This window comes from Prionailurus viverrinus, chromosome D1 (assembly GCF_022837055.1).
Source record: "Prionailurus viverrinus isolate Anna chromosome D1, UM_Priviv_1.0, whole genome shotgun sequence".
Classification (NCBI taxonomy): domain Eukaryota; kingdom Metazoa; phylum Chordata; class Mammalia; order Carnivora; family Felidae; genus Prionailurus; species Prionailurus viverrinus.
Window position 1 is genome coordinate 107,418,097 of NC_062570.1, and position 121,896 is coordinate 107,539,992.

The window sequence follows — 121,896 nt, forward strand, 5'->3', positions numbered from 1 at the left end:
GAGAGAGAGAAGAGAGAGAGGGAGAGAGACAGAGACAGAGCACAAGGAGGGGAGGCAGAGAGAGGGGGAGACACAGAATATGAAGCCGGCTCCAGGCTCTGAGCTGTCGGCACAGAGCCTGACACGGGGCTCGAACTCACCAATGAAGAGATCATCACCAGAGCCGAAGTCAGACAGACACTCAACCAACCGAGCCACCCAGGTGCCCCATCCACCAGCTATCATTTTTACCTGACTTCCTATTCTTGCCCATCTGACAGGTGTCACGTGGGATCTTGTGTTTTCCTTTGCAGCTCTCTGATTGCCACGGGTGGGGGGGGGGGCAGAGATCTTTGTCCTTAGGTCATTTTTCTTAAAGTGACATTTGAACACGCACACACACGCACACAACAGGAAGGATGTGATTTCAGAATGCAGTTCACTCTGATGAAAGGAGGTGAGGGTCCCCCATCGCCTGCCCCGCTCCCCAGCTACGAGGAGTCCCCCGAAGGCGTCCAGAGCCACCGGCCATTCTCACAAAGGCTCTGCCCAAGGAGAGGAGGGACCAGGCCCCCTGTAGAGATCTGGGTGCTCCGTGTCATTCCCCTGCCACAGTGCCCGTGGCCTGGAACAGCAGGAACGCGGCTCTGTCCGTGCCCTGGAGACAAACCTATCGCACCTGACAAGGGACGGCGCTTGGGTGAGAGGAGGAGGCCATTAACTCCATTTCCCCACACACGGACCCCAGGACCCCGCCCAGGCCTGTATACGAGCCCCCACCCACCTCCGAACCAAAGAGCAAACTTAGGCTGCTCAGCTCACTTCGCGAGCGAGCCTCAGTCTCCTCATCTGTGAAGTGGGGGTGATGAGGACACTTCTCCTAGAGACAGGCTGAGATAATCGGGGACTCATATCACAGTGACGGGCTGCAACATGCTTGGCCTCCTGTCACAAGGGGTGGTGTCAACAGCCCCATTTGATGGAGGTCAAGAGGTCGTCACACAGGTCACACGGTGCGTCTGATCTCAGATCTCCAGGCCAGTGGATGGTGGGCAAGCTCACCCCCATCCCTCAGCTGTCCCTCCCTCACCCTGGAGCCTCCAGGTCAAGTAGCACCCAGGGCAGGTGTGGATAGGAGCCCACAGCACTACCTTCTTCCCCTCAGGAAGCTCCCGAGGCCCTGAGAGGCGGCCACAGAAACACGCCCCAGCCAAGGCAGGCCAAGTACAGGGCTAGTGGCTAAGTAAGGCTCCTGGGTGGTGGCCGAGGTAGTGGGAGCTGGGGAGCCCAGGGGAAAACGGACAGGCTCAAATCGCAGTCCTCTAGGACTGTGCTTTTCCTGTCCCTTTGCCTGGAGCCCCCTCCTCAGATAACTCCTCACTGAGCGGGGTTTTCTACTCCAATCTCACCTTATCATCGTCTCCCCTGAGCCCTGTTGGGGATGGCTGGGGCCACCCTGCCTGCCCCAGGACTCCCTACCCCTCCCTTATTATGCTGTATTTTCCCCAGGGCAGGCATTACCATCTGACATACCGCTCATCTGCCTTATTGTCTGTCTCTCCCCATCAGAAATAAACGTGGAGAACACGCATAATCGTCACCCCCTATAATAACGCCTAGCGTGCAACAGGTGCTCAGTAGATAGGTAAAATTTTTAGGAGCCTATCATAAAAATGCACATCTTAAATGTGCAGATTTCACGTATTTTTATATACTACCACCACCCAGTTCAAGTGGTAGAACATTTCCAGGGGGTTCCTTTGCACCCCCTCCCGGCCAACCCCCACCTCCTGAGGTACCGTTATACTGACTTCCCCTGTCTGTTCCTGAACTTCACCTGAGGGATTTCGATCAATGCGTACTGCAGGGTGTAGTCTTGCGTTTGGCTTCTTTTGCTCAATATAACGTCTACAAGATCCACCGTGATGTTGCGTCTAACAGCTGTCAGTCCTTTTCTAGTGCTGTTCTATTGTACGATAATCTATCATTTATTTATTCGTGCTCTTGTCGCTGGGCATTCTGGTTGGTTCTGGCTGGGGCTATGAACAGGTGGGTGTCAGTGGCCACATGCCTAGAAATGGAATCGGACCGGGGCGGGGTCGGGGGGGGGTGGGACGTGTGGGTCAACAGACTCCAGGAGAAGGTGCCAAACCATTTTCTAAGGCGGCTGCACCCTCTGACATTCCCACCAGCAGCGTGAGCTCTGGGGCCGTGACCTCCTCCCCAGCACTCGGTGCGAGCACGCTGTTTCAGGCTCCGGGAGGGGGACTGTGGTACCTCCTCTCCCTGCTGAGTGAGGATGCTGGGTGCTCAAGGAACGTTTGCTGCCTGAATCCCCAGGGGCGCGGTGGAGGGAGACTCTCCACTCAGCAGGGAGGGCTGGGTCCACACCTTTCGCCCGAGGGTGGTAGCCCCGGGAGGCCACGGTGCCTAGAAGCTGCTGGTCATTTCACACACTGGTCACAGTTACACCCCAGGGCGCAGCCAAGTCTGGACCGAGGCATTTGGATAGGACTTGGCCCCAAGCTCAAGGCTCCCCCGTGAAAACAGAGAACAAAGGGAGAAAATCAATGGGCCCGGACAGGGCTCTGCAGATGGAATGCTGAAAGCTGCGGCTCCTGGTGCCCAGTGGCACCTGCCGGGCCCAGCCACCCTTCCCATTCCCAGGATGCACCCAGAGCCCAGGCCCAGCCAGAGGTGCTGTCTCCCCGGAGTCCCTGCCCTCACTCAGGCGGCTACATTCCTAACACTTGGTAAGGACTGGGTCAGGCCCTTCCCAGAGGCCTGTGAGGTCAGTCTGGCCACCTAGCCTCCCTCAGGTGGGGCCTTGTGACAGTCCCTAAGGGAGGTGAAGAGCCAACGGAGCCACTTTCAGCCCTGGCCCCAAAACCCCTCCGTGGTCTATGAGCTTGCCCTTTCCACAGTGACCCTCAAAGTCATGGGTATTTCGAGTTTGTTACATCGGCCCTTTGTCCTCACCAGTAATTAGTATGTATGTTACAGCACACTGACATAGGTAATCGCTAGCCCCATTTTACAGCTGAGAAGACTGAGACACAGACATGCTATAGGATTTGCTCAAAGCTTATAAATGGAGAGGTCAGGATTTGAATCCAGGGCCTGGTTCCAGAGGTTGTGCCCATCAGCCCACTGCCCAGGCTAAAAAAGCAGGCCTGGAAAGCAGAGGCGCAGGCCAGCGGCTCCTGGCATCTTTCCTCACCTGCGCCTCCTCCAGCCTTTTGCCTGGAGGCTGCTCCCAGCACCCTGGCCTCCTTGCCTCTCCCAATCCTCCCCAGCCTGGTCGCTGCGAACCCTCTCAGTTCAGAACCTCACCTCTGGACAGAGCCCAGCAACAGGCTCCAAGGGTCTCTTCCTCTCCCACCCTGACTCATGACACCTGCTTGGCACGTCCTCAGCTCAGCGGACCCCAGTGGCCACCTTCCCCGGATGGGCCCAACTTACTGCTGGGGAGAGCTGCTCCCGTTCCTGGGCCTTTGGGAACCACCTTCCATTCATGGTCCCCGTCAGCCAGAGTTCTTTCAGTTACGAGTGACAGAAAGCCAACTGGCTTCGAGAGGGAAAATGTTTATTGGCTCACGTGACTCAGAAGTCCAAGGTATACAGGGTTCAGGCAAGACTGGGTCCAGGTGTCATCAGACGTCAGTATCTCTGAGCCTCCTGGATCTGCTGCGCTGACCGCATCCTCAGCCAGGAGCGCTCCTCGGGGTGGGAAAAGGCTTCTAGCAGCATCCGGCCTACATTCTGCCCGCTTTGCTACCCCGGTGTGGCCACCATCATCCTCTCCAAGGCTCCCGAGTGGGTTCCTTCCTGCCTCCAGTGCCACGGGAAACCTAGCGATCTTGTGAATACCCTTCCCCGACGGTCCCACCTAAAGTCCCAAGGGCTCAGGTGTGTTGGTTGGCCCGCACCACGCACTGTGGCCACAGTGTGTCGTGTGATGTCCCCACCCGTTGACATCAGGGAGTGGGGACAGCTGCGTGTACTATAGGTTGGGGTTGTCCCCAAAAGATAGCAGGGACACTATAACCAGAGGGGGAGCAGAGGAGAAGCAGACAGGACCCAGCTGCTCCTAGGCTCCAGGCCCATCCACGCCTGCCACCTGGCCTCCTCTTCCCCAGAGAAGCCAGACCCTGTCAGATAAAAACCGAGTGCCTCAATGCCCCTGCCAAACCCCCTCGTCACCTTGCACCTTCCCCTGGTCAGGCTGGGGTCGGCCCCAGGCGACCTGACCTCACCACATCCGCCCCCTCCCATCCCCGGTCCCCTTCCTCGCTACAGCTGACATTTCTTCTACCTTAGGACACAAAACCCAAAACTGTCCCCTCTGTCCTCGTTCCGAGCCACAGCTCTCATCTCCGCGTCTCAGCCTTGAGCATCACTTCTCCTCACCTCGGCTTCTCACCTCCAGCTCCCAGCCTGTCAACGACCAGCAAGCCTTCCCTAAAGCCTGCAAGGTGTTGGGACCGCTGACCTCTCCCTCCTCCCAGACACGCTTGCGTGGGCACTGCCAGTGGCCCCTGGGGGCCCTGGGGGCGGCTGCTCTTCAGTCTCCTTTGGTGGCCTGTCCAGGCTCCACCCTCTCTCCCTGAGGCGAGGTCATCCACTCTCTAAGCACGCACATCTGTGTCCAGGCCCCTACGTTCCAGTGCCTTCTCCCCAGCAGCTTCACAGGCACCCCAAACTCGTCACAGCCTAACACCTAATCTTGCTCTCTCTCTGTGTCCTCCAGCTGGGAGGGGGGGGCCTTGCCCAAGTCACTGCAGACAGAAACCTGGGAATCCTTAAAGTTCTCTCCCTTTCAGCCCCACTTCCAGTCAGTTCTCAGCACGCTTGAGTCTGCTAACACGCACCTCAAGTCTGCCCACCGTCCTCCACGTCTCCTGCTCAGCCTCCCCGAGCCCCTGCTCCCTGAAGGCGCGCATCTGCCTCGTGGGCCCCCCAATTCCAAGGTCTGCTCCGAAATGGGGGCGGACTGCCCAGCTGTGTCACTGTTCCTGCTCGAAAGCCGGTCTTTGGGGCCCTCGACAGTCCCACCTACCTCTGCTCCCTCAGCTCCTTCCCACATACCCTTAGTGGCACCAGACGCAGATTTCTACAGCGTGCAAGGCCTCTTCCCGTTACTTGTCCAATCTGTCCCTTTGCAGCAGCCCGGGGAGGGCAGAATAGCCTCCATCAGAGAGACACGAAGAGGCCAAAGAAAGACAGGCGCCTTTCCGGGGTCGTAAAGCACAACGAAACAGGCCGTCCCCCAGCATAAGCAGCACCTCTGGCTTAGGCCCTACCCCACCGCTCTGCCCGCCTTCCTTCTGTCAGCGCCCCTGCTCCTACCCTGGCAGAATCGTGGCCTCTGGCCCCTCCCTTCACTCTGCTACCCTGCCCACCACCGCTCCTGGCCTCAGCCCAGCATGGGGAATGCAGGTGGGTGGATGGGAAGGTGGCCACAACGCCCTGGACATAGGCTGGGACAGACACTGGTGTTCCCTTTTATTATTAATCGTTTAATAAATTTAAGAACAGCTCTACCTTCTCTCCTCCCCCCAGAGCAACTAAAACCAGCTAAAAGGGGGTGTGGCCTGGGGGGCAGAGGGCGCTAGGAGTCATAGTCTTCTTCATCCTCTGCGTCAGGTGCTGAGGGGCCCGGGGGGGCCGGGGGCAGAGGCAGACTCGAGGTGAAGGGCATGAAGGGTGTCGGGGGGCTGCAGGGCAGAAAGCAGGAGAGAAAGATCAGGCCGCTCTCCAGGGCCCATTCCTGCCCACTGAGCCCTACCCTATCCCAGTGAGCATGGAGCCCACGGCTCCCTGTACCAACGGGCAGCCAAGCTCAGAGAAGAGAAGGGCCCAGAGCAGGTCACACAGCACCAGTTCAAGCCCCATTCACCAGGGCGGGGTGTGGGTGGGGGCAGGGACCTTCTGAGAGCAGTCTCCTGCCTCTAAGCCCTCCTTGGTTCCTCCCTTCCCATCCCCCAAATCTGCCACAGCCAACAAAACCAAGTGGCCACGGAGGACAGGAAGGACAAAGTGAGCCGGGAGGAATCTGTCAGCCCCCTCTGGTGCCACTGAGCGGCTCACCTCTGAAAGTGGGCAGGGGGGTGGCTGGCCTGTGGTGGAGCCTGTGACGTCTCCTCTTCCCCATCAGTGTCGGTGTCGTCAGACTCATCCTAGGAGCAAGACAGGGTTCAGAGGGGACAAGAAAAGCATGAGGCCGTTGCCGGAGAGCCTGGGAGTGGCAGGGACAGCAGACTGACCCCTAGAGCCCCAGTTTACAAAAAAACCACAGGTGAGGATGGGCCCAGGAGTCCAGCCAGCTCAGGCTGATGCAAGACTGCTCTTTCCCACCACGGGGTAGGGCAGAGGGCTGGGGGCCTCACTCACCTCCTGCTCCGAGTCCGTCCCCGACAGCTTCTTGTCCTTGCCTTTGCTTCCCATCCCACCATTCTTCCGGCCACCGCTGCCTGGCTTCCGGCCCCTTCGGGAAGGCACAGTCCATCTGCCCAGAGGCCTCACCACTCCCTGACCACCCCCCAACCACCCCCAACCCTGGTGGCCTTGGCCTTCCCTGCCTGGACACCTGGCCCCGGCTCCCCACCTGCGGGCACCCTTGTCCCCATCCATGTGGTTGTCTTCCCCGTCTCCCTGCATGTCAGGCACAGAGGCCACCAGGTCCTTCAAGAAGTCAAACTGCTGCTCCAGCTCAATGCACTGCTTCCTGGAAGAGGTGGGGGGAACATGGCATTCAGGTAGAGCCCAGATGTCTGGTCCCTCAGCAGGGATCTCTGTATGTCAGGAGAATAAACCTGGAAAACCTCCACCCCATCTCCACTACCCGAACTTCCCGATCTTGGTAGACCACCCAATCCCTCCCCACCCCATCCCCCCATCCCACCCCACCCCACCCCCCAGTTCAAACACGCCAGTGCTTGAGGCTTTGCTGGTCTCCCAGCAGCCTCCCACCTCCCCTGAGTGTGTGAACTCCCACTGGGCCCTCCCAGCTCCCAGACCACTCACAGGTGGGATGTGGTCATGGTCTTGGCGTTTCGGGACTGGGTCACCTGGCAGGCCTTCTTCAACAGCGACTCCAGGAAGAGCTCAAGCGCCCGGGCTGAGAAGCGTCAAGGAGAACACGGGTGGGGGATCCCCTGCTTAAACAAGACGACCCCGGGCTCCCTCCCTACCCCACGTCCCCCAGCCTGGCCAGGCCCCGACAGGATACAGATGATGACAGGCACAGCCGCCGCCACCTTCCCAATCTCTTCGTCAGTTTGCATGATCTTCTTGATCCGCGCCTGGGGAGGGAGCACAAACCTCGGACCCCGTCGCCTCCGTCCCAGAAAGGGGTGCTGGGTGGGGGGGAACGAGAGAGGGTATCCCGGGAGAAAGGGGGCGGGGGGCACCGACGCGAGGAGGCCACGGAAGGGGGCGGGGCGTCCGTGCCCCCGAACACCGCGATGCGCCCGCCCCCACGGCCGGACTTGGGCCGGAGCCTCCCGAGAGCCGGGACCGCTCCTCCCGGGCCCGGCCACGTGCTCACCGGCGGGAACCGCGCGTTATACTTCTTCTTCTTGCTCGGCATCTCAGGGCCTCTCTCGCCGCGCCGGGCCCAGCGCCGCCGCCCGCAGCTTCCCGGCCCCCGGGCCTGCTCGCCGCCCGCCTGCCGCGGTTCCCCCGGGTCCTGGTGCCGCCTGCTCCGCCCCCGCCGCTCCCCACGGGGTCCTAGCGCCGCCGTTCAGGACGCCGCTCGCAGGACCCGAGCGCCCTCCCTTTGGAGCCTCCCCGGCGGAGTGCGTCGATCCCGGACCCGACCGCCACTCCCGCCCGCCCCCAAGCCTGGGAGAGCGAACGTTAGCCCCGCCCCGCCCCCGAAGCCCCGCCCCGCCCCGGGTTCCCCGACGGCCCCGCCCCCGGGGTCAACCCCTCCCCTCTCGGGCCCCGCCCCGCGGCGCGGCCGACCGGCCCGGTGGCCCCGCCCCGTGCTGCGCTTGTCTATAAAGTTGTTGTTGAGGCGGCGGGCGCTAAGATGGCGGCGGCGGCAGCCGTGGCGGGGGCGGGGCGCGGCGGCGGCGGCGGCGGCAGCGGCGCGGAGCCCCGGCAGGAGCGGAGCCGGGCGCGGGGCTGGAGCGGCGCCGAGCGCGGCGAAGGCCGGAGGTGACGGCGGGGCTGCGGGAGGGGGCAGGGCTGGGCGGGGGCGCGGCTCGGGCTGTGGGCGCTAATGGCGGCGGGCGCGGCGGGCCGGAGGCTGGCCCTCTCGTAGGCCCTTAACAAGCCTGCGTTCCTGTCCGGCCACCGCCCCGTTGGCCTTGGACGGGTCACTGCCCTTTCTGAGCATCACTGTGCTCGTCTTCAAGCGGGCCCGACAGTGCCCGCCTGAGAGGTCTGGCCCTACTGGGCCTGCCTCATGCTGCGTGAACGCGCGCTTCTTTGCCGCCCTCCGTTAGATCCCAGGGCTCGGGATTCCTACCGGTTACTGGCAGGACCCGGTGGTGTAGCCGGGCTGATTGCTCCCACACCTGAATTCACGTTTCGGCCCTGACACTCACGGCAGGTGTGACCTTGGGTAAGTCACTTCTCTCTGAGCTCCAGTTTTCTGAGCTGTAAATCGGGGAGAGGGGTAACGATATTAGCAGCAACCTTTTTGCAGCGCTGATTCCGCCTCAGGTGTTCGCTTTCTCAACAGCTCTAGGAGACCGGAACAGTTACTGTCCACTGTAACGATGAGGCAACTGAGGACATTAGGTCTTGCCCAAGGCCACAGAGTTTTAGCTCGTTGGCTGCACCTACTAGGGTCCGGCAAGTTGTAGGTCTGTCCTGGACCTGCCCTAACTGGGTTCCTTCACAGCAGGATGGAGCCTGGTGAAGAAATGGAGGAGGAAGACTCTCCAGGCGGCCGTGAGGATGGCTTCACTGCCGAGCACCTGGCCGCAGAGGCCATGGCAGCCGACATGGACCCCTGGCTGGTGTTTGATGCCCGCACCACACCTGCCGCTGAGCTGGATGCCTGGCTGGCCAAGTACCCACCATCCCAAGTCACTCGCTATGGGGACCCTGGCTCACCCAACTCCGAGCCTGTGGGCTGGATTGCAGCGTATGGGCAGGGCTATGTCCCCAACTCGGGCGATGTGCAGGGCCTGCAGGCAGCCTGGGAGGTTCTGCAGACCAGCGGGCGGCCCGTCACACCGAGTACCCTGCGCCAGCTGGCCATCACCCATCGTGTGCTCTCTGGCAAGTGGCTGATACACCTGGCACCTGGCTTCAAGCTGGACCATGCCTGGGCTGGCATTGCTCGGGCCGTGGTCGAGGGCCGGCTTCAGGTGGCCAAGGTGAGCCCACGGGCCAGGGAGGGTGGGCGCCAGGTCATCTGTGTTTACACGGATGACTTCACGGACCGCTTGGGTGTACTGGAGGCGGATGCGGCCATCCGCGCGGCGGGCATTAAGTGCCTGCTCACCTACAAGCCTGACGTCTACACCTACCTGGGCATCTATCGGGCCAACCGTTGGCACCTGTGCCCCACTCTCTATGAGAGTCGTTTCCAGCTGGGGGGCAGTGCCCGCGGCTCCCGTGTGCTGGACCGCGCCAACAATGTGGAACTGACCTAGCGTGGCCAAGTGGGGACGACCCCCTTCTGCCCCCTCCCACGCTCGGGATGGATCCTCCCGTCTTCCTCCTCTCTGTCCCAAAGAGTTTGAGCCCCCCCAGCTCTGAGGACTAGGTCAACCGGGAACTGCCTGCATCTTCGATCCCTTTGGACACTTGCTCTCTGTTCAGGGCTGATTCGAGTCCCCACCGGCTGGAGGCTCTGGCTCCCTGAGGGCCAGACCCTCAGCCTCTCTTTTCACTGCTGCCCCCCTCTGTCATACAGAACTGCAGGCTGGGTACAGATTTCCGGGAGGAGAGCCTTCCTTGGCCACCGTCATGTCCAGCTGTACCTCCGTCTCCTCCTGCGTTCTGTCCTCCTCCTCCCTCACAAGAGAGAAAAATTAGCGCTTCCGGTCCCTCTTGGAGCCTTTGCAGTCCAGGGGGCAAAGGCCCTGCAGGCCTAAGCATGCTATTTTGTTGGGGGGAGAGGGTGATTGTATCCACTCAGCCCTTTGCAGAGAGAGGGGATGCCAGGGCCGTGGACATGGGGCCGGCCCCTCCCTGCCATCCCCTGCAGCCTGCACCACCTTCCTTCCTTCGCTACCTTGACATGTGCCTGCTCCTGGCATTTCAATAAAACCCAGTTTGGGTCTGTGTCTTGAGTGTTTCTTAAGATGCTGTGTTGGTTGTTTCCCTGCTTTGGTTGCTGGAGAGAGGCAGGCCGGGAGAGATTGCCTCTCTGCCCTAACTGGGCACCCCTAACTGCCCCCAGTGATAAGATTCACCTCACTGCCAAGGCCGGGAACCTCTCTGAGAGCCTCTGCAAAGCCAGTCCTGCTTCCCCTCCGTCCCAAGGGTCAGAATCGGTTTCTTGGTGGTTTCCCATAAAGCTAAGGGCTTGACCCAGCCAAGTCTGAGGGACTGCTACTAGCCCACAGGGTGTATTTGTGCCAGTTAGAGAAAGGTATCCCCTTGGTCCTGGCAGTTGTAGGTTAGGGCATATGGTCTCGCAAGCAGACGGTGGGCTAGATTTCAGCAGCCTCGGTTGAACATCCTTGTGCAGTGTACGACCTGCACAGCTGTAAGCTGCGGAAGCTTTCCCATTTATACTCCCTTCTCCCGCCCTGAGTGTCCTGGGCCACTGGGCAGTTTGCAGAGCACTTCCACGTGCATTGTACGATTCTCACAGCCCGTCGAGAAGGAAATGTTGGTCCCATTGTGTGGTCGAGGAAATTGAGGCCAAGAGGGAAAAGGGGTTTTCTCGGGGTCATGTGGTGAGTCGAGCAGAGTCGGACTTGCGCCCTGGCCCCCGCCTCCTCCTCAGACGCTTGTCCAGGGCCTCGGCCACAGTGAGGTCTTCACAGCCCACGAGGCACGTTCACTCTCATGATCTTGCCGGGCCGCCCCGCTCAGCCGAGGCTCCTGGAGCCTGGGAGCCTGGCCCCGGCCTTGGTTGGAAGCCAAGGTTTCTGGCAAGGGGCCCCTTGGGATGCTGCTCTCGTGCCGGAGCTGACTCAGCCTTCGGCAGCCTCACCAAATTGGAATTTGGAGCAGGGGAGCGGAGATGCCACTGGGCTGACGGGGTGGAAGTGGGTGAGTCATGAGATGCTGGCTCAGCCCCCTCCCCAGCTTCCTCTTCACCCCAAGTTTCCCCAGGGTTGAGTTCCCCCCCACCCCCCTCAGCCCCAGCCCTGGGAAGTCCCAGAGCTGGGTGGTCTCCGATTTAGAGCCCACTGCCCTGCCTCCCTCAGACAAGCGGTGCTTTGCACTTGACCACATTGGGCCGAGGCTTGCAGGGATCCCGGCCAGGCGCTCGTGGGTCTCACAAAGATGCCCGACTGGTATCTGCAGCACCTGATTCTCTTTTCCTAACTAAGCATTTCACACGCTCCTCCCCTCTCCTCCAGCCTCCTGGCCCTGCCTTCGCCCTGTCCCCTCTCTCTCTCTCTCTCTCTCTCTCTCTCTCTCTCCCACTCTCCCACACACCACTGCAGCTTGCCTCCTCTGTTCCACTCCCTCCCAGTGACCCCCGCTACCCCCCTACAGAGCTCTCCTGCAGAGCTGCCCGAGCCCCTCCCTTACTCAGAGTCCTTCCATGGTTCCCCATGACCTGCAATATAGAGCCCGCTCTCCTGAGGCGCCCCTGACCTAGACCCCTGCCGAGCCCCAGCTTCCCTCAGGTGCCCCTTCCTGCCTGTGCTTACCCTACCGGAGCCAACTGGCATGCCCTTCACCGCCTGGCATGCAGCCCTGGGCCTCAGGCCGTTCCTTCTGCTTGAACACCTGTCGTTCAGCAAGGGTTGAGAGGTTACTTATGTAATTGCTTGATGTCTGTCTCCCACTGGTCCCTAAGCCACAGGCCCAGAGTGTGGGGCTTAGCGAAAGCAGAAACAGTGTCTAAGTCTCAGCCCTGTCCCAAGCGCCTAACACAGTGCTTGGGCAGGGCAACCTCTCCGTAAATTAACTAAAATCCGAATCCAAATTTCAAAGCAAATGCGGCCCCTGTCGGTTCCTCTGGAGTCCTTTCATCCACTCTCTGCTTCACCCTTCTTGTTCCAGAAATCTGAGCTGTCTGTTGTTTTCTTGCATCCATGCTGGCCTTTCCCGTTTTTGTGCCTTGCTCACGCTGTCACCTGCATTTGGTGTGCCTGAACCTCACCTGCTTTCCTGGCTGACCGCACCTCAGACGTCCCAGCTCATCCTCTTGGATTTCTTCTTCCCCATTCATCCGCACCACAGGCTCCCGTCACACCCACCCACCTCTCATCTGTATGTCTGGGGCCCCTCAAGGACAGTGGCCACACTTGATCCCACAGGGTATCTTCAGTGTCCAGCATAGGACCTGGCCTAGCACAAGTGCCAAATAAATGTTATTGAATAAACGAGCGATTGAACAAAGTCACTCTCTGTCTCTGGGCCTGTCTCTTCATTCTGTTCGTGAGGAGAGCCAGGCACCATGCGGAGTGTTTCCATACGCCGTCTCATCGAAGTCTCACCTGGCTCTATCATTATTGCCATTTTTCAGAAGAGGAAACTGAGACCCAGAGACGTTCAGTAATTGGTCCCAGGTTGCAAAGCCATAAGCGTCAGAGCCAAGATTTGAACCCAGGTCGTGCAACTCCAGAGCACCTGATGCATTGCTGAGCCCCCACGATAGAAAGTGCTGATGTGGTGGGGGGCTGCAAGTCCCAGCAAGGACTTGGGATCTGATTTGTAAAGCACACAAGTCGGGGCCTCACAACTGCTGGAGAGAGAGCCTGGGCCGAGACTAAGATTCCCATGTTACTGGCAGAGAAACCGAGGCCCAGAGAGTACAGTGACTAAGCCTACTTGGGCAGGAAGGATCTCCCAGGCCTGTGGTAAGGACTGCTTCCCTCCCAGGCCGGGGGCTCCCCAAGGCCCACCCCCTCAGGCTGACAGGGGATTCTGCCCTGTTTGGGGTAAGGAAGCAGCCCGGGCCCGGGGTGGGCCAGGCTGAGTAAATTTGGACAAGCCTCCGTGCTCAGCTCTCTTTTACACAACCATGGGAAGGATGACAGAAGAGGCCAAGGAGACTCCCCCTCCCCACCTCCCATTCACATGTCCCGTGAACGCCAAACCTCAGGGAGGAGGCTCGAGAGGGATTGGCCAGGGAATGGAGAGAATATCTGCCGGACCCCTGATTTCAGCCGGGGCTAGGGGCTAAACCAGGGAAGACAGGAAATGGCTGAGTTGGGAGAAAGTTTCAGCCAGGGCTTTGGCGAGGTTTTGGGGATTTTCCCAGCAGGGCAACTGCACCCCTCTCCCGCCCTCTGGGAGGGGCCCTGGCAGGGACACAGCTGATTCATCCTGGGAGGGAAACTCCCCACTTCTCTGACGCGCATTCCCCCAGACACTGAGGGGTAACCTGAGGGCACCCGGCCCAGAAACCCACTGAACCCATTTTCCCTTGATTTATTGGCTTCCCAGCAGATCATGAAACCCCCCAGGCCGGAAAGACGGACAGAGTCAGGCAGTGGGAATGATCTCAGAGACTAGAACCAAAGCAATGGCCGGACAAGGGATGCCTCTGGCCCCCTCCCCTCACCCATTTTTTAGATGAGGCCACCGAGGCTCAGATAGTAAGAGCAAAGGGGCACAAAGACCTGCTCTGTACCAGGCACTGCTCCAAGCGGTTTGCATGCATTAGCTTTTTGGTCCTCGCAGCCCCTGTTTTACTGAGGAGGAATCTGCAGCCAAAAGAGGTAAAGTCACTGGGCCACAGTCAAGGCTAGAAACGCTCTGGCAGCCTCCACAACTCCCCAAAGTGCTTGTACACACCCCTGTGGCAGGGAGCTGTGTCCCTCGTCCCGGAGCAGCTCTGGCTCCCGGGACAGACATGTTACCCACTGGGCCCTAGCTCCTCCCAGGCCAAAAAGGGAAAGCTAGTCCCGCAAGAATTAAAAAAAAAAAAAAAATCAGCCAAACCCCCAGAGGCCAGAAGAGGGCAGAGAAGCATTCCCGCCAAAATTGTCCTCTCTAGGGCTTTGACTCCTTTCCAAACCCCAAGCCTTTCCTCCCGAGTCACAGCCTCTGTTTCCGGTCTGCCGGCCTCACTCCCCGACGCCACACATTCAAACAGGAACACACGGGCACAGGCGTGCTCACTGGGAGTCCAGCCTCCAGACCCTGTCCCTCGGCGAGGCACGCTGGGGTCCTGCCGGTGTTGGAGGGACCCTGAGAGCTGTGACGTTATGAGGCATGGCCAGCGGCCCTCCGCAGGCAAGCTCTGCCCTATCTGGCTCCCACTCACAGGCTACATGAGTCACCCCCTTGCCCCCCATGACTCAGTTTACATGGGTGCCCAGAGGACCTCCCAGCGAGGGTGGGGTGGCTTACTGGCCCAGCCCAGGCCCGCCAGCCTTTTATCCCAGGAGGAGCGTTTCATCCCCGTCCTGGCCCAGAGCAGGAACTGGCACCCAAGAGCCCAGGGGTGGGGGTAAGCCTCAGGTCTGGGAGGGTCAGGAGAGCTCCAGAACTGGGTGACGAGCCCTAACTGCCCTGGGCTTAGGGCTACAGAGAGCGGGAGCTGCTCCAAGAAACCTCAGGAGAGAGGCTGAGTGGGCAGAGCCATCCTGGGCACTGGCAGCACAGCCCCTGATGCCCTCCATTCAGAGGAAGTTCCACAGGGCACAAAATATCGCAGCAAGAAAATGCTCACTAACGCCTCCTCAGCTCTTCCTGTACCACTCCTGTGCTAAATGCCATCCACGCCATGTCTCATTGACTCCTCCAACAACCCTGAGAAGCAGGGACAATTGTTATATCATTTTTACAAATGAGGAGACTGAGGCATAGAGGAGTTAAGAGAACGGCCCAGCCAGAAAGTGGCTGAGCTGGGACTCGAACCCAAGCCATCTGACTCCAAAAGTCATGTTGTTATCCCCTGCTGCTTCTCCAAGCTGTGCTGGTTGGAGCAGGGAGAGGAGCCCAGGGGTCTGCCCTGTGCCCCTCCCCCAGGTGGACCTCCACTGAAATTTCTGGTTTCAGGGGTCGCAGTATGTAAATCACTCGTCTGTAAGAAGAGAAAACTGAAGCTCCCAGAGGAAAAGGGACTGGCCTGAGGTTGCATCACAGATCAGAGATGCACTGTGGTTGCGGCCATGTCTCTGAGGCTCCCCAGGATGCCCTGGGCTGGAGAGGTGGCTGGTGGGAAAGGGAACCCCAGGACAAGAGCGGGGAGATGATGGCCTTGTCCCCGACTCCCCCTTAACCCAGCCCCTTTCCCTCTCTGGGGCCCCAGGGTCCTCACCTGCCTCATGGGGACAGGACTGCCATGGCAGCAGGGTGGCATGACCCTCAAAGGACAGCAGAGAGGACAGGCACCTGTGCATGCTCAATTGGCGTCTGGGGAATGGGGAGAGAGTGAAACCCAGGCCCTGGAAACAGCAGCCCAGCAACCACCGCCCCCCCCAACACATACACACACCTCAACCTCTTCCTCGCCCAGGCCCCGCCATATGACTCCCCTGACCTCCAAAGCCTGGATGGCCGGGCCCAGAAGACCTTCCCACAAGGGACCCGGCTCCCTCTTCCCTAGACTCCAGCCTCAGCAAACTGAGCACGGGTTACTTCCCTGTCCAAACGCCACTCAGGGCTCCCTTGTCCCCCAGCCCAAGTCAAGCTCTTCAGCCTGACATTGCAAGACCCCGGCTGAGGCCTCACTCCGTCCACCCCCAGGCCTTTTGTACCCACCGACTTCAACCCCGGGAATGTCTCCCCCACCTCAAATGATCCTGTGCCAGGAAGGCTGCCCTCCTCCAGTGGGAAAGAATCCTTCCTTCCCGGGGGCTCCTGTAGCGCCCCCGGTGCCGCGCCTGTCCCCAGCATCGGCGACCTACTGCCTTCTTCAGTGTCTGACGACCTCTCTGGGCTGTGAGCGCCTTGGGGCCAAGAGCAAGTCTTTGATCATCCCTACCTTCTCCACAGCCGGCTCCATTCCACTTTGTGTTCCGTTAATTCAGGAGGATGGATATAGAAACCGGTCCATCATGCAATGGGATCGGACTCAGCGATCAAAAGGAGCGAACTAGCGCTCCGCACATCTGGAAGAGTCTCACAGACATAATGGTGGGAGACAGAAGGCAGACACAAAAGAACACACGCCGTGTGATTCCATTGATGTGAAGTTCCAGAAGGGGCAGAACCGATCTAGGGCAATAGAACTGAGACTGAGTGACTTCCTGGGTTGACCGCAAAAGGGCAGGAGGGAACTTGCTGGGCGGATGGAAATGTTCTGTAACTTGATTGGCACGTCGCTCACAGGTGTGTGAAATGGTCAAACACCTGGCCAATAAATCGGATGGAATGTTAAACATACCGCAACGAAGTAGGTATTTTTTTTAGGTTTATCTACTTATTTTGAGACAGAGTGCAAACAAGGGAGGCGGGGAGAGAGAGAGAATCCCAAGCAGGCTCCGTGCTGTCAGCACGGATAGCGGAGCTCCATCTCACGACGGTGAGATCATGACCTGAGCCAAAATCAAAGGTGGGATGTTTCACCAACTGAGCCACTCAGGTGCCCCCAAATGCTCAGAATTTAAAAGATTCCCTCAGGCTGCCAAGTGGGAAATGGACAGGAAAGAGCCAAGCCAGCGGCTGTGGACAGCGTCCAGGAGAGAGAGGATGGGACCAGGACCGGGGGACAGAGATGTTTGTTGAAGCGAACTAAAATGTCACCTCCAGCGGTGGGGCAGCCAGAGCTCTTACCCACTGCTGGTGGCACGGAAAAGGGTACAACCCCTTTGAAGGACTGTTGGAGAAAATCAGAACTTGGGCGCTTATTCAGGGGAAAGAAGTGTGATTGGCCACCGAAGGGTATATCCATTTATACCAAGGTCAAGAACAGGCAAAAATCATCAGTGATGAAAGAAGTCGGGATAATGGCACCTATGGGTGGGCCGTGGTGACTGAGAAGGACACAGGGAGCTTGTGAGCTGCTAGAAACGTCCTGGATCAGCGCAGTAGCTACATGGGTTTGCATACATGTAACAAGTCATTGAGCTGAACATGTTGGATCAATGCACTTCACTAGATGTGTCTTCAACTTCAATTAAGTCAAGAAACTAAATACAAGAATGAAAATTATAAAACAGAAGAAAACATAGGGGGGAACATCCATGACCTGAAGTTTGGCGGTGGATTCTTAGATTTGACGCTGGAAGAATGGGCAACAAAAGAAAAAACCCGAGAAATTGGACTTCATAAAAATTTTAAAATCTTTTGTGCATCAGAGGACGTTATGAAGAAGGGGTAAATGACGATCTACAGAATGGGAGAAGATATCTGCAAATCCTATTTTTGATAAGGGTTTGGGAGCCAGAATATATAAAGAACTCATATAATTCAACCACACACACACACACACACACACACACACACACGCACAAAACATCAACTCAATTAAAAATGGGCAAAGAATGGGGCGCCTGGGTGGCTCAGTCGGTTGAGCGTCCAACTTCAGCTCAGGTCATGGTCTCGTGATCTGTGAGTTCGAGCCCCGCGTCGGGCTCTGCGCTGACAGCTCAGAGCCTGGAGCCTGCTTCCGATTCTGTGTCTCCCTCTCTCTCTGACCCTCCCCCATTCATGCTCTGTCTCTGTCTCAAAAATAAATACACATTAAAAAATTTTTTTAAAAATTTCCTTTAAAAAAATAAATAAGAAAAATAAGTAAAACATTAAAATTTTTTTTAAAAAAATGGGCAAAGAACTTGAATTTTGTCCCCAAAATATATACAAATAGCCAACAAGCACATGAAAAGAGTTCACTGATCATTAAGGAACATGACCAGTTGTTAAGGAAGTGAAAATTGAAACACGTCACACTCTCTAGGATGTCTTTCATTTCAAAAACAGAAATAATAAGCACATTTCAATAACAGAAAGGATGTGGAGAAATTATAACCCTTATACACTGCTAGTAGGAACGTAAAGTGGCACAACCACTTTGTAAAAACAGTCTGGTAGTTTCTCACAAGGTTAAACAGAGACTTGCTATAATACCCAGAAATTCTACTCTTAGATACATACCCAAGATATATAGAAATATATGTCCACACAAAAACTTGTACACAAATGTCTGAGAAACATTCCAATGTCCATCAACTGAGGAATAAATAAATTGTGGTATGTCCATACAATAGAATATTATTCAGCAGTAAAAAGGACCTGAGTATCAATATACATGCTATAACACAAATGAGCCTGGAAAACACCGTGGCAAGTGAAAAGAAACCAGACGCAGAAGACCACGGACTGCAGGATTCCACATATATGAAATGTGCAAAATGGGAAAATCCATAGAGACAGAAAGAAGGTGTGGTTCCCAGGAGATGGGAGTGGGAGTGATTTCTTCATGGGAATGGGGTGATTTTCTGGGATAATAAAAAAAAGAAAAAAAGTCTGGGAAACTAGAGGGAAGTAGTGATTGCACAACATCGTGAATTCACAAAATTCTATTGAACTCTACACTTTAAAATGGTTTAACTGTGGGGCGCCTGGCTGGCTCAGTCGGTGGAGGGTGCAGCCCTTGAATCTCAGGGTTGTGCGTTAGAGACCCACGTTGGGTATAGAAATTACTTTAAAAAATTAAATTCTTGGGGCGTCTAGGTGGCTCAGTTGGTTAAGTGTTGGACTTTGGTTCAGATCATGATCTCGCAGTTCCTGAGTTTGAGCCCGAGTCGGGCTCTGTGCTGGCAGATCAGTGCCTGGAACATGCTTCACGTTCTGTCTCTGTCTCTCTCTGCCCCTCCCCTGCTCGCACTCTGTCTCTCTCAAAAATAAATAAACATTAAAAGAAATAATAAAATAAAATAAACCAGTGCTTTCTCAAATATATACAAAAATTAAAATATATAAAAAATTTAAAAATTAGGGGCACCTGGGTGGCTCAGTCAGTTAAGCATCTGACTTTGGCTCAGGTCATGATCTCACGGCTTGTGGGTTCGAGCCCCGGGTCGGGCTCTGTGCTGACAGCTCAGAGCCTGGAGCCTGCTTCAGGTTCTTTGTTTCCCTCTCTCTCTGCCCCTCCTCCACTTTTTCTCTCTCTCTCTTTCTCTCTCTCTCTTTCAAAAATAAATAAACATTAAATTTTTTTATTTTAAAAATTACAGTCTCTTAAAAAATAAAAAAGTTAAATGGTGAACTGTATGTTATGTAAATTTCAACCTCATTTTTAAAAATAAATACTTTGGGGCACCTGGGTGGCTCAGTCCGTTCAGTGTCAGACTTTGGCTCAGGTCATGATGTCACAGCTTGTGGGTTCGAGCCCCGTGTCGGTCTCTGTGCTGACAGCTCAGAGCCTGGAGCCTGCTTTGGATTCTGTGTCCCCCTCTATCACTGTCCCTCCCTCGCTCACGCTCTCTCTCTTTCAAAAATAAATAATAAATCAATGAATAAATACATAAATAAAAAATAACTTTGATTTAAAAAAGCGAGTGAAAAAATGAAACGCATCAACATCACCTCCAGTGTCCTGGGGGCACTGACAGAACGTGTTGGGTGCAAAGCACACCATCGATCGCCTCTTTTTGCTTTGCTGCAGCCCCAGGAGGTGGACATTCTCCGGGGCTCAGAGAGGGAAGTGACCCAGCCAGGCTCACACAGGCTGCCAAGGGACAATGCCCTGGTTCCTCAGACCTCTGGACCCCCAGACTCTTGCAATCACAGTGGCCCTTTGGGATTCTTGCCAGGCCTCCCTGGGTGGGAGCTGGTGAGGTCAGAGGCCAGGAACGTTTCTGCAGCCACGAAGCAGGAGTTGGTGACTGAGGAGCTTGGAATGTGCCTGTCTCTGAAAGGGCCTCCTTGTGGCTCCACCAACGGTTAGAGCAGGAAGGGACTTTCAGAACCATGTAATCACACACATACGCGCGCACACATGCACACATTTGAGACCTGAGCCCCTGCTCAGGCGCTGCCCCAGGATGCTGGGGGAGTGGGACAGGGCGGTGTTTCTGGATCAGGCGGATGGATGGACGCAGTCAAGGCTGACCTGTGTCATCCTCGAACGTGCCACCACCTGGCCGCCTTCGGCACCTTGACCCCTCCAACTTGGGCTCAGCCCAAGAGTGAGCATGTCAGCGCGTGCGCCCTGCACGATTGCCTTAGCGTGTGATCAGAACCCCAAGGGCTCCCACCTCCGGAGCTTTTTATTAACATGTGTATTTATTTTGGCTACTGGTCAAGTTCTTACTATATGCTGTGCCACACGTGTGATATTATTTCATTTCTATTCTCTAACAACCCTGAGCTGTAATTATCATTACGTTTCCATTTTACAGACGAGGGCACAGAGGCTCCGAGACATCGTGTGCCTCACCTAGGCTGGCGAGCCGCCTACCCAGAATTCCAGGATTCAAACTCCAGGACCCAGAGTTGTCTGATTCCAGCATGCGTGTTCTTGTCCATGGATCACACTGCCTCAAAAACCTCTCTCCCTCTCCCCTCCCCCACCCTACACATCTCTAGTTCTAATTCTGGTGAACCGATGTCGGTTTCTTTTCTTTTCAGAGAAAGACAAGCATGGAGTCGAACAAGGCAAGGGAGAGGCAGCGGGCTGAGTGCACAGCACTTTATAGCTCACAAAGCACTTTCACATTTATGATCTCACTTGATCCTGCGGGAACCCCACGAGGTCAGCACAAGGCTCAGTTGTTCCCACTGGGCCCGGGACTCACAGGGAAGTGACCCACCCAGGGTCACAGAGACAGAAAATGGTAACTCTGGCACTGGAAGCCCAGGCCCAATCTGGCCTTCTGTCCCTGAGTCCTGAGTGCCCCCACAGATACCTGGCCCAAGGAAGACGGCCCAGGAACCCGCCTTCCTGGAATCTTCCTTCCCTGAGAACAAAACTCGAGCGCATCAAATGGGGGTAGCAGTGGACAGCAGGAGAGCCCAGCTGTCTTTCTGTAGTTGTGTGACACTGGTAGCCCCTTACTCTCTCTAGGCCTTAGTTTTCCCATCTGCACAGTGGGAGGAAACAGAGAAGCTTTGGGGTGGTCCTCTCAGCACAGACCTTCTGCACCCGTGAAAACGCGTCCGTGAGCCTTTGAGAGAGCTTGTCTGAGCCTGGAGCTCCCACAGCCCTGGTTTGGCAACCTGCGTCGGCCACTCGATCAGTGATATTAAGTGCTTCATTTCTTTTTTGTTTTAAATGTCCATTTATTTTTGAGAGAGAGAGAGAGAGGTGTGCGTGAGCGAGCGGGGGAGGGGCAGAGAGAGAATCTCAAGCAGGCTCCGCACTGTTAGTGCAGAGCCCAGTGTGGGGCTTGAACTCACAAACCATGAGATCATGGCCTGAGCCGAAATCAAGAGTCGGACAAACGCTCAACGGACTGAGACACCCCGGCGCCCCTCGCCACTTCATGTCAACACCTGTTGGCCTCAGTTTCCCCACACGTGAAATGGGGGTGCTGATGGTACCTACTCCCCAAGGTTGCTGGCCTTTGGTTGTTGAAATCTGGCCCTGGCCTCACGTTCACACAGACCTTGGACATAATCTCCAAACAAGGCTGGTGACCACACAGTTCCCAAAGAGCAGTGGTAGTATTTAAACAAGTTGGCACTGGGGTGCCTGGATGGCTCAGTCCGTTGGGCTTACGACTTCAGCTCAGGTCGTGATCTCGCGGTTCATGGGTTTGAGCTCCGCATTGGCCTCTGTGCGGACAGCTTGGAGCCTGGACCCTGCTCCGGGTTGTGTCTCCCTGTCTTCCCCTCCCCAGCTCATGCTCTGTCTCTCTCTATCTCAAAACCAAATAAACATTAAAAATGTTTTAATAAAAATAAAAAAAATGAAAGAAGATCGTATTTGTCAGACCACTGGATAACCGGGGCCCCCCGCGGCCTCTCGCCGTTTAGAGAAGCTCTGAATTAAAACTTGCTCTAACTTCGGAAATTATCCTGCCAGTGGCACAACTCTATGGCGTTGGTTCTGTGGGCAGTTTTCAAACCACGAACTTGCTCGTTGTAAGCGTTTGAAGTATATCGCCCTTTCGGTAACCCTGCTCTGTCGTTTATCCGCTGTTTAGTGTGCCTGAACCTTAAAACAAGGCCAGCAGAAGCGCCTCGGGCCACCACCGTGAAGCCTGGGACGCCAGTAGCAACGGTCCCTCGCATGAAATAAGCGCCCGGTAAGTAAACCCGTAGCAACAATCACATGAATAACCCCCTTTACTGTCTCCGGGCCCCTTTCTCATTCTTCACGCCGACCTCCCACGCGCCGCAAGGCAGCTAGGTGATGGTTTCGCCCCATCTGACGGAGGCAAAAACTGAGGCCAGCCCGGGCTTCGCGGCGCGGGCGGCGGGGAGGGCGACGGCGGGCCCGAGTCGGCGGCCCCGGGGGGCGGGGCGCCCAGCTGCTCGCAGGTGCGTCAATCCGCGGGGGAATCCTCGGCTCCACCTGGGCGCGGCGAGGAAACCGCACCATGTATGGGCAGCTACGTCAGAGAGGGCGGGCCCGCCGCTGCCGCGGGGGACGCCCGGTCCGTCCCTTTCCCCGCACGAAAAGGCGGCCACCGGACGGTAGGAGGCGTCGAAAAGTTCGGGGCGGGCTGGCAAAAGGCGGGGCGTCTGGAGAGGTGGAGCCCCGAGGTGTCCAGCGCCGGAGAAACGCCCGCCCCCCCTCCCAATTGAAGTGGTTCAGCCCGAGCCCTTTTCATTCATAAAAGAAAAGACTCCGCGAGGAGCAAGTGAGTCAGAACCGAAGCCGCCGACGCGGACCCCACAGAGCAGCCAGCCAGGGCATGTTCCGAGACTTCGGGGAACCCGGACCGAGCTCCGGGGCCGGCGGTGCGTACGGCGGCCCGGCGCAGCCCCCCGCTTCAGGCCAGCAGGTGAGAGGGACCCGACGCTTGGGGATCCCGGGTGGACAGCGCCTGGGACGCTGCGGTCGGCTCCTGCACACTCTGGGATTGGGACCGGGAACGGGAGTAGGGACTGGATCTGGGGCCGTGGCTGTGGCTGTGGCTGTGGCCGTGGCCGTGGCCGTGGCCGTGGCCGCGGATGCTGCCCGTTCTCCGCGGTCTAGAGGCACATTTCCCCCCGCAAGCCCAGGGGAACGCGCGCGGTGGGCGCAACAAAGATCTACGAGCGTCCCCTCTGTCGCTCACCCCTTTTCCTCCGCTGTCTGCCATCTGTCCCGCCGTCTCTGTTACCTTCCAACTTTTCTCCCGTCCACGCTTAATTTTGTCCTGTCTGCGCCAGAAGGGCGCCCCTCAGTCCGGGATTAGTCCCACCTCGGACTGGATCAGAGGGTCTGATCCATCTCGGACTAAATTCCTGGGAGGCCGAGATGTTCCCACACAGGAGGGAGGCGGGATCCACCGGCAGGCTAACTCCGACAGACTGGGGATCCTCAGCACTGTCCGTGACCGTCTGTGTGTCTGTCCGTTTGTCTGTCCCTCTCTCCCCCCGTCGTCAAGTCCCTATCCCCTTCTTGACGCAGTGGAATCCGTCGGGCTCCGGGAGACTGGTTTTTGACCCCTTTACAAGCTGGGGCCCGATGGAGACTGCGGGATGCCGGGACGTGCGCGGGGTCATGCAGCGGCCAACTCCCGCGCCCCTCGACTCCCGGCACCAAACGGCGCCCGCTGCAGGCTGGGGGGACGTGGGTGGCCGCAGGTGCCCATTTCCTGTCGGCGGGCAGAGCGCACGTGTCGCTCGGCGTCCGTTCCGCCGAGTCACAGCGGCCGAGTCACGGTGGCTGACTCACCCGGGGCGCCCCTCCCTTCCTGGCCCGGAGCGGCCCCGGCCCGGACAACCTCGGGAGAGAGAGATGCCGCCGGCGGTACCTCGGTCCCGGAACTGGGGTCCCTGAGCCACTGGGCCCGCAGAGCTGGGCCGGGGACATCGCTGTCTGGACTTGCCTGGGCTTGTGGCGCGCTTCCCGGAGGACCGGGCACCCACACCCAGAGCCCAGCCCCAGGGCTTGAACCGAGTTCTCTCCAAACACCGAGCCCCCATCTCAACCCCTTCCTCAGATTTCTGGCGGAAAGAAAATCTTGGCAGGTAATACAGGCAGAGCAAACAGTGCAGCCAGAACAGCGGTTTCTACCTCATTTGCCGTATTTCACAGAATCTCAGATTTCATTGGTTTAAAAACCCATCGTTTTGTGCCACTAAATTTTTCTAAAGTTGCCATTGAACTATGATTTCAGAGCTACTAAAGGGCATTTCTTAGCATCAATGAGATGTCATAATCCTCACCTAGGACAATATTAAAAGACAAGGAGGGGCACCTAGGTGGCTCCGTCGGTTAGGCGGCCGACTTCAGTTCAGGTCATGATCTCACAGTTCATGAGTTTGAGCCCCTCGTCGGGCTCTGTGCTGACAGCTCAGAGCCTGGAACCTGCTTTGCATTCTGTGTCTCCCTCGTTCTCTGCCCCTCCCCCACTCACACTCTGTCTCTCTCACTCTTAAAAAAAATGAATGGGTTTTTTTTTAAATAATAAAAAAAAAAAAAAAGGAAACTAATGTACATTGAAGTACAATGACTTGCCCAGAGTCTTGGCCAGTAAGTGGCTGAGCAAAGGAGCTAGCTGGGTCAGCCTAAACCCAGGGTAGTGGTTCTTGCCCACCACAGCCCCTGTTCATTGGGCACCTACCTGCCACTTACCAGGCTCTGTCACACACATTCTTTCATCTGACTCTCACAGCCACCCTTGGAGATAGGAACTGGAATTATCCCCTTCGTGCGGATGAGACTCAGGCAGAGTACAGGAGTAGTTAAGAGCCTGACTGCCTGGGTCCAAACTCCACTTCCCACTTGCCGGCTGTGTGTCTGTGGACAACTGTTTTCCTGTCTGAAAATGAAGACGCTGTTGTGCAAATTATGACTCAGTATTTGTAAAGTGGTTGGGACTGTGCCTAGAATTCATACTTTATTGTAAGTATTAGTTCTGATGGGGAAATGAAGGCACAGCAAGGTTATGAGACCTGCCCCAAGTCACACAGCTCATGAGCAGGGATTTATCGCCAAGTTAGTCTCTCTGACTGCCCAGTTGTGCTCTTTCTGGGCTCTCAGAACCGGCAGCTGCATCGAGGGTAGATGGCGGTGTGGCTTCTGTCCAGCGGAAGCCCCTCAATCCACAGAGACCTCATCCTTGGCCCCTCCGTTTCTCACCCCTCAGAAGTTCCACCTCGTGCCAAGCGTCAATGCTGTGAGTGGCAGCCAGGAACTGCAGTGGATAGTACAGCCTCACTTCCTGGGACCCAGCAGCAGCTATCCCAGGCCCCTGGCCTACCCCCAGTACAGCCCCCCCCAGCCCCGGCCAGGAGTCATCAGGGCCCTAGGGCCACCTCCAGGGGTCCGTCGCAGGCCCTGTGAACAGGTAAGTAGCAGAGGCATTGTGGTGCTGCTTCTGATGCCTACCGGGGTGCCGAGGTGCAGAGGACAGGTTCTTCCTTAAAAGAACACAGGCTTAGGCAGGTGGGTAGGGCCGCTGGTGACTGTTGGCCAAGGCAGAAAGTGATAGGAGGCCCTGGGGTGATCCAGCAGAGGGCAGAGGTCACCCCTAGATCAGGGAAAGCTTTCTGGAACTGGAGGTACAGTAGTGTAGAAAGATGGGTAGAATTTGCACGGATCGAGATGAAGAAGAAGACATTCCCGGGAGAGAGGAAGGGACGAGCAAGAAGGAGGTAGAGGTGAGAATGTGTAAGGGGTACGTGTGGAAAGGTGTGTGGACGGTAGAGGGGCTCCACCTGCTGACGTATATGGAGAGGCTGAGCTAATGAGTCAGTGTAGCTGGGGAGAGAATGGAAAGAGAGGGTTCTCTGCAGCTACTCTCTGGGTTTCAGGTTCCCCATCCTATTTAATCCTTACAAAAAGCCTCTGGGGAATGCACTCTGGTTTTCTCCAGTTTATCGCTAGGGAAATAAACAGAGGTAGTCACTTGCCCCAAATCCCACAAGTAGTGAGCAATGAGACAGGTCTTTTCAATTCTAAAGTCGGATCCTAACCATCAAGCCGCACTGTCTCATCCAGAGCGAACAGAGGCTCGAAGCAGAGTGAGCTGGGAACTCTCGGCTCCCCAACCAGGGTTCCTGTCTTTACACTGCTAAGAAAGTCTTTACCAAAATAAATAAGAGAGGGTTATTTATTTGTTTGTTTGTTTATTATTTGTGAGAGAATGAGTGGGTAAGAAGCAGAGAGAGGGGTGGGGAAAGAGAGGATCCCAAGCGGGCTCTGTGCTGATGGCAGAGATCCGGATGGAGGGCTCGAACTCATGAACTGTGAGATCCTGACCTGGGCCAAAGCTGGACGCCTTAACCGAATCAGTCACCCAGGCGCCCCAGAGACAGAGGGTCTTTGAAGGGAGTGGCCCATTAAAGGGCTTGCCCTGACAGCAGGGTAGAAGATGAGGAGAGAGGTCAGGATCTTGGGAAAGATGTGCAATTGGACAGGGGTGGTTTTCCCAGAAACAGCATGGTTGCCCTTTGTGACCAACTGGAGAAGAAGACCGTGCTGGGCCCCAGAGGCAGGCTGCTGGACTTCCCTCCTTCAGTCCCGTCCTGGGGGTGGCTCCTTGTTCCTGAGTCCTCCTAGACTGGGGCTGTAAGCTCCCCTTTTGGGGGAGGTGGTCTTCATCTGTGGGCCTCTCAACTTTATGTTGAATAAAGTGAGTGGATTTTCATTTCAGCTCTGGGACCATAAACGAGTTATTCATCGTCTCCGGGCTTTAGTTCCTTACATGGAAAGTTGGGTTCAGAATCTGCGTGAAGCTCTTAGCTTGTATGTAATAGGCTCCCAATAAATAATTTACTCAGCGGCAACACTCATTAACCCCTCCTAGTGCTTACAGCCCCTGGGGAAGGGCACGCTTGGTTATCAAGAGACTGAAAAGGATGAGGGTCTTTCGAAAAAGAGAGGCTGGGTCCCAGGGGCTCAGAGGAAGAAAGGCCACTTCTGGCCAGGGAATGAGAGAAGGCTTCCTGGAGGCAGGGGTATCTCAATGGAGTCCTGAGAAATGGGGGAGGAGGTTGAAGGTTTGGGGCGTGTGTGCGTGGGGGGGGGGGGAGCATTCTGAGAGGGTAATCAGAGGAGGCAAAAGCTGGGTGCGAGGAGGAAGTGTGATTAATTCAAATTTACTAAAGCGTGAATGCGGGGAACGGGTCGCCCTGCAGTGGTCCCTGAAGCGCAGCCTGGGGGCGCCCCACGCTCCTATGTCCTCCGCTAGGGTCCCAGCACTGGGCCACCTCAAGAGGCGAGTGCCGGGCAAACCAGTGGCCCAGGGTCTACGTCACTGATCCTTTTACCCCATCCCCGACCCCACCCCCACCCCAGATCAGCCCGGAGGAGGAGGAGCGCCGTCGAGTGAGGCGCGAGAGGAATAAGCTGGCCGCGGCCAAGTGCAGGAACCGGAGGAAGGAACTGACCGACTTCCTGCAGGCGGTGAGCACTGGCTGGTGCGGAGGGTGTCGAGGCCCGGGCCCACCGAACCTCAGAGGGGCGCGGCTCCCCCGAGCCTGCCCGGCCCCAGGGGGCGCCGGTGTATGAAGTTTCCTCCCCCCCCCCCCCCAGCACCCCGTCGGAGGTGCAGCCCTTCGGAAACAACAATGACGAAAAAGCGATTAAATATTAGTTACAGCGCGTCTCACTCCAGCAGAGCAGAAGAGTTAAAGCTTCGGCCAACGATCTCCTAAAATGCTCCCGGGCCTGATGGGAGTCGTGCCGGATTTCTCCCAAGGCCTCATGGGAGTTGTAGTCCAGACTCGCTGGAGACCCAGCCCCGTAACCGCCCCCCCCCCCCCCCCCCCGTTACCACCACCTCCCCGAGGCTACGCGGTATTCCGCCCTCCTCTTCTAACTCCTCTTCCAACCTTCTACAGGAGACTGACAAACTGGAAGACGAGAAATCTGGTCTGCAGCGAGAGATTGAAGAGCTGCAGAAGCAGAAGGAGCGTCTGGAGCTGGTGCTCGAAGCCCACCGTCCCATCTGCAAAATCCCGGAGGGGGCCACGGAGAGGGACACTGGCGACACAGGCGGTACCAGCGGCACCAGCAGCCCACCAGCAGCCCCCTCCCGCCCTGTACCATGTATCTCTCTTTCCTCGGGGCCTGTGCTTGAACCTGAAGCATTGCACACCCCCACGCTCATGACCACACCCTCCCTGACTCCTTTCACCCCTAGCCCTGTCTTCACCTACCCCAGCACCCCTGAGCCCTGTGCCTCAGCCCATCGCAGGAGTAGCAGCAGCAGCGGGGACCCATCCTCCGACCCTCTGGGCTCTCCCACCCTCCTTGCCTTATGAGGCAAACTAGCATCCCTACCCACGGGTGCCACCCTAGCCAATGCCTTCCCACCCACTGGTCCAGCTGGTCCGGACCATATCCCATGCCCAAGCCCAGCAGGTTCTTCTCCATGCCTCCAGATGAGACTGAGCATATTTTGCTTCCTAGTAGAGCCAGCTTGGGGCCACCAGCGCTGCCCACGGTTTTTCTAGAGCTGGCTTCTCTAGCAATTTGCACTAAATCAGAGACAAAAGATTTCCTATTTGTTCGCGAGAACTCCTGACAGCCCAAAAGGACTTTGACACTCCCTAGAGGTCCTCTAGAGCCCTAACTCCCTCCAGACCACACCTACAGTCTTCATCACCCTCTTCCTGCGATCCACCCAATCCTACTCTGACGGGTGATACTCTACCAGCCTAGAACACTAACTCACCTAGCCCCACACTGCCAGCAGCACCAAGTGATTGAACCAGGGCATTCTGCTGGCCCCTCCTGAATGGCAGGAGGGTGTCAGAGGCTTCTGTGATGAGCTGACCTGCAGCCCCCAGCTCTGAGAAGACTTTAGCTCCAGGGAATCCAAGCCTCCACAACGAAGGCAGCTGCTATTTATTTTCCTACAGAGAGTATTTTTATACAAACCTGCCAACATGGAATAAAAGGCTTGAAGCTCTGGCCTGGTCTCATTGAACCCAGAGGCTAAAGGGAGAATATTTGAAATCAGAAGCCCTAGGCTCCAGTCTCAGCTCCACGGACTTACTGCATGACTTTGGACAAGCTATTTGATATTTCTAGACCTCAATTGTCTTACCTGACAAAAGAGGTTACATCTGCTCTGCCTCATCTCCAGCATTGAGGGGAGGAACAGAGTGCTGCTGTTGGGTGCAAGCCAAAGGATTATCATCTTCCTCCGGATGCGGGCCCACAGCGCTCCTGCGTGTGCCACAGGAGGGCGCTCTTAGGCCCCTTCCAGCCTCAGGGGAGGTCGCTGAGTGGGTTCTAGGCCCCCAACACCTGCTTCCTGCCCCATTGTCTTGGACAGGAAGGAGCCGGGAAGGGAGCTGGAGCCACTTCAGGGGCCAGAATACGGCCTGTTCCGAGGCCTGATGGGGGGAGCCAGTGGTTTACCACGGTCCCACATCCCGTCCCAGGCTTGAGGTAGCGAGGGTCGGCCACGTTAGTTCTGCAGCCCCTCCGGATGGGAATGGTACCCCGTCTCAACGTCCCCGCCCTCGTCCCCACCACGGCGAGTCCCAAAGAGACGCTGCCCAGGCCAAGGGCTCTGCTTCCGTTCCAGTTTATTAGCCCCCACCCCGTCCCCGGCAAGTCCCTTCTCTCCAGCATCCAGTTCCCCTGCCGCCACACCAGCGAGAGCAAGGGGCCGTCCTCAGTGCCAGAGTTTCCAAATCCATGCCAGCGGCCCGTCGTGCGAGGGGGGACGGCGTCTAGGTCCCGAGGTCCACCGCAGTCCCTGCGCTTTGGGAAGCAATCTGGTCGGGCGTCGACAAGAAGGAAGCTGAGCCCTCAGTCATCTGGGGAGCAGGCCAGGGGCAGTTGGTCGGGACTACCCACGCTGCCCGTGCTGGAGCTTCCATCGCCCAGGTCGCGGGGCCCGCAGGGGGGCAAAGCGAGCTCGGGTGTCGGCCCGGCGCTTGAGCCCCCCGCGCCGCCGGGGCCGCCCCGGGGGCCCCACTCCTCGCCCAGAGCCAGGCAGAGCTCCTTAAGCGCCAGGTTCTCCCGCAGCAGCTCCTCCTGGCGGCCCTCCAGCTCGGCCAGCTTCTGCCAACAACCGCCCAAGTCCTCGCGCACCGCTCGGGATGCTTGGGTCCCGAAGAGCTGCCACTGGCGCGCGGCACGCCGCCCGCGCTGGCGCTCCGAGTCCAGGAAGCAGCAGAGGTCGCGCAGCTCGCGGTTTTCGGCCTGTAAGCGCCGGTTAAGCTGCTTGAGCTCGCGGATCTCGCCCAGGTGACCCTGCAACTGCCGATTCACCTCCTGCATGAGGCGGCCGCGCTGCACCAGAGCCGCCAGGCGCGCCGCCTCCTCCCGTCGCAGGCGCCGCACCAGCTCCTCTTTGCCCAGCGCCGCCATCTCCTCGTCCGTCAGCTCCTCCAGGCCGCCCGCCTCGGCCTCCATGGCTGCTCAGGCCTCTGGAGCATCGCCTGCCCGCCGCCGCGGCCCAGGAGCCCCACGTCCAGCCCGGCGCGCTGGGGCTTGGGCTCCGGCTCCGCGGGCGGCAGGCTGTGGTCGGGCAAGCGTAGGCTGCACCAGCCGCCCAGGGGTGGGCACGCGGCGGGGCGCGCGCCGGGGCGGGGCCGTGTGACGTTAAGGAAGGACAGCCAATCCAGGAAGCCTCCCCGGAAAGGGGCGGGACTTGACCGCAGAATAGACAGAAAGAGAGAGGGAGACCCTTCTCTGCCCCTTCCGGACCGCGGAACGACTGACCCTCGTGAACACTGGGTCCCAGCGCCACCACCTTCCCCGACAGTCACCGCCAAACTAGGCGCTTTGTACCTCCCACTTCCAAACCTCCTCAAGCCCTAGCCTAGGCCTCTCGGCTCCTTCCCAGGAACCAAGACTCCGGCATGGGCCGTCGACTCTCGTGTCCACCTCCCGACGGAACCCAAAAGGATCTCGTTTCCATCTTTCCTGGCTTAGTTCATACTCGAGAGTCTTGGCTCACTGAACATCGCTCCCAGCTCTTGGGAACCCTGAGTCCAAATGTGCCTGCCTCACCGATCAGCCTACCCTCTCATGGACCGGTTTCCTGCCTCGGGGGAAGGCACATACAAGGATTCATTTGTTCAATAAACTTTTATTGTGTGCAAAAACTGTGCAGAAATAAACTTGACTAAGAGTCTGATCCTGTCCTCAAACAGGTTGTAATCTAGCAGGGGAGACGGGCTGTGTTAAACAAGAAGCAAACGGGGGAGGAGCATGGTCTGAGGGACCTCCACCCCCCAAAAAAAGGTTTTCTCGAAGAGGTGATAATCTGTGGGGCCTTGAAAGATGTATAGGCCTTTGCCAAATAGAGCTATTTCAGGGAGTGGGAAGAGCGTGGTGAAAGACATTGGGGGCCAGCTGCTTCAGGAACAGTGACAGTAGCTCGATGTTTTTGAAAGGTACGTGTGTGGAGACAGTGATAAAGAGAGGGAGAGAAGCAACAAAGGTAGTTGACCGGAGTGTTTCCACAGGCCAGTAAAGATTTTAGGCGGGGGATTAACATTTTAAATATGTATGCATTGGGGTACCTGGGTGGCTCAGTCTGTTAAGCATCTAACTCTTGATTTCGGCTCAGGTCACGATCTGGGGGTCATGAGACTGACCCTTGCCGCAGGCTACAAGCTGAGCATGAAGCCTGCTTCAGATTCTCTCTCTCTCTCTCTCTCTCTCTCTCTCTGCCCCTCCCCTGCACACGCGTGCACTCCCTCCTTCTCAAAAAAAGTAATTAAACTATAATACGCACTAAAAAAATTATTCAGGCTGCTCTGTGTGGGATGGACCCTGGGGAAAGGATGCAGGCAGGGAGATTAGTAAGAACACTGTATCAATGGGAGAGACAGAGCTACGCAGGACTGGACTGGGACAGTGCCAGTGGGGATGGAGAGGACAAAACATCCCAGAAATATTCAGGAGGCAAATCAGCAGAACTAAATGTGAGGAGAGATGAGTCTGGGAGAAAGCTCAGGTTTTGTGGCATGAGAACTGGGTGAATGTTGGGACTTCACTGTGATAGGAACGCAGGAGAGAAACAGATTGGAAAAAGGTCGGTCTGGCTTTTGAGGGGCCTGTAGTGGGGAGACAGCCTGAAAAGACCTACGGATAGACGGCCCTCCTGATGTGGACTTCCAGGCAGAGCTCTGAGCTGCAGAGGAAGAGAGGTCATCAGTGGGGGGGGGGGGGGGGGGGGCGGGGGGGGCGGGGGGCGGGGTTAAAGCCATAGGAAGAAATGGCCCATGCCGGAAGAGGTGCTCATCGGCAGGTTGGCCTGAGGGACTCCCAGTAAGGGCCCTTGGAAGTCAGGTCAGACCTATTTTTTGCACAGAAAAGATTTAGGAGAGAGACCTGTGAAACCACCACATTTAGGATACGGGTCAAAATAGGGAGGCCCGGAAAAGGGCAGAGAAAGTGGGAGAAAAGCCTGGAGGAAGTGAGAGGGAAGGTTACAGGGGCAAGGGAGACTGGCCGCTGGCCTCGACTCCCAACGTCTTCCTGCAAACTGGGCCAGGATAGGATGGGGGGTTGGGACAGGGGGCGGGGACAAGGGACCTGAGATTGCCCCTCCCGCCGGGGGGAGGAGCCATTCCTCTTCCTTCGCCGCTTCTGCCCCCACCCCCTCTGTCCCGGAAGTGGTCCTTCTCTGGCTCCGGGTGCCGGGAGACGAATCCCCGCGTTCCCGGAAGTAACCCGCCGGCGGCGCGCCCGGCCCGGGGCAGTGCTCGCTCCAGCCGGGGCGCTGCAGCCGCGCCCGGGTCCGGGCGTCGCCATGACCAGCGAACTGGATATCTTCGTGGGGAACACGACGCTCATCGACGAGGACGTGTATCGCCTTTGGCTGGACGGTTACTCGGGTGTGTGGGGGGCCGTCTGCGGAGCGGCCCAGAAGGGGCGGTTGTTTGGGCTGGGAGAGGGGGCGGAGCCAGGACTCGGGCGTCCTATGGGGAGGTGGGCGGAGAGAGTAAGGGATGTGTCGGAGTTGGAGCTGGGATCCCCGGAGGGTCTGTGGGTTCGGCCGAGCCGGTCCTAATGCTAGCTCCGACTCCCTAGTGAGCGACGCGGTGTCCCTGAGGGTGCGCTCGGGAATCTTGGAGCAGACGGGCGCGACGGCAGCGGTGCTTCAGAGTGACACCATGGACCACTACCGTACTTTCCACATGCTCGAGCGCCTGCTGCACGCGCCGCCCAAGCTGTTGCACCAGCTCATCTTCCAGATCCCGCCGTCCCGACAGGCGTTGCTCATCGAGAGGTGGGGACGCCCACCAGTCTGACCCATTTTGCAGGCCGCAACTGAGGCCCGGGCCGGGATGGAAAGTTGAGAGCAGGAGGGGCCAAACCTAGGCCCTGCCAGACCCCCTTTCCCCTCCTATATGGAAAGTCAGTGGTGTCCTCTGCCCCCACCAGGTACTATGCCTTTGACGAGGCCTTTGTGCGGGAGGTCCTGGGCAAGAAGCTGTCCAAGGGCACCAAGAAAGACCTGGATGACATCAGCACCAAAACAGGCATCACCCTCAAGAGCTGCCGGAGACAAGTGGGCACTGCACCCCCCCTCTCCCTAACACAACATCCCATGTCCAGTCTGCCCCTTCACTCCGTCCCTGTGGTCACCGCCCCAGCGCCTTTCTCCTTCCCCACCTCTGGTTCTGGCAAGGGCTTCCTACCCAGTCTCCTCTCGCATCTTTTTGCAACTTCCAAACCGTCTCCTACGCTCTGCGGGAGCTATTCTTTCAGAAGCTCAGATCTGAGTGTAGCTTTCCCTTCCTCATAAACTTTAATTGGCTCCCACGCCATCCTGGATAGTGGCCATACTCTTCGGCCTTGACCTTCTTACTCTCGTGTGATCTGGTCCCTGCCAACCCTTCTTGGCTTACATTTTTCCAGCCGGTGGCTTTCTTGCTCATGCTTCTCCTACTTCCAGGGTACTATTCTTGGCCTTGTCTCCCCCTTGAAGTACAAAGCAGGGGGATTAGATGCCGCCTCCTCCACAAGCCTTTCTGGAGGTACAGGGAGAAGTAACCCTTCTTCTGGCCTTTAGTATCTTTTCTCTGTGTGTCTTGTTCACTCCCTCTGTGCAGCTTAGCATTTGTTCATTTTTTTTACTTCCTGGACCTTAGCCAAGGGGGTCAGTTCCAGCACAACTCCTGGAGAACTGGAGAGCATGATGCTAAAATAGGGGGAATTCAGAGGTAGGAGTGAGGAAACATTTATCCAAGGCAACGTGGTTGAATGGGCAACAGGTATTAACAATTAATAGTTTACCGAAGAATAGCACAGGCTGTGTCGGCCTCCGCTGACTGGATAGATGGACAGATGAGGGAGGGATGTTCAATCAGTTTATTGGGTGACCAGCCTCTGACCAGTCCTCCCTCCTCCCCTAACTGCCCTACAGTTTGACAACTTTAAGCGAGTCTTCAAGGTGGTGGAGGAAATGCGGGGCTCCCTGGTGGACAACATTCAGCAACACTTTCTCCTTTCTGACCGGTTGGCCAGGTGAGGGGCTGGGCAAGGAGCCAGCCATCTCCCCTTCCTGCACACTCTCCTTGGGCCTTGAGGCGGCTCTACCTTCCCCACCCCAACCCACTTGATCTTCTGGCTGTACTGGGGATGATTATCCTACTTTTAGTCTGTGCTTTGGATCAGATTGGCCTGGTTTCAAATCCCAGCCTGGCCACTTACCAGTGGGGTTGTTGTGAGATGCTACATACGAAGTCCATGATGCCACCCCTGGGGCTTAGGGAGTACCCAGTAAATCGCAATTCACCCTCGTGGTCTCCCTCTGTATCCCTTAGCAGACCTGGGCCGAAACTTTCTCTTTAGGCAGGTGAGGAAGCCCAGGGAGAAGGGACTTGAAACTTGTCACATAGTGAGTTGGGGCAGAGATAGGCCAGAACTCCAATGCCCAGCCAGTGCTGCAGGTGGGAGCTGCTTGCTAAAAAGGAATCTCAAACCCTGACAGGCCCCCTCTCCCCTCCCTCCAGGGACTATGCGGCCATTGTCTTCTTTGCCAACAACCGCTTTGAGACGGGGAAGAAAAAACTGCAGTATCTGAGCTTTGGTGACTTTGCCTTCTGTGCTGAGCTCATGATCCAGAACTGGACCCTCGGAGCCGTCGGTGAGGCCCCCACTGACCTTGGTGCCCAGATACCTCCCCACCTTCTCAGGGCCTGGCTCGCCACCTGCAGTTTCTCCTGCAGGCCCCAGTCTCCAGCATCCTTTCTCTTCAGTGCCCCCACCGCAGCCACCTCTGGACACAGTCCAGTGTCCCCATGCACACCTTGTCTGCAGACAAAGGGCCTGCTACTTCTCTGCGGCCTGGGACAAATCACTCCGCCTTTCTGACACTTCCTCTTCGTGGGGTTCACTGAGGTGGTGGGTGTGGGAGGCTCAGGAGATCCCTGGAGGGGTTTTTACCCCCTGCCCCAACTCCCTTGCTGGGCCTCCTCCAGACTCCCAGGTGGCTGACATGGATGTGGATTTAGACAAGGAGTTTCTCCAAGACTTGAAGGAGCTCAAGATGCTTGTGGCTGACAAAGACCTCCTGGACCTGCATAAGAGGTGACCCTGGGGAGTCCACAGGGTGGGGCCCGAGTGGGGGCCCAGGCGGCTCTGGGCTTACCCTATCTCCCTGCAGCCTGGTGTGCACTGCCCTCCGGGGAAAGCTTGGCGTCTTCTCTGAGATGGAAGCCAACTTCAAGGTCTGTGGCCCAATCCAGCCTCTGTCCTTTGGGCATCGTCGGCCTCAGTGCACTGTCCCCATTGGGCAACTCTGCTCATGCCGGACATTGACCGGCAGGTAGTCGGCCGCCCCTTCCACCCACCTGGGAGGGGAAAGTCAGCTCCTAGACATTGGGGAGTTATTTGATTGAGGGAGGTGGATAGATTTGGGAAGGGCCCTACCCCTCCTCTGAGCCTCTGGGCTCAGCCTCCAGGCTCTGGGACAGAGGGCAGAACTCCCAGGCTCCTTGCCCCACAGAACCTGTCCCGGGGGCTGGTGAACGTGGCCGCCAAGCTGACCCACAATAAGGATGTCAGAGACCTGTTTGTGGACCTCGTGGAGAAGGTGAGCTGTCCTGCTTGCCGTCCTCTGATTCCCCAACCTGGCCTGTCCCTGGGCTGTACCAATCCTAGATGTTTCCTTGGGCCCACAGTTCGTGGAACCCTGCCGTTCTGACCACTGGCCACTGAATGATGTGCGGCTCTTCCTGAATCAGTATTCGGCATCCGTCCACTCCCTGGATGGTTTCCGGTGAGAGACCCCAGGCCTCCTTTCCAGCTTGTCCTTGCCGTAGCCAGCCTTCTGCCAGGGCCTAGCCCTCCTGCAGACTCAGGGTTCTCTGTTCTGTCCTAGGGGTGGAAGTCTCTCTGTGGGCTCCACCTCTTAGAAGCTGTGACCTGACCTTGGGTAGGTTCCTTAAGCTCTCCATGTCTCCGTTTCCCCCATAGAACCTGGAGACGGTGATGATAACGATCATAAGAATATTACGAGGCGTGAAGGAGCACTTAGGCACAGGAAGCTCTCAGAGCAGTGCTCAGAAGCAGTAGGGATTCAGTAGAAGGCAGCCGTCACTGTTACTTTTATCATTACAGGCACCAGGCCCTCTGGGACCGCTACATGGGCACCCTCCGTGGCTGCCTCCTGCGCCTCTATCATGACTGAGGTCCCCTCCCGCCACCCTGCCCCCACTGACAATAAAGTTGCCATGACTTCGGAAGAGCCTGTGCATGGGAGTGTGCGTAGGTGAGCACGCATCTGTCTCTAAGGGTCAGGTGAAAGAGTACACGGCTGTACGTGTCCGTGGGCCCCACAGAGACTAGGATGGGTCGGCGCACGGTGTCGGTGCCCTCCCCGCCCATTTCCGCACCCCAGCTGAGTACGCTTGGAAGCCAGGGAGCTTATCTTGGTTTATTCAGGCCGTAGCAAGATTAAGAGGACGGGCAAAAGCCTTGGGTAGGGCTGGCGAGGAGACAGCTGGCATAGCAGGACAGAGCTGAGGGTCAGTCGCGCAGGCTCAGGGAGGGCAGGACACTGGGCGCTTCTTCGCTGGTTGGTCCACACGGGCAGTGAGTGGGTACTTGGTGATGCCACAGGTGTTATTCCCTCGGTACAGCCGGAAATAGCCCTAGGAAGTTGAGGGGACCTCAGGGCCAGAAGGTAGGGGGAGGCCTACCCTGCCTCGTCCCCCGAGTAGGTCTCCTTCTCACCTTCTCACCCCATTTGGTGCCCCAGGAGTTCTTCAGGATCCAGAACGGGATTGAGCGGCGAGATTGAGGCTGGGCTCCGGCTGCCCCTGCCCGCCTGTCCGCCACTGACTCGCTCTTCCCAAAGCCCACAAGCAGGACAGAGTGGTCCACGAGGAAAGGGTCACAGGAGGTGGGCGTGGCCTCGATCACACCCTTCTTGTATAGCTGCAGCGGCAGAGGGGCTGAGTCTGAGGCCACCTCCCCTAGATGCCTCTCCCCACCCCCACCCCCACCCCCATTCCAGATCCTGTCCCACCTTCAGGAGCTTCATATTGATGGTCACGGTGATGGGGCCTTGGGTGGCCAGGTACCAGGCGATTTCTGGGGGTGGAAGGTGCCATTAGGCCTTGCTTGCTCTGTGCCCTTTGTTCTTGGCTCGTGGTTCTACCTCCCGTCCCCACCCTCCACCTCTCTGTCCCTCCATCTCTGTCTGCAGCCCAGTCTGTTTGTCTCTATCCTGGTCTGTCTGTCCCTGTCATTCTCCCCCCATGCCTGCCCTTGTCTCCCCTCTGCCCCCACTCTGCTCGTTGTCCGGCAGCATGATGAAATCCTGGATCCAGGCCACCTTCTTATGCTTCTTGGCCAGGCACCGGTGGGGTTTGACGTGCCCTTGGAATGGGTAGTCCTTTTCGCTGGCCAGCCCACCTGGAGATAAGCAAGGCCGGGGAGGAGGCTCAGCTCCTGAATGTGGCTCCCCCCTCCCCCCTCCCCCCACCTCCACCACAGCTGCCCGGAGAGGCAGGGCACTCACTGTTGTTGAGGACGGTTATGAACGCATCCCAGACGAAGCCACCCCTGCAGCCATCCCCACAGCGGCCACAGTCGAGCAGCTCTGGTGCAGGAAGGGACAATGGGGGTTGACTATGCCCTGGCCCCCCGCACCTCCCTCTCCCCTGTCACTTGCCCCGCTCCGTCAGCCATACCCTGCACGGAGAGTTCTACGGACTGGCGGTATTTGATGCCCCACAGGGCCTCGATGTTGCCTGCCGCTGCCATGGCCCAGCAACAGCTGCAGCTTTCCTGCACGAGGGGGGCAGCAGAAGAGATTTCTGGGCCTTGCCCCCGCCGTCCCTCCACCCCCAGGGCTGGACTAGGCCGGACTGGGGCAGGTACCTGCTTCTTGACGGATGAGATGACTCCATCCAACTTCCGCCAGTCACAGGTTGGGGGCACTGACTCCCCCCACTCTTCAGACCCTACCTCTCTGCCCACTTTGGGAGCCTCTCCATCCATCCTCCGATGCCCGTAGAGCCGGCCAAACTCCTCCTCTGGGGGTATAGACAGGACCACCAGGGTCACAACTTAGACCCCTTCTCCCCCACATCCTGCCTCGCATCCTCCAACCATCCACATCCTCGGTTATTTGAGTCCCCATAATACCCTGGGAGACCGGCGTGGATGTCGAGGCCCGGAGAGCAGCCAGATTTCTTCCTAGGATGCATCCCCGTGCACTTGCTGCCTTGCCCCTGAACTGGGCTGGGGCCCAGACCCGACCCTGCTCTCTCTGGCTTGGGGCAAGCAACCAGGCCTCTGGCCCTCAGGGTTCCTCTCTGGGAAATGAAAGCTGAACGTCTGCCCCGTCCATCTGCCAGGATCCCTGGAGAAGTCACTGCTTCCCCACCTACCACCTAGGGTCCAGGAAGTGTCCATTACCTGTGAGGTCACTGAATGGAGTCACCCCAAACTCGGCTGTGCCTAAGTCTTCCTCCTCCAGCTGCTGAGCCTGGGCCAGGTTGTGTGCAAAGATGTCCAGGCGACGGGCATACTCTGGACCAAAAGAGAGTTGTCTTAAGCTGCCTCCTAAGCCCCCGTGGGCAGGAAGTGGCCGCTGGCTGGGCATCCTACCGCCCACACTCACCCAGGTGAGCGTTCACTCTTTTCCTGTGGCCGCTGCAGGCCAAGGAAGTGGCTCCCCAGCCTGTCTAGGGTTGGGTTTTCCCCAGAGGCAGCAAGGGGGACATCTCTGCCCACCCACGGAGAAGATAAGTGAAGGGTCTGAAGGAAGGCAGAGTGACTCAGAAAGGAAAGGTGGGTGATCAGAGACTGGCTTCCTGCCAGGTTACATTCTCCACCTCCAATTCACACCTCTGATTGCAGGTTCGGAGCTGAAATGCGATGAAGGTGGGGACGGAGTGGGGGTTCAGGCCCATGGCATGGGCAGCTTGGCCTGAGAGGTGTCCACAGACCACTCCCCTGTGGAAGATGAGACCCAGAGAGGGCAGGGGCAGGGCTGCGACCTCACGTGCATGGAGAGTGAGTTCCCAGCTTGGTGTTTCAGAGTGAACTCACGGCAGCAGTCAGCCCGCTGCCTGGAGGCAGAGGAAAAGTGGCTGTGGAGGCGAGGGGTCCTCTCGGCCCAGGGCAGACCCCCCGACAGCTGCTGCCTGCCCTCCAAGTTCATAGCAAAGAATGATTAGGAATGATTGTACGTTTAGGAAACCAGGGAGGGCACCCCCAGCCATGCCACTGTCCTGCCGATTCCCCACCCTGAATCTTGATTTCCTCATCTATTAAATGGGAGAAGGGGGTTGGGCCGGAGATGTACATGCCCCGTGATACCTTCTGGGTTTGAGTAACTCCGGTTGTACTGGATCTGGAACAATGTGAAGGCCTGTTTCAGCTCCAGCGGCTGGGGTCCTGGGTCCTAGCAGGCAACCAAGGGGGTGGGGAGTGGGAGGGGAGAGCGGGTGAGGAGTCATTGCTGGGACCCCACCTCACCCCAGCCTTGCAGGGATTGGGCTGGGGATCAGCAGCTTAGCCTGCTCTGTCTCCCCGAGCATGTCAATCACTTTTCCAGCCTTAGTTGCTCCCCCCTGAGAAATGGGAATGAGGCTGTTGTTTCTGAAAGGGTGAGACCCAGGCATGGGATTTGCGGGAGGAAGGGTATGGGAAGCAGGTGGGGGGCACTTACCTGGCTCCTAAGGGAGCTCTTGATGCCTTGAGCCAGGCCGGCCATAGACAGGACCAGGAGGCAGGAAAGGTAGACAGTCATTGCCATGATGCTGCAGACAAGAGTACTGGGAGCAGGAAGCTGTGCAAACCAGGCTGGAGGGGCCGAGGGGGCGGAGCTGGAGAAACCACGAAGGGGAAACCAGGTTGGGAGGGGTGGACCCCTCCACACAGGAGCTACCTCAGACCTTCAGGCTTTTGTCCTATACAGCCCTCTGTCTGCCCGTTGCCCACTCCACCCTTCTTCTTTATTCAGCAGAGGCCCTCTGTCCACCCTGTTCTGGGCAATTCTAGGGATACAGAGGTGGATCTGTCCTTAAGGAAACAGGAATAGACAGATCCTAAGTGAGGAGTGACCGTGTACGGCCATCAGTGTCATGACGGGAAAATCCAGGGGGCTGTGGGTGCCACGGGCTCCTGACACCTGGGTCGGGGTGGCGGGCGGTCAGTGCCCCCTGGAGAAGTGCTCTTGCTCATCCTGGGAAGCTCAGTCAGCTCAAGGGTCACCCTCCAAAAAGCCTTCCCTGTTGCCCCTCCTCTGATGTAACCAGCAGCCCCTTGAGCCCCTGCTGTGCCTGTGCCCGGCTCGGCATCTGCCTCCCAGCCACACAAGAAGCGTCTGATACACCTGTGTCCTCAGCACCCAGCACAGGGCTGGGCACAGAGCAAGCTTTATGGATGTTCGTAGACCGAGCGATTGGTTGTTGGCGGGTTTTGAACAGGAAAGTTCAGGCTCTAGGGTACAGTAAGCGGCAGCTACTGCCTTCTAGTCCTCATTCTTATCACAGTCTGGGGGTGGAGATGAGGGGTCTGGGTGGGCCTGAGGGGCCAGATGGGGTGCAGAAGGGGTGAGGGCAGGGGAAGTCTGTGCCCTGGAGGTCAGGAGAAGCGTTGCAGGGAGGCAACTCCGAGTGGCAGGTGCACTGAGGTCTCAGCACAAAGATGGAGGCTCAAGTCTGGCCACCTGCGCCCCCAGCCATTCCCCTCTCAGCCTCGGATCCTCATCTCGCAGGGGCAGCAACAATGCCTTTGAGTGGGATGACCGTGGGGCACCTATGACCCCGGCTGGCACAGAAGAGGTGTTCAAAATGGTGGGCTGTTAATACTCTACTCTGGGGCAAAGAACCCAGAGAGTCTTGGAATCAGAGTGCCTGAGTTCAAATCCTGTCCTTCCCACTCTGGCTGTGCCTCGGCAAATTTCAGCCTCTCTCGTCTGTGAAATAGGGTGATACCGGTACCCCTTCCCTGGCTGGGCAGGAGGATTGCATGAAATGCATGCTGGTGCCCAGAAAGGTTATGTATCTTAGTAATAACTATTATTTTTATTTTTTAATGTTTATTTTTGAGAGAGAGCACAGAGGAGGGGCAGAGAGAGGGGGGGACAGAGGATCTGAAGCGGGCTTGGGCCTGACAGCAGCGAGCCCTATGTGGGGCCTGAACTCATGAACTGTGAGATCGTGGCCTGAGCTGAAGTTGGACACGCAACTGAAAGCCACCCAGGCACCCCATTTTTTTAAGTTTATTTTCTAGATAGACTCGGGAGGGCCAGAGAGGGAGGGAGAGAGAGAGAATTCCAAGCAGGATCCGCATGGAGCCCGATGCGGGAACTCACAAACTAAGAGATCGTGACCTGAGCCGAAGTCGGCCACTTGACCGAGCCACCCAGGTGCCCTAAGAACTATTACTTTGGTTATTTTTTAATTACTGCTTTATTGAGACATAATTCGGATGCCATAAAATTCACCCTTTTAAAGCGTACAATTCAGTGGTTTTAGTGTATTTGCATAATTGTGCAACCATCACCACCATCTGGTTTCAGAGTATTTTCCTCACCCCAAAAGAGACCCATGTCCATTAGCCCTCCCCTTCCCCTGGCAAACCCTAATTTGTCACCCAGATTTGTCCATTCTGGATGTCATATATACGGGATATGAGGACCTTTGTGTCTGGCTTCTTTCACCTTGTGTAGTATTTTTTCAAGATTTATCCTTGGAGCACATATCAGTACTTCATTCTTTTTTGTGGCTGAATAACATTCCATCATATTACCACATTTTGTTTATCCATTCATCAATTAATGGGCATTAGATTGTTTCTACGTTTTGGTTTTATGAATGGCGTTGCTATGAGTGTTGTGTATAGATCTTTTCCTACGGACACAGGTTTCCAATTCCCTTGGGTATATACATGGGCGTGAAAGTTCCGGGTCATGTGGTAACACTCCGAGGTCCTTCCAAACTTTTTCAAAGAGGACCACAGTGTATGAGGGTTCCAATTCCTTCGTATCCTCGCCAACACTTGTTATTGTCTGCCTTTTTGGTTTCAAAGAGCTATTGTTGTTACGTTCCTCGCCCCTGTGGCTGGGAAGGGTGTGGGGGGTGGAGGGTACACTCTTCAATGAACCCCAAGGGCTGATATCGGTACCCACGTGCCCCCGTCGGCACACCCTCTCCCTGGGCGGGGCCGCACTGGGGGCGGTCGCGAGGATAAACAAGGGTGGGAAAGGGAAGGGAGGGCTCAACAGTTCCCGCACGTCTTCGGCCCCACGCGGGAGATCCCTGCACTCGCTGCCCTTTCCCGTCTGGCCCCGCCCTGAGACGTGGGCAGGACGAGGCCCCGCCCCTTCCTGGGAGCCAACTCCGCCTAAACTCCTCCCCGAAAGGCGCGCCCTGCTCGGGAGAGAAGGCCGAACCCCGAGGTGGCGGGGGAGGGCGGGGGAAGCGTTTGGGTGGGAGGAGGGCCGGTAAGGCACTGGCCCCGGACCCTGGCGTCCTGTGCGCCCAAGTTCAGCCCTGCCCGCCTTCTCAGGGGCTTCCATTCATTCTGGGCCAAAAGGGAACTGCCGCCCCCGCTTCCAAACTGTTGTAGTTTCCCAGATGGATTGTTCGGAGGAGGCGGTCCTGGAGTGAAGGGACCACCTGGCTGACAGCCCTAGAGATGGAGGCGAGAAGGAACAGACGTGAACAGTTCTGGGCCTGGGAACGTCCTCAGGCGAGGGTCTGGGGACCCTGAATGAAATTTTGGTGTTTACACAGTGACTGTCCGGGTACACGGAATAAAATTCTGGAGGGCGTAGAGTGAGGGTCCGGAAGCCCCGGGATTAGGTGGGGTCCAGGTGCCCAGGATGACTTTCTGGGAGGCGCAGAGTGTGGAGGCCCCGGCATTTAGATGTGGGTGCACAGGATGGAATTCTAGGAGCCCAGATTAGCGTCCAGGTGCACGGGATGACATTCTGGGGTGCGCAAAGTGAGGGCCTGGGGGTTCCCCTGGTTGAGTCTGGGGGCCTGGCATCAAGGCCATGCCCCCAGGATCGGGCGCTAGGGGGACCCTGGCCCTGTGCCGGGAGGCGGCTCCGGGCAGCGCCGCGGGGGACCGGGTGGGGGCCTGCGGCTGGCCGGGGGCGGAGAAGCGGGGGGTCGGGGTCCCTCCCCCTGGCGCGGGCTCAGGAATCCGCCGAGGGGCGGGCTGAGGCGCCGGGGTGGGCCGCGCCGCGGCGGGCGGGCGGGCGGGGGGCGCTTCCTGGGGCCGCGCGTCCAGGGAGCTGCGGCGTCCGCCCGTCCGTCTGCCCGCAGGCACTGCCCGAACCAGCCGAGCCTCCGGAGACCCGGGCCGCGGGGGCGTCGCGGGCTCAAGTGAGTGGCCGTCCGTGGGGGGAGGGCGCGAGCCGGAGTCTCGGCCGAGTCGGCGTCAGCGCAGAGCCGAGAGGCCCGCGCTCCTCGGCCCGCGCCACAGGGGGACCGGGCGGGGGCGGGGTGGCCCCGGGGCGGGTGGGCCCCGAACCCCGGCCTGCGGGAGGAGTGGGCCCGCGGCCCTGGGAAGCTCCGGGGCCCCAAGCACAGTCCGGAGCGGGAGGCGGCTCGGGCCAGGGCTCGGAGTCCCGGTACAGGGAATGGGGGGTGCGTGGCAGAAGTTCCCTAACCACCTCCCACCCCACCCCCTCGCCCACCACCTCCCAGCCCCAGGATGCTCCCCTTCGCCTCCTGCCTCCCCGGCTCTCTACTGCTCTGGGCGCTGCTGCTGTTGCTTTTGGGGGCAGCATCTCCCCAGGATTCGGAGGAGCCGGACAGCTACACGGTGGGGACCGTGGGGCCACTGGCCTGGGATGGGCTGGGTAGGGACACAGAGACCAGGATCCTGGGGTGGCTGCTGCTGGGGACGATTCTCCCCTCCCCTGGTTGGTGAAGCGGCTGGGGGGCCATTGTTTGGAGCAGGCTGGGAGGGTGGCCAGGCTCAGGCCCTGATCTTGGCCTGGTCATTTGAAGGGGACTGGGAAGGACTACTGGCCATCTCTGGTCCCTTTGTAGGAATGCACAGATGGCTATGAGTGGGACCCCGACAGCCAGCACTGCCGGGGTGAGTGCGCCTGGGGGACCCACCCCCAGGAACTGGGAAGGGGATTGCGGCCTCAGCTCCGGGAGCAGCACTGGGAGCCCGATGACCTGTCCTCTGCCCAGCTTGGCTTGGCGGAGGCCAGCTCTGATTCCCTGGGGGCCAGCTCAGTTAGAGGTGGAGAGGCCATGCAGGCCCCTCCCTCTCAGAGAAACTCAGGACACCCTGCCCCCACCCCTCAGTAGGCAGGAGAACAAACAGGGCACTGCCCAGAGGAGTTGGGTCCTGGAACCTCTAATCACTCTTCTATGTAGCTTTGTCCCATCACGTCCTGGGAGGGCAGTGTCTGTGGGGTGGGTGAGGAGGCCTGCACATCACTCTTGGGCTGAGCCAGGGCCAGGGCTTTGGGGAGGGATAGAGACCCTCTTGGGGGAAGAGAATGGGGGTGGGGGGGACTATGGGAACAGCCACCCCGCCCCACCATCAGCCCTGGCAGGCTTGGGGAAGGGTCCTGGGCAAGCACCTTTAGCTTGTTGAATTGAGAGGGAAGGCCTTGCCTGGGTCACACAGCTTATAGAAGGCCAAGCTGGGCTCCTGCCTGCCACCCACCCCACGGCCAGCCCAGGAGACTGGCTGTGCCCAGCAGACCCCTCTCTACAGATGTCAACGAGTGCCTGACCATCCCCGAGGCCTGCAAGGGGGAGATGAAATGCATCAACCACTATGGGGGCTACCTGTGCCTGCCCCGCTCAGCCGCTGTCATCAATGACCTTCACGGCGAGGGACCACCACCACCAGTGCCCCCTGCTGAACATCCCAACCCCTGCCTACCAGGCTATGAACCTGATGAGCAAGAGCGCTGTGTGGGTGAGTGAGGGTCACCCTGACGCAGGGACTTCGAGTCCTCCTACCAAGCATCTGTCACTGCATCTTAAAAACTCAGACCTCAGTTTCTCCCTTGCTCGAAAGCCTCTTCAGGGCTACCGGGATGCCATCCAGATCCTCGCTTTGTGTGGGGCCTGCCACACGTGGCCCCGGCTCCTGTCCCACTGCTCCAGCCAGCATCTGGAGCCCCCTCCCCGATTGCTGGACACACACTGCAAGAGCTCTGCTTCTCAGCTTCTGTCTTCTACCCTCTTCCTGATCTGGACCCCGCTTCTGGGTGCCACGGGCTTTGGAGGAAGGCCCTGGAATCAGTGTTCCTGGGAGTATGGGCAGGGCCTTACTTCCTAATGTCCCTCTGGCATGGGAATGTCCCAGGTGAGGGGTGCCCTTCCTGTTGGCTCCCAGGCTGACGGACTGTTGAGTCGAATCCGTGAGCTCCTTTTTTGAGAGTTCTGGTGTTACTCACACACCCCGTGAGTGGTACCTGACCTGTGTCTTCCCGTGTTGAGGTATCTGTCATGTTGGGTGGTGCATGGGCTCCCAAGTGGGGGCTGAGTGGTGTCTCCTGCAGACGTGGACGAGTGTGCCCAGGCCCTGCATGACTGCCGCCCCAGCCAGGAGTGCCATAACCTACCTGGCTCCTACCAGTGCACCTGCCCTGATGGCTACCGAAAGATTGGGCCCGAATGTGTAGGTGAGTCCGGGGAATAGACCCTCTAGTCTCTGCCTTGTGCCCTTGACCTGGCTCTCACCTTGCACCTGTTCTGGCCCACCGTCAGGCTTTGCCCCAGTCCCCCACCACCTCTGCCTTCCTGTCGCCGGTCACAGGACCGTGAGGCTATATGTCTGAGTCCTGGCTGACCTGGCCCAACCCAGCCCCCCGACCCCGGCCCCAGGCAACACTGTGGGCGGTGAGGGGGTGCCTCGGTGGCTCAGTCGGTTAAGCATCCAACTCTGGCTCAGGTCACGGTCTCACGGTTTGGGAGATCAAGCCCCGCGTCAGGCTGTCAGCACGGAGCCCACTTGGGTTCATCTGCCCCCCTCTCTCTGTCCTTCCCTAACTTGTGCACTCTCTGTCTCAAAAAAAAAAGACTATCAGTGGTGAGTCCTCGAGGCCCGCGTGACTTGTGCCCTCTGCGCTCTTTCCTCTTCCTCCACCGCAGATATCGATGAGTGCCGTTACCGCTATTGCCAGCACCGCTGCGTCAACCTGCCCGGCTCCTTTCGCTGCCAGTGCGAGCCGGGATTCCAGCTGGGGCCCAACAACCGCTCCTGTGTAGGTGAGGCTGGGCCGGGCCGAGCCAGCTCCTGGATCCTGGGCAGGGTGGTACGGGGCAGAGGAGCTCTCTTTCTGAGCGGCCTAGGTAAAGCGGGCTGCTTCCTGGCTTTCACCCCTCCCATCTTGCCCTGCACTTCCAGATGTGAACGAATGCGACATGGGGGCTCCGTGTGAGCAGCGCTGCTTCAATTCCTATGGGACCTTCTTGTGTCGCTGCCACCAGGGCTACGAGCTGCATCGGGATGGCTTTTCCTGCAATGGTGAGAGCTCCGCATCCACCGCGTGTGCCTCTGTTGCTGTCCCGGGTCCCGTGCCATGCCGCGTTTTCTGCCACACGGTCGGTGGTCCTTTGGACGCCTCCGGGTCACATCCGTTCTGCCCTCGTGGACCTCCTGTGTATTCCACCCTGGGGCTGATTGTAGGGCACCTGCAGACCCGCCCACCGGGACTCCCAGCTGGGGCGGGAAGGCCCAGAGGGGAGCAGCAGGAAGCACGGAAGCTCAAGCTCGGCGGGGAGACCCACAAAGGACGTGGGTCCTCCCCTCTTTGCGGGTCAGGTTGCCCTGCATTCGAATCCTGGACTAGGGCAAGCCACTCTTGTGAGCCCATTACTTCTGTAACATGGGGTTGTCTTGAGGATTATGTGGGGAGGTGACAAGACAGGCTTCATCAAGTTCCAAGCCACAACGTGGTTTGGTTTGGTTTTTTAAGTGTATCTATTCACTTTGAGAGAGACAGAGACAGAGCGAGTTGGGGGAGGGGCGGAGAGAGAGAGAGAGAGAGAGACAGAGAATCCCAAGCAGGCTCTGAACTGGCAGTCCAGAGTCCGACGCGGGGCTCGATCCCACGAACCGTGAGATCATGACCTGAGCCGAAACCAAGAGTCGGATGCTTAACTCACGGAGCCCCCCAGGCGCCCCCCCAGGCCACAACGTTTTAAGGCGAACTACCATTTATTGAGAACCTTGCCTGTGCAGTGCATTTCCTGTATATACTTGGCCACATTTAATCCTGCCAACAACCCTTTGATGTAAGTATGAATGTTTCCTTCCTCTGGAAAACGAGCATGGTAATATCTCCCCTGAGCTTTAGTGGGAGGATTGTTAAAAAAAAAAAAAAAAAAAAAAAAAAAAAGTGAGCATAACATCCTTCAAACAAAGGGAGGTTACGTGACTTACCCAGGGTCATACAGTTAGGGCAAGATGGCACCAGGGTTCCGCTCCGGACTTCTCACTCCATGTCAGCTGGCCATGTACCCTGTTTATGTTCCGCTTTGCCGCTGTGTAAGGCCCCACTGATACCTGGCTCGGTGCTGGGCATCATGAGGAGAGCCAGAGCAGAAAACCTGGCTCCTGCCTGTGCAGCTCGCAGTTGGCAGGACGGGACTGTATGCTTAGGCTGACTGTGGGTTGCAGGAATTGGGCGAGTTGCCAAACCTATAGATTCCCAGTGCTCTCGTGTAGTATCGCCTTGCAGTGCTGGGGCAGAGAGGCCTGTGGGCCGGGCGGTCTGGGCAGATGTTTCTTTGAATCCTCTGTCCCCTTACTGAGCTTTGCTAGGCTGGTCTCATCCCCCTCTGTCTTTCCACACTGAGCCTGACATCGGGCCGGGGCTCTCTCTGTAACCGTTCGTGGGACCGGATGGAGAGGACTGCCCTTGGCCCAGAGCCCTCCTCCCCACTCCCCCTCAGATATCGATGAGTGCAGCTACTCCAGTTACCTCTGCCAGTACCGCTGTGTCAACGAACCCGGCCGCTTCTCCTGTCATTGCCCGCAGGGCTACCAGCTTCTGGCCACGCGTCTCTGCCAAGGTACGGGTTGCCCCGGTGGGGCGGGCAGGGTGGTATCGGGGGCTGGTGGCCTGACGTCTGGGTTCCAGCCCCTTTCCGCTGACACAGACATTGATGAGTGCGAGTCGGGCACACACCAGTGCTCTGAGGCCCAAAGCTGTGTCAACTTCCATGGGGGCTACCGCTGCGTGGACACCAACCGCTGCGTGGAGCCCTACGTCCAGGTGTCGGACAAGTGAGTCCACTCGCACAGCTCCCCCCTACCCCAGAAACTGCAACTCTCAGAGGCCTCTGCTATTCTGCCTGGCTAGTGCCTCGAGGGCCGATGGGAGTTGTAGTCTGTCACGGCTAAACCATGCATACTGTTCTAGCAGGAGTGGGAGGATCCTTTGGGGATCCCTATTTCTTTATTATTATTTTTTTAATATTTACGTTTGAGACAGAGCGCGCGAGAGCATGAGCGGGGAGGGTCAGAGAGAGAGGGAGACACAGAATCGGAAGCAGGCTCCAGGCTCCGAGCTGTCGGCACAGAGCCCGACGCGGGGCTCGAACTCACGAACCATGAGATCGTGACCTGAGCTGAAGTCGGACACTTAACCGGCTGGGCCACCCAGGCGCCCCTGGGGATCCCTATTTCTAGGGGTGGGGCCAAACCTGGGGTATGGGCTAGGACCTCATTCGTGTCCTCATCTCCGGGTCTCTAGTCGCTGCCTCTGTCCGGCCTCCAACCCCCTGTGCCGGGAGCAGCCCTCGTCCATCGTACACCGCTACATGAGCATCACCTCGGAGCGGAGCGTGCCCGCCGATGTGTTCCAGATCCAAGCGACCTCTGTCTACCCTGGCGCCTACAATGCCTTTCAGATCCGTGCGGGAAACTCGCAGGGGGACTTCTACATTAGGGTAAGGCTCTCCCCTAACTCCACCCTTCAACTGATATGCATAATCCAAAATTGAATTCCAGGAAACCCTAAGTGGGAGACTCGGCTTTATCACCATGTCCCGCCTCTTCTTTCAAAGCCCCGCCCCGTGGGAGGTGCAATTTCTGTAGAAAGGTAGGGGTATTCTAAATTCCCTTGGTACAAACTGCAGGTTGTTAAATACAGTTCTAACGGGGCCTTCGGACGCTGGGGTTTGAGTCCCTGCACCGGCTTCCATATCCGGCCTCAGATTTCTTCACCTTTAGAACAAGGCACTGGCATGAGAGGCCAGCCCAGGTGACAGATGCAGCGGAGTCTGAGGAACGCAAACCGATGAAGCTGGGCCTTGGAGAGAGAGGCAGTGGGGGTTGGTGCAGGGGCCTGCGGTACAAGAGTCCAGCTCTCTGCCTGTGGAACCGTTAGGAGGGAGGGGTCCAGGTGGGACTGACAACAAGAGGGGTCCAAGGGGTTATCGGGTATCAGTTGTTTTCTCTTTCCGAAACTGAATGCTCTGAAGGGAAGTCGGCCTCCTCCAGGTCACCAAAGGCCCCACCACTCCCAAGAGTCTCCCACCCTCGCCTTGAATCATCAGTTGACCCCGGTTAGACAAAGAACTAGATGGGAAAGGTGGGAAGAATACCAGTGGTGGATCGCTCTCTCTCTCTTTTTTAAGTTTATTTATTTTGAGGGAGACGGCATGAGCAGGGGAAAGGCAGAGAGAGAGAGAGAAAGAGAAGGAAAGAGAGAGAATCCCAAGCAGGCCCCGCGCTGTCTTCGTGAAGCCCAATGCAGGGCTCGAACCCACGAACCGTGAGTTCACAACTTGAGCCAAACCCAAGAGTCAGACGCTTAAACCACCGAGCCACCCAGGCGCCCCACCAGCGGGAGATCTCTGAAGGCAGGAGCCTGGGGGCACGAGAGAGGAGATGTCACGGGTGTCACAGAGCCAGATGAGGGCCTGGAGTCCCAGCCTGGCTAGGGCTTTCTACTTCAAAGCAAACTGGTTGTGGGTGCAGGAAAAGGGACAGGGAGGGGATGCCAGGGCAGGGTCTTGGCACGTAGGTTGACACAATCTGCATGTCCCCCCACCCACTGTGCCCTGCAGCAAATCAACAATGTCAGCGCCATGCTGGTCCTCGCCCGGCCTGTGACAGGCCCCCGGGAGTACGTGCTGGACCTCGAGATGGTCACCATGAACTCCCTCATGAGCTACCGGGCCAGCTCTGTACTGAGACTCACCGTCTTCGTGGGGGCCTACACTTTCTGAGGTGTGGGTGGGGAGCCCTCAGGGAGGGAGAGGTTTCCTGCAGCCGAAGAGCCGGGGGCTCAGGGATGACTGTGTTCGGCTAAAAGGGAAGATGCTGTTGTGAAGAGTAGAAAGAGAAAGGCAATAAAGGGAGAAAGAAGGAGTCCTGGTGGCTGAGGGGGGTGGGTCACACTGTAGTGAACCCCAGACCGGGGAAGGGACCAGGCTGTGGGAGGAGGGTCCACCACCCACAGCGGGGGGAGTCTCTGTTCAGGCTGAGGGGGCCCCGTGGATAAGAACTGGGAACTGCAGCCCCAAGCCAGGATTGGTCTAGGTACCACGCACATTAGAATCGCTCTGAGAAGGTAGGAGGTAATAAGGCTACAGACTCCAGGACCCAGCCCAGAAATTGGGGTTCGACTGGTCTGCAGGGGGCCTGGGAAACCCCACTGTAGACGATGGAAGCCTTGGGTTTCAATCCCAGCTTGGCCTCAAACTGTCAACTTGGCTCGACCCTCGTGGCTTCCCGCGCCTCTGTCTTCCAATCCATAAAATGAGGCAATTAGACTATGAGTGCTTTCCAAACTTTTCTTTTCCAAGCTACAGAACCTCTCATCAAAGGAAATTTTATTTGATCAGGGAAGTCTGATGACCTAGGACTAGATTCCAAGCTGCAGTGCCTTGCTTACTCCATCTCCCGGGTGGTCTCAGTGCTCCACCAGGGAGCCCTAGGGTCCTGAGGAGCTCGGTTTAAAAATCACTGGACCTGCCGGTCTTCCCAGTTCCTGCCTGGATATTTCACAAGGCCCCTGGGGCCTGGCACCACCTTCATAATACATAAGGCTGCAAATACTTCTACTTTTATCGTAGCCCAAAAGATTCCGATTAAAAGGCTGGCTAGCCTGTGAAGGTGGGGGCTGGAGTCGGCCTCGTGGCATGGCTCAGGTCAGGGGGCCGTGGCTGCAGTAGAGCTGGGACAAGGTCCTGCTCAGAGCGGGTCCCAGATTCCTGCACAAAGAGAGAGGCAGGTGAGGCTCAGGCCCCGGGCCGGAGCAACCCAGCCCCAGCCACTCCCTCTGGGTCCTTTTCCTTGCCGTCACCTCTGCAGTTGGCCGCACTTGATGGTGCTCAGCAGCAACTCCTGTTCCTTGGGGGTGGCACAGGCATCATAGGCGGCCAGTAGGCTGGGGGGGGGGGGGGGAGTGGGCACAGGCGTCATAGGCGGCCAGTAGGCTGGGTGGGGGGTGGTGTTTGAGTTTCTAAAGCTTGACAACAGCGGACGGCTGGCCCACTTTGAGTGGTGAGGTCAGCATCACGGGGGACAGGCAGAAGTCAGCATGGGGAAGAGGGGTCAGGACCACTGCTACACTTCCTGAGCCTGGCATTCAAGGCCCTGTTCTATCCAGCTCACACTCCCTTCGTGCTGCTGCAAATGTTCTCCAAGTATGGCCATTCTTGGCCCAGTCTTCATGGCCCAACCCCTCCTCCAGAAGCCTTCTCTGCTGCACCAGGCAGAATGTCTCCCTCCCTTCCCTCCCTCCTCCCTCCCTCTTAGTGGCTGAGATACTGTCTGGTCCTAGCTGGCTCTGTTTTCCTTACCATCTGACGTCCACTAACTCCTCTCCGTGAACTCAGCCGGGTCTGTCCAGCCCTCGAAGAGCCAGACCCCTCCGCAAAGCACTGGTTGAGCTGAATTCCACGCAGGTAGGGCAGAGGCAGAGGACCCCTAAGGGGCTCTGCTGCAGGCCTACCTGGCAGGGGTGCTGTACCGGTCCACTATGGCCGCTGCCTTCTCCCCACTCACACCGCGCACCTGCATCAGCTGTCGGGCGAACACCTCGCGCACTGACTGGGCCTGGAACGGGGGAGGACTGTATCAGGAGTGGTCTGGGGCTGGGCCACCTAAGGAGGCGCTGGGTAGAGGCAGTACCTTGTTCTTGATGGCTCCCGCGTTGAAGTCACTGAAGGTGAGGAGTGAGCAGAGAGGATCTGGAGAGGGCCCAGGCCTCGATTCAGGGTCCCCGGAGGTTCCCCAGGGGCGACTGCGTAGGGTATGGCCCTGAGGGAAGAGGGGACTGAGGCCAGGACAGAGCTCTAGGGGACAGCCCCCAGCCAGTCCTTGCCCGATCCTAGGCCTCTGTGAGCCAGCCGGAGAAACAGAGGTTTTGCTCCCTCACCTTCCTTGGGGGAAGCCCAGGGCTCAAGGACAAATACACCCGCTCACCTGGTAGAGTCTCTGTAAGCCCCGCGTCATGAGGGCCAGGTAGGCAGCCGACTCCTTAATGTCCGCTGTACGCTTCACAAAGAAGCCGTCGATGACCTGGGGAAGAGGAGCCCACCCAAGAGAAGGAGGGGATCCTGGCGGGAGCCGTGGACCACGGGGTCCCTGCCAGCCTGGCCCTGCCCCCTCGGCTCACCTGAGTGTTGGTGACAGCCTGCAGCAGCGTGCTCTCTGGAAGGCTGAGGTTGTTCGCCGAGCAGTGCTCCTCCACCAGGTATATCCGGTGCCCCAGGCCACAGCGCTTCAGCCGGAACTGAGGAGGCAGACAGACGGGCAGGGTCAGGCCCGGATGCCCACCTGCCAGCTGTCTATCTGTCACGCTCAAAATCGTCACGGGACCCTGGGCCCACCAACCCACCTCCTCACCCTCCCTAGCATCTCTGCCTGTCCTAGAGCGGCCTCCACCTTTGCTCGCACTGTTCTCGTTGCACGGACACCCCTTCCACCATCTCTGAATGGTGCCCGTTCTTCAAACCTCTGTTGGCCTACACATGGCCTGACTACGCAGTTAGCCCAGCAGCCAGCACCGAGACTGAGCTGCTTCCGTCCCGCTCCTGGAGCTTTGGGTCCTATTTATCCCGGACTGCAGGGGCCGGCCGCCCGAGGGTACTTGAATACGCTCCTCAGTCCGGTCCAGTCACCCTGAGCCCCTCCCGCGTGCCTGCAGGGGCTCCACGGGTCGGATCTTGGGGCTGCTTGGGTGCACCTCTAGCGGGAACTCTGCTTTGAGGCCACCCAGAAGTGCCCCGGGCTCCTCTGGGCTGAGGAGGAGCCCTAGAGCAGACAGGGAACTGGGAGCACAGTGAGGCCAGTATGGGAACCTTCTGCTCGTGGAAGCGGCCATCCATGATGCTGCTGTTCAGGTCGTCCAGCCGCTTGCGCTCCACGATGTGGTCCAGGACGAGCTCCCCAGGTCTCACTGCCAGGAAGCCAAGAAGGGTTCTATTGGCTTGCGTTTCCCACCCCCCAACTGGGCCCGGCCTCTGCTACCTGCCCTTCCGTCCATGCCCCTTACCTGGGTCTCCGGGCTCGGTCTCCTGCGCCACCCACACGAAGTCCCCAACGTGCAGCTTGCGCACCGTGTGGGTGACACGCAGCCGCTGTAGCTCGAGGAGCAGCTCTTGCCTGTGCCCGGCCCTGGGGTTGCGAGACAAGGGGCCTAGATCAGGACACCTGATCGTGCCGCCTCCCAGCATCCTCCCCCTCGCTTCCCCCACCCCACTCACCCCTTGGCTTCACCGATGTCCACACACAACAGCACCCTGTACTCTCCAGGCCTGAGCTCCAGTGACAGCTGCTGGGCACTCCCTTCGCTGGCGCCACTACGAGGCGGGGAGGGGGTGTTGGTGTGTCTGAGGCCCGAACACCAGTGCCAGGCAGGTTCCCCCCAACAACCCACAGTGGGTGGGGCAGCTCAGCTATAGCTGACGGAGACAGGGTTGGCCTCATTTCTGGGACTCCTTTTTCTCCCCTGTTGTCCCCCTCCCCGCTCCTCCTCACAGCTCAGCGGAGGCTGCTCCTGGCTCTTCTGGCTCCGCCCCAGGGGGCTCCTCTGGTCCGAGGCCCACATTCAGTGAGCTCAGGCCCTCTGACTCAGCCAGCTTCTGGGCCAGCTCCAGACCCTCAGGGGTCAATGAGTACCTGGGAGATGGAGGAGAGGAACACAGACCTCCCTTTTTCACTCACACCTGGCAGGCTCTCCCGCCGGCCCCCAGCGAGGCTGGCCTTGCCAGCCTCGGTGACCCTGCACAAACAAGTCCAGTGGCTTCCACGCCCCCATGCTGTGTTCTTGCTCCCCAGATCAGCATCCTGTGGACCTGCCCAGGGATATTTCTCAGTCTGCAACAAGCACATCTCAGACAGACTTTCTCTCTCTCCGGAGCGCCTTTTCTGCGTCTCTCCCCACTACGTTCTGAGACGTGTCAAATGCCGTGTCCTCCAGCAAAGCCTGTCTGCTCTTACAGTAACCTGTGGCACCCTCTCCTCTCGGATCCTGCTGGTACTCCAACAGTGGGGGCTCCTGGGAGTACAGTCTTCCCTCCCCCACCTATCTCAACAGCACGAGGCCTGAGATTAGCTGGGTGACTGTAGGGCCCCACTTGGAACATCATGCCACATCTCCCCCCCCTGCACCTCCTGTAGTTGACCCTACCTGGCTGGCTGGTGTGTCCTGAGAACCAGGTTCCTGTGGAGGAGGGAACGGAGGGCTGGCCAGGGTCGAGCACTCCCAGGGGCCGCCTGTCCACAGGGGAGGAGACCCTTAGAAAGCTGCTGGTACTACCACACGTCCAGCTCCCTGGGCCCCAAACCACTGCTTGCTCCCAAGAAGAGAAGTCTCTGGTGGACTCGGGGTCTCATCAAGAGCCACTCGGCTCCACCCTTTTCCCATCTCAGTGCTCACCCTGGGAGTTTTCTGGGCACACCTCCGCAGAAGCTCCTCCTTGGTCAGGAAGCCATGACCACTAGGATTCTGGAACCAAGGCAGAAATGTAACCGAGGCGGGTTCAGCACTGGGGCCAGTCCTGTCGCTTCCAGGAGCCTCACGCCCCACTGCCCAACTTCCCCTGACTCCTGGGACTACCAAGCGCTCACCAGGTGTTCCCTGTAGAGCAGAAGCAGGACTGCCCGGGCTCCCGAGTGCCGAGTGGGCCGGTAGCTGCCACGGCCTCCAGCTTTGGGCTGGGCTGAAACCTGAAAGATACACGGCGGCTTTGAAGAGGAAAACCAATGAGCCATCAGAGACTGAATCCCTGGCAGGGCTGAGGTTCAGGTTCTAGCTCAGCGCCCGGCTCCAGACAAGTCACGCAAGCTGCCTCTGTTCCCCTATCTGTAAAATGGCTCAGATGATGGGCCGGCCTGTAAAAGCTGCAGCGAAACGGTGGATGGTTGGAGTGGGGGATGGGAGCAGGAGGGGGGGTCAGGGGTGGAACTGGCCTGACCCAGCCTCAGTTCTACCATCCACTGCACAACAGAAGTAGTAAGGAAAAGCCAACAATAGCAATGCCCACGACTTACTGGGCTTGGCCCCCTAAATAGCCTGATCGTGGAACTCCTCAGCTGACTCTGTTATCATTCGGGATCTCCATCCACAGAGGAGAAAACGAAGTATGAGGATAAATCATTTGCCCAAGGCCAGGCATGACTGGTGGGAGATCTGTACCCAGGCCTGATAAGTCCCCCAAGCCACAAAATCTTACTCCTGCTGTTCCCATTTTCCTTTTCACTACCCTTGCCCACTCCTCACTGGCACGGAAGAGTCCTGGGCTCTGGCAAGTGGCCCTTCTGGGGCTGGACTCTTCTCTCCAGATGGTGAACTTGGAGCATGGTCACCTGCGGGAGCAGAAGACAGTCAACCCCACGGAATCCCACAGGTGGGAAGGTCTGAGACGCTGCCAGCTCACGTGGTAGGTGAGACAGGTGAGGCTCCGTGTGTAAGCCAGCCACTAGCCTGAGGTTAAACAGCAACTTGGACATGAGTGAGGTGCCCGAAGCTAAGGCATACCAGATGATTATGGAGACTGCTCCTGGGGGGAGACTCGGGGACCACCGACTCCTGACCCCAGCGCTCACCGCCTGATGCTCTGTGCTGCTGCAGCCGCTGATCCAGCATACGGCAGAGCCTGTCTCCGAAGTGTTGTAAGATTTTTGCTTCCTTGCCGCTGCGCAGAGGCAGTGGGTACCGCCGGAGGGAGCGCAGCGCCTGGCGGCGGTAGGGGTACGGTACTAGGTCAGGGCGGGCCTGGTGGTCTGGTTCCGCCCGCACCTGTCCCCATTAAGCCGGGACCCACCTTCTGAAACACGAATTGCGTTCGGCGCCCCCTACTGGCTGCCTCGTCCCGCCATTCGGTTAGCCAGCGTATGAAGAGCGGGTTGGGGCAAACCGGCAGCGGGCGTTTCCGGCCCATGCGGACCGGCGCTGCCATGAGCCCCAGGGCGGGTCCTCTGGCGCCTCGCGCCGACGGGAATGGGACGCCGCCAGTTCTGGAGACGGGATTCGAACACCTGACTCGAAAGGGTTAGGGCGGAACCTCTCCAATCACGTGGTCCCACGCGGGGCACTAACTAGACGAGCCTCCCGCTGCCCTCCCCGCCCCTGCAGTACTCCAAGTGGTTGGTGCTGAGAACTTTCTCTATACCCTTTCACCCCCTCGCCCCTCCCGGCCCAAACCAGCCTTCGGGACGGGCCCCACCCAGACCCTCGGAGCCTTGACCCGCCCTTTCCTCCATCCCAGATTCAAGAGTGGGGTCCTCTTTGTGCGAGACAGGAAGGCGGACAGCGCCCCCGTGTGGCTGGGAGGGCTGGCTGGGGTGGTGCTTAACACCGAGTAACCTGAGGCTGTCAGTTTCAGTCTCACCTTTGCGGAGGAGGCTGGAGAGGGGGTTTTCAGAAACGGAGAGGTGGGGGGGGGGGGAGGGACAAATGAATACAGATATATTTGCAGGAGGGACATCTAGAAAGGGCTCCAGGGATGGAGATACAAAGGTAATGTAGGAGAGATGCTGAAGGACCTCCAAAGAAACGGAGGTCCTGAACTGGGAGGGAGCGGAGCGTGGATACCCAGCAGTGGGGGAGGGGCGCAAAACAGGGGACGTATTAGGAAGGCCAAAGCTAGGAGGACGGAAGGGAACAGAGAACGAGTTGAAAAGGGACAAATAGGAGATGCTAGAACTCAGGGCAGGTGTGTGGAGGGAGTCTGAGATGGGCTTGTGGTTGGATTCAGGGGAATCGACTGGAGGTAAGAGCCCGGACAAGGGTGGAAGGGGAGAACATGTCGTTTTCGTGACTCATTGGAGATGAGAGACCCTCAAGGAGGTTTAGGTTTAGGCTTATGCAAAAGGAACCCAGGTTGAGACGAGTACAGCCGAATTCGGCTCAAGGATCTCGCCAGGAAGTTACAGCCTTCCCCAGCTGTTTTACGGAAGTATCGAGGCGCAGGTCTGGGGCCTTCGAGGAGCGGAGAGGAGGGCGCCGGAGCTCCAGGCCCGCCCCTTCAGACTCCGCCCAGCCGCGATTCTGCACGCCCCCCCCCCCCCCCCCCCCGCCAGCTAGCTCCGAACTCCCGCCTCCCTCCCGAGGCTGCCTTATAAGGAGCCTCCATCGGGCTTTCGGTTTGGCACCACCCCCTCTAGTCTCTTGTCCTAATAAGGACATCTAGGGCATCCTGTGGCTAGGGGCGGGCGGGAGCGCGTCTCCAGGGTAACTTCGAAGTCTCTCTCCCCCTCCTTGTTGCTCTTGGAAACTCCCCGAGGGTTGAGAAAAGTGGAGCCAGCCTCCTTTTCTGGCAGGGTCGTTTACGGGGCTGGGGGTCGAGCGGCGGCCTCCACCTGGGGCTCGAGGCAACTCGGCTGGTGGGCGGTGCAGCAGGATGTCTCTGACTACAATCCCCGGCATGCCCTGCGAGGGGCCCCCACTCCCGGTCAGGAAGACCGGACTTGCAACCCTTCATTTACATCCTTTATTCCAGTGATGGGATCCATGCCCCCAGTTCCCTTGTTTGCGACTCTTTGTGTTTCTGTAGAGCTTATGGCCATTGTCATTGTTCGAGGCCAACGAAAACTCCCGTACCCTCATCCGTTTTGTTTGAAACAGGCCCACACAAAGCTGTGTCTTAATTCTCCCGGGTATTAAGTTAGACGTAAGCCTGGCTATCAACTCGAGAACGAGAGTCAAGTCTGGTTTAATATCTATTTCCCCTTTTCACTGTGTCTAGCACAAAATCTTTGAATTGAATTGATCGCACAAAACCGTGCCTTTCTCCCTTTATTGTTCCGTGAATTTGTCAGACATCTTTTAAAAAAAAAGGACAAAGCTCTATTTTCAAAGACTTCCTTATAGCCTTTCCCTGGTGGGTTTCTTTTTTCTTCTTCTTCTAATTTAATCGAAGTTGCAGATAGCCTTTTCTCAGTATGCAAGTGGCTTTGCACATGAAGGGTGCTCAAGAAATTTTTTATTGAATTGAAGACACCTTACACTTTCTATTCTCCTTGCTCTAGGACTGGATTCCAGGTCAATGAATTAAGTTGCTTCAATTCAGAAAAGCAAAATATTAACTCAAAATTTTCAGACCAGAAAGTGCCAAGATGGATCTTAGGCAACAGTTTCGCTGCGGATAAAGAGCGGCGAGGTCGACAACTCATTTTCGGGTCCCATTACCTAGAGCCGGGGCCCTTTGCTCAGCTGAGCGTTTCCTGGAAAATTGGGCCAATGGGCGCGCTCTCCGTGCCATGGCCCCGCCCCTCTTGGCTGCCTCGGACTACGTTTCCCAGCATGCAATGTGGCGCTGGGAGGCCTGCTGGCGAAAAAGACTCCGTTACCCAGCGAGCCCGAGAACGGCGCAGGACCCTTGGACTTCACTTCCCGTCGGCCCGTGGGGAGGGCGCCGGAAGCCCGCCCCGCCCCTCATTGTGCGGCTCATACTAAACGGAAGGGGCCGGGAGAGGCCGCGTTCAGTCGGATCCCGGCAGCAGCTGCAGCGGCTCTCGTCTTTTCTGACTCTCCTTGCTATCTCCTTTTCGCTTCCGGAAACATGGTGAGCAGCAGGCCATGGCGACTGAGGGGTGGTGGCTGCGAGTCGGTCTGCGCGCGGGGGAGGGAAAGGGGGAGCGACGTCGGCACCCCCTCCCCCAGCGCCCCGGGCGGGATGAGGGTCTCGGACTGAGGGGCGGGCGGCGTTGGGACGCGCGTGCGCGCCCGCGGGCGCTGGGGAGGGCTGCCTCGGACGACGCTCGCGCGCCCCCTGGACTCCCTTCCCCTCCCCCACCGCGCTGGTGCGCTCGCGCGGACACCGACTGTGGGGGAGGGGTCCGTGGCGCGCGCGCGCCCGCCCCTCGCGGAGCAGCCGGGGACGCGCGCCGAGGCAAGTCGGTTCACGGGGGCGCGCGTTCGATAGGAGCATGCGGCATCGGAACTCGGCCCGGGGGGCGGCGAAGGAAAAGCGCGCGAGCGGTCTTGGCGCGCGCACCCCACCCAAGGGCTGTTCCTGTCTCCGCGTCACCCTCCCTCGACTGGCGGGTCTGTCTCGAGAGCAGGTGGCAAGGATGTCTGCACCCAGGAGGGGCGGGGGCGTTGGGCCAATGGAGATGCGAGGGCGTCGGGGTCCAGGCACTGGCGATTGGAATTAGGGGCTTGCACCGCGCGACACGGAGCCGCGGGTTTGCACCGCGGAGATCACCGTTCTGATCGGTAGCGAGGGAGCCCACAAAGCGATCAGGGTTGTGTGCTCCGTACATCCGGCAAAGGCTGGAACGGCGCAGTCGGCCGGCGCGTGCGCATACGCTCAGGCCCCTCCGCTGGGCCCGAAGCCCTGGACCAGCGGGGCCTTCGGCTCTCCCGGATGGGGCCTGAGGGTGGAGCCGAGTTTGGGGAAGTGACCCAGGCGGGCACCGCCCGGAAACCACCCCGCCCGCTCCATGTTCGGCCCCAGGGCTACGAGAACTGAAGGTTGTGTAACTTGCCCAAGGCTCCGGCCGGCAGCGGACGGGGCTGATAACGCCGGTCGGCCAAAGCGATTCCTTGGGGTTGAGGCCCTGGGGGTGCTACTGCCTCCGGGCACAGCTTTCTCGCCCGGACGGGCCGGGCCCTGGCGAGCACTTTTCTCCGCCTACTCCGGAAGCGGCGGAGTCACGTGGCCGGCTTCTGCAGTTCCGGGAGTGGGGGGCACAGCTGATTTCACTGTGGGCGGTAGACCCTCTCTTGTTGAGGGTGTCCCCCAGGATGGCCCAAAATAGACGTTTAAGAAGCTTTCGGGGTTCGTGGGCACTTGGGTTTGGCCTGCTAACTTCTATCAGCGATCTTGGGGTCCTGCATTTTTCCGGGAGGACAGGGAGGTTATGGGGTAGGGCCTTAATTAGGGATTGTGATTTCTGCTTTGGTTGAAGAAGACCTCGGCAAGAAAGAGGATGGTTTGTGTAACAACTGCATTGAGTAGTTCTGAAAGACTTAGCGAGGGTTGTTGAACTCATTGGTGTCTCACCTGCCATTGTGGTTCTGTTTGCAGAAGAGATGGCTATCTATGACTTGAGTACCTGGGTTCCCTTTCCCTATGTGTGAAGTTTTGAGTCAGCACTTTTATCCAGGAACTGAGATTGAGTACTTTAAGAAACGAGTCAGTAGCTTGTGGGTTCTTTTAATTCTGGGCTCACATCAAAGCCAAGGTTCTGGTCTTCACAGGTCTGCAGTTTCTAGGCTGTAAGATGTTCGGTGGGGGAGGATGATGTTGAATTCGATGATTAGAGGTCTCTTCTGTGATTGCCATTCTGGGGTTGTGTCCTGTCTAGTTCTTGGACAGTGGCTTGGCTGGGAATATGGTGACATTTATCTTGGGAAGGGGATTGATGAGCTCTTGGGGCTGAGGACCATATTTGTTGGCATCTATACAGATCTCCTAAGATTGCAAAGAAGGGACTTCACAGGGAGTCCCAGAAATCTTCCGTTTGTAAAGTATATGTGGCTCATTCTCCAGGCCTCTGGTGTGGCAGTCTCTGATGGTGTCATCAAAGTGTTCAATGACATGAAGGTTCGTAAGTCCTCAACACCAGAGGAGGTGAAGAAGCGCAAGAAGGCGGTACTCTTCTGCCTGAGTGAGGACAAGAAGAACATCATCCTGGAGGAGGGCAAGGAGATCCTGGTGGGTGATGTGGGCCAGACTGTAGACGACCCCTACGCCACCTTTGTCAAGATGCTGCCAGACAAGGACTGCCGCTATGCCCTCTATGATGCCACCTACGAGACCAAGGAGAGCAAGAAGGAGGACCTGGTGTTTATCTTCTGGTGAGACCCTCATGCAGGCACCCCCTCCTGTCACCTGCCCCAGCCCTGCCCCACTCTTCCTTCTCAGTATTGAACTTCTGTGGCTCCTGGTTAACCCAGAGGTGTGTGTTTGGGGGGAGGGCGTTGGAACGAAACACTGGTCAGAGAGGAACTTGATAAAAGCTTGAAAGCTGAGGACCAGTTCAGGGGGTTCTTGAGCTCGTCTCCCACTCGAGGGCACTTGCTAGACTCCAAGAGGGAATTTTGTCGCGTGTTCTCTGACTCTCTTTCCCTCCAGGGCACCTGAATGTGCACCCCTCAAGAGCAAAATGATTTATGCCAGCTCCAAGGACGCCATCAAGAAGAAGCTGACGGGTAAGGGCCGGCATTGGTGCCATGTGCCTCTTCACTCAGGCTTTGGCTGCAGGTGGGGGGTGAATGGCATGGTATACAAGATACCTCCCCCTCCTCTCCCCTGCCTGCTGGAACGTAACCTTGTCCCTACCATCTGTTCTGATTGGCTCCTTCCCAGCCCCGACTTCCCCTCCCCCAGTGCATCCTGCTCACAGATGCTCTCATTCTTCCTCACAGGGATCAAGCATGAATTACAAGCAAACTGCTACGAGGAGGTCAAGGACCGCTGCACCCTGGCCGAGAAACTGGGGGGCAGCGCCGTCATCTCCCTGGAGGGCAAGCCTTTGTGAGCCCCCTCCAGCCCCCTGCCTGGAGCATCTGGCAGCCCCAGACCTGCCCGTGGGGGTTGCAGGCTGCCCCCTTCCTGCCAGACCGGAGGGGCTGGGGGGATCCCAGCAGGGGGAGGGCAATCCCTTCGCCCCAGTTGCCAAACAGCCCCCTCACCCCCTGGACCTTCCTCCTCCCTCCATCCCTGACGGTTCTGGCGTTCCCAAACTGCTTTTGATCTTCTGATTCCTCTTGGGTTGAAGCAGACCAAGTTCCCCCCAGGCACCCCAGTTTGGGGGGGGCCTGTATTTTTTTTAACGATGCCCCAATTCCCGACCTGTTCCTCCCTTTTCCCATGCTGCCAACTTCTAACCGCAATAGTGACTCTGTGCTTGTCTGTTTAGTTCTGTGTATAAATGGAATGTTGTGGAGATGACCCCTCCTCGCGCCGCTGGTTCCCCTCCCTTTTTCCCCTGGTCTTCGCCACTCATGGAGGCAGGACCAGTAAGGGACCTTCAATTAAAAAAAAAAAACAAACACACACACGACAATAAAAAGGCTCACTAATGGGATGTTTGTTTCAGGGTTGGGGCCCCAGGGACCTTGGAGGCGGGGGGAGGTGTGTTGAGATAATGAGCAGCATCTCTTTTCTATACCGGAGCTCCACCCACCCCCTCCTCACTTGGCCCCAGCAACTGGCAGAGCCTCCCTCTGACACTCCTAGGTGGTACCACAGCTGGTGCCAAACTGGCTGTTGAGGTGGCTGAGCCAGGGCGCACCTGCTGCCAGTCACAGGAGTCCCTTGAGCAGAAGGGGCTTCGTGCTTGAGCTCTTAAGCCCATAGCATTTGCACAGGTGGGTCCCTGGTCGCTGAGACCCATTCCCTGACTCCCCGCTCAGTCCTGCCTAATGGAGGCTATGAGCTTGCAAGTTACAAATTGCCTCTTGAGCTGTTTAGTCTGTCTGCGAGGTTTTCTTCGGTTTTTCTCTACCTTCTTTCATGGATGGCTGATTCATCTGTGAGGGCTGGGTGCAGTGGCTGCTGTGAGTCAGAAGCCAAGTTATTAAGCCTTTGGCCTGCAGATGTGACTGAAGTCCAGGGTGGGGCCGAGCCAGGTAGAGCCCAGGACTTCAGACCCAAGTGTCTTGGGTCCCACCTCCCTGTGTTTAATCAAGAGGGTGTTGGCTGTGGCCCTGAGCCTTCTGCCAATATTGCTGCTGGCTCTCCAACCTGTACTTTGGGTTTTCACCTGCCTGGGAAGTAAAAGTATCCTAGAGGTTGTACCCTAAGGGTGTGGATGCAGGATTATAGTTCCCCACTCCCAGTCACCTGAACTGGAGGGAAAAAAAGCCTCTTGGTGTTAAAGCTGGTCCCTTAGTTCCTTGGAGCTTGCCAGTATCCAAGAGGGAAGCAGGAAGGAGTAGTTACCTTTGAGGACACTGGGGGTTACCCAGGGTCTGGTGTCCATAGTACCCTGGTGAATCTGGGCCCTGGAGCTGTGGGAAGTGAGGACCAACAGGCCTCCTTGTAGCAAGAACCAAGTTCTTTATTTGTGAACAGGATGGGGACAAATGAACTCTGGGGGTGGGGTGGGGGACAAGGTGTGGGGGCTGCCCCTCGGTCCCCAGGAGAGGAGGGAGGTCCAGGGCCCAGGCCTCCCCAAAGCTGGGGTTCTGCTTACCTGTGACCAAGGACGGTACTCATGCTGCCCTATCTTCCTTTTGTAGGACCTGACACCTTTGGGTGGGAGTAGGGCTTGGGCTTGCCCTTGCCCTGGGAGGTCATGGGGCCTGGCCAGTGGCTGCTGTGGGGGTGGCATCTTGTTGGGGTGAGAAGGGGGGGGGGGTGGGCTCTTGCCACTAAAAGGCCCCAGAGCAGGCTCTGGCTGCTCTAAGGCTCCCCCTTGAGCGCGACAAGGGTGTTCCGGAGAAGGAGGGTGCTGGCCTGCATAGGAGAGAGGTCCTTGATGCCCCCACCCCCACCCCCTGCCACCCTGCTCCCTGCTTCAGGGTGCTTCTCTTCCCACACCTCCTGTCCCTTCCGTCTTTGCATTCTTATTCTCAGCAATAACGGCTACCATTTGTTGAGGGCTTACTGCTGATGGTGATAAGGGAAGGGGTCCTGGTGGAAGAGGAAACCTGGCCCTGAACCTCAACTGGGGCTGCTCAAGGTCCACCTCCCCCTCGACACATACTTGCAAGCATTTGGTAAGAATCTAGAGGTCTGGGAGTGGATGGCAGAGGGACAGCAAGACGGCACGGAGGCTGGAGGGCTCACCTTGGCGTGTTTGAGCTCCAGCTCTGCCAACTCAATGAGGTTCTTGCGGAAGGAGGACACGCGGCGGGACTTGAAATCCATGAGCTCTGGGGAGGAGGGGGGAGAAGTGGGGACCCTGGCAGGGTAGGCTGCCCAGTGGCAGGGGTTGCGGAGCCATGGGGTTTACCCTGCTTGGCTGAGTCAGAGAGGCGTTCGAAGCGTCGGCAGCACAGTTGCTGGTTGCTCTCCGCGGTCCGCACCTCCCGGTTCCTAGTACGTGCTTTGTCCAGTGCCTTGTTGGCGTTCTCGTAGTCGGCCAGCGCCCGCAGCCGCCGGTACAGCAGGTCCTGGGGTCAGCAGGGGCACGGGATCACTGGTGCCCACGGCCTCGCCTGCCTGCCCTCCCCTGTTGCTCCTGCTGTTCTCCAGCCCTGAGGTTTGCTCCGGGGCCACGTCTCACCTTGGCCGCCTGTGAGTCTCGCATGTAGTATCTCAGCATGTCTGACAGCTTGAGGTCCTCGTCAGAGGCCACTCGGCCTTCCAGCTTCTGAATCAGGAAGTTTGGAGGCTGGGGAGGGAGCTTACAGAGGGGCAGCTAAGGGCTGGGGTACTGCTGCTCATCTTAATATCAGAGAGTCACTGGATAACCACTCTAGGTCAAACCCTGATATTCAGGGGAGCAGGCCAAGGAAAACCACTAAAGAGTGGCATCTGATCTGGATCTTGGGAAGGAATTAGACAACAGCCAAAGGCGCTGCAGGTGTGCAAGCCTAGTATGTGTCCATGAGTTTAGTGGGGGCACTTGGACGGTGGTGGTTGGATCCTGAAAGGCCTAAAATGCAAGCTAAGAACTTCGGGCTTTGTATTTAGGGCAGTTTCTGGAAGCGGCGTGGTCACTGAAGGGCCTTGAGCAGGGAAGAGATGTGATCCAACACATTTTAGAAAGACTGGCACGCTGCAGTGACTCTTGGAGAAGAGGAAGTGTGTGTCTGGGGCAGGATGTTGGCGATGCAGTGCAGCCTGCTAGAGGCACGTGGCACATCCTTGTAAATGCCTTGGCAACCCTGGTGCCCACCCCCTCCCCTAACACCACACACACGCCCTTGAGGCTGGATCCCTGTCCCCACTCCCCCTCAATAGGGTTTAACTAACGGTGAGTCCAGGGTACCGCTGGGTCCAAGTCATCACTGAACATTCCAAAATGACCCTGGAGCTTTCTCCATTTTCAGGACTCTTTTGTCCCCTGCAAAGGATCGTTGGGTGCCCTTCCAATACAGGAAGCAGTACTCACCCTTAGTCGTTCAAAGAGTTCTGCCAATTTGAGGAAGCTCCTAGGAGGCAGTGGGGAAGAGTTAGGGCAGAGATCTTGAGGGGGTGTTGCTTAAAGCCTCCCACCTTAAAGCCTCCCTCAGCACTCGCACCCCCCACCCCGCCCTTGGGGAAATCTCCCTCACTTCTCCCAAATCCCAGCAGGAAGGAACTTCTGCACCTCCCACCTACAGCCCATAGTAGGTTTCCACAGTGACCCCTAGTGGGTAGACACAGTATTACAGGCATAGAGAGAGGGCAGGAGGGGTGAGAGGGAGTCCTCACGTCTTTAGCTGGTTGACTTCCTGTGTTCCCAGACTGCTCAGTGCAGCAGACATAGGGATATAATCATCTGCCAGGCCTGTTGGGGAACAACCCTCCATCAGAGTCCCTTGGTCTGCACATCAAGCCCCACCCCTGGTGTTTGTGGTCATAGTGAGACCCGGGGCATTTCCTGCTCTCTTTTCTCCCTGCAGGGAGTAGGAATGCCGGGGAGAGGGGGCGGAGAACCCAGAATCCCTTGGGCCCTGCATACACTTGTGGGACTGCATGACACGGTCTGCCCGCAGGCAGGCATCCCGGATCCGGGTGTGGTACTCCAGCAGGAAGGTCCTCTCATGCTCAAAGAAGTCATCCACCTCCTAAGGGAGCCAGACAGGAGCCCCTTATACTGAGTCAGCAGGAGCACGGCACCCATGGACATGCGAGGGTAGCACAATCTCCTTCTAGGCCATGCCCCCACCAGTGGTTTCCCTCCCACAGCCACCCTAGGCCTCAATCTTTGCTGTGGACTTGAGGGCCTGGGTGGAATCTGCAGAGGGCCCCCATGGGTCACCTTGAGCCCTGACATGCTGGTGATGAGGGCTTCATCTGCAGACTTCACAATATTCCTCAGAAATCCCCCAAGGAGCTCCTTCCTGTTCTTTCCTCGGACACTGAGCTGAAGCACACATGGGGAGAGTGTGATGTTGGGGAGGGCATTTGGACTTCCCACCCCAGGCACATGCCACTTGTGGAGCTGATGAGACAGAGGCTTGAGCCCACCTAGCATCGTGCCCCCTGCCCCCGAGGGTGACCCCAGGGCTCTGGCCCAGCTCACATCCTGGCCATATTCCAAAAAGACAAAGAAGTTGTGGTCTCGACGCAGGGTGGGGTGGGCCGCCAGGCGTTGCAGAAAGACCTCATGCATTGCAACTGTCTTCTTGAAGATTGCCAGGTACTCCCTGCAGAAAATGGCAGGAAGCTCAAGGCCCTGCGAGGCTCTGCTGGGTCTCCTGCCCCTCAGAAGCCCTGGGGTCAGAGGTCAGGGTCTCCATCCACAGGCGATGAAATCCTAGGACTCTCAGGAAGGGGGTGGGCCTGGGGCTCCGTCATAGACAAGGAAAGGCCATGACACTCACGCTTCCAGCTCCTGCTTCATTTTGGCAAACTCTTCCCGCGTGATGGAGCTGTCCCCCTCGCCCAACTTCTGCAGCTTTTCCCTCGAAGCCTCAAAGTCTGGCCTTGGAGGGGCTGGGGGGATCTGCTCAGGGGAGGGACAGAGCTGGGAGGTTCTCTCATTGCTGAGAAGGCCATCCCCGGCACGGGGAAGTGTGGCCCGGTCTATCCCCATCCAAGCCCCCGGGCCTGCCCCTCACAACCCCAGCCCGCCCTGCCCCTGCTCACAATGAGGCCGGCGTACTCCTCATTTTCCACGTAGGCATCGTGGAGCCAGATGAACTCCTCGTGCTGCCGCACAACTGAGAATTCCGTTTGGGCGAAGTGAGGGAGGCAGCTCTGGAAGCCGAGAAGCCTGTCTGAGGTGTCTCTCCTCCCCTCCCAAACCCTGCACCCATCAAGCATCCTGGGCACCCACTTTGGGGCTTCCCCAATCCCACATCCCAGGTGAGGCCCAAGGTGGGCCTTGGTGGCTTAGCCGTCCATGATGTCACTCGGGATGATGGACGGGGGGAGGGTTAGGACTTGGGGCCAGAGGCAAACGGCCAGCTGGAGACTAGACAAGATGCTTGCTTTCTCGGAGGGGCAGGGGGCAGGGGCCAGGTTGAGGAACAGGGCCCGAAGTCTCTGTCGGCATCTGCCCACCCCCCCCTGGGGCAAGCAAAGGCTGGGGCAGCAGGCTCCTCAGGCAGGCATCCGAACTGCCCTCTTGCTCCCCCGGCAGCCTCACCTTGGTTTGAACAGTGAATTTCACCTTGTCCCGCTCACTCACTGCATCAGAGATCTCCACCTGTAAGGAGCTGTCTCCCTGCGGGTCCACTGATATGGAGGAGGGCTGCCGGGGAGGGGAGGTTTCGGACATGACTGACCACAGCCCCTTACCCGCATCCTCACCTCTGACTTCAGGTCCTCCTGCAAAGCCCACCTCAGCAGTACTGCTTCTCCAATGCCCTGGGGTCACCAGCTACCCCTAGAGGGATCCTGATAAGTCACTGCTCGGGGCCTTACAATTACTACAACACTTTCCCACACTTCCAACCTCGGAAGCAGCCAGAATGCTCCCCATTTCATAGATACGGAAGCAGACCACCAGAGAGGTGAAATAACTTTTCTGAAATCGCACAGCTGCAAAGTGGCAGGACCAGATGTGAACCCAGTGTCTCAATTCCAGACCCCCAAATCCTTTCTTAGTTACCAGCTTACCTCTTCCCCAGCTGGTTACTTCAGGTACCCTTTCATCAGGGCCTAAAGAGAGTTAGATAAGATGTTCTCGCCCCCTTTTGAGGGGTTCCTGAGACCATTCACCGCTTTTAGTCCCAAGAGGCATTGGCTTGTGGGCAAAGCGGGTGCATTTCTCTAAGGGAAAAGATCTGCGAGGCATGAAACTACGAGTTCATTCTTGCACTGAGCTTTTCAACACACATTTATTGAACACCTACTATGTCTACACCACTGTGCCAAGTGAAGGGGAAGAGGCCATTCTACCTTCAAGAATTGCTCGCCAGTATATACATATACATATACGTATACGTATACGTATACATATATGTGTGTGTGTGTGTGTGTGTGTATATATATGTATATATATATATATATATATATATATATATATATATATATATATAAACTGGCACCTTCCCACCTCTCACATCCAGGGGTCTCACTCTCTCCTCTCACAGGCTTTGGCACATATTTGGCACATACTATGGACAACTGACTTTTACCACCCTAGATTATTTTGCCCTGGCCTTAAACTTCACGTAAATGAAGTAGACACCATTGTTTCCATGTTCCTTCATGACATCCATCTATGTTGCTGAGTGCAGTAGTAATTCTTTGACTGCTGTGTAGTAATTCCATATGAATATATCAGAGTTTACGTATCTATTCTCCTTGAGTATAGATACTCAAGGCTCTCCTTGAGTATAGATACTCTCCTGTGAGTAAGGCTTCTATGAACAGTCTTGCGTATGTCTTTTGAGGAACCTAAGTACTCATTTCTGCTGGGTACGAGAATTGTTTGGTCACAGGGTAGGCGTGTGTTTATTAAATGCTATCACAGATACTGCCAGTTTTTCAAGGTGATCATGCAAATTTACACTCCTGCCAGCACTGTTTGGAAGTTCCAGTCGCACAACACCCCTGCCAATACTTAGAGTTGTTAGTCCTTTTTATATTAGCTATACTGGTGGAGGTATGATAATCGTGCACTGTGGTTTTAACCTGTACTTCCTGATGAGGAATGATGATGAATATCGTTTTATGTACCTATTGGCCATTTGGACATCTTTTGTCAAGTGCCTATTCAAGTCTTTTGCTTCCTCCCTACCCTCTTTTTTCAAAAATCAGATTGTCTTTTTTTAATTATTAATTTGTAGGAACTCTTTATATACTCTGGAGACAAGCCCTTTGTCAGTTATATGTGTTGTCAATATGTGTTGTCAATAGTATATCTCCTATTCTTTGGTTTCCTTTTTACTCTCTTAATGGCTTATAATTCTACGAGCTCCAATATGTCAGTCTTTTCTTTTATGATTAAGGGTTTTTGTGTACTCTTGAAGAGATTTTGCCTACCCCCAGATCATAAAGATAAAGATATTCTCCTATTTTTTCTTCTTCTAGAAATTAATAATTTTAGCTTTTACATTTATGTCTATGATCCACTTTCAATTCATTTTGTATACAGTGTAAGGTATGGGTTATGACTCATGTTTGCCATATAAATAGCCAGCCATTTTAGCACTATTTGTTTAAAAAAAAGACTATTTTGGGGCGCCTGGGTGGCTCAGTCGGTTAAGCATCCGACTTCGGCTCAGGTCATGATCTCGCGGTTCGCGAGTTCAAGCCCCACGTCAGGCTCTGTGCTGATGGCTCAGAGCCTGGAGCCTGTTTCCGATTCTGTGTCTCCCTCTCTCTCTGCCCCTCCCCTGTTCATACTCCGTCTCTCTCTGTCTCAAAAATAAATAAACGTCAAAAAAAATTTTTTTTTAAAGAAAAAAAGATTTTTTTAAGTTTATTTAAGTAATCTCTACACCCAACATGGGGCTTGGACTCATGACCTTGAGATCAAGAGCCGCATGCTCTTCTGGTTGTGCCAGTCAGGCGGCCTAAAAAGACTATCTTTTGATTGATTTGCTTTGGTGCACATCTTGGTGGAAAATAAATGGACTTCATAAATGTTATCAGTTCTGTACTCTACATGTCTGTACTTCTGATATCATACTGTCTTGATGATTGTAATTGACAGACAAACTTGAAATCAAATAGAATTTACTTTGTTCATTTTCAAAATCATTTTGGCTATTATAGGTCTTTGCATTTATGTATAAATTGTAGAACCAGCTTTGTTAATTTCCACCCAAAAAACCTGCTGGGATTTTGATTGAGATTAAATTGAATCTATAGATCAATGTGGGAAGGATATACATTTTTACAATGTTGGTTCTTCCAGTCCATCAACATGAAATAGCCTTCCAATTATTTAGGTCTTCTTTAATTTTTCTCAGTAATGTTTTGGAGTGTTCCCTGTAAAGGTTTTGCACATCTTTTGTTAGATTCATTCCTAGGTATTTTATGATTTATTATTTTTTTACATTTTAAAAATATTTATTTGTTTTTGAGAGACAGTAACACAGAGCATGAGCAGGGGAGGGGCAGAGAGAAGGAGACACAGGATCTGAGGCAGGTTCCAGGCTCTGAGCTGTCAGCACAGAGCCCAACGTGGGACTTGAACTCACGAACCGTGAGATCATGACCTGAGCCAAAGTTGGAGGCTTAACTGACTGATCCACCCAGGTGCCCCATGATTTTTTATTATTGTTGCTATTTTAAATGTGATTTTTAAAAATTTCATTTCCTAATTATTTGTTGCTAGTATGTAGAAACACACAATTGATTTTTATATACTTTGTGTCCAAAAACCTTGCTAAATTTACATACTACTTTTAATAGCTTGTAGATTATTTTGGATTTCATCCCTATACAAGCCTACGATATAAAATAATGATAATTTTAGTTTCTCCTTTCCAACCTTTATACCTTTTCTTTCTTTTTCTTGTCTTATTGCACTTGCTAGAACCTCTAGTACAACGCAGAAGTGGTGACCTGGTGAAAAAGGAAATCCTTGACTTGTTTCTGATCTCAGAGGGAATGCATTCAAAATGTAAGCTTGAAAGATGTTTTCAGATGCCCTATCAGATCAGTGAGACTCCCTTCTATGCCTAGTTTGGTAAGAGTGTTGATTTTTATCAATGTTTCCTCCCTTTACTGAGATATCATATGGGTTCTCCTGTTAGTCTGTGTATGTGCTTAACTTCACTGATTAATTTTCAATTATTAAGCCACCCTGCATTCCTGGAATAAAGCCTTCATCATGAAGTATTATGTTTTTATATATTGCTTATTCAACTTGATAATATTTTGTGATTTTTCCATTTATGTTCACAAGAGATGTTAACCTATATTTTTCCTTTCTTTTAATGATGTCAACAGGTATTTTTGTGCGTGTGTGGTAAAATACACATAACACAGAAGATTCATTTTGACCATTTTTAAGCAGTTTATTGGTATTAAGTATATTCACAGTGTTGTGCAACCATCACCACCACCCGCCTCCTCTTGACAGGTTTTTGTATCAAGGTTATGTTATTCTTCTAAAATAAGTTGGAATTGTGCCTTCTATTTCTGCTTTTGGAATAATTTATATAAGAATGGTATTAGTTTTTCTTTAATGTTTCAAAAGAATTCACATGTGAAATGATATGAGCTTAGAGAGGTAGTTTTGAACACTTTTAAATGATAGATTTACTTCCTATAATAGACATAGGACTATTCAGATTTTAATGTTTATTATTTTTGAAGGAGAGAGAGAGAGAGAGAATGCAAGTGGAGGAGGGGCAGAGAGCAAGAAGGGACACAGAATCTGAAACAGGCTCCAGGCTCTGAGCTGTCAGCACAGAGCCCAACACGGGGCTCAAACTCAGGAATGAGTGAGATCATGACCTGAGCCAAAATCAGATGCTTAACTGACTAAGCCACCCAGGTACCCCAGGGACTATTCAGACTTTCTAATTTTGGTTTCAGGTTTGGTAAGTTGCACTTTTCAAGTAGTTTGTCCATTTTATTTGAATTCTCTCATTTGTTGGCATAAACTTGTTCTTAAAAACTCTATCTTTTTAATGTCTGAAACATCTCTATCAATATGCACTTTATCACTCCTGGTTTTGGTAATTAATATTTTCTCTGTTCCTTCCTCTCAGTCTCCCTCTTGCTCTGTCTCTATCAGTCTTGCTACAAGTTTATCAATTTTTTTAGTTTATTTATTTATTTATTTTGAGAGAGAGAGACGGGGGAGAGAGAGATTGTGGGATTCTATCTCACGTTTGAATCTCATGAACCATTAGATCATGACCTGAACCAAAATCAAGAGTCAAACGCTTAACCGACTGAGCCACCCAGGCACCCCAGAAGTTTATCATTAAAAAAAAAGTTTAGGGGCGCCTGGGTGGCTTGGTCGGCTAAGCGTCCGACTTCGGCTCAGGTCATGATCTCACGGTCCGTGAGTTCGAGCCCCGCGTCGCGCTCTGTGCTGACAGCTCAGAGCCTGGAGCCTGTTTCAGATTCTGTGTCTCCCTCTCTCTCTGGCCCTCCCCCATTCATGCTCTGTCTCTCTCTGTCTCAAAAATAAATAAACGTTAAAAAAAATTAAAAAAATTTTATTTATTTATTGTGTGTGTGAGAGAGAGAGCATGAGGAGGGAAGGGGCAGAGAGAGAGAGGGAGAGAGAGAGAATCCCAAGTAGGCTCTGCACTGTCAGTGTGGAGCCCGAGGTGGGGTTTGAACTCACAATCTATGAGATTGTGACTTGAGCCGAAACCAAGAATTGGACACTTAACCGACTGACCCACCCAGGCGCTCCTGGAAGTGTATCAATTTATATTAGTATTTTCAAAAAACTATTTTTGGCATTATTGAGTTTCTATATTTGTATATTTATCATCTATTAATTGATTTCTGCTCTTTATTATTTCCTTCCTTTTTCTTTCTTGGGGTTTCAATTGCTCTTCTCTTTCTAGTTTCTTGAGATTGAAATTTAGGTCATTGACTTTTCAACCTTTATTCTTTTCTAACATATGCATTTGGTGGTATAAATTTCCCTCTGGATACTGCTTTAGCTATATCTCATGAGTTTTGATATATCATATTTTCAAGACAATTTCTTTAAAAAACTAATGTTAATTATAATTTCTTCTTTGACCTGTGAATTATTTAGAAGCATGATGCTTACTTTCCAAATGTTTTGGAATCTTTTTGATTCTTTAATCCTACTGGGACAGAGATCTCATTCTGTATGATTTCAATGTTTCAAACCTTGTTGATACTTGCTTTATAGCCAAACATATAATGTATTTTGGTAAATGTTTCAGGTGCACTTGAGAAGAATTGTTTTCTGCGGTTGTTGGGTACAGAGCTCTACATAAACCAATTAGATCAAGTAGATTAATCATGGTATTTTAAATCCTCAAATCCTTACATATTTTTTTTTGTTTTTTTGTTCTAACACTTGAGAGAGTTGTGTTAAACCTATAACTGTAATTGTGGGTTTGTCTATTTCTCCTTTTAATTCAATAATCTTTTACTTTGCATATTTTGAAATGATGTTATTAGTTGCATATAAATTTAGGACTGTTTTATCTTCCTGTTGACTTGACTCCTTAATCATTATAAAATGCCCCTCTTTATTTCTAGTAATACTTTTTGTCTTAGAATCTACTTTGTCTGAAATTAATATAGCCATGCCAGCATTCTTTTGGTTAGCATTCTTTTTGTATCCTTATAAAGTATGTCTTTTTCAACTGAATATAGTTGTCTTTAAAAAGTCCAGTCTGGGGTGGCTGGGTAGCTCAGTTGGTTGAGCATCTGATTCTTGATTTCAGCTCAGGTCATGATCACAGGGTCTTGGGATCGAGCCCCGCATTGGGCTCTGTAATGAATGTGGAGCCTGCTTGGGATTCTCTCTCTCTCTCTGTCTCTCTCTCTGTCTCTCTCCCCCACTTATGCTCTCTCTATATATAAATAAATAAATAAATAAAAATTTTAAATGTTTATTATTTTGAGAGAGAGACAGACAGACAGAATGTGAGTGGGGGAGGGACAGAGAGAAAGGGAAATACAGAATCCAAAGCAGGCTCCAGCCACAGGGCCAGATGTGGGGCTCAAACCCATGGACCATGAGATCATGACTTTGGCTGAAGTTGGCTGCTTAACTGACTGAGCCATCTAGGCACCCCAATAAATAAATAAACGAATAAAAAAAATAAATATCCAATCTGAAAAAAATCCAATCTGAATTTTTTTATTTTAACGTTTATTTATTTTTGAAGGAGAGAGAGAGAGAGAGAGAGCATGAGTGGGAGGGGGGAGCTGAGAGACAGAAGGGGGGAGGGGCAAGAGAGAGGGAGAGAGAGAATCCCAAGCAGGCTCTGCGCTGTCAGCATAGAGCCCAATGTGGGGCTTGATCCCACAATACTGAAATCATGACCGGAGCTGAAATCAAGTCAGACGCTTAACCCACTGAGACATCCAGGTGCCTCTGATTTTTTTTTTAAAGTAACCTACGGCACCTGCATGGCTCAGTCGGTCAAATTTCCACCTTGGGCTCAGGTCATGATCTCACAGTCCGTGGGCTCAAGCCCTGCATTGCACTCTGTGCTGACAGCTCAGAGCCTGGAACCTGCTTCAGATCCTGTATCTCCCTCTCTCTCTCTGCCCCTCCCCTGCTCGCTCTCTCTCTCAAAAATAAATAAACATAGGGGCGCCTGGGTGGCGCAGTCGGTTAAGCGTCCGACTTCAGCCAGGTCACGATCTCGCGGTCCGGGAGTTCGAGCCCCGCGTCGGTCTCGGGGCTGATGATGGCTCAGAGCCTGGAGCCTGTTTCCGATTCTGTGTCTCCCTCTCTCTCTGCCCCTCCCCCGTTCATGCTCTGTCTCCCTCTGTCCCAAAAATAAATAAACGTTGAAAAATAAATAAATAAATAAATAAACATAAAGTAACCTTACACTCAAGGTAGGGTGCAAACTCACAACCCCGAGACCAAGAGTCACATGCTCTACCGATTAAGCCAGCCAGGCACCCCCTGAATATGTTTTTAATGGAGTGTTTGGTCTATTTATAATTATTGTAATTACTGATATAGGCTACTAACTTGCTATCTTGCCTTTTGGGTGGGGTTTTTTTTTTTTTTTTTTTTTTTGCTCATCTATTTTTTTGTTCCTTTATCCTTTCTTTCTTACCTTCTGTTAGATTAGTCAAGTATTTTTGCATTATTTCATTTTATCTTCTATTATATTTTTATTTACATCTTCATTTAGTATTCTTTTCGTCTCTGTTTAAAGGAGAACCTTAGAGAAGGCAATGCTTACTCTAGAGGACATGATCTAATAGAGGACATTCAGAGAGTCCGGCACTTACAAAGTTTGAGGATGCACCCATCAGTTTGATAGCCCAGTACACATCCCATATAATAACAGTTATAACAACAACGATAACAATAGCTAACACTTATACTTGAGCTTCCTATATGCCAGGCACTGATCTAAGCGTCTTACATATATTAATTAATTTAACCATGAATACGAACATAGATAAACACTGAAACACATATTTTCTCCTCCATACTTTGTCTCTCTCAGGCCTTCTCACCTCTACGAACTCCACTTGAACCCCACTCCTCACTTTCTGGCTTCTACAACATCCCCAGGGCAGGCTCCTTTTGTGTCCAACCGCGATCCCCCCAACACACACAATCTGGCTCAGTGGTACAATGGGCCCCTAAGTCTCCTGTATCCCCCCTGCTGCCTTAGTATCTCTGTTCTAACCTGTACTGTTTGGTAACTGCTTGAGGGAGAGGGGACTTCAGGGATGGACCACAGCTACTCCATCCCTGTCCTCAGCCACAGCCCACCATGCACATACCTCCAACTCTCAAAAGCGTGCACCCCCGTGAGCCCAAGGATGCTCAACAACTATTTGTTGAACGAAATCAAGAGGAAAGGGTGAAGAATTCATGATCTTATGTTACATGAACACGAACACACAAGTGAAGCCATTAGTGTTGAACCAGATTCCTTCCTGGGCAAAGAAGTGTACTCCATTCCCTCCTCAATCCCTAACATCCCTCCTTCCTCTCCTTCCCCGGTAAGCCAGAACCTGGGGAGGGAGGAGAGGAGTGGCAGTGCCGGTCCCTTTCCACCTGGCAGGGCAAAGGTAAACCCTGCCTCCTTTGGCCCCATGCAGGTGCCACAGACGCGCCCCACCCCCTTGCTCAGGTCTCTCCTCTGGCTCACGCGTGCGCGCGAACACACGCACACACGCCCCACTCCCTGATTGGGCATCATTGGGTATCATGGAGTGAGGTGGAGGTTGGGAGGGGATTTGCGTTTTCCTTTACCTTGTTCTCCTTCCCAGCCTCTTGACGCCCTTCCATCACCCTCCTTCGTGGCTGCAGCACACAACTATTCCGCGGCTGGCCACTGTCCGCGCGCTCCCGCAGCTTCGTCCCCGATAACTCGCCGGTTGCACGGGACTCGATCAGCTGACGGAGACACGTTCCCCTCCCTGCCCGGAGTCACCTGGAGTCAGGCGTGCTTCCCACCCGTTCCCTAGCAGCCGCGCCTTTTGATTGGGTGGCAGGTTCACCGTGAGCGACATCATTGGCTGCAACGCCTGTCGTTCCTGTGCTTGGCCCCAGCTTTTAAGGGGGCAGCGCGGGACCGAGAGGGCCGGGAATCGGCGACGGCGTGGGGGCCGGGGTCGGGGGTTCTGGGGTTGCAGAGGCCTCGTGCCGCGTCAGCCCCCGCCCCCAGGCTGGCAGTGAGCCGCGCGCCGCGGCTCCGGGCCGCGGCGCCAACGGCCTCGCGCGATCTGCGCGTGCGCACTAGCTCAGTCGCGCGCCCTCCAGGCGGTGGGCAAGGCGGCGGGCTAGTGGGCAAGGGTGGTAGGGTGGCAGGGTGGGAGGGTGGGGGGGGGGGCTGGGGGAGGGAATGGGGAGCAGGGGTGGGTGGTGGGCCAGGGACGAGGGTGAGGGGTAATGTCTGTGGAGAAAGGGGTTCCGTTAGACTATTCGCTCTGGGGTATGAGGGATGTGCGGGGTAAGCAGCCCAGAGCAGTGAGGGGACGCGGCAAGGCCCGAGGCCAGGCCCGGGGTCACGGGCGGTCGCACCTGGAGCCAGGAAGCAGAGGGGCGCAGATTCAGCGAGAAAAATTGTGGGTGCCCTGGAACGGGCTCATTGTGATCGGGAAGAGAATGGAGCTCCTGGGTAGAAATACACAAAAGCCTAGGATGTGGGGCCCCAAGCTTGACTCTGAGAGCTGGAGACTGGACGGTGTGGAAAAGAGGGTCTTGAAAGAGAAGTCAGGCCAGAGTCAGGAAAGGATGGATGTGAAGCTACTGCCCAATGTAGCAGGTGCATCACAGGCTTCAGCAGGTTTGGGGAAAAACAGCCCAAGGGAGATGTGGGGAAAGCAAGAAATCAGAGGCAAAATAGGCGCTGAATCTGAAAGTGCAGGCACTACAGCAGGGTCTAGGATGGGGTCTGGTTTTAAAGACAGGTTGAAGGTTACTGGGGTACGGACCAGCGGAGAGGACTTGAGATCCAGGGGATATACACTAGGGCAGAATGAGGAGGAGCTGAGGTCCGGTGGAGAGAAGTTGAGGTCAAGTAGAGAGAGGCTGAGGTCAAGTGGAGAGAAGTTGAGGTCAAGTAGAGAGAGGCTGAGGTCAAGTGGAGAGAAGCTGAGGTCAAGTGGAGAGAAGCTGAGTCTGAGTGGAGGGAAGCTGAGTCTGACTGGAGAGAAGCTGGGGTCAAGTGGAGAGAACCAGGGATCCCGGGGAGAGAAGCTGGGAGCTAGTGGAGAGGATTTGAGATCCACTGGAGATAAACTGCAGTCAAGTGCAGAAAAGCTGGGGCCTAGTGGAGAGAAGCTGGAGGATTCAGGAATGGGGAGCATAAATGAAGAGAGTATTGAAAGGTTGATAGAAGTTACTGGTGCTGAGATGGAAATTCCTGTTGAAAGAGTGGAAGGGAATGATGAGCTCGAAGGGGCTAAGGAGGCGGGAGTGGAGGAGGATGTCTTGGATGGGGTGAATGATATTGCTGATGAATCTGTTTCCGTGGAAGAGAAAGAGGTTATAGGTGAAGGTAGTGGTGAAGGAGGCAGGTGAAGGACTGAAGCTAAAGAAAGAAAGGGAAGCAGATAGCGGAAGTGTTGCAAGTCAAAAAGGAGACATTAGAGCCAAGCAGAGCATTATTGACCCTGAAGAAGTAAACACGAGAGAGGAAAGGAGAGCACGGGAATGAAGAGCTTCTGGGGTTGAAGGTGGAGGCCAGGGCCAATGGAAACAAAGAAGGGTGAGAAAAAGGGAAATGGGAACATTTTGAGGAGGAAGGAAAGATCTGAAAATGTGTTGAGAAGTCGAGGACAAGTGGAGATTGGTTTCTTGGAGAAGAGCTGTGACTTGTAGGGAAATGTCTGAGACGGGGATTTGGGACGGGCTAGAAGATTTCGTTTAATGTGTGATTGGGTTTACGAGATCCAGAGGAGTGCATAGTGAGAAAAATGGAAACTTACGGAAGGACAAAGGATAGGGAATGGAGGTTGTGAAGGAAGAAGCAAGCTGGAGCGAGCAAAGAAAACTTCTCAAAGAGGATCCTGAAGAAGAACGAAGGGCTCCAGAGTGACCAAGGCAAGAGCAAAGAAAATGAGGGAAGAAAAAAAAAAAAGTAAGAAGTCAGATCCCATCATAATGATTATGTTTGTTGGGTTTGAAAGTTCTTCCCTTTACTCTTTCTATAATGTATGCCCTCCCATGTAAGCCAATTTTGCAATGTAACGGGACAGGCCTCTTGCAGGGCCCCGTACATCTGGACCAAGCTCATCCTCATGGATCTTCCGTCTAACTAGCCCCCAAATGTATCCAGAATAATTGCTGGCCTCCACTATTTCAGTCACTTCACCATGATCACCATTTCCATGGGTTTCCCTCCCCTTCGCACATCAAATTCGAGTTGCTCATCCTCAATTTGAAGTTACCTCAACTATTTGTGTTATTATTGTTTCCATTTTTGACCCATGTTATATATATATAATACACATTATATATGTGTATATACGTTATATATGACATATACGCATTGTATGCATATACACATATATAATGACATACATTATATATCATGTATATCATATATATTTATGTATATATATATATATATATATTTTTTTTTTTTTTTAAGAGAGAGAGAGAGAGGGAGAGAGAAAGTGCAAGTGGGGGGTGTGGAGAGGGGCAGAGGGAAACACAGAGAATCCCAGGCAGGCTCCGCACTCAGTGTGGAGCCCAACTCGGGGCTTGATCCCACAACCCTGGGATCATGACCTGAGCTCAAATCAAGAGCCGGACACTCAACCAAGCGAACCATCCAGGCGCCACTCCCATCTTTGGCTTTTATTTGCTCATCTAATCACGTGGACCTTTCCTCTTGTGTCAGTCTCCTTTGGGGCTTTCTCTTATGACTTCCACATGCCGTCCGTCATCCACTGTCATCCCAGGGAAGAGAGGACCCCCTGAGTGCCTGCTGTCACGACATCAGTGTCAAAACTTAGGTTCTTAGGTCGTGTTTTTCTCTCGGATAGGGATGTAAGGAGATGACAGAAAACAGCCATGGAGTGTTAGGATGAAAGAAATATTTCACCCTTTTCCTCCATGTACTTTTATTCATTCATTTACTTACTTATTTTTAATGTAATTTTTTTAAGTTTCTTTATTTTTTTGACAGAGATAGAGAGTGAGCGGGGAGGTGCAGAGAGGGGGGGGAAGACAGAGAATCCCAAGCAGGATCCGCGCTGTCAGCGCACAGCCTGACATGGGCTTGAATTCACGAACGTCGAGATCATGACCTGAGCGAGAACCAAGAGTTGGACGCTTAACCAACTGAGCCACCCAGGAGCCCCACCTCCATGTACTTTTAAAAGTCTGTAATATTTCCGAGGAGTAGAAACTTCACCATATCATAAGTATCATGACACAAATTTAGAATAGACTCATGTTTTGATTTTGTTTAATATTTTATTTTTGAAAGCGAGAGAGAGAGAGAACACAAATAGAGGAGGGGCAGAGGGAGACACAGAATCCGAAGCAGGCTCCAAGCACTGAGTTGTCAGCACAGAGCCAGAAGCCCGACGCGGGGCTCGAACTCACGAACCGTGAGATGAACAGAGCCAAAGTTGGACACTTGACCGACTGAGCCACCCAGGTACCCCTAAATTGTTCATTTTTTACAGACCCTTTGCTAATTTTCTGCCAAGTTTCCAAAAGATCTGTAAAGCCCATGTCATAGTTTTGTTCAGTTAGTCAAACCTAATAGATAATTTATTAATTTCACTTTTTTTCCCCCCAGCAATTTCCCTCTTTGAGTCCTTTGTCGTCTGGGTCTGAGGTAGAGTGGCTCTGTTCCAGGCTTCCTCCACAGCTACTTTCCTGGACTTCTTAACCCTTCTCTCTGTTCTTCTGTGTTGGATCTCCTACTGCCTGGATCTTAGATCTTCTCCCTCTCTCTTGATTTCCAGACTTATTTTGGCCAACCACATCCTCTAATAGCTTCCAGAGATGGATATGACCTGTTTTTCTTCCGTTATATGAATTACCTGTTTTCTACCACTCCCGACGGGTCAGCCTGCCCTCTTGTCTCATTTTCTGTGCTTCTACTGTAGGACATTGGAGCCCGGTTCGGGCTCTCATCTTTTTTTCTATTTTTGTCCCTCTTTTTTTATTCTACTCTCTGGACAGTGTCATTAACTTTACCTTCTTATCCTTTCTATTGAGGGTTTTTTTTTTTTTTAATTTCGATTCTCTTGTTCACTGATTGTTTCTTTTTTTATGTAGCATTTCTGTTTTTATTTCATGTGCATGTTCTCTTAGCTCTCCAAGGAAGAACTTTCCTGTTTCTAATTGTTCTGTTTTTCTTATTGTTTCCTTTGAATCCTTCTCCCCCCCCCCTCCACCCTTTTCTGGTGTGTGTGTGTGTGTGTGTGTGTGTGTGTGTGTGTGTGTGTGAAGTTTTCCTCAAATGTTTGATCTTATTCCGTGTGCACAGATGGGGCTTGTGAATTGACGGTCTTCATTCTTTATGGTTTTTACTGTATTTATCCCTTTATTTTCATCTTGGTGAGGTTTGGAGTTAAACATTGTGTGTTCAGTCTGCCGTGTTTGACAAAAAGTCTCCTCCAATACATTTTGATTATTCTTTTTTTTAATTTAATTTTTTATTTTTTTTTAAGTTTACATCCAAATTAGTTAGCATATAGTACAACAATGATTTCAGGATTAGATTCCTTAATGCCCCTGACCCATTGAGCCCATCCCCCCTCCCACAACCCCTCCAGTAACCCTCTGTTCTCCATATTTATGAGTCTCTTCTGCTTTGTCCCCCTCCCTGTTTTTATATTATTTTTGTTTCCCTTCCCTGATGGTCATCTGTTTTGTCTCTTAAAGTCCTCATATGAGTGAAGTCATATGATTTTTGTCTTTCTCTAATTTCACTTAGCATAATACCCTCCAGTTCCATCCACATTGTTGCAAATGGCAAGATGTCATTCTTTTTGACTGCCGAGTGATACTCGATTGTATATACATACGACATCTTCTTTATCCCTTCATCCATCGATGGACATTTGGGCTCTTTCCATACTTTGGCTATTGTTGATAGTGCTGCTGTAAACATTGGGATGCATGTGTCCCTTCGAAACAGCACACCTGTATCCCTTGGATAAATACCTAGTAATGCAATTGCTGGGTCATAGGGTAGTTCTATTTTTAGTTTTTTGAGGAACCTCCACACTGTTTTCTAGAGTGGCTGCACCAGCTTGCATTCCCATACATTTTGATTATTCTTAATTGAATTTTCAAGTGTAACCCTGATTTTCATCTTGAAGGTAACTTACTATTTCCTTTATGAATTTTCCTGGGTCAAAGTGACTAACATAGTGAACAAATAAACCTCAGCACACAGCAAAGTACTAGATCAGTTATTATAAACATGCTGTAATTGCTCTCATCTTAAAAAAACAACAACGCATCTTAAACCTGTTATCTCATCTTTAAAACAACACAAAACCTCTCTTGACCACACACATATTCCCCTCTGGCTACCGCCCCATTTTCCTGGTTCCCAGTGGTAGGCACAAAAGTGGCCCCTCAAAGATATACTCACTTCCTGATCCCAGGAACCTGTGCATATAGCCTCATATGACAGAAGGGTGAATATTAGTTGACATGGCAAAAGATATGATTAAGTTACAGATCCTGAAAGGGGGAGCTTATGCTAGATCATCTGGGTGAGCCCTAAATGCCATCACAAGCATCCTTATAAGAAAGAGACAAAGGAGATCAGACACAGAGAAGAGGAGGCGGCCGTGTGAGCCCAAAGCCAGAGGCAGGAATGATTCGGCCACCAGCAGTTGGAACAGCAAAATGGATTCTCCCTCAGAGCCTCTGGAGAGTGTGTGGCCCTTGCCAAGGCCTTGATTTTGGACTTTTGGCCTCCAGAACTCTAGTCTCCAGAGGGAATAAATTTCTGTTCTTCTAAGCCATGCAGCTTGTGGTAATTTTTTACAGCAGCTCTAGGAAACTAATACATTCCCTTCACAGCAGGATTCCTCCAAATAGTTGTTTACCCTTTTTCTAATCTTCTCCCTTCCTTTTTATCCAGCTGTTTATAGTGGACTTTTAAAAATCTACAGAAAAGTTGAAAGTTTAGAGCAACTAACTATTCTTTGCCTGGATTTAACAGTTGGTAATAGTTTGCCCTGTTGTGCTTTGTCAGTACCTCACGGATCTCCTAAGAATGAAGACATTCTCCTCCAGGGGCACCTGGGGGGCTCAGTCAGTTAAGCGTGGGCCTCTTGATTTCAGCTCACGTCATGATCTCACTGTTCATCGTGAGTTTGAGCCTGATGCTGCTCTCTGAGCTGACGGCACAGAGCCTGCTTGGGATTCTCTCCCTCTCTCTCTGCCCCTCCCCAACTTGAGGTCTCTCTCTCTCTCTCTCTCTCTCTCAATCTCTCCCCTCAAGATAAATAAATAGGGGTGCCTGGGTGGCTCAGTTGGTTAAGCCTCTGACTTCAGCTCAGGTCATGATCTTGCGGTTTGTGGGTTTGAGCCCCGTGTCGGGCTCTGTGCTGACAGCTTAGAGACTGGAGCCTGCTTCAGATTCTGTGCCTCTCTCTCTCTCTCTCTCAAAAATAAATAAACATTAAAAAAAAATTTTTAAGATAAGTAAATAAACTTTAAAAAGTTAAACAAAGACATTTTCCTCCACATCCACAACACCTAAGTAAATTAAAACATTTTAAATGTAATAAATTAAAAATTAAGAATAATTCTCTAAAAGCATCTAATATTCAATCTATATTTAAATTTCCTTCCAAATAAAATAAAATAAAATAAAATAAAATAAAAAATGTCCTTCCTTGTCCCCAAAAGATCTTTTATAACCTTTTTTCCTTGACCCAGCATGCATTCAGGGCTAATGTATTGAATGTGTCTGTTAACTCGTTTTAATCTACATCAATTTCCTCTCATTTTGTTTTTTTTTTTTTTAAACTTTTTTTTTTTTCAACGTTTATTTATTTTGGGGACAGAGAGAGACAGAGCATGAACGGGGGACGGGCAGAGAGAGAGGGAGACACAGAATCGGAAACAGGCTCCAGGCTCTGAGCCATCAGCCCAGAGCCTGATGCGGGGCTCGAACTCCCGGACCGCGAGATCGTGACCTGGCTGAAGTCGGACGCTTAACCGACTGCGCCACCCAGGCGCCCCTCATTTTGTTTTTAACAGCTTTGACTTTTTAAAGAATTTAAGCCTGTTTTCTTAGATGTCTAGCATTCTGGATTTGTCTAGTTGTGTCCAGATGGCATCATTTAGTTCATTCTTCTATCCACTGTAGTTCTCATGCGCTAGAAGTTGGAGCCATAGGCCCTGGTTTCTTTCCCTGTAGCACTTATCACCTCTGACTCCGAATTTTCCTTCTGTCCTTTTTTTATTATCATCTCTCCCCAGTAGAATATAAGCCCCATGAGGGAATCAATGTGTGCCTGCCGGGTTCCCTGTTCTAGTCTGCTGTCTAACCAACACATAGTAGGCACTCAGCATGTGTTTGTGATATGAACTGAAGTCACATTAAGTGACTTTACCTGTGTCAATACTATTTAACATCTAATGGGAAATTGCTAGAATCATTTACCCTGTTCCTTAGAACAAATCATTTTTTTGAGGCCTCAAATGCCTGAAAATATCTTTATTCCAAATTTGAGGTTTGTCTAGGTACAGAATTTTCCCTCGGTAGTTTGAAGACATGCCCCTTTGTGTTCTTCCTTCACTCATGGCCACTGAGAGTCCACATCCATTTTCGTGCTTGAGCCATTGGACACGAGCAGGCGATCTGTATATGTGGTGTTTTCTTCTCCTTGCCTCTGTTATTTCTGCTAATTTACTGTCAGACGTTTATAGCTTGCTTATCCTTCTGTTCTCTAGGAACTCTGATCCCATAGTCGGACAATAAAATAGACACAGTTGGTGTGGGCAGAATTGTAAAGATAAGCTACAGAAGGCTCAGCCCTAGAAGTGGGATCTTTTTGCAAGTGGTGACAGCTAACATTTCCTGAATTCTTCTGATAATCTGAATAATTTCATAGGCACCATGCTAAGCACTTTACATGCTCCCTGTCATTTCATCCTTCCAACAACTAACTCTCTGAGACGGGAACTATTACCGTGTCAACTCCACTGGGTAGAAACCGCCAGGGCCATGCCCTGAGCCCACAGCTGCACTGGAAGCCACCCTGATGAACTACCCCCTCTGTTCCTACGAGACAAGGCCTGCTGCTGGGTTTCCAAGCCCGCCAAAGCAGGGTCTGCGATCCTGCCCTGGGGGCGGGGAATGAGGCGGGGCAGCAACCCGGTCCAGGTCTTCAGTGAGGCGTGTTGAACGAGTGCTTCGGTGGCAAGTTTTAAAGAACATAAATGCCAAAAAGCGGTGATGTTTACTTTCTTTCCCAGATCTCTGCCTTCCCAAGATCATCTGCTCCTAGCCTCGTCTGGTGATGCTCTGAGCACCGAGAAGTTGTCGCCTCTCTTAAAGGAGGCCCACACAGGCACGAGGTCAGGACAGTTGTGTGGGGCTCTCCAACTGCACTGCACAATATATAAATGACGAAGGAAATAATCAGGCCTGTTCTTTGGATGGATTACATTTTCTCCTGGGACACCAGATGCATTCCACTGAGGCCACAGAAAGGAAAAGGATTGAGACGCCACGACAAACGGAGGCCACCTTGTAAGTGCCGATATTTTCAATCATCTAGATAGCTGGAACTTTATAGATGTAATATCCTTTAAAATTAACCAAAATGCACACATTTGAGGGCATCGAGGCTCTCGAGCGATTTTATGTATCTCTATTATCCTGTTCTTTCTTTGCATACTTGCCAAAGATCCTGTTTCTCGCAACGGGATGTGTTAAAAATGACTTTATGAGAAAGAAAATGACTTTATGGTTTGGCTTGTGTTTAAATGCCCCCCTTTGCCGGTCCCATTAATTCATTCGGCAAACACTGAACACTTACTGTGTGCCAGCTGGGAATGCAACAAATGCGAAGGACCAGGTTCTTGGCCTTGGCCACCTGTCTCTTGTTGACACAGACCTCTCAACACGTAGATGTCCGTGCACTGTGAGGCGGGCGAGGAGGGCGCCATGTACTAAGAGTGGTGTAACTGCAGAAGGGGGAGGGCCTGGCCTTGCGGCTGGTGGCGGGGGGCAATCAGAGAAGCCTTCCTGGTGGAGGTGACCACTTGGGGCTGGACTTAGACGGGTGAGAAGGGGTCCACACTGGGTGAGGAGAGGACAAGCAAACATTCTCAGAAAGAAGATTGCTGAGGACAGTGACTGGGGACTGCATGGCTCAGTCAGGAGAGGAGAACAGTCATTTGGTGCAGCCGGAGCAGAGAGAGTATTATAGAGACTGGCACACTCTGGAAAACAGTATGGGAGGTTCCTCAAAAAATCAAAACTAGAACTACCCTACGACCCAGCAATGGCGCTGCTAGGTATTTATCCAAGGGATACAGGTGCTAGGTACCTAGCAATGGCGCTAGGTATTTATCCAAGGGATACACAGGTGTGCTGTTTCGAAGGGACACATGCACCCCCATGTTCATAGCAGCACGATCGACAACAGCCAAAGTATGGAAAGAGCCCAATGTCCACCGATGGATGAATGGATAAAGAAGATGTGGTATATCTATACGATGGAGTATTACTCGGCAATCAAAAAGAATGATATCTTGCCATTTGCAACTACGTGGATGGAACTGGAGGGTATTACGCTAAGTGAAATTAGTCAGTCAGAGAGAAATATCATATGACTTCACTCATATGAAGACTTTAAGAGACAAAACAGATGACCATCAGGGAAGGGAAACAAAAATAATATAAAAACAGCGAGGGGGACAAGACAGAAGAGACTCATAAATATGGAGAACAAACTGAGGGTTACTGGAGGGGTTGTGGGAGGGGGGAGGGGCTCAATGGGTCAGGGGCATTAAGGAATCTACTCTTGAAATCACTGTTGCACTATATGCTAACTAACTTGGAGGTAAATTTAAAAAAATAAAATAAAATGATAGAGACTGGCAGGATGTGAGCTGGGCATATCCTGGGGACAGCCTTGAATGCAGGGTTAAGGAAGTTAGCCTTTGTTCTGTAGGCGACAGGGAGAATGACACCATGAGATCTTTAATTTACATGGCTTACCAAGCTGAGAGATGTAATCAACAGGGTGCAGCATCAGGGGGGCTCAGAGTGGAGCACTGAGTAGGTGCTCAATAAAGCGGGAGATATGGTTATTAGATCATTAGAATGAACAGTTCAAGGGGCACCTGGAGCGTCTGACTTAGCTCAGGTCATGATCTTCCGGTTCATGGGTTTGAGCCCCACGTCAGGTTCTATTGCTGACAGCTCAGAGCCTAGAGCCTGCTTCGGATTCTGTGTCTCCCTCTCCCTGCCCCTCCCCTGCTCATGCTCTGTCTCTCTCTCTCTCTCTCTCTCTCTCTCTCTCTCTCTCTCTATCTCAAAAATAAACCTTGGTGTGCCTGGGTGGCTCAGCCGGTTAAGCGTCCAACTTCGCTCAGGTCATGATCTCACAGTTTGTGAGTTCAAGCCCCACGTCAGGCTCTGTGCTGACAGCTCAGAGCCTGGAGCTTGCTTTGGATTCTGTGTCTCCCTCTCTCTCTGCCCCTTCCCCGCTTGTGCTGTCTCTCTCTCTCTCAAAAATAAGCAAACATTAAAAAAATAATAAAATAAAATAAATACACCTTAAAAAATATTAAAAAAAAAAAGAATGAACAGTTCAAGGTAGAGAGGTCAAGGCTATGAACTAAAGCAGAGAAAGTGGGGACAAAAACCAGAGGATAGATTGGAGAGGGTTTTAGAAGTCCTGTTGAACAGGATTACTAATTAATTGTGAATGGCTGGTGAGGAGGGAGGCACCACACTTAGGGATAGCAGTAGCTGACGCGTATCATCCGTGCTTACTCTGTAGTTAGGCACTTTGCCCTAACTCATTTCATTTAATCCCATAATAGCCGTAATAGCCCTATTAGAGGGATTGTATTACTATTCGCATTTTATAGGAGAGGAAGTTGGAGCCTGGAGTGTTCCACCAAGGCGACAAGGCAGGTATAGTGTGGGTAGTGGTTAGGATTTGAACCCAAGAGAATCGGCGCCCTTAGCTGCTACACAACTTCAGCAGCTGACTGAATTTCGGGACCAACCGATTGGGATGTGAAGTGACCACTTCAGAAAGCAATTACGCAAGTGGCAGATTAGGGCCTAGAGCCTGCTGAACCCACCTTCTGCCCCCCCCCACCCCGAGCTCACAAACAGGCCGCTGGGTACCCCATCAGGGCCATAGCTGTGTTGTGTTTGTCTTACAGAATATTTTTAAAAACATTTTTAGAACTGATTGCTAATGTTAAAAAAAATCTAGAGAGTCACATTAAAGCCTGCTGGATTATTTTTATTATTATTATTAATTTAAATATTTTATTTTATTTGTTTTTTAAGTTTTTTTTTAACATTTATTCATTTTTGAGAGTGAGACAGAGCATGAACGGGGGAGGGGCAGAGAGAGAGGGAGACCCAGAATCCGAAGCAGGCTCCAGGCTCCGAGCTGTCAGCACAGCACCCGACGCGGGGTTTGAACTCACGGACCATGAGATCATGACCTGAGCCGAAGTCGGACGCTTAACCGACTGCGCCACCCAGGCACCCCCCATTTTGTTTATTTTAGAGAGAGAGAGAGGGTGCAAGTAGGGGAGAGGGGCAGAGGGAGAGAGAGAGAATCTTAAGTAGGCTCCATGCTCAGCGCAGAGTCTGAAATCGAGAGCCGGCTGCTCAACCGACTGAGCCAGCCAGGGTCCCCAGCCTTGATTATCTTGAAAAGTGAGAAAATCTGGCCATACTGGGCCCATATAGCAACGCTTGCTGCCTATTCTGTGTCTCCTTCACCTGGGACCTGTGCTCTCCCGTTGGCCAGAGCTCACCGGCCTGGGGTCCCTGCCCACCTCCACGGGTGCCGGAGTTTGCATCCCTCGGCCACAAGCTGGTCCAGTCTGATGCGAGGCTGTTTTTGTGCATTTCATCCTGTGTCAAGCCCAGGCCTCCACTGACGGTTAAATACTCCTTTTGAACTTCAGGGAAGATAAGATAAAAACAAACAACACGTTTTGCTTTGTTTGTTTTTTCCCTTCATGCTGTGGGAATTGCGAAAAAATAATTACCCATCCACACTTTGAATGCCCACAGGAGGAGGGCCACGTACAGGCAGTGCGGGACAAAAGTGAACGGTCACAGTTCCTGAAATCAGCACCAGGTGAAAGGAAATCTCAATCGTGCCATGGAAAACAGCAGATGTAATGGCAGCTATACAAATCATGCCGTGACTTCTTTCTGTTGAATTTGTTCGGAACTTAATAATTTGCCTGAGTTTTGAACTGGCTTCTTTGGGCATGTTACAAGGAAGCTTTGGAGGAAAATACGTGTGCACGTATGCATGTGTGTGAGGCGTGCGTGGGCCATAGCTTACACTCCGTAGCTTGGGATTCTCTGCAGGAGTTGGATTTCAAAATTTTATTTTAAAATTTTTATGATTTATTCAAGATTTGAAAAGATGTTTCTGTACCACTAAGTTAAAATGTGAGGCACAGGGCGGCAAACATGTTCCCATATTAAATTTTTTTTTTTTAATTTTTTTTTTAACGTTTATTTATTTTTGAGACAGAGAGAGACAGAGCATGAACGGGGGAGGGGCAGAGAGAGAGGGAGACACAGAATCCGAAACGGGCTCCAGGCTCTGAGCTGTCAGCGCAGAGCCCGACGCGGGGCTCGAACTCACGGACCGCGAGATCGTGACCTGAACCGAAGTCGGACGCTTAAGTGATTGAGCGACCCAGGTGCCCCCCCCATATTAAATATTTTGTTGCACCAAAGGTGTAACCATTCCCGCAGCAGCGGTCAGCTTGGATACATGATGGATTTTATGCTTGTGTGGTTGTCTGCAGGTCGTAAGCTGCACTCGGAGACACGGGTTCAAATGAGAAAGAGAGCTGACGTCAGAGTTGTAGGAGTTTGACTCCTAATCTGTGTTGTTTGTAGTGACACCAGACAGTTTCCCCTCACGCCACCTGATTCAGGAACTGGAAGAAGGCAGCCGCTGCGGCTGGGCTGGAATGTCTCAGGCCACCGAGCACCATTCTGGGAGGGCCCCTGGGTCTCAGAGTTCACTGTCCACCTCAAAAGGGTCGTCTGTTCTGTTAGACCACACCACCACTCTCGAGAGGCCAGCCCCGCAAGCTTTCCCCCGGGGGGTTAGACGTGAGTGCGCAGGTTCGAGGTACAGATCAATCCGGTCTCTGGAGCCGTTCCTACACAGATTACACCGGCTCCTGAGGTCACACTGCTGTGCCTTGGACTCTGACCCCTGCCTAGAACATTCTTCTTCCTCCTCTCCTCCCTCCTCAGAGACTCCCTACCCCTGAGGTGCACACCCAGGGTGGGACCCGGGCGCGTGCGTTGCGGCCAATTCTTCCGTTTGACCAATTCTTCCATTCTTATCCGCGTCACTCGGAATCCGCTGTTCCTTATTGATGTCATGTCGGTACTAGGTACTCAGCACCATGCTGACAGCCAGGGACACAACAGACGGGTGCCCTGCTCCTGGGGACAAGAGGAGCATGCAGGGACTCGCTCGTGAGCAAGGTGGCACTTGTCACAGGACTCGAACAACTGGTGTTTTATCCCAGCCACATTATAATTTCATTTCTGCGGTGAGGCCTAGAAAGCCTAGGCGCCCCAGAAGATCAGCCAGGCGCCTGGTAAAATTCTGCTTCTTCCTTCATTTACCAAATATTTGCTAAACACCCATTACTTGTCAGGCGCTGTGCGGGATGTCAGGATTATGACAGAGGACAGAACTGACACATTTGTCACTTGGAACTTGCGCTGTCACAGAAGGTGACAGAAAAAAAAAAAACAAAACTGTGTCCATATGTAACCTGAGCTAAGAATTTTGGAGAAAAACCAAGCAGGGCAAGGGAGAGAGAATGACCTGAGGCAGCAGTGAGGGGCCTGTGCTTTCAGACACAGTATGTAGGAAGGCCTTTCCGATGAGGTGACTCCTGAAGCAGGGCCCAGAAGGAGGGGAGGGAGAAGCAGCTGTTTGGAGGAAGTCCTTCCCCGGGTGAGGGGGGTGGGGGTGCGGGGAGGACTCCCCAGGGGCAAGTGGCCTGGCCTTTTGGAGAAATCAGAAGTCACCAGCTGAACTCCTGCCCCCGCCGTTTCCTCGTCCGCGAGTCCATGGGCTTGTTGGGAGGAACAGACAAAATCACTTACGGAAATATCTATGTCAACCGTCAGGCACGGTGTAAAAAGTTACTGTCTTTGTGTTGACTTTACCCGGCTTTTGTAGAGTGTCTAAATCGTCAGGATTGTAATTATTATATTACAGTTCTGCCCTTTCATTTTTTGTATTATCGTGGTGAAATTCACCTAACATGTAATTATCCCTCATAAAGCGTGTACTCCAGTGGCATTTAGTCCATTCGTTCTGCGTGCACCCACCATCTCTGACTACTTTCAGACTTTTTCATCATCCTGCTCTTAAGATTTTCAGATTCGTTTATGCAGCCCCTCTTGAAAAAAGCCTTTCCCCCCATATCTGACTTTGTCCGTTCCGGTTCTGGCTGGCCTTCCCCGGTTCCTATGACTCCTCCGTGTGTTTATTCAACAGCTATTTATCGAGCAGCTACTATGCAACGGGCACCAGGCTAGGTCGGTACTAAGGATATAGCGGGGACAAAGGACACACAGGCCTTCACTTAGGGGACTCGTAATCTAGTGGGGATTTAGGCTCTGAACATGTAATTACCAGGAAATTGATTTAAATTGGATAAATGCTTATAAGAAAAAAGTGCTTTGAAAATTGTGTTGAAAACATTTGTGGAGTTATAAAAGCTACTAGAAGTGAGAAGTTTAATAGCTACTAGCTACTAAAGCTCAGGCTAGCATGACCATATTGTTCTTAGTTCAGAGACACTGGAAAGAAAGATCACCTCCGGGAAGTGACCTGGATTGTATTAGCACAGAGTGGGAAGGCAGGGGCTGAGGTCAGAGCGGTGACGTCTCATTCATTTCCTCCTGCTATCAGTCTGTTGAGATACTCGGCGACAGATAGTGTCACCATTGCTCCCGTCTTGTAGACGTGGAAACTGAGGCGTAGAAGGTCGTGCCTTGCCTCGTGCCACCTGGTGGGGATTTTATTTCACTTTAGCCCTCCGTCTGGTAGAGTTGAAAAGCATTTTGTCCAATAGGGGTCAGTGCTGCACCTGACTGGGTTTAAGACCTGCTCTGTTGGTCAGGATCCGCCCAGCCCACTTGGTGTGCTCCCAGCCTTCCGGGAGAGGGCACTGCTAGGCTGGCCTTGGAGTCACCTCACCAGAGCTCCTGGGTCCTGCCCTCCAGCGCCCCCGCCCCCAGACTCATGACCCAGCAAGCTCTCAGCTCCCCCAGGCCTTTTCTTGCAGGCTCACGTGTGCGTCTGTGTTTTCCCAGATGATTGTTTCTTAATCACGCTACGGAATAACAAATCAGGGCTAGTAACCCAAGTTACCTCGAGTGACGAGCCAGGGAACACCAAAACGTGGGTACAGCCCCCTGGGCGGGGAGCCACAAAAACTGCTGGCGTGGTCCTCGTAGCCACGTGGTCCAGCAGAGCCACGGCAGTGCCCACACTGCACGTCCGTCATGTAGGCGCAATCGTCGGATTTCTTTAGGCAAGGTGACCTGGCAGCGTTTCCACCCCACCCACAGCTAGTTTCGCTTTCCTAATGTTGTTAAAAAGTGCCTCCTAACTGAAGTAGGGTGGTTGAACCCGTTCCAACATTTGACTTCATTTTCGAATGTGACCACTTGTTGGAGATCTCTTCCTTCTAGTGGGTCTCTTCCCTTTCTTCTCGGGAAGATGCCCGCGACTGTCCTCTTTGGCGTTTGTCCAAAGTCCAGTTTCTAGTAGCTTTGGGGCTGTGGTTTAATTTTAACCATAAGAGCTTCTTTTAGAGTAATTACTTTTTAATCTGGAAAGAGCCAGTTTGTTACAGAACAATAACACCTCCTTCCTGGAACCAGTAGACAGAGTTATGTTCATTTACTGCTGATATGTCTTTTTTTTTTTTAATTTTTTAAACATTTATTCATTTTTGAGAGACAGAGCGCAAGTGGGGGTGGGGCAGAGAGAGAGGGAGACCCGGACTCTGAAGCAGGCTCCAGCCTCTGAGCTGTCAGCACAGAGCCTGACACGGGGCTCGAACTCACGAACCATGAGATCATGACCCGAGCCGACGTCAGATGCTTAATCGGCTGAGCCACCCAGGCGCCCCTGATATATTTCTTTTTAAAAGGGGAGACTGATTTGAAAAGGGGGAACTGAAAACTGTGGATAGGGCAGTTTGAAGGACTGTTTGAATGTCTGCTCTAATCAAGGCTGTAAACACCGGGTGTCTTGACAGTGGGCTTGGGAGAGCACCCAGGGACCAAATGATTTAGAGGCCCCTGAGCAGGCCCTGGAACGAATGCAGCAGAAAACGGCCTTTGAGAGCTGTCCTGTGGGCAGCCTTGTGGCGTTCGGTTTTCTGGGACAATCTCCGTTTCTGAGACCGAAGATACACTGGCCGTTCGCCAGGTCATGCATCAGATGGCCACCAATTCTTGGTTCTGAAATGTGGTCACCAGAGAGGCCTGTGAGCCGTGGCAGGCGTTATCTCCTTAGCAATGACCTTACCCAGGCAGTGAAGCAGAGCTGGGATCCCCAGGGCACCGGTGAGGGTAATACCAATTCCTCTTTCACCTATGATGCAGGTCCTTTGGTAATAATGACTTGTATCTGTAGGACATTGAAGATTTTGAGGCAGAAAGACGGAAATTGGTAATCAACCCTTTTGCGGTTTAGGTGGCAAAGCTCTTCTTTGGAAATTCAAAGAAAAAAACAAACAAACAAACCCACAAAGATGGAAAGAATATAGACTATGCAACGGAGACCAGTTCTAGAAAAAATTCTTTATGCCATTCTGAGCTAAGGCAAACAAACTTGGGAAGACTTCCTCGTTTTGCACTTCACCAGAGAGTCACACTCAGATTTATTTAAATATGAAGCTCTTCTAGAGCATTTGAGTAGGAGGGAGGACAGACACACTGGAGGCTAACTTTCAAAAGCTGTTACCAGTGGGAGATGAGTCTTAAATGAAAAAGTGTCTGATTGCCCAGTGAGTCAGTACGGGCTGAGGCTCCCGTTTAGAAAAATCTGACCTTGCACAGACTCTTTCAAGGGCAGGAGCGGAAAGCCGGGAACGGCCGTGCTGGCCTGATTGGTCCCACAGCAGCTCCTGAAGGCAGAGGCTGTGGCTTTCATAACTCCTCACTGCTGGGGCCCCTGGTTCAGAACACTCAGTGAATATCCGACCAACACATTTACTGGTTAGATTTGACGCTTGTAAGGAGAAAGATCTTGCGATCTGATCCAGCACAGAATCGGAGCCGGGTGCTTCCCACTTCTCTTGCCTCTGCATGAGTCCTGAAGAAGGAGAGGAAACGTGCAAAAGTTTCATGTGCCCAGAGGAAAAAATTCATACAGAGATGAATTGGAAAAAAAAAAAAAAAAAAGGAAAAGAAATAAAGCCGAGCTAATCTGGGAGTCTGATCACTACTGAGAAGGAGTTTTTGTTTCGTCATTCGGTCTAGCACGGCCTCCAGCTCAGACCTGTGCAGCCAAGTCTCACGAAGCTCCTTCCCTGCTCGGGCCTTCTCCCTGCCCCCTGGGCTCAGTTACTCATTTGGACCTGGGCTGCTACACCCCAAGGCACCCCTCTTTCCTGAATCCTCCCCCACGCACCTACCAAAGGCAGAGGGGCTAGGGTGGCACTCTCAGGGAGGTGCTAGGCTTCCCGAATGGTGCCATCACCCCCTAGGAAGGACTTCTACTTGGTGATGCCCTGGAGGAGCCCTGGGAGGTAACCGGTTGGGCAGTGATTCAGTTGGAAGAGAGCTCAGAGGAAGATGCTTAAGTGGAGGAAATAGGGGTGCCTGGGTGGCTCAGTCGGTTGAGCGTCCGACTTCAACTCAGGTCATGATCTCGCGGTCCGTGGATTCGAGCCCCGCGTCAGGCTCTGGGCTGATGGCTCAGAGCCTGGAGCCTGCTTCGGATTCTGTGTCTCCCTTTCTCTCTGCCCCTCCCCCGTTCATGCTCTGTCTCTCTCTGTCTCAAAAATAAATAAATGTTAAAAAAAAAAAATAACTGGAGGAAATAAGTCAGCCCAGGGAAGGATGGGTCTGTGTCTCCCACTGGTTTGGGGGTAGGAGGGTAGAATCAGGAACCTTTGCACCATGAATTCCTAGAATGTTATGATGATTTTTCTAAGATTCTCTTATCTTTTTATTATTTATTTATTGTTATTTTTTAAATGTTTATTATTTTTTGAGAGAGACAGAGACAGAGACAGAGCTTGAGCAGGGGAGGGGCAGAGAGAGAGGAAGATACAGAATCCGAAGCAGGCTCCAGGCTCTGAGCTGTCAGCACAGAGCCCGACGTGGGGCTCAAACTCAGGGACCATGAGACCATGACCTGAGCCGAAGTCAGACATCCAACCGACTGAGCCACCCAGGCGCCCCAGTTATTATTTATTTTTGAGAGAGAGAGCGCAAGTGAGGGAGGGGCAGAGAGAGAGAGGGGACAGAGGATCTGAAGCAGGCTCTGTGCTGATAGCAGAGAGCCTGATGTGGCGCTCAAACTCATGAACCGTGAGATCCTGACCTGAGCTGAAGTCGGGCAGTTAGCCAACTGAGCCACCCAAGCACCCCCAAGATTCCCTTATCTTAAGGTTTGTATTCCTTCAGCCAGCACACGTGGGATTGGGACTTTCCTTTTGCCTTGATTATAGCCTCAGAATCACAGGAAAATCCATGAGAATGAGGGTCTGAAAAACGAAAACTCTCACAGAGAAGGCTCAGTGTATTGAGGTAGATGTCAGAAGTCATGAGATATGTTATTGGTCAGTGAGAAATTTCCCCTAAATAATCTTTCAGAGAAAGGAATGGAGGGGCACCTGGGTGGCTAGTTGGTTAAGCATCTGACCCCTGATTCTGGCTCAGGTCATGATCTCATTGTTCATGAGATCGAGCCCCACGCTGGCACTGACAGCACGGAGCCTGCTTGGAATTCTCTCTCTCCCTCTGTCTCTGCCCCTTCCCTTCTCTGGCACTCTCTCTCTCTCTCTCTCTCTCTCTCTCTCTCTCTTTCTTTCTCTCTCTCTGTGTCTCTCAAAATAAATAAACATTAAAAAAAAAAGAAAGGAATGGAGTCAAGGGCTTAAGTCGGAATATATGTGGTTGACCTAGTTATAAGGTTGGCCGTCTGTTTAATTAATAGATACTTCCATGGTGTGGGACAGCAAGGTCACACGTAGCCCTGGATAGTCACAATGCTGTCCTGGGGCTCTGGAAAAAATAGTGACAAAGGATTCAGCTTCAGGCTTATTTGATCTTAGTCTCCAGGCTGGCATGGGTCAGAAGTAGCATAGAATATTGAAGTGGCATCCCAAATATTAGTTCTAAAGAACAAACTGAATGGAGAGGGAGAGCGTCTTAGATCCAGCCAGGGCAGCCAAGCCCCTGGTGAGTGACGTCACTCACGTGTGCCTCGAGGGAGCACCTGCGGCGGTTTGGGATTTGTAGTCCGCTGTGGGACCACAGTGCTGAGAGGGTTCTTCCCCGAGTTAGACTTACCCCGTCGGCAAGACACGGTTTTTAGGATTTGTTCGCCACGTCGTGGCACATTAGGCACAATCTCTTTTAAGTTCAATTAAATTAATGTTTAGAAATACTGTAGATCGAAAGGGCTAGAAAGCACTCTAGCAAGCAGTATTACTGGAATTAAAATGCTTTGAGTTGGAGCCTTAGAGAACCTTACGAATTTGGAGAAGTTAACTGGGATGAGTTCCAGCTCTCACAAGACACATCTAAGTTCCTGAGGGATATCAGCACCGTGTAGTGTGCTAAACTGAGGTGACCTTGCTGCCCCACACCATGGAAGTATCTATTAATTTCAGGAGGTATTTCAGGTGGCTGGGGGCAGAACAAGGAGGGACAGCAGGAGATAAGAAAGGTCATAAAGCATCTTGAAGCACCAGACGTTATCTCCCTCTATGAAACACTGGGGACTGAATTGTTTGGGTCGGTTGCCTGTTTGGGTAGAAAGGTAAACTGAGGCAGGCGTCCCCGGAGCCGACTCGAGAGGAAATGTTCAGGGACAAACACCCTGTAGCTACCTCTCTGATGTCAAAGGTGAAGTAGGTGAACCCCAGACCTCACTATAAGATATGAAGAGTCACTCCAAATTAATAAGCTCGTTAAACTCGTATTTTTGACTGTCTACACATCGGCTTTAGAGAAAACACATGGAATGCTTCTAGCCACACCTTCTCAAACCACTTAGCTGACATTTTTTTCTGCTAATTACTCTGGTGAGCGTCTCTGTCATTTACAAAGTTTGAGGCAGGCAGGGTGGTGGGGGGGGGGATGTTTGTCCCTTGGTTCCCTTTTTAGCACCTAGGGATCAAATTCTGCCATCTTTTGAAATCAGTCCGATCTGTCAGATTACCAGAGGCCACCGGAGTAGAGGACCCGAACCACACACAAACACACACACGCACAAGCACACGATCACCTGTCTGATTTGCTGTGGCCGCAGGGCCAGGGTCTGTGTTTTTAGGTTTCTATGTGCTTCTTCGTTGTCTTTACATTTTTTTTAATGTTTATTTATTTTTGAGAGACAGAGAGGGAGACAGAGCATGAGCAAGGGAGGGGCAGAGAGAGAGAGAGGGAGACAGAATCCAAAGCAGGCTCTGGGCTCCAGGCTCCGAGCTGTCAGCACAGAGCCCGACGCGGAGCTCAAACTCATGACCTGTGAGATCGTGACCTGAGCTGAAGTTGGACGCTTCACTGACTGAGCCACCCAGGTGCCCCCTTCATTGTATTTTTGGGTGAATATCGGCTCATTCACCTAAAGGCTCCTCCTCCACGTTCACTTTGTTTTGATGAAATGAGACGGCTTCTGCCCTTTTCCTTGTTTCTTTCCTTCCTTGGACGTTAGTAAGATCAATGGGGTAAAGCTCATAAAGTATGCCGAATTACTTCAAGAGGAGTACAGGCTGACTCACTTCACATACCCCACAGTCCAGGGCTTCTGGCATCTGCTTCCCTGGGGATGCTGCCCGAGAGGAAGCAGCTGGGACTATGGACCCAGTGCCACATGGTGCTCTTGGTTGGAGCCGCTCACTCCTGACCTTAGCCTCAACACTCTTATCTCCAGAAATAGGATAAATGGCAGTTCAGCCACTTGTGACTCCTCATCATGGGGGCCTTCGGTCACCTCCAGCATGACTTACCAGATTAGATAGTTAGTTCCAGCCCCGGAATGTTCCAGGAACCATTCGAAGGTAGACTCAAAGGGGAACAAGGTGGAACGTAGGAACCTAGGAGGTACCCTCACCAACTGTTTTCAAAGACGAGGCCGCAGGGAGACGGCGAGCCCCGCTCCTTTGTGTGTCGAGATGTCTGAGCTCAGCTGGCAGGGCACAGTGAAGCCCCCCCCTTCCCGAGAGTTCTTGCTCAGGACAGCCGGGTGACCAGGGCTCAGGGAATATCACAGGAGCTGCAAGCCCCGTCACCTAGATGTCGTCGAACTTCTTAGGCTGTCAATGCTGTGACCTGCTGTAGATGGTGTGGTCGAAGCGCGGACGTGGCTTGGGCAGGCGGCCCCTTCCAGACTCCTCGTTGGGTAGTGGCTTTTCGATAAACCTGTGCTACTTAGGGACTCTCAGGCCTCCCCTTTACCCTGAACCACCTTCCCTCATGGATGGTAAAGGAGTTCGATTTCTTAGGTCCGTGTGCCCCGGAGGAGGGGGAGCCACTATACTCCTAAGAGTTATTCACCCACAGGAGAGCCTCAAGGACGAAAGAATCTTCTAGAGACCAGGCACGTTGGGGGTTGGAGGTTTGCAGAAGGAGACTCCGGAGTGGGCCCCGAGTCCAACGGGAGCTCATTAAATCCTTGTTGAGAGGAGCCTGGCAGTGGTTGAATGAGGAAAGAGAAACAGCAGAGGCTAAAAGGGATTGAGACCAGTGGCCCTGGAACACAGCAAGAGGAGACGTTTAATTATGCTAATTAACTAAGCTAACTAAAAGGGAATATGGCACTCATTTGGTTGCCGAAAGCTATTATGAGAAGAAAAAAAAAAACGTGTCAAATCCTGCACCGGGGATGGACGAAGGCTTGGTAGCCAAGGTCTTGGAAAGGACAGAGACAGCCAGCCTTGCAGCTATAAATGGGTCATTTCTGTGTTTCCGTCACCAAAATTTGCCCCTCGATGTCAAGTGACTCTTAGTGTTTGCACGTGCACGTTTATGCTATTAGATGGTCTTCTGAACAATTCCGAGCTTTACGAAAACACTGGCGAAGTCAACACCCAACATTTCCAGGAGCCTGGGTTCCACCCAAGCCTTGCTCAGGGAAGACGGGGCCCTTCCTCGTTCCATTCACCATGTGGCACTCCTGTCATCCTTCTGCCTGGACACTTGCCCTTCCTCAGGAGAGCTGGGCTCCTGCCCAGGCATCTGTGCATGTGTGCGTGTGTGTGTGTGTGTGTGTGTGTGTGCGCACGCGTGCGCGCGCGCGTGTGCATGGGGGGCGGGAGAGGAGGGAGGGGGGATTCTGCCCCTCTATGGTGATTCCACCAGTCACTGGAAGGCTCTGAGCGGAGGCAAGGTGAAGCGACAGTGACACCAAGTGCCAAGAGTGGGAGCTTTGCTGTGGCAGCCAGTGTGGTTTTCTCTCCTCAAATTATAGGAGCGGGAAGGCCTAGTTGCTGTCCGCGGCACTCCCCTCGAGGAGACGGTCACAAGAGCCTCTAGAGGCTGACTTAAGGTCCATATTCCACTCCACTCGTTTAGATGAAGGGATTGGCTCTCTGGGAATTAGATACAGAATGGGGGCTTCGAATAGATTTTTAAAATAAAAATCACGGTGAAGTGTCTTGGCTAGAGCGCGACACAGAGGTCCGGGTTGCCATTTCAGCCCCAAACTGGTCCTTCAGCCTCTTCTGGAGAATAAGTGTGGCCCGTGGATAGGACCACAGGTGACCCCTCCTTGCTGGTGACGGAGAGCTGTCAGGTTACCAGGGCCAACCTTTGCATACAGGGAATAACCTGCTTCGCTCGTTTAAAAACAACAACAACAACAACAAAACAACCACTGACCCACTTCTCTGTGTTTGCCCCAGAGGCTGCTCCTGACTCAGGGTCCCTGTGGCCAGAACGCCACCTTGTTAAGTCATGGGTCGGGGACTAAGATGCATATTCTTATGAAATGGCCCCTGAGAGGGACTGGGCACCTTGGGGGGCAGAGAACTCCGTGGGCTGCTGAGAGGGGCTCTCCCCCAGTGCCGCTGGACCTACTCTGACAGCTCTTCCTCAGACGTCTCCCCAGGGGAGGAATATGGCCAGGTTGGTATTTGCCTTCTGGCCAGTGCTTGTCCTCAACTTGGCTGAGACTTCTTCCTTCACGGGAGATAAGGAGGGAATAGATCTGTTTGTCCAGGTGCCACCAATCCAATGACTGTCTCAGGCACATGAGTGTCTTCAGGGTGTAGGATCAGATCTAGTCCTCCCCCGCCCCTCCCCCTTCCCCCTCCCTTCCCCCGTGACATCTCTATTTCTGATCTGGATGTGCCGTAAACAACAGGTTGATTCAAAACCAGGAGGCATTGGGAAACCCTTTGGGTAGGAGATTTCGAAATGAGATTTGGATTAGAAAAAATATAGTGGGGTGAGGCTCTAAGGAATAAAAGAGACCGAAAAAAACCCTCCCCCCTCCCCTCCCCCGTCTCTCAGCTGGATAGCGGGATAGAAGAGCCCTGAAGAGCCTAGAGTGGGGGAGAGGGGACAGCCAACACGAGCACAAGGCTGTCCCCACCTCTGCCCATCACCAACAAGGAGGCGAAGCCACACCTGGAACATGTTTCCAGTCTAGGACGCGTCAGCTTCAGCGAGGTGTAGATGGATCAGAGGCCCCCGCAGAAGAGAGAGGGGCCTGGGGTGGGGGCAGGGAGCCAGGTTGGCAGGTTGGCAGGAGGATTAGGAAAAAACTTCATTACAAAAAGATTTGAAAAGTCTTGTTGGGTAATTTAGGAGGGGACGAGGTGCAGCGAGGGGTAAGGAAGCCCCAGCGACCCCGGCAGAAGGGGCAGCCTCTCACTGCAGACCGGTGGGCTTTAGCTCAGGACACCCTGGCATCGGGTGGCTCCAAGTGGCAGGTGCCTCTGACATGAAGGGCACAGGGGAAGACGCTGGCTGGATCCAGAACTGCAGAAGGTGGCCGTGAGGAGAAGGAGAGGGAAACTGAGGAACAGGGAGAGGAGGATCAATGAAACCAACTCTGAAGAAGGAAAGGAGGTAAAAACAGAAGGAAAGGCAGGAGGGGCGTCCTAGAAGGAGCAGAAAAGGAAGAAAAAGAGAGCGGAGATTATGCCCCCCATTTGAAGGCCTAGGAGCGGAGCAGCCAAGACTGAGTCTCCAAATGTGGTCGGTACTCGGAAAGCTTGTCGTCTGACCAGCAAATCCCTTTCGTCCAGTGGGACCAAGAGAGTGGTGCTCTTCGAGGGTGTACGTTTAGCACCATACTGCGCAGAAACCGTGAGCGGCGCTGCAAGAACCAGCTAACCAGTTATGAACGAGAGGGGTTTATGATTCATGAGCGCGCCAGCCGCCCCCACACAGAAGCCATGACTTCCCTGTCTCGTGCAGGGTGGGGACCCACCTAACCGGAACCGCCACCCAGCCTCTCCCAGTCTCCTTAGATGACGAGCTGTGGCATCCTCGGTCCACCCAACTCAGCCCCCAAGCATCTTGCCGGAACATCAGTAAACAAGTACAGGTGGAAGGGAGTCACAGACCTCTGCGCTTTGTGCCGTTTTCTCCCAGGGCCCAGCACGTGACCGACCCGGGGTTTCTCATCACAGGCTGCGTATTCTTTCCTTAAACAGTAGTCAGAAGGTCTCCAAACACCTCCCTCTGAGCTCAGAGTAAGTTTGTTTTCTGTTTCTTTTTATGTTCTCTTACCATGGCCCAGGAAATCTAACAGTTTGCCCGAACCCCGTGGCAACATCATCTTTCCCCTCCGGCATTTCCAGCATTCTCAACAGCCAGCGCAAACTTGACCGTAGCAGTTGGCCAGCCTTCCTGCTCAAGATGAACCAGAGATTAATGTTATTCACCACAACATCCAACATTTGTTTAGGGATTTACACCTCACAAAGCAAATAATTATCTTATTTAATCCTCACAAGAATCCTGTGTTACTGTTACTTCCTGAGTTTCAGAAAGATAATGCATCTTCCTTGGTGCCAACTCGCAGACATAAGAGTCACTCACATCCTCTGACTGCAAATCCTCTGCGCTGTCTTTCTTTCTTTTTTTCCCCTAATGTTTGTTTATTTTTGGGAGAGAGACAGAGCACAAGCAGGAGAGGGGCAGAGAGAGGAGACACAGAATCCGAAGCAGCCTCCAGGCTCTGCGCCGTCAGCACAGAGCCTGACGTGGGGCTCGAGCTGCAACCATGAGATACCGACCTGAGCTGAAGTCGCGTGCTTGACCGACTGAGCCGCCCAGGCGCCCCAAATCCTCTGGGCTTCCCATACAAGGTCGTGGGCCCCGTAGCGATTCCAGAGTAACGTCAGGGTGGTGATTCCGGGATCTCTTTCCTGGCCCCAGCTCTGCACCCTGGGTGACCTCCGACATCAGCCTTCCTCCCACCCATTCTCATGCTTACCCCTACTTCCGTGATCACCGCGTGGGAGGAGAATCTCCACTTCTCGGAGAAGCGTATATACGTGACGCAAAGGGTTCTTACATTTCCTTTTCCAAAAACTCTTAATCAAAGTCACCGTGAAGGTTTCTTCTCATTACAAAACGAATGTGGGATCATTGGAGGACAAGTACGAAGTGCCGATAAACAAACAAGACAGTAAAATCCCAATTCCACCGCTGAGTAATAACTTAGTATTACGAACGCCACGGTGTTTAGTCTTCCGTGATTTTTATGGTGTGCACGTGGACTTGTTTGTGTATACCGGAATATAAAATGTGCCTGCCCGTAACACTGTTCTGGAATCTGCTTTTTAAGCTTAACATATTGTAAACATTTTCCTGTTAGTAAATATTTTTGTGATATCAAATTTATTAGATATATAATATTTCATTATAATTTTTAACGGTAGTCTAGAATTAAATATCTAGATTGTTCCCAGTTTTCATTATTGTGACCAGTTTTATGATAGACTTCTAGGTCTGATTTTAATTTTCATTTCCTTGATTATGAATGAAGCTGAATTTTTTCATACGATTTTTGTCATTTGAAGCTCATTCACAAATAGCCCATCCATACTATTAACAGTTTTCAGTGGTGTGTATTTTCTTTTTTTTTTTTAATCGGTATGTAAGAAGTCTCTATGTGAAAGCTAAAATTTACATTGCACTTGAAAAAAAAATTTTTTTAATGTTTATTTTGAGAGAGAGAGAGTGAGCAGGGGAGGGGCAGAGAGAGAGAGGGAGAGAGAGGATCCGAAGCAGGCTCTGTGCTGACAGCAGCGAGCCCCATGTGGGGGTCGAACTCATGAACCGTGAGATCATGACCTGAGCCCAAGTTGGACACTCAACCGACTGAGCCACCCAGGCGCCCCTACATTGCATTTTAATGCACCATTTTGAATTTGGGTACATACCGATTTCCCCCCACCCAACTCTCCCAAATGGACCATAGATGCTTTGCTCTTTTTCCTCTACTTTTTCTTTAACAAATTCCACCCTCCCCCCCCCAATAAAGCCAACTTTGTAAAGCTCTCCTCCCCCAGTGCTCACCCCAGAAGCACTCTGGCCTCCTTGGGGAACACCATTCCTCCCTGTGTAGGCACCAATCCCGGTAAGGATGGCTTCCATCCCTTCTGCCCCAACTTCCAAAACCTCACTGGCTCCTCCCCTTATACCGGCCTCTGGCTGGGGGTGGTGGTGGACCCCCAGAGGCTCTTGCATAATGCTTCAGAAAACTCCGACACGCGCCTCTCAGAACCCCTCGAGAACAGTGGAAGAGAACGTTCGAGCAGGCGTCTTGTGGGGGAGGCGGTACTAGTCAGGTCTGTCAGGGCAGGAATGTAGAGAACCCCACTCTCGGAGGGCCCCTCTTGCTTCCGAGCAGGGTCCTAATGGCAGGGGTGCGCTGGCAGAGATCCTGCGGTCCTCCTCCTAAGTCCCAGGCGGTCCGTTCCTTTGCCCTGTTATTACCGCTGGCAGGTTTGTTTGTGCCTCTGGCAAAAGGGACACAAGTCCTACCAGTTCTCCTGGTGTCCTTCAGCAACTGGCCCGCCCTGCGCCCTGCGCCCTGCCCTGTGCCTGTGCGCGCGCGCGCGTGGGGAGGAAGCGCCCAGGCCTGTTACCTGGAGCCCCCCCCACCCCCCCCGCCAGAGGTGGGGGAGGCCAGGAGGGGGCTGAGCAGGAGCCGGCCGGACGAGCCTAGGTGGTGAGGACGGGATGAGTTTCTTCCCCACCAAGATCACTACCTTGGAAAACTGGGACCGTAGGGAGGAGGTCAGGGTACACTGCGGGTGGGTGTTGGGAGTTCACTTCGGCGCTCCTGTGGGTTTGGAACGCCATGACCTGCTCTCACTCCCCTAAGTGTCTCCCCTCCCGCCCTTTCTCCAGGGTTGGCCTGTTTGGAAGATGGCTGTGGCTGTGACTTTAGCAGGAACAAGCCACCTGGCATTTCTGTGGGAGGAGCTAGACTCTGACACCCTGACCCCCTTGGTCTCTGCAGCTGGGCTTAGGAGTTTCCAGAACTACCTTTTCTGTTTTCCTCTTCCCACACACTTTCTGGGAAGGCAGTGTGATGCTCTACGGTGAGAGCCTAGGGATCTGGCCAGGAGTCAGGTGGCTATGATGACCTTGACAGTATGTGACCTCTTTAGGCTTCACTTTCCTCTTCTGGACAGAAAACAGTGCCGACCTTGGGGCTGGTAGGTGGGCGCTCAACCTTGTCCGGGTTTCTCCCTCCTTTCTCTTTTCTCAACCCTATTGACATGGGGGGCACTGGGGAGCTTCAGAGATCTGTGCTCCAGGGTGGGGCTCCGAGGCAGCCCTTTCCTGCTGTCCTCAGTGCTCACCCACTTGTGCGCCTGTCCCTCCCTACACGCCCCCCCCCCCCGCCCCGCCTCCGCACGGACTGGGCCACCTCCGTGGCCCAGAAGGTGACCTTATTCATCTTTGCAAAGCCAGTGTGTCAGCACAGTGCTTGACACAGAGTGGGTGCTCAGGGTCCAGAGAATTAGTAGAGAATGGGAAGGAAAAACCCTCCCGTTTCATAAACATGGAGAATTTGAGAGACAAGAAAGCGCCCCAGCTTGAGAGTCCAACCAACCTCAGGCTAGAGCCCGGCCTCATCGCTTGCTGTCCATGTGACCTTGAGTAAGATATTTAATCTCCTTGAGCCTCAATTTCTTTGTCTAAAAATAGGAACAGTAATAGCTACCTCCTGGCGTCATTGTGGGGATTAGTGATGACGTCAGAGGGAAGCGAAGCTCGAAGCTGCCTGGAGCATAGTAAGGGCTCACTGGATGGAAGCAGTGGTTAGCTGCTGTGCAAGGACTGTTTACGCGTGTGCCTGAAGTGAACGCCTGCTCCGAGAATTCTGGGGTCAGCAGTGAGCGAGTGACACCCGGCCTTTCCAGGTGCCCTCGGAGCCTCTCTCGTTTGGTCTCCCACCCGGAATGCTGCGGTCCCTCTGCTCTCAAGGACGAGATGGCCGCTGTTGATGCCGATGGGCAGTGTGACCCAGCAGCCTGGCACAGAGCAGTCCACCCTGTGGCACTTGCTGTCTGCCCCGGGCAGCCCCGCCCGGGGTTTCTGCTCCGCAGGGCGGGGGGTGGCCACCCCTTAAGCTTGAAGTCAGAGCTGAAGTCTAAGGGCTGGCGGTGCCCCCGTTTGAGATCGAGGCAGGTTACACAGTGCGGCTGGCTCCCCGGCCCTCTCCTCTGAGCACATCGGTAGTTACCTGGTTGGTATTTTATTCTACTTTGAAACGTCGATCAGGGTAGAAGTTCTCAGCCCATTTACACAGAGAGAACAAGGGAAGAACAGAGGAAATCTGTCACTTGATGCCCAGCTCTTATATTCAGGAAACAGAACCTGGAAGATCTAATTCTCTATGTATGTCCCTTGCCCAAGACCAGAATCTGCACATCTGCCAGCCTCCCCTGGGGGATGGGGGATGGGAGATGGGGGATGGAACGTCAAAACAGACTGTGGAAACTCGGGAAGGGGGCTGTGCGTGAGGAACGGAGGAGGGCACGTTGGTCTTGGACGCGAGGAGGGCAGGACATCATGGAGTCAGGTGTCCCGAGGGAGTGGCCTGGTTCTGGGTGGCCCTAGGGGATGGGCGAGGGCCAGAGGCAGTGAGAAGGGGCCTGCTTCCCCCAGCAAGTCCAGGTCCCCATCACCTCAAGCCCAGAGTATGAGACAGCCGCCCCCAGCTGGTCTCTTCCCAGTGTTTTCTGTCCCATTCCGTGCGGTTCACTGGCGTTCCACCCTGGCTCTGCCTTCCTGGGAATGGTGAACAGGTTTGGAACTCATGACCGCTGCACCTTGGCCCCCCACCTTTTAGAATGTCATGGGTAGAGTCCTGAGGGTTGTGTTGTCCAGCCTTCAGTCCCATGATGCAGTCCTGTTAGGAATTCCTTACAAATGGCTTCCCGGCCCTCCAGCGACAGTGTCTGGGGCTCCCCTCCGCTGCCCCCCCCCCGCCACCCCATGCGGCCACCTCATGGCTAAGCCGTGCCGAGGCTTGGAAGTCTTGCCCTCCCTGCAGTGGGGTCTGCCCCCGCCTAATCCTCACGTCTTGGCCCAGGTTCTGCCAGCTGGAACCACCCGGGGAAGCCTTCCCTCTGCCCCAAGCCAGCAGCTGTGCTGCCGGTCTTTGCCGGCCACCGAGCGGCTTCTCAGCCCTTCTGGCCTCCTCGTCTCCACTGCAGTTTGTGAGTTTTTTCAAAGATTTTATCGAGATGGGGGCCTAGAGACACAGAGTCTTTCTACCAGAATGGGACTCTCGAACTTAGGATCCCACCTCCCTTTAAAGACGAGGAAGCTGAGAGGCGAGGTCACTTGCCCGGGGGCCACGTAGACAGCACGAGACAGGGCTGGGCCTCAGACCCGCTGACCGGTGAGCAGCCCAAAGTGGAGGGAGGCCGTTCTGGTTGTTGATGCCACACTTGTGACCTTGTCCGAGATCACATTCACTTTTTGGGGAGGGCAGCCCCGTCTCCCCATGGATGTGTTGAACTTTGTGGCAGCGAAAACCCCTAAACTAGTTTACAACGTTATCTTCTTCTGGTTGTAAGCGTAAGATATGCTCATTGTAAAAAAAAAAAAAATAGAAAACACATAAAAAGGTAAGGTATAAACCTTCCTAGCACGTCCGGTTGTTAGAAAGTTTTCCCACCCCACACTTGTCTGCTTTGTTTTCAGCTCTGACCAGAGGACTCGACTTCCATCCTGAGCGAGGCCATCTCCCTGGGCCCCGGGCAGCTCTCCTGTCAGAATCTCACCTTCTCATCAGCTCTTACTGGCACCTGGGGGGGGGGGGGGTTAGAACCTGCCTGTGGTGGTGCTGAGGACAAAGCAAGCACCCAGATTGCCGATGGAAATAGAGAGACCCTCTGCCCACCCCACGGCCCACACCTCTTCCCTTCTGGGTGAGACCCCCACTCTTCCCTCCCCCCAAGCACCTTCCCCCCCTCTTTTGTCCTATGCAGATCCCCGATTTTCCAGCCCAGCCGGGGCTCCACTTCTTCCAAGAAGTCTTTACTCCTTCAGATGCAAAAGACTCGTTTTGGGGTTTCCCGGCATTTGTAGTCTGGCCACACGTGTGTCCCTGGATATATATTGACTCCCACTCGTCTCTTCTCCCTGCCTGACTGGGGCCCGTTTCCCAGTCAGCGGAGGCCCCCTACGTTTCCTTGCAGAGTCTGGAGATCATCATGGGCCCTCGAACTGGGACTGCCTGGCCTGATACTGCCACGGAAGGGCTCATCTGAGAGGTGTCCCACCCTTGAGTTCTTCAAAGGAGTGGGAGAGAAAGTAAAGGTTCGCAGGGGGCCCCAGGAACATTCCCCCACCCCCATCCCTGGCTTCCTAGAAGCTTATCCCCAGCTCCTCCTAAAGTTGACACAACAATTATTCATCTGGGTTCCCAACAATGGGTTCTTGCTCATCTCGGGACAGGGAGAAATGGGATTTGGTTGGCCTTTCACGCTTGGAGGTTTCTAGAGATAAAAATCCTCTGTGCCTGGCTATTGAAAGAGCCACAGGGAGGGTTAGGGGCCCTTCCGATCCTCTGGGCTTCTCCCAGGGAGCCTTACGCGTCGGACCCACGTTTTCCTTTCTCGTCACAGCACCGGGGTGCTCTTTTCCCACCTCCTGGAACATCACGCCAAAGGCCCACGCCCGGCAGCCGCCCCCTCCTCGTTGTCCATCTAGCAGGGAAGGGACAGGATGGAAGAACACTGAACTGGGACTCAGGGACCAGGTCCGCAGAGTGATCATGTCTCCGCAAGCGATCTTGGGTAGGTGACGGGAAGGGCCCCTTAATCTCAAAGTCCCGGTCTCGTTCGGATTGCCTAGAGGCGCATGCTGCCTCCTGGTCTCCGTCGCGGCAGAGTGCACCGTGCTTCCGAGCACAGCCCGAGCCAGGCTGTCTGCTCCCAGCCCAGACCCACTCGTCGGCCAGGAAACCTTGGGCCACTACCTACCTTCTCTGCCAGTGGTGGTAACAGCACCTTCCAGACGGTGGCCGAAAGATCAAGTGAGCGCGTGTGCGTGAAACACAAGTGTGCCCCGCACAGAACAAGTGCTGTGCAAATGTGGCCGTCCCTATAGCTAGGTGTCTGAGCCGGAAGTGACGTGACCTTTGTGCCCTGTCATTTGGGATCACGGTTTTCCTTCTGTGGTCCTGGCAGGGAACCGGGAAGAGAAGCCGAAACGGGACCCCGAGTGACTGCACTGGCCTGGCGGAGACCCACGTCAGGATGTGGGAGTCAGGCAGGTGAGGCGAGCTGAGAGGAAGCCCGGCTGCCACAGCCGAGAGCAGAGTCTCAGCCCAAGGGTCGCAGGCCTTGACTGCCGAGACCACGGGCAGGCCACCTAATCTATCCAGGCCAGATTCCTGTCTTGACTCGAGGCCTACTGGTAACCATATAAGGGTAGATCTTTGAATAGAATGCGACAATTGTTTTGATTAATTTCTCTGCAGGTGGAAAAAGAGGTCCATGGGACAAAAAAGCAGAAATGCAGAAGACGAGAATTCTTTGATTTTAATAGTTGGGGGAAAGTTATAAAATAAAAGACAACACAGAGCGTTAGGACTCCCCCAGATTGCAATAGCACAGGGACACAGAAATATAGATGAAACAGGGCTTCCAGATAATGTTATCTCACACTATTTAACTTCCAGAATACAGCAGTTCCCAGACACTCTAAACTAAAGCAGTCTTCTGAAACGATCTATACACATTCGGAGGGAAGTCAGGGCAGCCTGCCTCCCGTCGGCAGCCAACGCTGGTGCTGCCTACGGTGTGGCTGCGCTGGGCGGCCCAGCCCGCCGTGTTCCGCGGACCTCTTTCGAGTCTGCCTTCTTGTTCTTCTGCAGGCTGGCTCCACTCCTGCCCCTCTCTCCCTTTTGACCCACGCCCCTTTCCTGTTTTCAGCAGGAGGCACAGCCAAGCCGATAGAGCCTGGCTGACATCCTCAGATGGAGCCAAGCAGCCCCAGGACGGCTCTGTCCTTACATGCTCACAACCCAGCCTAGCCATATGAAAAACAGTCAGAAAATCGGCTACAAATATAACTTGATAGCCATCTAATACTGTCCTCCTGAGAGGTTTCTGATGTGTCTGGTTATTATTCTCTGTCCCCCCCCCCCCCCTTTTTTCTTTTTGCTGCCGTCCTAGGGTTTTTCACTCAACCAGGAAAAAGCCAGGCCTTGCAGCCTGGCCCCATAGTCTTCTCAGTGTCTCAGACAGTGGACCCGGCGCATCAAAGGCTCCTCGCTTCCGCCGGGCTTCCTCCTCGAGCCGCAGCTGGGCTAACTCGGCCTTCGCCATGGTGACTCTTGTTCCACAAAAGGAGGTCTGTTATCAGGAGGCAAGCAGGCTCTCAGGAACCCCCAGGCTTGCCTTGAAAGGATGTGGGAGGGAGGCAGGGTCACGGGGGAAGGGAAGAGCCAGTGTGATGCGCTACCCCAGCCCAAGGGGAAGAACAGAGCGCAGCGCGTTCCCCAGGCAGGGCCGGAGGAAAGTCTCAGGTTAAACGTCTCAGGAGAACCAAGGTACAGAGGAGGTGTGAAATGTCCAGGATAAATAGAACCGCATGGGGAGGGAGAAAAGCCAGCTCCATCCTCTCTTAAAAACAGCCGCCATCGGCACCAAAAATATATTAATATCTGTACATTTGTCATCTTTAAAAAAAGGAAATAAAACTTCCTTGGCACCTTGTAGTCGATTTCCTAAAAATGAGGTGATATGTGGAAAGGCCTCCTGTGTGCACACGCGGGTTTGCGGCTCCGTGTGGGGAGGGCAGAGCCCCCCACCGCGGCCCTGAGCGTTAGATCCCCCCCCCCCCCCCCCAGGCAGCTGCCAGTTCCCCCACCGCCTCGGTGTGCAGGGAGCTCTTTACTCTGCGGTCCTCGCCCGGCGGGCCCCGCCGCTGCCCTCCAGAGGGCAGAAAGGGGATCCTCCGCGCCTCCTCTGGGAGGGAAGTCCCGTCTCTAGGTGTGCTCTCCTTCAACCTGAAGGCAGCCTTGGCCTCACGGCCGCCCCGTACTCACACGTGTCTGCCCAGGCTCGGCCCGGCCTCTGCCCGGAAGACAGAGATGCAGCCGCGAGCAGAGCTCACTCGATGTGGCGCCTGAGTGAGCACGTGTGCTGGGGGGCTCCGGTGGTCCCCATCGCCGTGTCCGGCAAGGGGTGGCGGCGGGAGGACCGGGCCCGGCAGCGGGGAGGGGGGCCCAGGCCGGGCGGCACCGCTCACAGGTGGTGGTTGCTCTGTAGCAGGGAGGTGACGGTGCTCTGCAGGGCCACGGCCACCTTCTTGGAGGTCTTGCGCAGCAGCGGGCTGTCGGGGTGGTGCTCCTTCAGGTGCAGGACGTGGCCCTCCTGGCTCTCGGACGTGCAGCCACACTCCTCACACACGTACAGCTTGGCCCGCCGCTCCTTGTACGCGTACTTCTGCTGCACGCCGTGGATCTTCTTGAGATGAGACTCCAGGGAGCAGCGCTGCGTGAAGGCCTTGTCACACAGGCTGCATTTGTAGGGCCTCACGCCTGCAGGGACCGGGGGGGGGGGGGGGGGGGGGGGGCCGGTGTCAGGGTCCCGACAAGGAGCCCGCCGGCAGCTTCCCTGACTCAGGAAGGCCGGGCCACCCGACACCGGGGAAGAGGAACAGCGGAGGCCCGTCCGCCTCCGGCTCCCCGAGCGGCCTCACCGATGAGCTGAGGAGGACCCGGGGCCCGAGCTCCGAGGCCGCCCCTCCGAAGCCGCCCCGTCGCCGAGGCGAGCGGGCATCGCCACGGTCCCCCGCGTGGCCCTGGCCGGGCAGAGTCTGGGTGTGCTCGCTCCCGGCCAAGGGGCTCCTCTTACCAGTGTGGGTGCGGACGTGTCTCTTCAGGTCGAATGTGTCATTGAAGCCCTTCCCACAGTAGGTGCAGAGGTGCCTCTTGACGTCATTGTGACACTTCATGTGGCGATTCAGCATGCGCTGGTAGGTGAAGGCCTTCTGGCAGATGTGGCAGGTGAAGAGGTCACCGCCGGCACTGTCCCCGAGGGTCACCTGCAGGCGAGGACGGTGTTGTGACAGATGACCAGGAGCCGTGGCTGCAGTCCACACAGCAGGAGGACACAGAGCCACCCCCGCCTCCCGGGGGAAGCCGCGCTCCACACCTCTGGGCCCCCAGGCCCGCCGTGGTGGGGCTGGAGGGCACCTTTGGGTCAACGGTCGGGCCTCCTGTCCGGTTCCCAAATCCCCTTTCGCGGTTGCCGCGCGGCCCCTCTACCTTCTCGAGGGACGGGCAACTGACTACCTGTACAAACAGCTGGTTCGCCATCACCTGGTAGAAAGGTGAGCTCCGATCTGCGGCTCTCCACCTCTGCCCTCTGACCTCACTCTCCGAGGGGATGTCCGCCGCGCGGGCCCTACGGCAGCCCCCCTCGGCCCAGCCTGGAGGCCCCCGGCTTTGACCCGAGCCGGGCCCACCACAGCATGACTCGAGTCCCTCTGCCTCCTCACGACTCTCTTGCTTATAAACCTTTTCCTTTTTCTTTTTTTTTTTTTGTTGTGATTACGGAAAACCTCACATCTCCGTTGTGGAGATGAGTGCCTTAACTGTCATGTAGGGCCGGTCTTGCTTTATCTTTCCCTCCCAGCCTCCCCCCGCTGCCCTGGATCATTGGGAAGAAAACCCCGGCCACCCTCTGCTCCCCGGGCACCTGTCCAGCACCTCGGCCAGCACGGGGAGACGTGGTCTCCACCCTCCGCCTCGGTTACCGTCCGGAGGCTGGTCGCGCTTTGCGGGCGGCCCGGTTGCCGGCACCCCCTCCTGAGCTCCCCGGGCACCGGGTCACCCCGTCACCCCGCACCTCCTCCTCCACCGCTTCTGGCACCGGGGCGATGCCGCCTGTTGCTAGCTAGTCGAGACCTTTTGGGTCAGGACTCGCTCCTCCGGCACATCTGCCATCCTGGGCCCTCTGCTCTCTCTGCACGGCCTCCCTACCCACCAGGATCCAAGGGATGGGAGGGAGGCCCTCGAGGGCTCAGGGGCACCGCGCCGGCTCTCTGGCCAAGCACCCAGGACACGTGTGGCCGGTGTCCCCCTAGTTACACACACTTGGCCCCCACAGGGAAGAGAGGAAGGAACAGCATTGCACTGCCAGCTTTCTTCGGCCCTTTGGCACAGAGAAAAGGGCTACCAGAACCCTGCCACTACATCACCGCTGGCGGGTGCTTCCGGATCCTAGAACTTTCAGGAACGCGGGCCTAGCCAGGGACAGCCCTGCTGTCTGCGCGCTCCTCGAAAGCAGGGGCCCACGCTCCTCACTGCCCCCGCTGCCGAGCACAGCTCCCCAGCTCTCGCCCCAGACACCGGGCCTCATGCGGAGGGGGCCGGAAGTGGCACACCCGGGGAAGGTGGAGGCCGCCGGGCACAGGCCTCAAGAGACAGTTAACCACCAGGTGGACTCCAGAGCTCACTCCGGATGCGGCACGGATGGGAACCCAGGAAGGAGAAGGCGCTGAGCCGGGCTCACGTCTCCATGGGACTCGCTTTTCCTGGGACTCGCAAAGGGGTGGCTCCCCTTGAGGCCAGAAACAAAAGGAAACAACCCCTGGAATGGCCTCCAGAGGGTGGGATGTCTCTTGCACCCCGCTGCTCCTTCTCAGTGTATGACACTGTCCCATCGGACCTGCTTCTCTTCTTTTCCGTCCCCATCTGTGCCTTGCTGGGTTCACTTCTCTACGGGACCCTGGACCCAGATGCAAGGCCAGCTACTGCCTAGGTCTCATTTGTGCCACGTCTTGTGGGCCGGACACAGGACTATAGACACGCTCCTGGTCCTTGGAGACAGTGTGAGGGTCGGTACCTTCATTTTGGTGCGCAGGAAGCCGTGGTCTCTGCTCTGGGGGTCTGCCAAACGACTCATGTCATCAGAGGGCAGCTGGGCTACCACGCAGGGCCCAGGGGCCACACTATAGCTGGAGTCCCGAAGGCTCATGTCCAAAACCAGGGGGCAAGACGGGGGTTCAGCCACTGACGGCTCTGGCTCCCGGTAGGGCTGTGGTGGGCAGAAGCCCAGACTGACTGCAGAGAGAAGAAATGCCAGGTGAGGGGCTTGGTGGGGAAAACAGGACCCTGTGGGATTTCAGGAAGGTTGCCTGGCAGCGGGCTGCCCCTTGCAGGCAAACGGCAGAGCAGGGCTGCCCCCGGCCCATACATGCTGCGCCTCCCTCCCGCCCCATTAAGGTAATTACAGGTGACGCCGGCCAAGCACCACAGCCCACAGGCCTGCCCGCTGAGTAATTTGTGTCTTAGCGGAACTGGGAGGACCCGACCTGCCCTGCCAATTATCCCTCCAGAGTTGTCTGCCTGCCCCACCTGGGCCAGTCCCTCTGGATTCCGGGCCTCATCCACGCTCCTGCGTGGACAAGGGGCACCACTGGAGGCCCTGGGCCCAGGGGTCCACCCCTGCCCCTGAAGGGTCCCTGGTGGCCTGAGCCACTCTGGGCTTCTTCTTTGGGCTGCTGGCCTGGGGCGGCGGGGGGTGGCGGGGGGGGGGGGGGGTGTTGAGTGGTCCTCCAGGCTGGCGGGTGTCGCTGTTGCCAGCCATCAGGGTTCTAGGCTCCCCACTCCCACTGGCCAAGCTCGGCAGGCAAACAGGCCAGGTGAGGTGGGGCAGGGAGGAGGTCAGGGAGCAGCAGGTGGATGCGGTGTAACAGTCTCCTGGGCGGCCTGCCCGGCGGTTGCGCAACCCTCCCCTACAGCAGGGACCGCTTGCTTGCTCGTGGCACAGCGAGGGCTGGGCTCCCAACCTCCGCCCTCCGAGGCGCCGATACCTGGCAGTCCTTTGACGCGGCCGCTCCCCACGGCAGACACCTCACACTGAACGGGGCCAGAGAGGCTTGGCTCCAGTGCGGAGTAGAGAAGACGAACGGCTGCCTCAGTGACACACAGGGTACGGGTCTCAGAGCCGACAGAGCTGGGGCAAACGAGCTCATGTTTTCACTTATCGGTATCTTTCCTCCCAAAAGGCTAAACTCCATTATACAGTTGACCCTTTAACAGTGCAGGGGATAGGGGCCCTGACCGCCACCCCCCCCCAATACGGTCAAAAGTCCGAAAAGAACTTTTGACTCCCCCAAAATTTAACTACTCATAGCCCGGAAGCCTTAGCGATAAGAGATACAGCTGACTAACACACATTCTGTAGGTTACATGCATTATAACAATAAAGTAAGCCAGAGGAAAAAAGTGTCGGTAAGAAAGGGAAAATGCAGGGGCGCCTGGGTGGCTCAGTCGGTTGAGTCCGACTTCAGCTCAGGTCACCATCTCGCGGTCCATGAGTTCGAGCCCCGCGTCGTGCGCTGTGCTGACAGCTCGGAGCCTGGAGTCTCCTTCGGACTCTGTGTCTCCTTCTCTCTCTCTGCCCCTCCCCCATTCATGCTCTGTCTCTCTCACTCTTAAAAATGAATAAATGTTAAAAAAAAATAAAGGGAAAATGCATTCACTGTACTGTATTTATCAGAAAAAAATCCGCATAGAGGTGGGCCCGTGCAGTTCAAACCACATTGTTGTTCAAGGGTCAGCTCTGCTTAAAGCCCAAAAGCTAGGAACATTTTCCAAGCTTCAAAAGGAAAGGTCAAGAAGGGTAAAGGAAGGAAAAGACGAAGGTCTTCAGGGAGAAGGACTCAGGAGGCTGAGCCAAGGTCTCAGACACGAACAAGGCCCTCAGCACCCCCTGCCCCAGAGCTGGTGAGACAGAGAGGACCAGGACCCAGGGAGGGAGGGGTGGTCCCAGGGCAGGAGGGCCACTGCCCTCCCGTCTTCTCCCGGGACACCGCAGGCAAGGCTGGAGGTGGAAGGCAGAGGAACGTACTGATGGAGGAAGGGTGAATATGAAAGCACCCAAGTTTCGGGAGAGGCCCTGGCTCTCGCCCCCTCAAAACACAACAAAGGTCTGACAAGGGCAGAATGTGCCCGCCTGCCGCCCAGAACCCGTTCTGCTGGCACTGGCGTCTGCCTGTCCGGGGGACTTTGATGAGCCACCTCATTCCGGGAGTTGATTCACCAGTGCCTGGCCCTGGCCTGGCCTCTGAGCTGGCGTGGCGCCTCTCTCTGGACGCCGGGAGGCTGGACATCAGGCCCGAGCTCTTGGGGTCCCTCCGGCCTGCCCACAGCGCTGGCTGGCTGGCTGTGTGCACAGGAGGGGGGCTGGGGGAGGGCAGGGGTGTGTCTACCCCTCCCCTTCTGATGCCGGTTTACCAGCCACCGGAGATCTTGGCCAAGAACTCAAAGCTGAATGACAATTTCCATTTCTCAATCCAGGTAGAGACAAACAGAAACCTCTACCCTCTTCTGTCTCTCGGTATCGCATAGCCTGAGCGAGGCTCCTGAAAGCTGGAGCCCGGCCACACCGCCTGCACAAGGAGCGGCCGAGGGAGGAGTGACGGCAGGTGAGGGCTAACCAGTTTGTTCGTGCTCAAAGTGAGTTGTCACTTTGGCTCCCTTGCTCCACTGAGGGGGTGGCGGTGAGGTGTTCACGGCTAGGGTTCCAAGGGTCCAGGCCGGTTTGGGAGAACACCCGCTTCCTGCCCCCGCCTCTTCCGTTCCACAGAAGCCTGGCAATGCTGGTGCTGGGGAACTGGGGACAGGGAGCGAGCCTGCCCGGTCTGGCCTCGGAGCTGCCTCTACCCTGAGCCAGGGGCAGGGGAGGCCGGACGCACCGCCACTCGGCTGCCAGGGTGGGGACGTTCGCCTCATCCCATCCACCCCGCCAAACCTGTCTTCCCGCCACCCCCGGGAGCATGGCCCTGCCGCGGCCGCACGCACAGGGCGTGCTCAGGGCATGCCGCTCCTGTCACTGGGTGTCACTGGGTGGCCGGAGACAGGAAGCAGAACTGGTCGGGCCCTGCTTGTGCTGCTCTCTGTCCCCTAATTAGACGTTTCCGGCAAGGCGGCGGCTGTGGCTACTCATCGCCCGCCCACAGCTGTGGAGAATGGCGAGGCCGCGCCAGCCTGGCCCTCTCCCTACTCCTTCGGGGGTTCGCGGGTTCCCCTCGTGTTGGCCCAGCTCGCCTCCACTGGATGATGCCGAGGGCCGGGCCGGGAGCAGCTTGCCACCCGAGGCCCTTGTCCGCCTTCCCCCGGCAAGCCCCGCCTCCCTCAGACTGAGAGCTGCTGGCCAAATACTGGACAGAGGGCCAGGTCCTACCCCTACCCAGCAAGGCCTCAGGTCGGGGCCGGGCACGGGGCCCGGTGCCGGCTCCCCAGGGAGAGCAGGTAAAGCAGATGTGAGGACCCAGCCTCTGACCACACGGGGGCCGGTGCTCGCGCTGACCCGGGGTGTGGTTAAGTCAGCTCTGAACGGGCAGGGACAGTGTATCAGCTCGGCCCAGGGTGGTGTTATCAGGGAAGGCAGGAGTCCCCCGTGCCCATCTCCCCCGGCCCCAGCAGGTCGGCTCTCGATGCCCGAAAGGCAGCTAGTGCCAGCCAGGTGGCAGAGGCGGGTGGCCCTGGAAACACAACGGGCCGGGTGCTCAGCCCATTGTGCCCACTCTGAATGCCAAGTTTTTCTCTCAGGCAGTATCTTCTCCCCCTTTCCCAACTGCCTGTCGTGCCGTGGCCACAGCGACGCTAACACGGAGCACCTGAGCCCTCACAGGTGAGGCCGTGAACTGTGCTTCCCTGCGTGTCCTTGCCGCCCTTCTGGCCACCACAGGGCCGCGCGCCCCTGTGGGACACCACCCTTGTCAGAAGTAAGCATGGGCAGTGGCCACCCTCCGCTCTAGTCCTCCCTGCACCCGGAGGCCTTGCCCTCACCTGCTTTCTTTCTGGGACAAATGGTCTGGCAGGACTCTGCCTCGGGTCACCCCAGCCTGGAGCAGTTTGGCAGCTTTGGGAGACGGCGCCCCATGGGACAGCCAGGAGCCCCATCTAGGCCACTGCCCGGGCCCAAGTTGCTTTTCTGTCTCCATCCATGTCTGGCTTTCTATGCTCCCTGCCTCGCTCCCTGGAGAGTGTGGCAGACATGTCCTTCGCTGCCAGCACTTCCCAGGAATGACAAGAATGATCCTCATTGGAGGCCTAATTTCCCGCCACCCACACACATATACTCTGGGGCCCAAAGATGACCGAGAGGCCTGTCCACCGCGACCGGACAAAAAGCGGCTCCCTGGGACAGGCATGTGCTGGCGAACTGGCAAGATAGACAGACAAGAGAGGCCCCAGTGCGGAGAAGGGGGTGCCTGGAAGAGGCCCTGGGACACCCACGTCTGGGAGCACCTCATTACAGCTTCTAGGCTGTTTCCGGGCTCATCTCTCCACCCTCAAGTACCTTCCTGGCTTTCCGTTGTTCCTCAGCAGGGGCTTGGCGTACAGGGTTTCCCCAGCATCCCCTTCAGTGCAAGACATGGAATTGGGGCCCTGGGTACAGGTGCTTGGGCTTCTCCTCAAGAAACCAGCATTAGTCCCAGCACATTAATACTGACACTACAAAGGAGAAACGCTGGGGGCGGGGGAAGTGAAGGGCTCAAGGCCAAGCTCTTGGGCCCAAATAGGTAGCTGTTAATCTCCCTTCCACTATGACCGTTTAGCCCCATGTGCCCACTTCTGGGCTTTTTCCTCAGCTTTGGAAGGAGAGTGAGGCCAGGGAAAGGTTCTGCCCTGGGGGTGGGAACTTCTAGAATTGTGTCTCAGGGAGAGAGGCTGGAGTGCTGGTCAGACTGGAGCCTTGGGCCTCCTTCCAGGCGCTCTCTGATGCTTTAAGGGTCTCAGAGGGCCCTGGCAGGAAGGTCAGACCTCAGGTATTTCACTATTCCCCAGCTTCAGCCCCCCCTCCCCCAGTGCCTCTCACAGTGGGAATGGGGTCAATGCTTAGCTGGTCACAACGTGCTGAGTCTGTGAGGTGGGGTGAAGGAAACGTGCCCAGCCAGCTCCTGGGGTCATGGTCGGCTAGTGATGGAATGGCTCAGCCAGGGGACAGGCCACCACAAAACACACTCCCCACTCTCCAGCCAGCTGAGGCACCCAAGCGTGGCCCGAGAACATTCCCTTTCTCATTTCCAAAACCTGTGGGAAAACTCTCCAGGGGCCACATGGCCTTTAGAGGCTAAATTAAGTGCTTTGCCTTCTACCCTTGGCCTCCCCCCACAGGACTCTCCCTCGCCAAGACAATGAGAGCAGATTGTCACCTGTGCCCTCCAGGTTTCGACCCCCTACCCAACATCTGGGCCAATCCCCTCAATCCTGTGTGAGAGGCCTGCACATCTCCCCTCACCTGGACAGCAGCAGCCGGGGGGGGGGGGGGGGGGGGGGGGGGCACAGACCACCCAGAAGCCTTCCTCATCACCCGCTGGGACAGCCCCTGGGGAGAAGCCTCCCCCACCACTCCCACTATGGCCACCAGGACCGTGGTGGGGAAAGGTGGGGAAAATCACCAGGATGCAAGGAAGTCAATGATTTGAACGAACGGAATTTCTTTGTCCTTTGTAAAAGTCAACACATGATCTGTTACTGATTGGGATGTGAAATAAAACTAAAAATAACAGCACACCGAGTCTCCTGCAAGGCTCAGCTCACCTTTCACACAGTCCAAGTTCAGTTTATCAGATCCGAAGGAGCAGCTAAGCAGCAATGCAAACACAGGTGAGGGAGGAGGCAGGAGCGAAGAAGGGGGCTCCGATCCTCTCCCGGCCCTTTGGGGGTGGAACAGCCACCCGGCCAGGGAACTTGGGCAGGCAGGAAGCTATAAACAGCATCCGGGGCCCACACCCTAATCCACCTCAGGTGAGCCGGCAGCTCACTTGCCTTTTGTCTCAGTTTCCCCTTGTTTTAAGGAGGCCGTAGAAGCAGCTTTAAGATAAGGTTAAGCTGGGAAACCTCCCCAGCGCCACAGGCCATTGGATCCTGGCAGATCAGGCAGATCAGAAATCTCATCACTACACCCACTGTCTCCACCAATTTCCTCAGGAGAGAAACTGAGGCAAGAGCCCTTCCAGGGCCCCTCACCACCTCATTTCACCACTTTCCTACAAGGCCTGGGGCGGTGCCAGGGAGCCTGCAGATCAAGGGTCAAAGTCGGTTGGTTAATTACAACCTCTCCCCCCACCCCCTTGGAGGCTCCGGGCAGGGTGTGGGGAGGGGGAGCTCGGAAGGAAGCTGGCTTTGTCCTGACCAAGGCGGGTGGAGGAGGACAGAAGGCACGAAAATGTTCTCAAGGCTTCCAGAGGAAGATGCCATTCGAGAAACAACTCGGCTTACTCATTCAAAGTTGACTCCGACGCTGTCAAGGCGTCTTCCAAAAACAAGCTGGGTGCACCAGCTCCCCCCACCCCGCCCCCGCCCCGGGGCCTGGTCCCTCGGCTGTGGGATGGGCTCCTTGCCACTCACACTTGCCACTCAAGTGTGTCCTCCGCGAGGCTGAAGGAGGCGCGTTTCTAATAGCGGTGGGACCGGATCCCACCTTGGTCTTCAGGACAAGCGGGGTGCGGCCGGGCGCCTGCCCCACGGTCTCCGCGAACTCTGCGGGGCAGCTAGCCGGGAGCCCCCCCCCCCCCCCCGGGCTGCCCGACCCTCACCGCGACCTTCCGGCCCGCAGAGGACGAGAGGCGGCTTAAACTGCGTCTTGTCTTACATTTCGCACAAATTTCGGCAGAAACTCCAACTCGCTCCCTGCTCCCCCCCCCCCCCGAAGTGGCATCGCTCCAGTGCCCTCCTCCCGCCTCATAAAAGTCCCGGCTTTGCGGATTTACGACGTGAGAGTGGAGGGTCGCCTGAACGGTGACACACCCCGTTGCCTCCCTTGCGCCTCGGCTCGGGCCGGTGGAGGGGAGGGCGGCACCGCGCGGGGCCGCGCGCCTCGGACCCGCCCGCCCCCGGGCCAGTGGCGGGGCCTGGGAACGGCTCTCGCCCCCTCCCGGCGGCCCCCGCCCCCACCCGGCGCCTCCGCCGCCGCCCTGCCCTCCCCTCCCCTCCCCTCCCCCCGCGCCGCGGGCTAACGGGGCCGCGGCCGCTTAAACATTAAATCGGGCGCCCCGGCTGCGCCGGCCCCCGGGCGCCGCGTCGCTGCGCCCCGCACGCCCGCCGCCCGGACGGGCCTCCCGGCTCCCAGCCCCTCGGGCGCCCCGGGCTCCAGGGCAGCGGAGGGCTCGGGGCCGCGGAGCGGCGCCTCACCTGGCACGTAGATCTCGCCGCGCTCCTCGTCGGGGAGCTCGCTCCAGTTCCTCTTGCACGTGGAGACGCACGGCTTCTTCACCAGAAACGCGCGGGGCATTTTCGAACCCTGCTCGCCCGGCACCGTCCGCTTCCGTAAGCAGAGCCGGGAGCCGTCCCACCTTTCCCGGGCCGAGCCGGAGGCGGGGGAGGGGAGGGGGCAATTCAGGGAAGGAGTGGCCCAAGTGCCCCGGCGTTCCTCGGGGAGACCGTGCCCGGGACGGCGCGCGCCGGTTTCCAACTCCGCGGGGCCGTCGCCGCCCTCCCTCGAACGGAGGCCCTCGCGGCCAGGTGCACCGGGCGGCGGGGACAGCGGCAGGTAAGCGTCTCCCGGATCGACTGGCGTCCCCCGCGGCCGCTCGGGAAGTCTTAAAGTGCGAGCCGGACGGACGGGTTCACGCTTTATTGGCTCGCGGCGGTGTGTGTTGGTGGCTGGGGCGGGGTGGGGGGGGGGGTTGATCTGAGCTAATTAGCTTGGAGTATCCCGGGGAGCGACGGCGCATGCGTTGGGAAATAACGGTGACAACCACCTATTTGTTACCTGTCGAACCGGTTTCCATTCCGCTGCGGGTGAGGTGGCCTCGCGGCCTGGGCGGGGTGGCCGGGCGGGGGCGGGGGCGGGGGGGGGGCGGCGCAGGGCACCCAGCACCCGGCTGCCCCGCCGGCCGCGCCGCCGCCCTCCAGGGACCTCCCAGCCGGGAATGCTAGCGTTCGCAGACGGAAGCTTCGGAGTTTCGG

General features: G+C 55.0%; 12 protein-coding genes and 1 long non-coding RNA gene across 32 annotated transcripts; 7 read left to right on the forward strand and 6 right to left on the reverse strand.

The window, feature by feature from the left end:
* Window positions 1-5,460: 5,460 nt before the first annotated feature.
* DRAP1 (DR1 associated protein 1) lies at window positions 5,461-7,820 on the reverse strand. Of its 2 annotated transcripts, none has more exons than XM_047823448.1 (7): window positions 7,529-7,820; window positions 7,211-7,283; window positions 7,006-7,099; window positions 6,587-6,706; window positions 6,373-6,487; window positions 6,070-6,158; window positions 5,461-5,696 (listed from the first exon to the last, which is right to left on the reverse strand). In XM_047823448.1, exons 1-7 carry the CDS (start codon window positions 7,568-7,570, stop codon window positions 5,591-5,593), a joined length of 639 nt encoding a protein of 212 aa, XP_047679404.1. In that variant the 5' UTR covers window positions 7,571-7,820; the 3' UTR covers window positions 5,461-5,590. The 2 variants fall into 2 exon arrangements, with proteins under 2 accessions (XP_047679404.1, XP_047679405.1); XM_047823449.1 differs by having other exon boundaries at window positions 6,373-6,466; window positions 7,529-7,816.
* Window positions 7,821-8,014: 194 nt separating this feature from the next.
* CD1H11orf68 (chromosome D1 C11orf68 homolog) lies at window positions 8,015-10,246 on the forward strand. 5 transcript variants are annotated; one of them, XM_047823443.1, is made up of 3 exons: window positions 8,174-8,551; window positions 8,672-9,314; window positions 9,857-10,246. In XM_047823443.1, the coding sequence occupies exons 2-3, from the start codon at window positions 8,838-8,840 to the stop codon at window positions 10,208-10,210; spliced, it is 831 nt and encodes a 276-aa protein (XP_047679399.1). In that variant the 5' UTR covers window positions 8,174-8,551; window positions 8,672-8,837; the 3' UTR covers window positions 10,211-10,246. The 5 variants fall into 5 exon arrangements, with proteins under 5 accessions (XP_047679398.1, XP_047679402.1, XP_047679399.1 ...); XM_047823444.1 differs by having other exon boundaries at window positions 8,834-9,314; XM_047823445.1 differs by having other exon boundaries at window positions 8,837-9,314.
* A 12,529-nt stretch (window positions 10,247-22,775) lies between these two features.
* FOSL1 (FOS like 1, AP-1 transcription factor subunit) lies at window positions 22,776-29,477 on the forward strand. Of its 3 annotated transcripts, none has more exons than XM_047823957.1 (4): window positions 22,776-22,919; window positions 25,179-25,415; window positions 27,368-27,475; window positions 27,913-29,477. In XM_047823957.1, the coding sequence occupies exons 1-4, from the start codon at window positions 22,830-22,832 to the stop codon at window positions 28,333-28,335; spliced, it is 858 nt and encodes a 285-aa protein (XP_047679913.1). In that variant the 5' UTR covers window positions 22,776-22,829; the 3' UTR covers window positions 28,336-29,477. The 3 variants fall into 3 exon arrangements, with proteins under 3 accessions (XP_047679913.1, XP_047679912.1, XP_047679911.1); XM_047823956.1 differs by having other exon boundaries at window positions 25,215-25,415; XM_047823955.1 differs by lacking the exon at window positions 22,776-22,919 and having other exon boundaries at window positions 24,799-25,415.
* A 116-nt stretch (window positions 29,478-29,593) lies between these two features.
* CCDC85B (coiled-coil domain containing 85B) lies at window positions 29,594-30,610 on the reverse strand. Its single transcript, XM_047823958.1, has one exon. It carries the CDS (start codon window positions 30,443-30,445, stop codon window positions 29,837-29,839), a length of 609 nt encoding a protein of 202 aa, XP_047679914.1. The 5' UTR covers window positions 30,446-30,610; the 3' UTR covers window positions 29,594-29,836.
* A 1,960-nt stretch (window positions 30,611-32,570) lies between these two features.
* Window positions 32,571-36,738, forward strand: FIBP (FGF1 intracellular binding protein). 2 transcript variants are annotated; one of them, XM_047823771.1, is made up of 10 exons: window positions 32,644-32,880; window positions 33,077-33,275; window positions 33,431-33,557; window positions 34,416-34,516; window positions 35,005-35,138; window positions 35,473-35,581; window positions 35,658-35,721; window positions 36,000-36,086; window positions 36,175-36,272; window positions 36,614-36,738. In XM_047823771.1, the coding sequence occupies exons 1-10, from the start codon at window positions 32,796-32,798 to the stop codon at window positions 36,681-36,683; spliced, it is 1,074 nt and encodes a 357-aa protein (XP_047679727.1). In that variant the 5' UTR covers window positions 32,644-32,795; the 3' UTR covers window positions 36,684-36,738. The 2 variants fall into 2 exon arrangements, 1 of the variants encoding a protein (XP_047679727.1); XR_007144910.1 differs by lacking the exon at window positions 36,614-36,738 and having other exon boundaries at window positions 32,571-32,880; window positions 35,658-35,819.
* Window positions 36,739-36,909: 171 nt separating this feature from the next.
* On the reverse strand, window positions 36,910-40,308 carry CTSW (cathepsin W). 2 transcript variants are annotated; one of them, XM_047823770.1, is made up of 10 exons: window positions 40,179-40,308; window positions 39,827-39,911; window positions 38,921-39,034; window positions 38,381-38,535; window positions 38,191-38,287; window positions 38,019-38,099; window positions 37,787-37,912; window positions 37,524-37,588; window positions 37,229-37,432; window positions 36,910-37,146 (listed from the first exon to the last, which is right to left on the reverse strand). In XM_047823770.1, the coding sequence occupies exons 1-10, from the start codon at window positions 40,263-40,265 to the stop codon at window positions 37,036-37,038; spliced, it is 1,125 nt and encodes a 374-aa protein (XP_047679726.1). In that variant the 5' UTR covers window positions 40,266-40,308; the 3' UTR covers window positions 36,910-37,035. The 2 variants fall into 2 exon arrangements, with proteins under 2 accessions (XP_047679726.1, XP_047679725.1); XM_047823769.1 differs by having other exon boundaries at window positions 38,191-38,535.
* Window positions 40,309-43,680: 3,372 nt separating this feature from the next.
* On the forward strand, window positions 43,681-51,234 carry EFEMP2 (EGF containing fibulin extracellular matrix protein 2). Its single transcript, XM_047879404.1, has 11 exons — window positions 43,681-43,848; window positions 44,173-44,290; window positions 44,521-44,569; window positions 45,206-45,412; window positions 46,002-46,124; window positions 46,594-46,710; window positions 46,850-46,969; window positions 48,400-48,519; window positions 48,607-48,733; window positions 49,203-49,398; window positions 50,521-51,234. The coding sequence occupies exons 2-11, from the start codon at window positions 44,180-44,182 to the stop codon at window positions 50,680-50,682; spliced, it is 1,332 nt and encodes a 443-aa protein (XP_047735360.1). The 5' UTR covers window positions 43,681-43,848; window positions 44,173-44,179; the 3' UTR covers window positions 50,683-51,234.
* A 37-nt stretch (window positions 51,235-51,271) lies between these two features.
* Window positions 51,272-57,095, reverse strand: MUS81 (MUS81 structure-specific endonuclease subunit). 3 transcript variants are annotated; one of them, XM_047879401.1, is made up of 16 exons: window positions 56,731-57,095; window positions 56,513-56,642; window positions 56,187-56,272; window positions 55,535-55,633; window positions 55,344-55,412; window positions 55,095-55,180; window positions 54,443-54,583; window positions 54,169-54,264; window positions 53,958-54,079; window positions 53,764-53,861; window positions 53,079-53,195; window positions 52,886-52,981; window positions 52,592-52,720; window positions 52,413-52,516; window positions 51,762-51,845; window positions 51,272-51,669 (listed from the first exon to the last, which is right to left on the reverse strand). In XM_047879401.1, the coding sequence occupies exons 1-16, from the start codon at window positions 56,863-56,865 to the stop codon at window positions 51,603-51,605; spliced, it is 1,659 nt and encodes a 552-aa protein (XP_047735357.1). In that variant the 5' UTR covers window positions 56,866-57,095; the 3' UTR covers window positions 51,272-51,602. The 3 variants fall into 3 exon arrangements, with proteins under 3 accessions (XP_047735357.1, XP_047735359.1, XP_047735358.1); XM_047879403.1 differs by lacking the exon at window positions 54,443-54,583; XM_047879402.1 differs by lacking the exon at window positions 56,187-56,272 and having other exon boundaries at window positions 56,445-56,642.
* Window positions 57,096-59,317: 2,222 nt separating this feature from the next.
* On the forward strand, window positions 59,318-62,929 carry CFL1 (cofilin 1). The gene is made up of 4 exons (XM_047824122.1): window positions 59,318-59,472; window positions 61,405-61,712; window positions 61,990-62,066; window positions 62,283-62,929. Exons 1-4 carry the CDS (start codon window positions 59,470-59,472, stop codon window positions 62,393-62,395), a joined length of 501 nt encoding a protein of 166 aa, XP_047680078.1. The 5' UTR covers window positions 59,318-59,469; the 3' UTR covers window positions 62,396-62,929.
* Window positions 62,930-63,907: 978 nt separating this feature from the next.
* On the reverse strand, window positions 63,908-76,956 carry SNX32 (sorting nexin 32). The gene is made up of 12 exons (XM_047878485.1): window positions 76,823-76,956; window positions 68,105-68,209; window positions 67,603-67,713; window positions 67,338-67,459; window positions 67,037-67,160; window positions 66,773-66,877; window positions 66,473-66,578; window positions 66,223-66,298; window positions 65,921-65,960; window positions 65,090-65,176; window positions 64,817-64,976; window positions 63,908-64,736 (listed from the first exon to the last, which is right to left on the reverse strand). Exons 1-12 carry the CDS (start codon window positions 76,856-76,858, stop codon window positions 64,525-64,527), a joined length of 1,284 nt encoding a protein of 427 aa, XP_047734441.1. The 5' UTR covers window positions 76,859-76,956; the 3' UTR covers window positions 63,908-64,524.
* A 489-nt stretch (window positions 76,957-77,445) lies between these two features.
* LOC125146701 (uncharacterized) lies at window positions 77,446-108,672 on the forward strand. 8 transcript variants are annotated; one of them, XM_047823452.1, is made up of 6 exons: window positions 77,446-79,161; window positions 85,487-85,763; window positions 89,292-89,398; window positions 107,655-107,881; window positions 108,152-108,272; window positions 108,581-108,672. In XM_047823452.1, the coding sequence occupies exon 1, from the start codon at window positions 77,462-77,464 to the stop codon at window positions 78,593-78,595; it is 1,134 nt and encodes a 377-aa protein (XP_047679408.1). In that variant the 5' UTR covers window positions 77,446-77,461; the 3' UTR covers window positions 78,596-79,161; window positions 85,487-85,763; window positions 89,292-89,398; window positions 107,655-107,881; window positions 108,152-108,272; window positions 108,581-108,672. The 8 variants fall into 8 exon arrangements, 7 of the variants coding, with proteins under 7 accessions (XP_047679408.1, XP_047679406.1, XP_047679407.1 ...); XM_047823450.1 differs by having other exon boundaries at window positions 77,446-79,154; XR_007144839.1 differs by lacking the exon at window positions 77,446-79,161 and adding an exon at window positions 80,649-80,684.
* On the forward strand, window positions 108,664-110,219 carry LOC125146704 (uncharacterized). The gene is made up of 3 exons (XR_007144840.1): window positions 108,664-108,751; window positions 109,145-109,230; window positions 110,135-110,219. It is a non-coding gene; the product is annotated as an uncharacterized LOC125146704 (long non-coding RNA).
* Window positions 110,097-121,651, reverse strand: OVOL1 (ovo like transcriptional repressor 1). 2 transcript variants are annotated; one of them, XM_047823457.1, is made up of 4 exons: window positions 121,120-121,651; window positions 113,816-114,033; window positions 111,821-112,010; window positions 110,097-111,504 (listed from the first exon to the last, which is right to left on the reverse strand). In XM_047823457.1, the coding sequence occupies exons 1-4, from the start codon at window positions 121,217-121,219 to the stop codon at window positions 111,209-111,211; spliced, it is 804 nt and encodes a 267-aa protein (XP_047679413.1). In that variant the 5' UTR covers window positions 121,220-121,651; the 3' UTR covers window positions 110,097-111,208. The 2 variants fall into 2 exon arrangements, with proteins under 2 accessions (XP_047679413.1, XP_047679414.1); XM_047823458.1 differs by lacking the exon at window positions 121,120-121,651 and adding an exon at window positions 114,786-115,253.
* Between the last annotated feature and the right edge of the window lie 245 nt (window positions 121,652-121,896).

Coding starts and splice junctions, on each gene's coding strand:
- DRAP1 (XM_047823448.1), bottom strand. CDS start 7,570: ATGCCGAGCAAGAAGAAGAAGTATAACGCGCGGTTCCCGCCG. Junction 7,284..7,528: donor ATAACGCGCGGTTCCCGCCG/GTGAGCACGTGG, acceptor CTCCCTCCCCAG/GCGCGGATCAAGAAGATCAT. Junction 6,159..6,372: donor GGACGGACTCGGAGCAGGAG/GTGAGTGAGGCC, acceptor TCTTGCTCCTAG/GATGAGTCTGACGACACCGA.
- CD1H11orf68 (XM_047823442.1), top strand. CDS start 8,015: ATGGCGGCGGCGGCAGCCGTGGCGGGGGCGGGGCGCGGCGGCGGCGGC. Junction 8,143..8,833: donor GAGCGCGGCGAAGGCCGGAG/GTGACGGCGGGG, acceptor GTTCCTTCACAG/CAGGATGGAGCCTGGTGAAG.
- FOSL1 (XM_047823955.1), top strand. CDS start 25,014: ATGAGACCTGCCCCAAGTCACACAGCTCATGAGCAGGGATTTATCGCC. Junction 25,416..27,367: donor GTCGCAGGCCCTGTGAACAG/GTAAGTAGCAGA, acceptor CCCCCACCCCAG/ATCAGCCCGGAGGAGGAGGA. Junction 27,476..27,912: donor TGACCGACTTCCTGCAGGCG/GTGAGCACTGGC, acceptor AACCTTCTACAG/GAGACTGACAAACTGGAAGA.
- CCDC85B (XM_047823958.1), bottom strand. CDS start 30,445: ATGGAGGCCGAGGCGGGCGGCCTGGAGGAGCTGACGGACGAGGAGATG.
- FIBP (XM_047823771.1), top strand. CDS start 32,796: ATGACCAGCGAACTGGATATCTTCGTGGGGAACACGACGCTCATCGAC. Junction 33,276..33,430: donor CAGGCGTTGCTCATCGAGAG/GTGGGGACGCCC, acceptor TGCCCCCACCAG/GTACTATGCCTTTGACGAGG. Junction 36,087..36,174: donor TTGTGGACCTCGTGGAGAAG/GTGAGCTGTCCT, acceptor TTGGGCCCACAG/TTCGTGGAACCCTGCCGTTC.
- CTSW (XM_047823769.1), bottom strand. CDS start 40,265: ATGGCAATGACTGTCTACCTTTCCTGCCTCCTGGTCCTGTCTATGGCC. Junction 38,536..38,920: donor TCCATTCAGTGACCTCACAG/GTAATGGACACT, acceptor CTATACCCCCAG/AGGAGGAGTTTGGCCGGCTC. Junction 37,433..37,523: donor TCAATATGAAGCTCCTGAAG/GTGGGACAGGAT, acceptor CTGCCGCTGCAG/CTATACAAGAAGGGTGTGAT.
- EFEMP2 (XM_047879404.1), top strand. CDS start 44,180: ATGCTCCCCTTCGCCTCCTGCCTCCCCGGCTCTCTACTGCTCTGGGCG. Junction 46,711..46,849: donor CAACAACCGCTCCTGTGTAG/GTGAGGCTGGGC, acceptor CTGCACTTCCAG/ATGTGAACGAATGCGACATG. Junction 48,734..49,202: donor TACGTCCAGGTGTCGGACAA/GTGAGTCCACTC, acceptor CCGGGTCTCTAG/TCGCTGCCTCTGTCCGGCCT.
- MUS81 (XM_047879401.1), bottom strand. CDS start 56,865: ATGGCAGCGCCGGTCCGCATGGGCCGGAAACGCCCGCTGCCGGTTTGC. Junction 55,634..56,186: donor CCCAGGACTCTTCCGTGCCA/GTGAGGAGTGGG, acceptor TGTATCTTTCAG/GTTTCAGCCCAGCCCAAAGC. Junction 55,181..55,343: donor GTGCCCAGAAAACTCCCAGG/GTGAGCACTGAG, acceptor CCCTGTGGACAG/GCGGCCCCTGGGAGTGCTCG.
- CFL1 (XM_047824122.1), top strand. Junction 61,713..61,989: donor GACCTGGTGTTTATCTTCTG/GTGAGACCCTCA, acceptor CTTTCCCTCCAG/GGCACCTGAATGTGCACCCC. Junction 62,067..62,282: donor CATCAAGAAGAAGCTGACGG/GTAAGGGCCGGC, acceptor TCTTCCTCACAG/GGATCAAGCATGAATTACAA.
- SNX32 (XM_047878485.1), bottom strand. CDS start 76,858: ATGGAAGGGCGTCAAGAGGCTGGGAAGGAGAACAAG. Junction 67,161..67,337: donor ATGAAGCAGGAGCTGGAAGC/GTGAGTGTCATG, acceptor CATTTTCTGCAG/GGAGTACCTGGCAATCTTCA. Junction 65,177..65,920: donor AACTCTTTGAACGACTAAGG/GTGAGTACTGCT, acceptor TTCCTGATTCAG/AAGCTGGAAGGCCGAGTGGC.
- LOC125146701 (XM_047823452.1), top strand. CDS start 77,462: ATGTCTGTGGAGAAAGGGGTTCCGTTAGACTATTCGCTCTGGGGTATG.
- OVOL1 (XM_047823457.1), bottom strand. CDS start 121,219: ATGCCCCGCGCGTTTCTGGTGAAGAAGCCGTGCGTCTCCACGTGCAAG. Junction 112,011..113,815: donor TCCTGCGCACCAAAATGAAG/GTACCGACCCTC, acceptor CCTCGCCTGCAG/GTGACCCTCGGGGACAGTGC. Junction 111,505..111,820: donor ACACGTCCGCACCCACACTG/GTAAGAGGAGCC, acceptor CGGTCCCTGCAG/GCGTGAGGCCCTACAAATGC.